A 116516-nucleotide genomic window follows, 5' to 3' on the forward strand; every position below is an offset into this window, starting at 1 on the left:
TGGGTTTCTTCAGATAATTACCTAGAAGTGGGATTACTGGATCCTTCATTTGTTATAGCCTTTGTTTTAAGGTCTGCTTTGTCTGGTGGGAGTATTGCTACCACAGCTTTTTTTGTTGTTTTCATTTTCATGAAATATCTTTTTCCCATCCCTTTACTTTCAGTCTGTATGTGTCTTTTGATCTGAAGTGAGTCTCTTGTAGGCAGCATATATAAGGGTCTTATTTTCTTATCGTTTCATCCACCCTATCTTTTGATTGAAGCACTTAATCCATTTAATTTAAAGTAATTGTTGATAGATATATAGCTATTGCCATTTTATTATTTATATTTTTTATCTTTTTTTTTTTTCCCTTTGTTTTAAAGAAGTCCCTCTAACATTCCTTGTAATACTGGTTTGGTGGTGAGGAACTCCTTTAGCTTTTTCTTGTCTGGGAAGCTCTTTATCTGTCCTTCAATTCTAAATGGTAGCTTTGCTGGGTGGAGTAGTTTTGGTTGTAGATCCTTGCCTTTCAATACTTTGAATATTTTGTGCCAGTCCCTCTGGCCTGCAAAGTTTCTGTTGAGAAATCAGCTGACAATCCTATGGGGCCTCCCATATAAGTTAATAGTTACATTTTTCTTGCTGCTTTCAGGATTCTCTTTTGTCTGTAACCTTTAACATTTTAATTATGATGTGTCTTGGTGTTAACCTCTTTGGGTTCATCTTGTTTGGAACTTTCTGTGCTTCCTGGGCTTGAATATCCACTTCCTTTCCAGGTTAGGGAAGGTTTTAGTCATTATTTCTTCAACAAATTTTTCAATTCCTTGCTCTCTCTCTTCTCCTTCTGGTACCCCTATGATGCAAATATTGGTATGCTTAATGTTGTCCTAGAGGCCCCTTAAACACTCCTCTTTTTTGGGGGGGGTGCTTTTTTCTTTTTGCTGTTCTGATTGGGTGTTTTCTGCCACCTTCTCTTCTAACTCACTTATTCGATCCTCTGCTTCATCTAATCTACTGTTGATTCCCTCTAATGTATTCTTCATTTCAGTTACAGTAGTCTTTATTTCTGACTGGTTCTTTTTTATGTTTTCCATCTCTATTTTTATTTTTCCTATCTCTTTGTTGAAGTTCTCTCTGAGATCATTGAGCATCCTCATAACCAGTGTTTGGAACTCTGAGTCTGGCAGATTGCTTGTCTCCATTTCATTTAGTTCTTTTTCTGGAGCTTTGTTCTGTTCTTTCATTGGGGAAATATTTCTCTGCCTCCCCATTTTGGCTGCCTCCCTGTGTTTGTTTCTATGTAGGGTGCTCTGCCACCTGGTCTTAGTAGAGTAGCCTTATGTAGTACTGTGTTTCCCCGAAAATAAGACCTAGCTGGACAATCAGCTCTAATGGGTCTTTTGGAGCAAAAATTAATATAAGACCCGGTCTTATATTGTATTATATTATATAAGACACGGTCTTATAGTAAAATAAAAGCAGTTCTTATATTAATTTTTGCTCCTAGGTCTTATTTTCGGTAGGTAAAACACGGTAGGTATCCTGTGGGACCTAGTGGTGCAGTCTCCCTGGTCACCATAGCTGGGTGCTCCAGGTTTGTCCCTTGTGTTCGTTGTGTGTGCCCTCCTGTTGTAGTTGAGATTTGGTTGCTGCTTACATTTTACTTGGAAGGATTGACCTTAAGGCTGATTGGTTGTGAGGACTGGCTGTGACTACAATGGAGGAGCTGTTGAGCACGGGCTGACCCTGTAGAGCAGGGTTTACTTTAGTGAGGCTCTGTTGCCTGCCCAGTCTGCCCTTTGGGTGTGTCATCCTTGGAGATGGCCAGGTGATGCTCTGGCTCCGTCTGAAGCTGGTCACAGGGCCTGCCAGCCCTGGGGCCTCCTGGGAGGGGACCTGCTGCAGGCCAATTTCAACCACAATCTGTGCCCTGCCTGGGACCACCTGGCATGAGCTACAAAGCAATCCAGAAATGGCTGCCCCCTGCACTGTGTTTGGAGGTGCCTTGAGAGGCCAAGCTGCGAACCAAAGCCGGCTGTCACTAGTGCCAGGCTTAGGGATGCTCAGCTACAGGTACGACTCATGCTGAAGCCACTTGCCTCTTGTTTGGGTTTTGTGAACCTTTGAGAGATTTTAGGAAAGTCCCCAGCATGAGCCCCGGCAGGCCTTTTATACAGAACAGACACTGGAAGCAGCTTTGGTGTGCCAGAAAGTTGGGAGGGGCGTGGTCTGTGGGAGTCAGTAGGGCGGGACAGACGAAAGGTGATAGCCAATTTGGTGGAGACTCAGATATGATGTCTGTGTGTGTGTGTGCGTGCGTGCGTGCGTGCGTGCCTTCGCACGCCGGGAGGAGAGGGGGAAGGCTCAACAGGGAAACAATGACTTCAGCCAGCTCCTCCCTCCAGAGCTAGTGTGCTCCAGCCCTCACCCTCTCTTACCCTGAAGGTAAACAATTCAGTTTCTCCTCCTATGTTACTGGCACCTTTTGAGCTGCTGCCCCAGCACTGGAGCTCAGAGCAAGAAAGAGTCAACAAGTAAGTCCAGGCGTCCATTCGTGATCCCTTTAGTAGGAGCACCTGGGAGTGCAGGCGCCCTCTGTCTCACTGAGCCACAATCTCTGCTGGTTTTCACAACCAGAAATTATGGGGACTTCTCTACCTGGCACTGAAACCTGGGTCTGGGGAGGGGCCGGGATCACTCCCTCCTTAGGGGGACTTCCGCCATTGAGATACACCTACCAATTTTTAATGGTCACATGCTGGATGTGGGACCAGCCCATTCCACCTCTCTGCCCCTCTTACCTGTCTGGAGGTGGCTTCTTTTGTATGTCCACAGTTGTAGGGCTTCAGTTCAGCTAGACTTTAGGCAATTTTCAATAATGGTTCTGTGGTTTAGTTGTAATTGATGTGGTCTTGAAAAGAGGTTAGTGCAGCATTTATCCACTTTTCCATCTTGACCGGAACTCCTATTTGTTGATTTAGATCAGTATCTTCAAACATAGACAGAATTCTTTCATCTGCTGTAGGATACTTAATGTTTGTTTTTACTTTGTTCTTCTCTGGCCAATGTTGGGAAGGTTTCGATCGGCTGATTTCGGTTTCTCCTTCCTTAGGGTCCCTCGTAGGGACATCCATGGGTAGAGGTCAAGTTTGTGGACATGTGTGCACATGTGAGCTGAGATGTAGAGGTGAAGATACATGGCAGTCTGCTGTGTGGCAGGGGGAGGAGTGGAGGAAGATGAAAGGAAACCATTGGGAAAGATTTCCTTAGAGATAGAGCCATGAAACAGCACTAATAGATGTGTGATTGAGTAAGCCAGGCCATTTCTAATGCTCTCCACTCACCTCCCAATCTCAGGAGAAATGAGCTGGGGGATCGGGCCAACCAACTTCATGCCAGGTGTTGGGGAGGGCACACTGTGGACTTTATCTGCTTCCTTATCCCTTTGAGGTTGGTGGTAGTGTCCTTATTTCACAGATGAGAAAGGTCTAACTTTTCAAAAATCACACTGTTATTAAGGGCCAGAAATGAGTTCAAACACAGGTTTCTCAGACTGCTGAGTCGGTATTCCTATATAATGGATTCCTTAGAGCTGAAATAAAGGAGTAAAGATCATGCCCTGGTTGATGCAGGAGACCGTCAAGCGTGAGAATATACATACATGGTGATCCTCTTTCTGGAAGTCTTGGGACTGTCACTCGCACAGCCCAGCAAGATAATTTCATGAGTACTGGGTAGTTGTTAGGGGAGTTTTAAAAAAGATCTCTTAGACAACTTTTCCCAGGAAATGCCTATCAGCTAAAATGATTAGAAATAAGGGAAAACAGATGTCAGAATAGACCACCAAGGAGCCCAGAAGACTGAGGATATCTGGAAGGATTCTGAAGGGGCAGGGGACAGATAGACTCAGGTTTAGAAAGCCACAGGCTGGACCAGCATCTGTCAGAGGTGTAATTGTTCATGCTTCTAACCCATTCATTTAAAGTCAGAAGCTCTCAAGATGTTGCATGGAAAACACTGCTCTGTAAAAAGGAGAGACAACATTCTTCTTTAGTAGGTTGTCATTATTCTTCACTTTTAAATAGTGAAGGGGCAGGCTAACCCTACTCATCGCGCTGTGTGCTGCTTGGTCAAGAAGCACAGGCCTATGTGATGACGTGGGAGAGGGTGTGTAGAAACGTACCCCTGTGTGAGCTGCAGCTTCTAGGGTGAAGGGAGCTTCAAGTTCCCCTCAGTTGTCAACACAGAACAGGAAGTCTTGAACTCCAGATTTTCCAGGCAAATCTCTCACTCTTATATTTAAAAAAAATAAAGCCTATTACATTGGTTTTAGCAACTAGCTAACTTTAGATCTCTATTTTACACAGCAGCTTTGAATTGTGTATATTTGTCACTGGAGTATTTATAAATAGACCAATGACACTATGTGTCCATCATGACCAAGAAGCTAATAGCTTATAGAAGTGTTGATATTTCTGCCCTCAAACTCACGATTGAGTTACTTAGCTGCTTTATTCAGGTCTCTTAGCAAAATGAAAGGGTGTTAAAAAGAATCCATCAGTGAGTCCAAGGAAAAAGTTTTATCAGCAAACAAAATTTTGAAGTACTAACCATCCACAAACCAGATGACAATTGTAAGATAAACTTTGAAGGCTCTGTTAAAGGATGTGTTAACAGAAACACAATCTATGCTGTAATCAGCTTTAGTCCACTAATGATCAACTGCAACATCCATTCATTCATTTAACATGTATTTATTGAAATAGTTAAAAATATTTTAAAAATGTAAAAGTCCCCAAACTACCTTCTTCTAAATTACATAAGCATTGAGAGCGTGTGTAAATTATTGCTTTTAATCTGAAATAGTTTTCAATTTAATTTATGGGAAAACTGGGATAACTTCACGGGCAATGTTTTATCACCACGATGTTACTGGAAGCTAGCTTGTATTGGGTTTTCAATAAATGTGTTAAATTAAATTGACTCTATTTCAATTTAAGCAGTAGTCATTGTCTGTATAAATTTATGCGCACAGATCTGAAAATACAGCCAGGAATTAATCACTTCTAACTTTTGTGTAAGTGTCTTAAAAGCCACATTTAATTTCCAATCAGTGGTATGGGACAGTGGAAGCGATCTGACTAATGAGACTCAGAGAATCACAGCATGTCTTTGATTGACCAATGGATTGTGACTTTGACCAAATTGTCTCTGCTGTATTGGCCTGGAAAAGCCTATTATTTTGTGACGTGCACAGACTAGAGTTTTATTGGGTTGGACGAGTGGATGGTGTGGAAAGAACTAATAGGGAGAACATAAAATATTTGACCTTAAACACATTTTAAAAATGTGATGGTGTTGATAGTCCTTTTTGTTAAGTTTTGGCCCTACACCCCGTTATACTTTTTGGTTTTTCTTTTTGAGGACAGGAATGGCCAAGTGATGATGACTCTTCATCAAAAACTCAGATTTTGTTGGCATTACACACATAAATTGCATTGTGAGTACTTTCATCTGATTCCAAATAACATACATTAAGAGGTTTGCTGTCAAGTTTCCAAAGGGAGGTTGGAGATGGCAGGAAGCTCCTCTGTTTTAATTTGATTGATTAGTGACCTATATTCTAAGTGGTATTTTTCTAAAAATGCAGAAAATCGCCCTTTCTCAAGTTACAGATTACCACGAGAACAGCTATGCTAGAAAGACGTGAACACTTATTAATTAATTAACCACATAACTGAGCTATTTCTATGTCCAGCCCATCACTAAACATTTGACACATACGTCTCATTAGATCCTCTCAACCATCTTCTGAGGTAGGCATTGTCCTGGTAATCGATTGCTGTGTAACAAGTTACTCAAACTCAGTGGCTTAAAAGAACCCTCCCCCCTTTCTATTTATTTTTGCTGAGGCCATTTCTAATGAGTTTTCATTGACCCACAACTGAAAAAAATCTCAGGTGCAGATATGAACATGCAGTGGAAGAGGAGATAAAACACACAAATCATTACAGTCATGGTGTTAAAAGCTAATGGAGAAATGAATGGCTAGGAGGAAGAGGAATGGCGCTGGGAGAAGGTCCGGGAAGGCTTCGTGTAAAATACAGAACCAAATGCTGAAGAAAGAGCAATGTTTGGCTAACAAGGCGGGAGAGGGCTTCCGACAGAAGAAACAACACGTACACAGGAACTGGGCACTACCCACTGAGTGGTGGTAAAGGCAGAATGGATTTGAGGAAGGAATGGGGCTGGAGGTGGAGCATCTCCTCGGTCTCCACGTCTGTAAAGTGGTAATAATACTTGCTTTTCGGCTTTGTTTTGAAATGAGGATGAGAGATAATGTGGCAGTTTCCAAATTTCAAAAGGGGACAGTTTAGGAAGCACTGCTGTGGGCAATGTGAGAGCTGTCACGCAAGATCTGAATTGTGGGAAGATCACTTTTGGTTCTTTTCTCCTTCATTGAACAGTCAGGGCTGATGTGTCGGTAGAAATATGGTGGAGAAGAGAAGCCAGGGCCGAGAGGGAAATGGGACTCGGCTGGCCTGCCAGATCCACGGAACAAGGGTCAAGGGTGGTGGTGGAATTTGGGGGTTGGTTTAGACCTGGCTCTTCTGAGCTTAGGAATAGACACTGGCAGAAGACATGATGTGCCTTTTTCTTTTCTTTTCTTTTTTAACTGTCTCTACTTCATTAGGTTAAACCTGCGTGCGTTTTTCTTGATTCTGTAGAAACATTCTGAAACAAATCCCAGCTGTCTCTCTGGGTTCCTGGTGTTGAAGAGCCTTTTCTACTCCTTTCTGTTTCTGTGGGTGTTTTCCTGGGAAACCTGGACAGACCGCATCAGACTTTGTTAACCAGACACTATTTCACTCCCAGACTCCTTCTAGCTCCCTTTGCTCCTCTTGAATCCCTTCACGGAGAATGACTTCCAGAGTAGATGTGGTGTGGAATAAGCCCGCAGGATGAGCACACAGCTCAGAGCTCAAGCCAGAGGTGGCAGAGTCAGGTCCTGCTTGGAACCTGTCCCTTCCTCCCTCAGGGAGCCTGAAGCTTTGCTCACGGAGGGAACCAGATCTGTAGGCGGCAGCCATTCCCAGGTGATCCTGATTTGTGCGTGGCCTCTCAAGACATGGCCTGGTTCTGTAAGGAGTGATTGTGGACTGGACGGGAGGAGAGGGTGGGTTGTTAAGGGCAGGATTGGTGGCCAAGGGTCACTGGGGTTTTTCGTATCTTTCTTATCCCTGAGACTAGAGGGGTACAGAAACATCCTTCAGGTAGACTCCAAAATACGTATTATTCAATTCCTGTTCTTTTGTCTTCCTTCGTGCATGGAAAAAGAAAATGTCTTCTTCCTCTCTTGCTTGTCTCCCCCTATCCCATCATCCTCATTCTCTCTCTCTCTCATTCTCTCCTGTTTTGTTATCTGATTTCTCTCTTCTTAAGAAAAAACAATGGTGGAAGGCAAAAGAATGTGACCCCCTTCCGGAGTGCGTCCACCCCACACTGCCGCCCCTTGACCTGGCCTCCAGTCATCTGAGCACCGTTTGCTGCTGAGAGAAAACACAGAGTAATCCTCAGGTACTTAACCTTGATCCACCTGTATCAACGGCCCCACTTGTGAAGAGGCCTGAAGAGATTGGCAAGCAGACAGGGCCCCCACTGGATTGCAAGTCCACACAAGCACACCGGGCTCTGCGTGACCTCTCCCTGGGAGTGAAGCAGGTCCGAGAATGGAAGAAAATCCCTGCTATATTCTGCTTTCTCTTTAAAACACTTGTTCCAAATCTCAACAGGCAAGTGAAGCTGAGTACTTTCAGTTCCAAGTTATACACCTTCGGCCGTGGTCTCTGCACGGCCACTTGTTGCTTTATCACAGAACTCATGCTTTTCTCACTCAGGGAAGAGCCCTGGCGTTTTAAGCCTCATGTGGATTTTGTTCTGACATTGACTCCTCTCTCCACATGTATGTGGCTGCTTTGCTACAAAATTAGTGGGGTGTGAGAAGGTAAATAATGCTATTAAACCCTGAGCTCACTTTCTGGGGCCCAGCTCAGAGACAGCCATCCCATCTGCCCCTGCCTGGTTCTCTAATTTGTAAAAGTACTGCCAGCTTTAAATTGAGAGGGAGACCCGAGTGCCCCAACTGCTTCACCAAGTGGCCCTGTCACTTCCTATCACGTGATCATTGCCGATGCACTTTAACCTCTCTGGGCCTCAGCTTTCTCATCTGTAACATGGGTACATTGGACTAAATCAGTGGTCTTCAAATTCTCTTCTGTGACCCTAAGAGAGAGAGGAGAAAGCACATGAGAAGGTGAGGCTGTGGGCCCCTCTGTGGGGACAGAGTCCCGGAGAGCAGTTTCCAGGCTCTCGGCCTCACTTGCTGGCTCGGTTATTAGATGGCCATCAGCTGTAATCGGATGGCCATCCACTGTGGCTGGGTGGCCATCAGCTGTAACCAGTTAACCATTAGCCACTAATATAACTGCCATGGCTACGCTGGCAAGGGGGTTTGTTGGTTGGCTGAGAAGCTGATTGCAATTAGCAAGTACGGATTGCGGCCAGCAAGTGTGCTTAGCAAGCAGATTACATTGCGGATCATGTGGCTCCTGCTTCCTGTGTCTCCAACCCAGCCTCCAGTGAGAATACAGTGGTATGAACCCCCTTTCATGGCTCCATTGGTGTTCCTTTTTGGCCTTACCCTGTCCTGCGTTCTTGTGAGGGGAGCAGTACCAGAGACCCTGTATGACACCCTCCCCTACTTCAGCTGGGGCAGCCTAGGCTTCTGCAAACACTTCCTTTGCAGAAGAGTTCTGCTGCTAAAAAGAATTTGCAAATCACTGGCCTAGCTCAAAGTTTGCCAAGCTTGCCGGGCCATAAAAGTCTTCCTGGGAAGGCTGGTTAAAAATGCAGATTCTCAGGCCTTTCTCGTGGAGACTGAGTCAGTGGGTAGAGGGTGGACTTCTCCTTCTAGGCCCTGATAAGTTGTCACTCAGCCCGAAAGCCCACCACAACCCCAGGCTCCTGCCCCAGAAAGGCTGAGAATGGATGCCGGCCCAGGAGCCAAAGGCCAGAGGACACTGCAGCTCCCCAGTGACTCACAGCCGCGTGATGTGGTTGCCCAGCCGGACCTCCTTCCTCAGCCTAGCAGGCAGCCCTGGCACAGGTCCCCACCTCCCTTGCTTGGACCATGACTCAGCCTGTGGCACAAGGCCCCTGTCTGGGTGACTGGACCAGTCTCTGCAGGGGACGACCCTGTTTGCGTCTGCCTGGGGTCTCAGGCCAGGCTCTCCTTTTTCCTCCTCTTCCTCTCCTCTGTCATTCTGCTGGAGTCTCAGTACTGTGGAACTCAAGCACTCATGGCCAGCTCAGCTCAAGGTAGAGTCAAGGCAGCCAGGTAAGCTTGGCCAGCTGTGTCCTCCGCATGAGGGCACATCGCCAGGGGCCACCTGTGGGCAGGCTGAGATGCATCCACAGTGCACCCTGCCACAAGCTCTTGCCCACCCAGAAGGGGCAACTTTTTCTAAGTAGGGTGCGGACCATAACTATTGAAGGGAAACTGCCAACTTCCAGGTTATATGGAATTCGTCTTATATTTTTCAAGTCCATAGTTAGCTCTTTTTGGTAGAAGGTGAGACCAAATGGCAAAAGAAACCATGGACCTGAGTGAAAGCGGGGTTGGTCTAGAGAACATCAAGCAGAGAGTGTAAGGGAAACAAAGCTGTGGGTCTCAGAGGGGTACGCTGTGAGCAAACTGGCCTATCTTGGGCCCTTTGAAAGGACTTTGAGGGTAATACTGAAGTCCTGGTGACATAAGGATAACATTTCTAAAAACAGATGCTTCCTGTTTCTAAATGATCTTTCCAAATTTTCTCCCATGATGGGGCAGATGTAACGGGGGCCAGGCAAGTGTCACGATCCAGAGAGACCCGGGCAAGTGCCTGGGTCATAGCCTGTTTGCACGGCACAGTCAGTTCTGATAGAGCCCTGGTTTTGAAAACACAGGTTTCTTCCAATGCAATTCAAATACCGGGGCACAATCTGAATGTAGTGTGTGTGATTTTGTCGACGAGAAACATGAGTCAAAGCAGAAAACTGCACCCAGCTCAAACGAACTGTGCAGGTATACACAACCATATACGTGCGCACCCCAAACATCTGCCGATCCCCTGGGCTCAGTGCGTGTGTTATGAAACACACACCCACATCCGAAATGACAGCTTTCCACCCGGTGTCGGGTGATGCCCAGTCCGTTACTTCACACTCTGCACAAGCTGCAACCTCACAAGCTGCAACCCTCCCAGCACCCATTCCCACAGGCAAATCTCCGGTCCCTTTCAAGGTAAAGCGCCATATTTACTGTGGTATTTTTATGTATTTTTAATCAAGTATCATGTGTAAAAGTGTGTTACCATTTTTAGGTCCCTATTTCTTTTCTAATGTGTCAGTTGTGAGTTGTTGAGTGTTGTGCCCCAACCTTGTTTTCCCCCCGTAAGTCCTGTTGTTTTTATTGTGTGATTCTGCAGGATGCGGCGAAGTTTAGAAACAAGTGGCATGGGGCAACCGACTGTAGGTTACATCAAATTGTTAAATCTTATGAGGACAGTTTAGTGTTTGCCAACAGCACTAGGTAAACATACAGAGAGGTGTTCCCAGCCTAAGCTATAGGAAACACGCATAATTCCATCCCAGCACTGCCTCCAACTTGGGGATAGTTTTTCCTTTCTGGGGAAGATTGGACTGCTGGTGTGAAAGTGGAAGGAAGTGTCGGAGTTTGTAATAAGGAAAATCTGTACTATTTTGGTCTCCGCTAGAGGCCAACCTTGCTCGCCCTGCAGGTTGGACCTGTCCAGGCACTTGTCAGGGTGGTAGAGAGGTCTGATGGCACTATTTATTTGCAGGAGGAACCAAGGATCCTCCTGAGAAAGTATTAAAATATAGAGAACATATGAACTTGGACCAAAGTCAAGAAGTCAGCATCAAAGGGGAGGAAAGATGTTAACAGAGAAGGATGGGCATATTTACGTGCTTTAGGAAGATGAGGTGAATAACTGGGTGGGCGGAGTCTCCTGTGGAGGTGGGCGGAGTCTCCTGTGGAGGTGGGAGGAGACTCCTGCGGATTTGGGAGGAGCTGCTTGCGGTAGTGGGAGGCAATTACAACGGACTCCATGAAAAGCGCAGCGCACTGGGTGCTGAATTCTGATGCAAAGACCAATCAGGCAGGATCCTGCAGGGCAAGTTCACAAAGTCGTGGACTTCTCCCCAAGTCTTAGAATCTAAGAACACTGTAACTCCACATTTTAAATACCTCTTATCTGGGAACTCACCCAACAAGATTTTCCTTTGCCTTACGTAAGTTGGTTAGCAACAGATTCTGAATTTGTGACGTTTTATTGAACACCGAGATAGGCATTATGTTAGGCACTCCACATACTTATTTCTGATCTTCACAACAACCCAGAAAGAGAGCTATCATAGGTCAGTAGACTTAGGCTCACAGGGACAAAGGGACAAGCCCAAGACCATATAACAGTTAAACTGTGGAGCTGGGAGTCAGACCTCCTGGGCTGTCTCCAGTGCCCACACGCTTTACCCCTTGGGGTGCGCTGAGAAGAGGTGCTTTGGGCCAGTTGCCTTTTTGTCTCTGTGGATTTGCTACCAGTTTATGAATGGCCCTTCCTTGCAGTAGATCTGTCCCCAGTGTCTCATGCACTTGGGTGGTTGGTTACCTTGGGCTCCTTTTCTCCTTCATACTCACCTCAAAACGTTTCATAAGTACCTCAATCTGTCCAAACCCAGTTTCCTCATCTTTGAAATGGACAACACTGGCTGACGTGGTGAAGAGGTCAGTGTCGTCAAGCTCCAGTGGGAACACAGAATTGCTTTGTACGTTGTGGGCAACGTAATGTATATGGGTTCCAGAAAACAAACAAAAGCATACTTCTGAGTATTGTTCCCTAAGCCAGCACTAACACCAAGGCAAATGGGGAAGGACCGCTCTTCCTCCTTACACACACACGTGTACACACACACGTGTACACACGCTCACCAAGCTGTATGTTTCCCTTTTGAGTTGAACTTTTTTCCTGTCAAAGTCATCCTTGATGTTTATTTAATTAAGACTGATCTTGCCCACACAGAATGTTGGGGAGACAAAGTAAGTAAGTGCATTAAAGAGAAAGAAAGCTGGGTAAGGGGGCAGAGGGTGACGGGGTGGGGACACTAATTCGTCTACGGTGGCCCCAGAAAGGAAGGCCTTCTGAAGATGTGCCATCTGAGCCGAGACCTGCCTGAAATGAAGGAGTCAGCCATGCCGTTTTCTGGGGAAAAGTGTCAGACAGACAGAAGAGCGGTTCTAGGTGAGGATTACCTGAGATTTACAAAACTTGACATGTAGCGAGCTCTTGACAAGAGACTTACTAAACCAAAAGTTTCTCCCAACACAGAGCAATGATGTATTTTTTTAATAAAAATGTACATATTGGGTTCACTAAGGTGGAATAGCACACAGATAAGTTTTTCTCATTGTTATTTCCTCTTCAGGTGGCATATTTCCACATCTAGATAGGTGGTCCAGGGTCACAATTTCATTCCCATCTCTGGGCTGCTGCTAAGTTTGCTTAGTTCTTCCAGAATGTACCTACCATTTTCAAGTATGATCAGAACATCTTTGAAAGACTTGAGGCCACCTTTAGTCCTGGCCTTCAACCCTTGGCTGAGAGAGTAATGTTGTCAACCAAAGTTCCCCTCCTGAAGATAATCCATATATTTAATTTTTAACCCAGCCTATCCACTGGTTCTATGTGGCCATTCCTTTGTGAGTCCCAAATTGAATTTGTATGGATCGCTCATGCAAAAAGCCTTTTAGAGAGAGTAGTGAGCAGACTTGTGGGGGTGGAAGGGAGGTCTAGCCTGGGATGAGTCTGACTTTGAATATACCCTCTCATTCTCTCACTCTCTCTCCCTTCGCTCCATTCCATGAATACTAGAGGTGAACTGAAAGTGGATTCTCTCTGTAGTGGGAATTTCAGGAAGCAGAATGGATAGTCAAAGACTTAAAGTCAGAGAATCAAAAGAACATAGCCCTTTGCTTTTGGTTATCGAAAGCAATAAAAAAATTGAAAAGTACCAGGAATCTTTGCACTTCTTCCTTCTTTCCCCACACACGCAGTTGAGAAAATCATTTCTGTTTGCGCCCTCACTAAACGACCATGGTTCAGGCAAACCATCTCATTGTGAGAGCTAGGAGCTCTGGTAGGAGCTGGTGAAAAGGCAGCTGGGCAGAAGAGTGACGCCCTGAGCTGAGTATCCCATGGGGGAAAGTTTGGGAGAATGGATCCCCAGGGGGAGATGTTAACAGCCAAGACCCGGACCAGGAAGGTGGAAGTTTTATTTCATTCCATGGCTCCCCAAAGGGAAATTCTAGTGCCTGGGCCAAGACAGCATCTGTTATTTTGACACCTTTCGATTATTTGTCAAATCTTAACAGCCCTCCTGGGCCTCTTCACATGTCCCCTTTTTTTGAGGCATCTTTGCCTCTGGTGGAAGTCTCATTGCTGAAGTCACTAGGAAATTCTGTTACAAGCAGGACCAATTTCTGGGAAATGCATATTCTTTCATTATGAAGCATAATGGGAAGAACACAGACAGTGTCATCTGTTTGGGTTTAAATCCCAGCTCCTCAGCACTTCATATGTTTGGGCCTCAGTTTATCGACTCTGTGCTGTAAGATGGAGACAATCACAGCTAGTCCTTAAGCGTTGTCTCAAAGATTGAAGCACAAAACATAGTTCCGCACATGAAAGCAGTCAGTCTTATTGATCCTCCAGTTTCTGTGCATCGGAAAAACAGTTCTGTCTACTTCACCAGATCAAAAGACTCCTTTAAAGGCAGCAAGCCCGAGGTTCTATGCAAGGAAGCGCCTTCCTTCTTAGAGGAGATTGATAGTTGGGCCCCAAAAGGAGTGTGTGGCAAGGGCCCCAGGAACAGTTTGCAACTTCCCAGGAGATCGCAGGAAGCGTTGTCACATTTAGCCCCAAAACACAAAATAAAACCAAAACAGGACAAACTCTGGGACATATCAGAAGTTCACGTTGACTGGGCGTCCTGTGCTTGATTTAGGGGCCCTAATCCCGACGGCTTCTGTTTCCTCACATTTGGCCTTTGTGGTCTGCGTATTACTATTTGTCTTCTGTTCCCTCCCACGACAGCAGTAACAATCCACACTGGAAGAACTTCACAACACGGCGTGACTTGGTATCAAGTCTGGCTTTGCCAGTCCCACCTGCGAGCGCCTGGCGTGGTACTGAAGCTCTCAGAACTCCAGTCTCCTCCTCTGTTACATCCAGGCCGGAGTGGCTAGAGGAGCAGAGGAGATGTAAGTCCTGACCCTTTTCCTCGTGTGGGTTGATGCATTCATTATGCATGGGTGTTCTCTGGGCGTGAGCGCACCTAGTCTTTCTCCAGTTATGGAAGACCATGATAGGTGAGGCACAACTGAAAAACTTGCCAAGTCAAGACCGATTGCAGGCCAGAATTCTAACCCGAATATCGAGTCTGTGTACAAATAGGAAGGTTAATTAGATCGGCCTGAAAGCTTACTTTTATGACACTGCGTTGGTTATCATCATATTTATGACAGTGTGTCTCGCATATAGTAGGGTCCTCAATAAATATTTGTTGAATGAATAAATACATGAGTATGCAATGTTACTCCATTCCCTGATTACTTCTGAGTGCTTATAAAGTAATTCAGCATTATTTTTGTCTTGCCAGGAGTTTTCTGGCATCGGGACTGAGTTGAAAGGAGGTTACCTTACATTACTCCCCAAATTATGCCATGGTTTGCCGTGCTTCCCACCACGCAAGTGCCCCCAGGCTGTTCTCTTGGTGGCCTGGGTTGCAAGTCCTCAGGTTGTGCGAGTCAAACTTCATTCATGAACTGAGGCAAGCGTTGGCATCCAGCTTGCTCATGCCTTTTCTCCCTCTGGGTTACCTACATTCCAGATCTTTCCATTGACTTGTGAGATGGCTCAAATAAGATGACACGAAAGTATACTCATTCTTAGTTCTCATGTTCAGGTGACATCGCAGGCTAAATGAGCCTTCCAGACTCCAGCATTTGGAGAGGGGTGGTGGTCATCTCTTCCTTTCCTCTTCTACCTAAGAAAGGGACGGCATTTCCGTTTAGTCTCTTCTTGTGCCCCTTGAAAGGTTATATCTCAGATACTGCTTCAGGTTTCCTGCCTTCCTTGAACATGTTTCTCTGATTGCTTCGCCGTCCTCCCTGGGAATGAGTCCATTTTATAATTTCTGGGCCACTTCAGTGTGTGTTCCTGTAAAGCCCAGGGTTTGCTCACTGGACTTCCTTTCACCTTCCACAACCATTTTTTGTGTTTTTTTTGTGAATAGTAACAATGCAAGCGTTTTGTGGAATTTTTTTCCTGCAAGAACACCTGGTTGTCTCGGGGCCCCTGTTTGACCCTTGATCTCCTTTCTGTGGAGGCTTTTCAATGACTCCCTTAAGCCTTTTGAAATCCCCTCTCTGAAAATCCATTTACTTGATTTGACCACCTTCCCTTCTTTACTGCTAGGTCTGGTCCCAAGATACCCTTTCATTTTTATATTCTTGTTGCCCAAACCCCTACTCTGTGCATAAAAATCCTCAAATTGGAAGAAACACAAGCCTTTCCTTTCCATGTGCTTGAGAATGGCTTCACTCTTGCTACCTTTTAAGGAATGAGCAGTGGAAAGTCACCTCGTTCCCTGGTCTCATGAAACCTCTCCCATGTGGGGGTTAGACATCTGAGTTCAAGCAATCCACAGCATCTTTCCCCAAATGACTTAATTTTACTCCTAAAAGTCACAAGTAACCCAAGAGGTGACGCCCCTGCATTTTAGCTTTTGGGATTTTAATGAGGAGGACATACAGTCAACAGATTGCCTTCTTCCTTAAAGAAAAGCAGATGTGAGCACCAACCCAAGTGGCTTCGTTTTGGTGCAAGATTGCAATTTCATAATTCATCATCGGCTTCTGTCCTTGACAATAGAATGAGCTGCCTGCCTGTGACCTCTCTCTTTCTCTCATCACCTTCTCACACACACTCGCCACCATATGTTCGCATGAGTTGCCCATAAAATGGCACTGACACTGAGCAGCTGAACCTCACACCCCAATCTGCTGTCATGTGTCCAACACTCGGCTTTCTTGGGATGTGTCACGGTGCTTAAACCTCCTGCCTCTGGGATGTGAAGAGCCAGGAGACTCTCCAGACGAAAGCCTTCTTCTCAAAGCTGTGCACATGTCACACACAGAAATACCTGGGAAGTTTGCAGAGGACTTGTCCTCACTGGAAGTAATCAATGTGTAAAGCACAGAGCAGGCCATACTTTGAGGAGTGACTCCCACCTGCATGTACAGGACATCCCATCAGTTTGAGCCATGGCAGCTGATCGTCAGGTGGGTGTGTGGAGGACAAATGAGTGAGGTTGAGACCCTCGACTGCCTAATGTTCTCCATCAATACCAAAAGCGTCACGGGGCTTTTGTTCGTTGAGTTTTCCCCATTTGGTTCAAACAAACACACTGGAATGTGAGGGGATAGTGGGACTATGTTACATTTTTTGGCAAATTTTTAAAATGAACAGTGTTGTCTGTTTCTTCATTAATTTTCTATGTTTCAGTTAGGGACAATCCTGACAACACTGAATAACTTTTTACTCCGTGTTTGTGCCGGTCTCCCTTCGTGCCCTTTCCTCCAGTAAATTGCTCTGCTTTATGAGTTCGGTATTTGGGGTCACTTTATCACTTTCGGGACACAAGAGTACTGTTAAGTCATTGGTCCATCAGTGTACGGGGTATAGCTTTACAGTATGAGAATACCTCCTGCTCTACATGGACGTGTACAACTCCCCCTTTCCCTACAGGGGTACATCTCATCCCTCCTAACGACACCCCTACATAGAAGGCAGTGGCCAGTTATTTCTCCTGATTCCTCAAGTCAGGAAACAGGATCTAAATGCACCCAGGAAGTCAATGACGCACACTCTTCTGAGGGCTCACGTCCTGCTTGGTGTGACAAAGTAGGGACTTCGGTGACTGCGCCCTTCCCTTTGCCTCAGTGAGTGCACTGCCCGCAGAGGACGCACAGCAAACACACGGGCGCCCAGACCTGGCTTCTAGCCTGACTTTGGCGTTACCAGACTATATGGCTTAGGGTAAAGTCTTTTGAGCTCTCTGGTACAAATGTCCTCCTCTATCAAGTAAGAGGGTACAAGACAATGACCTCTAAGGTTGTTTCCAGCGTGGGCCATTTATTTTCTTATGATTGACATGTGACTGTCATAGGTTAGGTGGGTTCTGAGAAAGGTGACTAAATATCCACTTTGCATGGGACAGTGCGCGTTTACACCTGACATGCTACGGTCGTTATTAATGGTACCTCTCTTCATTCTCAGAGATGTCCCTGTGAGCGTGGTTGATATAAGAAAACCAAAATATAGTAGATGGATCCGAACTTCTAGTTTAATATCAATAGAACTGCCGAAGCTGCCATAGCCTGGTGTGCTTTCCATAGCAGTGTATTTCAGAGGCCAACTCTTCTGAAAAATTAAAAAGGTTATGATTACACTTTCTCCACGTTCTGAAATCTGGTGTGTCAACTCCGGGAGAGAAGTCTATGTCATTTACTCAACAGGGTTTACTGTGTATCTATTAAATACTTACCTATATTGAAATGCATATATTTTAGAAATGCAGGCTTTGCAGTCCCGGCTGCTGGCAAGAGGGCTTCACGAATTGACTCAATGTTTTGCCATTAAACATGAAAATATAACTCCCTCTCTTTACAAATGGAAGTTGGTGCTATGAAGCAGGGAATCTGTTTTGTTGAAAAACCAACTGGACAGGAACGTCTTTAATCTCCAAGAGTGGGTGAGCGGCCACTCAGTCCACTATCTAATTGTTCTGCCCATCTTTGGACAGGCTCTTTCCTCTCCAAAGGTTCTTTTCAGCAGAGCTCTGTTATTTTGACTTTTTCCAAATGACTACGTGGGTAGTGTGTGAATGAGACAGTAATCTCATTGGAGCATCATCTTAGGACTGCAGCCTGTGGAGATTACATCCAGTCCAGTTCTAGAAGGTGGTGTTATGTCTTTCTTTAACTATGAAACGTTGCACAAACCAGTCAAACAACTGCAAGAAAGTGGCCTGCAGCAGCCACGTCACCTTCCTACTCCTCACAGCAGATCCAGAACCTTGGTGGAATTGGGTTGCTCCCCCAACACGGAAATTCCTTCTTTCAGAACTCTGACAGGAACTCCCATTGGCTGTCGCTACTGCACCCTCCCAGTGATGGGAAGCTCATCCCTTCACAAAGCAGCCGAGTCCAGCGCTGAACATCTCTAATTGTTGGGCCAGAAAATGCTGGGGCCTGGGCCCCAAATGCTGGCAAAGTCACCTTGCAAAGACTGAAGCCTGTGCACAATCAGCTTTTTCCAGGATGGCATGAGGGATTCCACAGGGCAAGGATGTGTAGGGGGTTTGTGCTCTGTGCAGACACAGAAATCCATGTTCTAAAAAAAAAAAAAAAAAAGAAAGAAAAGAAAAAGAAAAGAAACAACAACAACAATAACAACAAAGAAACAGTGCTCTGGGCATACATACCTCCAAAACTAGAACAGGAGGGTTTCCAAACAAACTGGGATTTGAGGCTTCAGAGTGAAACGGAGGAGATGTTCAGCCGGACTCCTGAGGGGAAGTCGGCAGCAGTAACTTCTTTGTTTCTTCTCTGTTTTCTTCTGGGTGACGTGCTTTCTCCTGGTGCTCCAAGCGCTGAGTGCTGTCACCTTGCAGGATGGCATCTTGAAATGTTGCCCTGGGATTGGACTCAACTCTCGCCCACAAGGCTCATTTCTGCTTCTGTCCTGGAAGCCTCCTACACCACCCCACATGGTAACCCACATTCCCAGATTGTCTGGAAAGTTTTTCAGTAAACACTTAACTGTGACTAATATGCTGATTTACAAGTTGTAAGCAACCCCATACCAAGGAGAAAGGCTGGCAGGAGTCTCTGTGGGACTGCATAGCAGTATTTGCCACAGGATGCCCGAAAGCCATTTACAAGCCCAAGCAACAGACGCATGGTTAAAAGGTGAAAAGAGAACCTTGGGGAAATCAGCCATTAACATCAGAGAGAAGGAGAGAAAGCAAGTGTGAAGTGTAATAGCTGAGCAGGGTTCAGTGGTTCAGCCCTCTGTTAGACTTCTCTCACGTGGCCCCTGGGTCCATCCAAGATGGGCGACTGCCCACTGAATATTTTAGGGCATTTTTGCCTGGGTATGATGGCTAATGAGACAGAGAGGCCTAGAAATTCTTAATCTGGTCAGAGCTTGCCAAATGGGTTCAGAACTTTAAGGATTTTAAAATGTTAACTTCAGGAAAGCGTTGTTCAACTCAAAAGTTGTCATCCACTGTGGGAAAGCAGGATGGATCTGTCAGGGTCTCCTGAGGCGATTCCGCAAGGCCCTTCCCCACGTTCTGTTGTCTCACTTCACTGGCTCTTGGAACATTCCTTCCTTGCATGAAACCCAAATTACACCAAGGCGATTACCCAAATTACACCAGGCGATTTCCGTCTGACTCATTTTATTAGAGAAGCGGTGTGTGTTTAGGGTAAGGGGTGGCAGACTTGGATAGACTTGAATTCCTAGAATCTCCAGCTGTGCAATTTGGGAGAAAGTAATTCATCTCAGTGGGCCTCGGTTTACTCATGTGTGCAGTGCAGATAACGGGAACCATCACTGAGGACTATTGCGAGAATTCAGCCAAGTCCAAGGGAGTTACTTGTGGAGTGGCTGACACAGAGATGTCACTCCAAACTAGCAGTTAACTTGGAATCTCTTTTCCAGTGTTCAACGTGAATATATATTAGATGAGATATGAGGTATGTTGGATGCGGGTGTGGAGGTGATTTGGGGGGGGTATGAGACTGAGGCAAGGTCAGGGGACAAAGGCACACTGCTCTCAGGGCCTAGGAGATGTGGACCCTCCAGGTCCCTGTCACTTCCCTCAAGTAATGGAGATCCAGAACCACTTGGGTCCACGTCCCCTTCTCTCTGTGGCTGCTCTGTCTTTGCCCTTGGTGTTGTTGTCCAAAGTCAATCAGAAGAGCAGGTTGCCTCCGACTTCCCCAGGTATTTCTCACTTCCATTTTCTTCAGGTGATTCTGAGCTGGGAAAAGACACTTGTGGTCAATATTAGGGTTTTGTCTGAAAGAAGCACATATAATTTGGGCCTGGGACAAATACCATTTATGAACCGTAATAGAATTTATACATTTCATCCCCAGAAGGGTCAAACAATTCCTCCCTCTGACTTTTCTTAGGCCGTGTATACTCTGGTATGCAGAATAGGGCCGCACATTATTTTCTCTGAAACTTTCTTCAGCACTTAAATGAATTAGATGATTTCATAAACCTACAGTGTTTTCATTAAAAATGGATTAAAAAAAGAAAGAGAGAAATTCTGGGAATTCTCCACCTAGGGTCGCTTTAATGGTGTGTAAGAAGTTGAATCTGAAAGTGACCTTCCTAAGAAATATCACTGAGTGAAGGCAAAAGCCTAAAAATAACCATGGGAAACTCAGTTGTGATGAGGTGTCGTTGCCAGCAGAAGAACAAAAGAGGCAAGCAAGTGGTCATGGAGCATCTAACACCATGTTTTGGTGTTCGCTGTAAAGAGGAGAGTTCTCAGAGCCGTACATCCCTTCCACAAAAGTTTCATAAGTTAGGATTTTCTTTTCACAGCCATATCTTTCCTCCTGGAGCAACTGGGGCTCTGACAATGCAATTTATTTTTGCACAGGACATTATATCATGTCCTGTCATGATATCGTGTATCTTCAAGGACATGATGTCACACTTCAGAATCAATTTTTCTTAATGGGCATTTCAACAGCCCTTCCATGGAAGCAGGGGTATAGCTTCTGAAGGATGGTATGTGGTGGAGGGATTAGAAAGAAACCCACCTCGAAGGGGTGACAAATCTGCTTTTCTCTGGGCTCAGTCACATCGAGAACATTCTTTAAAGTCCTGTTCTCACTCAGATTCCCAGCTCATCCATCTGTGAAATGTTATAAAAAATATATATTTGTTAAAAAAAAAAAAAAAGACTTGTAAAAATTCTTCAGCTCAGGGTCAGCAAACATTTTCTGTAAAGGTCCAGATTATAAATATTTTCAGTTAACAGGCTCAATTCTGTCCAAAAGTAGCCACAGACCATACTGAAATGAATGGATGGGGTGGTCTTCCAATAAAACTACTTATGGACACTGAAATTTGAATTTCATATAATTTTCACGTGTCATGAAATACTATTCCTCTTGATTTTTTCAACCATTCAAAAATGTAAATGTAAATTCGTAGCCATGCAAAAATAGGCCGTGGGCCAGATTTGGCCTGCAGTCTGTAGTTTGCGGACTCCTGCTCTAAGTAAAGAAAGCTTTCCGTACCACAAACTGTGTTAACTCCTTTTTTTATTTTTTCATCGTAATTCATGTGCAGTATGAGTCATTTAGATTGTGGTTCCTCTTTCATATTGTCACTAATAACCCAATGAGTGACCATAAAATTGGGGGGTGGCTTTCTCTCTCTTCAGGGACATAGATTCTCTCCCCAAGGAAACAAAAGTAGACAACTGAGCTCTCCATAAGTATAAGGCCATGTGTGGACATGACGGGGAGGAAAGTTGGGTAAGAGAAAGCGTTCTTTCTGAAATTATCTGAAGCAGCTGAGTTATACTCCCTGTGTTTAATAATCACAAAGCTGGACTTACAGCTCTTATCAAACCATTTCGGTGGGGTCTGCATCATTTCACCAATTTCAACAAACTGTCTCAGCATGGAGAAAGATTAGACTGTGAGTGTTTACTCTGTGGAGTTATGGCTGTGTTCTCTTCGAGAGAATGAGATATGGAAATAGAAGTTCACTTCGTCTGGTCTCTGATGGGTTCCCGTGACAGGAAAAAGTTGGCAGTCTGTGCTCAGGTGAATGACAGTGAAATTCTGCACGTTCTCCTCCCCTCTGGAGATGCAAATTCTTAAAGGTCTGGGGGGCCGAGGGACCCTGTACTTTCTGCTCTAGTTGTACTTGGGGCAACAGAGGCCTGGGACAGGGCCTGCAAAGCAGGGACAGAGGGGAGGCCAGCGTGGTGAGCACCCCAGAATGTTGGAGCTGAAGGAGGCAGCCATTCTGTCCACCTAGAAGGGGAACCAGAGACCTCGATGGAGGGGTGGATTGCCCAGGGCCTCCCAGGGTGAGGGGACCAGACGCAGACCAAAAGGCCCGATGGAGGTAGACCAGCCCAGCGCCTCTCCCATCACTCTGCACTGCACTGGGGCTTCAGAGACTGGCTCGATGGGGATGACCGCTGACCCCTCCACTTCCCCGCCAGTGACCGGGCTTCACTAGGCTCTGTCATGAGGCAAGCATGGTGGTGTGACTGTTGAGCATGCTCACCAACTGGGGTTTGAGTTTCACTCCCCTCAGGCCCACAGCCAGCCAGGGAGTGGCCACCCCACTGCAAGTCAAAGGGCATGGGGGTTTATTCCAGACCCAGACCAGTTTTCCACAGAGAGCTAGTGTATTAGGTTGGTGCAAAAGTACTCGCGGTTTTTGCAATTACTTTTAACCTTTTAAACCGCAATTACTTTTGCACCAACCTAATAGTAAAAATCGTAGGCTGAGCACTCCAGGGGAGACCCAACTGTGAGACTAGGAAACTGGGGAAACCATGGAGGAATTTTTCTGAAGTGTCAAGAGGCTTGTATGACTGCTCTAGAGACTGGGACATGTGAGAGCCCGAGCTCACCCTGCTGCCTCCCCCTTGTGAGAGACGTGGGCCTGTGCCCACTACTCCCACCACCACCAGGGTGCTGCCAGGGACAAATGACACATGACTACGCTTGAGGTCAAGACCATTGGCATCAACTGTGCCCTCACTGTCCTCCTCAGGCTCCTCATTTGTAAAGGCCCCAGGCTGCGTGAGATGTTTTGAGACCTTGGCCATACTAGCATTTTCTTTTAAATGCTGGTACTGTTTGCATTACTTTTTATTATAATAACTCTGCTAATAGCGTCACAGTTTACTGTGGAATGGGAAGATAACACCAACCTGACAAAACGGAAAAAGTGGTAAATCTAGATACATAGATCCAAGGCGTTGACTTCAAAACTCTTCGTGCACATTGATTAAAAAAAGAATTTTTTTTTTACTTAATCCAAGCCAGGATTTATATAAGTTTTCTCACTGAATCCTAACAAGAACCACATGAGAAAATTCAAGCAGAGAGAGACAAATTTGACCCCAAGTTATAAAGCCAGTAAGTGGCAGAGCCACTGTGTGAACCTGGGACTATTTGGCTCCAAACTCCTCATTACGCTATAAGACAAAGATAAAATAAATCAACCTTCCATTTATTTAAACCTTCACTGCCCCCCCCCACCAAAAACAAAACAACAATAACAACAACAAAAAAAAAAACAACAAAAAACCCCAAATCAAACTTCTGTTGTTCTCCCTCCTACTGATTATATGCTTTTCCTTTCATCTCAGGGGCCCGGGACCAATTTAGTAACGAAGATTATGATCATACTAGTACTTGAGGGACACGCTGTGCTAGCGAAGGAATCTCAGACTCATAAGGTCATTCAGTCGGCCGAGGAAGTGGCAGGAGGTGGGCTTGCAGAGGGCTGCATTTCGGAGGCTTTCCTGTAATTTGGGCTCTGCTTTGTGCTTCTCTCTGTGCCTTGGCCTGAGCTGGCCGTAGGTGGCCAGGGTCCATCCTTCTTGGGTTCACAGGCCATCCCCAAGTGCCGTTAAGGAAATATTATCACCAGGAACCTGTTGCCAGGAAAGACCAGATGGATGCTTTCAATGTCGATGCAATTGTGTTGTGGGGGACACAGAGGAAGGGAGAGGGCGAGATGGTCCCAGCCTCAGGGGTGCATGTGTGCACGTCCACTGACACCAAATGGCTGGTGCGTCCAGTCTGTTTCCCACTGTCATGGGGAGCTGGTGAAGAGCTGCAGCTGCACTGGGGTCAATGCCAGCGAGGCTCGAAGAACAGCGTCATGGCTAGAACTGGAGCACTCCGTGGACCGGGGAGATGGGAGTGGGTGGGGGAATGTGGCTGTAGGGATCCTCGGGGAATGGTTTTGTCCCCAGATTTTAGTTTATCTTGGGTGGAAAAGGAGTTCCCCTCCCACGGCCTGGCCAAGAATGTTGATGTCACAGGGAAAGGGAACAGAGTTTGATTGTGTGTCACACAGAACTGGGAACGGGCTGCTATGCTTCGAGAGACGCCCTTATCAATTAGGTAATGTCTGCTAATGATTGAGGGACTGTAGGATGCAGTGGTCCAGCTGCTGATATATTAGCAAACATCTGCAAAGGGCACCGGTACCTTGTGGGACAGGGTTTTTTTGGACTGGATCCCAATGGTCTGAGCCCTGAAAGACTGGTAGGCCTGACAGAGTCAGAGTGCATCTGAAACAGAGCGACGTGGAAGAAATGTGGCCTGGGCATGGGGGGCGGGGCTGGTGGGATTTAAAGAGATGAAAGTTTGTTTCTGTAGGAATGATGCCTATAACCAAATTTTCTTCCCGTTTCCTCCAGCCTTCCTTCCTTACCCCATTTTTCCCTCCCATTTTCTTCCACACCTTCGCTCCCCCTTCTTTCTTCCCTCCCTTCTTCTCTCTTTCCTTCCTTCTTTTCCTTCCTTTTCCCCTCCCTTCCTCCTTTTTCTTTTCTCCTTTCTCCCTTTTTCCTTTCCTCCCTCATCCCATTCCTCCCTTTCTCTCTTTCTCGGCTTCATTTTCTCCATCCCCTCCTCTCCTTTCCCACTCTCCTTTCTTCCTTCCTTGAAATACTAACATTTAATGATGTCCACAATATGTAACACACTGGACTAAGTGCTGGGAATACAAAGATAATAACGGTATCTTGCCCTCAAGGGAATAATAGCTAGAAGCACAAAATAAATGTGAAAACTGATAGATGTAAAAACATGTGTAAAGACTACAATGATAGTAGCATATAAGGTCTACCATAGTCAACGCTTAAGTAATTTGTATTATTTAATGTTCTCTCTTTTTTCTTTTTTTTTTTTTTAAAAAAAAACCACAACGTATTATGGGATGTAAAATATAAAAGATCAACAAAGTAATCCCCAGTCTCACCAACCAGTAATGGAAATGTCTGAAGAATACACATATATAATATATACATGTCTATACATGTGTATACATACACATATTTTAAAACAAGAATGAGATATTACTGTATATACTGTAACATGCTCTTTTTTGATGAACATATTATTGGCACCTTTCAGGATTAATAAATATAGATGTGCCAGATTATAGTTCATCAAATAGAGGGTCCATAATTAATTCTACCAATTCATTATTGCTAAGCATTAACACTGTTTTCACTTTGGGGATGTGATTTTTCAAAAAAACACAGCAATAATCATTGTAACTAACTAGTTATGCATTGGTCAGTTTACATCCTTAAGGTAACTTCCTAGAAGTGGAATTCCAGTAGAAGTGTGTACACATTTTTCACACTGTTTGATATATAACCCAACTGCAGCGTAAAAAGTTTATATCAAAAGATATTATTTTAACGTTTTCCAATTCAATAGTTGAAAAATATATCTAATTTTTAAATGACATATCTGTTACAACTAAAAAAAGATCCAAATATTTCAAATTTATGCATTTGACTTCTGAGATTTTTATTAATTTTGTTTCTGTTTATTTTTATATTCACATATTTTATGTAGTAGAGTCACTAATATTTTGTCACATATATTAGAAATATTTTCCCAATTTGTCCTTTTCCTTTTAGGATTTCTGTTTTTTTTCCTGTATAGGAGTTTTGGTTTAATTAATGTGATGCAATTGATCAATTTTCTTTATGGTTGCTGCTTTTGATACCACATTTGTAAAATACATCTCTATTGTAAATAAATATAAATACACATATCTTATTTTTGTATTTTAGTCCACCTGGAATTAATTTTGGGTTTGGTATGACTAAGAGTGTAACTTTGTTTTTTCCAAATGGTTAACCAGTTGAATAGTATTATGATTAAGTCTATGCTTAAAATTCCAAAATCTGTAATTTTCTTATGTTTCCTATTTTTAATATTGTATATTTGTCATTTTTCTTAAATGATTGTTGTTAGTTATTTGTCTATGTTTGTTGGTCTTTGGAAACAATCAGCTCATTCCTCAATTTTATTGTTTTTAAATCATTAATTTCTGCTATCTTTGCAAACTAATTCCTCCTTTTCTTATATTTTTAAATGTTTCTCTATAGCTTCATGATTTGAATTTATTATCATTTTATTTTTATTCTTGCTGTTTAACAATAAAAGTTAGGGCTATAAATATGCTTCTAGTTTTGGCTGAATTCTGTACATTTTGTATGGCATATTCTCACAGACATTGCTTTCTAGATGATTTGTGTTGCATTTTATTTGCTCTCTGACAAAAGAATTTTACGAAAAAACTGTTTACAGTTTATAGGTAGCTGGAGATTTAACTTAAATATTGTCTTTAATTTCTGCTTTACTGCATTATGGCCAAGAGTGTGGTCTGTAGATTCTTTTTTTAAAAACTTCTGGAAATTTTTGAGATTCTTTGAGAAAGTCTAGCCTCTAACTAGTGTTTCATTGTAGGGGGGAACAGTTAAGTTTGGAATTCTACTTTTACTTGTTTTTCTCTCAGGTTTTTAAAGGAAACTTGTAATCTCCTTACGGAGCCCCGAACACTCGCTCTCCTACTCTAACAGAACTCTCTGGGCTTCAGTGTCCTGTCCCCTTTATCTCGGTGGCTTGCGCCTCCTTACCTCATACCATGTGCCATAACACGGTCCGGACACATCAGGTTTTGCAGTATCCTCTCCCAGCTGGAGTCTAGTTCTTTGACTTTGATTTTTCTCCCTCAAATCTGTTCTTAAAGAAGCTGTTATCCATCTTTAGAAAATGGTGGAGGGAAGAGACACTAAGTGGAGGGGAAAGCTGTTTTACCTTTCTCCATGGTCATTTTGACTCCTCACGATTAAAACTGTGACCACTCCTTTTAGTTTGCTGGTAATCGTATGCTGTATTTTAGAGTGAAACTTTATCTTAATGTGTTCATGTGTTTGTCTCTAAAGTTTAAATGGATCTTTCCACTCTGTATGAAAATATTGACCTATTACTACACAAGCTCATCCTACTTACCTGTATTAACATTGACTTACCTCGTTTTAAATCTTCTGTTTTTTTGTGATTTTTGGTTTTTATGCTTCCTTGATTTTTTCCTTCATTTTAGTTTTTTAAATAAAGAACATATTCTACTTTCTTTTTCACCCTTAGTATGGAATCCGTTTTAAATTCCAATAGCTGTTACCATTAAGTTGTTCAAAAGCATTATTCATTTTCAAACATTTGAGGGCAGTTTAAGCTCAGTGTTGTCAACAGATAACCTGTGTACATTGTCTTTGGCTCTATGCTTTATTCTCTAGTGATGGTTGATTTTTGTTCTTCCTTCTATGGTTGAAAGGTGGATTGATGTTCATAGCTTTCAATCTAGTTTACAGTATTTTCCAGGCTTTTACCAATGTATCATTGCCTTATTGAAAAGGTATTCTTTTCTATCTGGTTCTATCTACTCTGAAGCACTGGAATATGAAAAAGTCACAACTGTAAGAATGCATTGCTTCCAAGGTTCTTGCCACCATCACCCCAGCTATCCCTATTTCTGGAGACTGTCATCCCCCAGAATGTTGTAGGCCATTACCAGTCCTCTTTTTGCTTTCCGATGTCCTGTTTCCTAGGACTTGATGGAGGAAGGGACATTGGTTCTAACACAACTTTGGCTGCTTCATAGGTCGAAGGTCCAATGGGAAGAGAAAGGTACAGCTAAAGTGAGTGGAAAACTCAGAAGCTGGGATGGCTCTTCACAGTTGTCCAGAGTAGGCGATGGATCCGATGACATTGGATGTGGCTACCCTGGCCTCAGAGGGGGCATGACCCCAGGTGAGGCGGCTCTCTTCAGTTAAGGCAGTTCCTAGAGGGTTCACTGGAGGCTCTGTTCTGGCAGAACTCCCAGCAGCTAGAGAATGCTTTCTCCCGTCCTGAAGGAGGATCCTCCCGGATAGCACATCACGGCATCCACCTCATGATCATATCCTGATTCACACAAGTTTTGTATATTTTCTGTCTCTCCACTAGACTGTGAGCTTCATGAGAGCAGAAGCCGTGTCTGTCTTGTTCAGGGTACCCCTAGTTTCTAGCACAATTTCTAATAGACTGTTAATACACATTAGTTGAATGGGTGATAAATGAATGAATGATGCATCTTTAGGTATGAGGAGAGGACCAAGGATGAGAGGAGAGAAAGAACTGTAAAAAGGAGAGGAATCCCCCATCTCATATAAGAAAGATATTATGAGATGCAAGAAAACGATGAAATGATCTCCAAATCCACAAAAAGAGACAATAGAGACCACAGAGTAATTAATTCCCCACATCCCATTTGAGAAATACAGCTGGAAATTGTGGGAAGAATTTTTATGACCTTGGGATCCAAAAAGGAACATAAAATAGTCATCTGGTGCAGTGAGTTCTATCCTCCTGGGGCTCACAATACACCATTACGATTTCCTGATGTACCCTGCATCCAAATATACCTTCTGCATTGCATGCATGAGCATGTATTACAGAGAAGGAAAATGAATTTGTGAAAGATAGATAGATAGATAGATAGATAGATAGATAGATAGATAGATAGAAGAAAGAAAGAAAGAACACAGGTCTCAGTATATCTCAATATTTGAATCTATCGAGATACTTGGAAATGCCCTGGAGTATCTAGAGAATCAGACTGTGAGAGACTGTCCTAGAATTTTAACCAGACAAGCTCATAAGGGACACTGTTTGGCTTCACTGTCTTAGCCCATAAACAGAGCCGCTCTGCCTGTGAGAGTCCCTGGTTTGTTCAGTTGTGTTGGGAGCTGGATCCAGACATATTTGCTTCTTGCTTTCTCTGCTCCCTGGCCTCTCCTGCTTCTCCCTGAAGACTAACTCAAGGAGCAAAGCAAAAAGAGGTCATAAAACTGATAAAGACAACAGAAGCTCAGGAAGAGTCCCACCTCTCAGAGGGTGCCCTGGGCAGACTGCACCTGCCTCACCAGTCAGGAGACCTGAGGTGTGAAACGCAGATGCCTCTATCTGAGCTTCCTGCAGTGGGACAATTGGACCATGTCCCCCCTGCAGAGGGACAGGCACTGAACGGCTTTTCTTAAATAGAAATGTCCTCATCAGACTATTTCTCAGGTACCATTCTCCATGTTCAAGTGCAAAGTCCACAGATGTCTATTCCAAAGAGACCATTCCTTGCTTGCACTGCCCTGGGACCCCTGCCCTCCCAAGAGGAAACATACCATTAGGTATTGAGTCTAATTTGGTTTAATGTTTACTGTTCACACAGTCCTATGGGTAGGTATGTTTATGTCCACTTTACACATAAGGAAGCTGAAATAAAGAAAGAGTATGTGACTTACCCAAGGCTATCAGCCAGTGCATGGCTAAGCTGGGATTTATTATTATTTGATTATTTATTCAGCTACTCCTCATTGGGCCCCTACTTGGTACCAGGCCAGGGTCTTCTGAATTTGCTGCAGTCCCTCTGAGAACAGGCTGTGACAACTACATCACCACCTGCTCATCTGATAGCTGGGACCCTCTAGCCCAGGACCTTTACCAGTGACCTGTAGAATCCCCCGAAACTTCTGGGGGAAGGCCGAGGGATGGCAAAGGTTGGAATTCTCAGAAGTCTCTGCAGCATCACAGCCCTCTGTGGGCTGTCCTCCTGCAGACCCAAGGAGACCCGACACTGGCACATTCCACAGTGTGTACCGGGCCATCTTGGCATCTAGGCCAGCCCTCGGTTGGATGGCACCTAAGCCAGTGTAGCCTGCCACCATCCTAGAACCTTGACTGAAGATTCTGCCCCATGCTCTGTCTGGAGCGAATCATGTGTGTGCCTGGGTATGTGTGGGGCAGTAGGAAGAATCTCCACGCACATGTGTGTGTACCTGTTTGGTGCTTCTGTGTGTGTGTGTGTGTGTGTGTGTGTGTGTGTGTGTGTGTACAGTATACATACTCTGCCTTCGGAGCTCCCTGACATGGAAACAGCATTTTTAAGCATCAGATTCAGAAAGCCTTTTACCTCCAGCCTTCTCCTAAGGAAGGAAAGCTGTTCAGGGCTCTACCACCGGACTCTCCAAGCCATTCGGAAAGAATAATCACAATAATAGCCAACACACGTTGATCACTTAGTCTTTCAAGTCTTTCTAAGCCTTTATAAGATAAGTAACTCAAAATGTTCAGGACGACTCAGTGAGGCATGAACTTTTATTCCTCTCTCTTTAGAGATGATGAGCCTGAGTCCTCCAGAGTCCATGCTCAGGGTCAGTCTGCATGGAAACTGCGGGGCTGAGTTGGAATTTGGGCCATCTGACCTCGGAGCCTGCTCCCCTAAGCACGGCCGCAGCCTGTCCTCCCCACCATCTTACTCGATAGAGGTGTCTTCCTGTATCGGTTACAACTCAAAGATGCAAGTCCAGTGCTTGGGCCTTTGTGGGTATTTCCCAGGTTTCATCTTCCCAAGGTCAAGATAGGGGGTCTGAGTAGTGGTGGAAGGCTGTTCTTGACCATGAGTCCAGGTAGAATCGCAAGGCTTCCTCTGCCTGCTTTTCTGCCTTCACCTGGGAAAACAGGTGACGTCGGCTGCAGTGGTGAAACTGAAGAATCCACAGGCCCCGGAGTGAAGAAACCACAGAGGTGAAGAGTGGGACGGGTGGAGAGGCCGAAGGCAAAGGCAGACCTGGTCACAGCTGGGGCCACGCAAGTCAGGTGTCACCGGTGTGATGACAGACAGGACATTGGTTTTGCATAGAACCAGGGCTTCTGAAGCCACTTCTCATTGCTTCACCTTCCTTCCCCTTGTAGTAGATGGGTGCTTCTGGAAGCTGCTTCTGGAAGTTGGCAAGGAAAATCAAGTCCTGAGATGAGGCTTAGGCTGCTAAGAGAATAAAAAAGGGAAAATAGAAGAAAAATTTCTATACTTTTATTTTAGAGAAAATTATGCTGAGATTTAAAAGATTTCTGGTTTGTTTGTTGTTTGTATTTAATAAGCAGGAGTACTTTTCCCATCAGTTCTGCTCAGTTCCCTTTGCACCAGTAAACTGTCGCCTCCTAACCCCAGCTAATTGTACAAAGGGCCCTTTTGCTGGGAACTGACCCTGTGACCCCTGAGCTGAGTGGGCGGAGCTTGTTTTGCAGCCCGTCCACGAGGTGCCCTTGTGCAGGGCACAGCGGCCCCTCATGGGGTGCTCACTCTCGGGCAGTCTGCACAGCAAGTAAAAACACCCATCCTAAGTGTATGGATTTATTCATCTTTCCTGTATCAGTAAGGAGATGCAGCTATAGCACATTAAATATTTACAATCATCAGAGACAAGACAGCACACAGCGCTGAACCAAGATAAGAAAACAGTTTTAAAATATTTACAATGAACACATCTTGCTCCTTCTGGTTCTTCTCTTTGGCCTGGCGTTTCAGGTCTCTGATCTCTTTATTGTATTTTCTTTCCAGGCCCTCTGTAGTTTGAAAATGTCTGACAGAGCCTCATAAGTAAATCTTCAGAGGACTAGCCTATAAATGAGAGATAGTGGGGGTGGGGGGAGGTCTTATTCCTGTGCCGCCAAACAGGAGGGCTTTCGGTGCAGTCTTTTAAGCTGATGCTTGTATCTCCTGCATATTTCTGAATCAAGATTGTGAGCGGTTCTGTCTGTGGTCCTACCTAGAACAGGGTAGGCCAGTGGAAGGTAATGACATGCTACTGGCCTTGTACCGACCACGAAGAAGTTTGCACTGGGCTCCTGAATATTTAAAGTTATTTAAGTCACAGCGGAGTTACCAATGTGCCAGGAATGTGCTTATGATTCCTTACATTCGTTCAATCCTAGAACGTTACCCGTTGTGACACTCACAAGCACAACCTCATTGCGTTTGACTCTAGTCTCAATGACAAATGACCAAAAACAGTAGAATTTCGACCTAAATGGGCTACATTAGCAACACTAGGGAGAAAAAAAGTGTTAGAAACACAGAGGCAGGAAGGGTAATTCGGCCCTTTGTTTAGTTGTAAAGAATGAAAAAGAAGCTAGAGCTGAGAAATATTTGGCTATCTGGGGAGATGAAAGCCCTCTAACGTTTGGGGTAAGCGGGGCACCAGAGGATTATCAGCGATCATAAGCGTTTTATTTGATGGGGGCCGTAGTTGACCTTGAAGCAGCCAGGCTGGCACTCCTTTGCATCCTGGGGATCTCCTGATGTCCTTGCTCCCCGTGGAATCTGCCCCCAGGCCTCTGAGGGCGTGGACTCCCAGTTTGAGTCCCTGCACGTTTCTGGTGTGTATTTATATCGAGGTGGCTGCGTTGCCAAGGAGCTCTGAGAGAAAGCAGAGCGGAGATAACTTCTAATCCACCTTTCTGTGATAATGTGGCGCAAAGTGAAGAGACCCAGGGCTCCATCCTCTGGTCTGGCATTGCCCTGGGTGAGGCGGCCCCAGGGGTGTTTTTAGCAAACCCCGCAGGCACTGGAGGTGAGATTTTCACATTAGAAATGCTGATGACCACAGCAGAGCATGACGGAATTCTGTGCAGCAAACAGAGATGACTGGGAAGGAAGAGAACAAAGCCAATGGATGTGTAAGCAGCAGGAAACAGATTTGAGTGACCATTCAAGAGATTTAGACAGTTGGAGAATTAGAATCTGGGAATGTCAGACCTGGCAAGGAGCCAAGAGGACAGGAGGAGTAGAGAGAGGAAGTCCCTTGCGCAAGATCACAGTGGGGGCCTGGCAACAGCACGGCGGTGGAACCCAGCTGAGGATTCTTTGCTCCACGTGCCATGTATCCAGCGGGCTCCTACACGGCTGCTTTCCGTGAGGTGCTTTCCCTGTGAATGCAAAGCTGGCACAATGGTGCTGTCCCTGCGGAGTCTCTCTGGATGGGCCAACAGTTCTACCATCAGAGGATCAGTAGAAGAGCCTGGAGCTGGGCATAGGAGTGAAATGAGAGGAGCTGGCGAGGGGTCCGGCCATCCTATACACATCCTTTCGTCTAGGTCGTGTACCAAGACGAAACGTGTCTGCCATCAGACCTGGCTTTGCATCCTAGGCTCACCCTTGCACGAACTTGGGTGACTCATTTAAGTTTGGGGCGCCTCCTTTTCCTCATCTTTAAAATGGGATCAGGATACCTTCTTCACAGGCTTGTTATAAGGCTCACATAAGAAAATAGCCGTGGAAATCCTTTGTGACGCAAAATGTGTTTACAATGGAAAGTGGGTTCCTGAGGATTTGGCCTTCACTAACTCCTTTTCATTAAGACGCATCATGCATTGATAGCTGGCCATCTTTTATCCTTGCCATGCTTATCTTTCTCCACTTCCCCCCAGTATTTCTCCACCTGTCATAGCCTGAGGCAGGAGACAGGGACAGGGGCTGGAGGTTTATTCAAGTGTTACCTGGGCTGCTACGTGAGCCCATGCAAAGTGGCCCAGACAGCACCTTCCAGACAGTCCTTCCTCACTGGGACCTAAACAGGCTGCTCTCCAAGGTGGAGAGAAGAGCGGGGAAGGTCCCAGGCCTTTGCCTTGAATTTCTGTCTCTGTTCCTTCATGGCATAAAGCGCCCTCCTCCCCGGGCAGAATGGTCTTTTCACAAGAAATTTTAATAAAAGTCAGTGGAATAAGAAAAAAACTGCAGAAACAACTCACAAGCTAAAAGCCATGTTAACAAAGCAGCCATGACGGGCCATAGAACTGAGCTCTTCCGGGCTCAGAACCCCAGCGTCTGGAGTTGTCTCAGCCGCTTTGAACTTGTAAAATACCGGCGTGGATTAATAACCCGGTTGAATCCAGGCCCAACAATCCAACATGATCCTTCACAGGCCCTGAAGAGATTTTGTTTTGTTTTGCAAGGAAGATACTCTCTGAGAGTTCTGGCCACGACATGCCCCTGAGATGTTCTGGGTTGTGGAATTTGTAGCATCCATCTAGGTCATCTGGCTGATGGCCAATGTCAGCCGCTGGTACCAGCAGGATGGCCCCGCTGGTCTGTGGACATCAGCAGCGCCTCCCCGTGAGTAGCTAACCTGAAAAGTCCATCACTGGGGCTCCAAATGGTCAGAGGCCCTGAAGAGCTGGCTGTGGGCCCGGTGGGTCATAGAGGTTAAAACTCAGCCACCCGGAGTGCACTGGAGGAGAAACTGTGGTTCTCTGAACAAACAGCACGATCCTGGCTCTGAGCTTTCCTCTTTACGGAGAATGCCTTCCCACTTCTAGCCACTTGTCTAACTGCTCCCACGCTCAAGCCCGACCAAGTTTCACCTTCCCTATGAGGCAATTTCAGCTGATAAATAGTTAATGAGGGTCTGCTGTGTGCCCACAAGGTGTTTTAACTCATGTCGACCTGTTCTGAAGTTGAGTAAATACTTTGAGCTGGGTTGGTTTCCATATTCAAGGGAAATACAGAAAGGGCAGCAGTCATGGTCCCTGGTTATCAGCCTACAGGACTTCAGGCAGTGGCTAGGGAACAAGAGACAAGGCAGGGGAGCCTCACCTCCCACCATCTGGAGAAGAACTGGTAAGACCAGGCGACTCAAGGTGTCAGGGCCACAGCCAGGCCTAGCGCAGGAGCACACGTTAATGGAGGATTCAGGTGTGGGACAGGAAGCTGCTCGTTAGCTCTGCTGTATGTGCGGTTCATCCCTGAGGAGCACTAAGAAGGTGCAGTGGACAAAGTGGTGCTCAGAGCACTAGACCCAGGCCTGGGGTGGCAGGACGATTGCAGTTCCCACCAGGAGTGACCCTGGGACAGGGCACAGCTGGGCCTGCAAGCAGCATGAGACCTGCAACCGCAAAGGTCTGAGTCTCTTCTCTCAACCTTTCTAGATCCCATCCTCCTTCACGGTACACCTCAAGGCCACCTCCTAAAAACAAAGATTCCCATCTCTCCCAGAAACGGAGACCTCTTTCTCTTCGGATTCCCGAAAGAGCTTTCCCTCCATCTCTCTCACTTTGATGCAGAAGAATGTCCTGCCCTATTTCGCCTGCTCCTGTGTCTGAACTGGAGCTACTCAGAGGCAGGTGCTGACGCAAACACTGATCAGATGAAGTCCTTTCCAGCTCCTCACCACCCGTCACCACCCAACGTGGGCATCTCAGGTCCTCGCTGACACCAGACACCCGCTCAGCAGAAGCTCTCCAGCTGGAAGTTCCTCGGGTCCACTCAGCCAGGAACAGGGCTGGCCTGGGCTGTTCCAGGCAGTAGACCAGTGGGAGGAGCCTTGCTTCTCTATTTGAGAAGATACTTCTGAGTTGACTTATTTGGAGAAATACAGTTTGCTTGATGCTCTTTAGAAAATCAAAAAAAGAAGTCGGAAAGAATTCAGAAGCAGAAAACAAAAAGAGATTTTGCTTAGGAATATTGCTTACGATTGACATTTGCCTTTCCTCAGGTTCATTCTTGACTTTGCATCCTATCCGCAGAGTGACACTTTGCCAACCAGACATTGTCACCTGCTGGGCGACTCACTCGGGGCTCCTTGGCTCTGTCTGGAGAATCTCTCTGGCTCTCTCTCCCCTTCTCGTCTCCCATCCCCCTCCTCCCAGCTCAGAGCCTTTTGTTGACGTTGACAGCTCATCCCTGGGCCATCATTCATCCTGCCCACGGCAAACTTTGGAGAAAATAAAAAACCCTGCTCCCCTAATCTCATTAGAAGGGCTGCAAATTGAATTTAGCCCCTCTCAGTGTCCCCTCAGCTGGCTGTCATTAGGAGCAGAGGCTGGGCCTTGGCTGAGACCCAAAGACCAGCTAACTGAATTTGAGAAGCTGTGGTCTTGACAGGCCAAGGGAGGTAATTGAAGAGCCGTGGGGCTCCTGGTAACATTTCAGGCTGGGATTACACTGGGGATCTGAAGCCCCCATCTGCATTGGTGTCAGGGGCACTAAAGAGTCACCCGCTGGGCTTCCAGGGGTCGGGTTATTGATAAAGAGATCATCCCCAATGGAAGGTGGGGGTGCAATAGGGAGGCTGTATTTGGTTATGATGCAAAGTGGGTGTTATAGGTGGGGGAAAAGGGAGACCCTAGTCAGGGGGGGTCAGCAAATCACCCAAAGTTAGAAATAATTTGCAGAGAGTGTTGTCTAATGCAAAGAAACGGCGGTGTGAGGAGACTAACAGATAAAATGACAGAATAAGAGGAAACGAAACAATACTGAGTTTTACATTGTGGGCATGATGTGTACGTTTGTATAAATCTTAATATTTTACTTCCTGGATCATTTTAGCTTTATTTTTTTCACCTCAACACTCAATCACAAGCGTGAAGGGGAGGGTGTTTCTGTGATTGAAAAATCATATTTTTGTGAACAAGAAATGCACCAAAACCCCTGTATTGGTCTAATTAAGGTTTATGTGAATGACAAACACTGGTTTAGATTTCTGAGGTCTCCTTTGTTCCCAGATCCATTGCAATAATTTCAAGGTGGTAGAAAATTCAGTGAAATCCTGTCTAAAATGGAGACTGACGATGATTAACCACTGTCTGTGTGCCATAACGGCACTCAACCTGGTCTATAGATCATCTAACTCGGTCATCAGGGCAACAGAACAGGACAGGCATTTCTCTGATTAGAGTCCCACCTTCTTGATGAGGAGACTGAGTTTTGAAAAGACTGGTCAGTCTCTTGCCAGATGTCATGGGCATAGTAAGTGCTGGAACTAGGATTTGAACCGAGAATTGCCTGGCTAGTTTTCCCACCCTGTGTCATTTCCCTAAAGAAGCCTTGGGGGTGGGATCTGTCACTCAGAGGCAGTGGGGTTGGGAACGCAGGCTGGGGGCCAAATGGGATCAATTCCGTGGTGCACTAGCTGTGTGGTCTTGGGTGTCTCCAAGTTTCTCTGTGCCCTCCGGGAAAATGGGGACAGTACTGGGACTTGTCTCGCTGTTTTACTGTGAGGACTAAATGAGCTAATGTACAGCCACAGTGCATTGCACAGAGCGGAGCACATGGCACGTGCTCACTACATGGTAGGAAATTACAGGTGTAGTAGCGCCACGAAGACCGTCCATTCACTTGCACATTTAATGGTCTGAATTTGAGAGGTTGTCACCAAATATTAGGCCATGATACCATCAGACCCCCTTTTTTCCTTCCCCAACATTCCCAGATTTAGAGAAAGGATATGTCACATTTACGTTTAAAGAACTTCCATAGATGCAATTTTTGGTGAAGAGTGGACCTAAAGGCTTTCCCCGTGTTGATTATATCCATGTTTTGTTTTGTTTTTTTTCCTCTGTTCTCTTATGTTGGGGGAGGTAAGAGTTCCAGATGAAGGCCCTTTCGTAGCCCTTACTACCAGGTGTTCGCTCTGCACAAGGCATATTATAAACTTTACCCCATTTAATGCTCACTTTTGCTCATCTTATGGGTAGATATCATTGTTATTTTTTAAATGAGAAAAGCGCACTGACGTTATGTTTTCCGTACTCCAGCATGCCTACAGCATTTGCTACAGCCTTGGAAATGGTCTAAAATGGCGCAGACTTACTAAAATATGTGTTTTGCTACATTTGACAAGACTTATTTAGATAACTAAAGGCTTCCAGGTCTGCCACTGTATCCCAATGGTGCTCAGGTTTCAGATTCAGTGAACCTTTATTGAACACTTACCGTGTGCCTGGCTCTGGGTTGACAGGCTTTTCCAAATTGTCTCATTGAAGTCACCATCCATTCTCAGAAAAAAAGCCTGTGACTTATTTGGCAGATAGAAAGTCAGTTTCAAAAAAATTCAAAAGGGATTTTCAAGGACCACACATTTTCTAAGTGACAGATCTGGGATTTGAACCCAGGCCTCTCTGGTTCATGCCATCTCCAGGGAGCGTCTCATTACAAGACACTGTCTTAGCACAGTCTGAGCACCTTCCACATAGGCCCTTCTGGGAAGCCACTTCCGGTCAGTGAAGTTAGCAACAAGGATGAAATCAATTTGTCCTCCTGGGCTTAATCAAATTCCTTTCTTTGTGGATAAAAACTGGGCTACCGCAGGGTCACATGGCTTGTCCAAGGTCACACAGGCAGTTTGTCCTGTGTGAGCCAACTAGACGTTTTTGGTCTAGTCCCATTGCACATCCCCACCCCCCACCCCCACTGCCTCGTTTCTCAGGGGACTGGTCAGCTTGGGGTTTTTAGCAGTCTTAAGCTGTCAGGACAATTTTTCCTCTGCAGAAAGGGGAGTTTGTCCCTTTAGTGATGGTTCCTTCTCTCAATCAGATCCTGGAAAAGTCCAGGGGTGGCATCACGGATTCGGAGTGATTTCAAGGCTGTACATCACAGCCCGATGGAGGTTGGAGAAGACTCCCTTCCTGGGGCTGGACTGTCTGTGGGAGGAATTCGCAAGGCTGATATGACCCCACTCCACTTGCATCTCTTCTAAAGGCCCGGATGCCACATTACCTGTAACTCCAGTACTTACAAACTGGCTTCCTCTGGATTTGACTTTGCTGAGCAACCTCTGGAGACTTAACTCATGTTTAAAAATTCTTGAGAATTTTCAGAGGGGCAGTCCAACCATTGGTGTCCCAAACGAATACAAGCACAAATCCAGGATGAGATTATTTTGCTTGTGATTGAGAATTAGAAACTGCTCGTGCGAGAGGGGGCTTTGGAAAGAATACCGTGCAGCCCCTTCACTTTATGGAAGCAGAAGCCCAAGGAGGGGAGTGAGTTACCCAAGGTCACAGAGTAGGACTGCAGCAATCAAGGGCTCAAGAGCCAGACTGCCTGGGTGCAACCCCTACAACCACCGCTTACCTGTGTGTGATATGGGGCAGGTAGTTAACTCTCTCCCTCGGCCTTGGTTTCCCCATCCGTATTTGGAAACAGTCGGAGTGTCTATTATTGGGTTAGGGATGGCTCCAAATTCTTTGATATCACCTATTTCACCTCTCCTTAAATCTGAGCTCGCTTATGATTGTTTGGCCCAATAAAGTCTAGTGACATGTCATTGGCCGGTTCCAGACCTGGTCTTTACAGGGATTGTCAGCTTCTGCCTTGGCCTGACGGAGCCCAAATCTGCCACAAAAACAGGCCGTCGTATTGTGAGGAAGCCCAAGCTGGCCATTTAAGATGCTGTGTATTTGGGGAGACAGAGGCCTAGGTAACCTTTAGCTCTTGCACCCCAGCCCTTTGAGTCATCCTAACCCAGACATCAGAGAGCAGAGATAAGCCATCACCTCTGTGCCTTGTCCAGATTCCTGACCTGGGGAATCATGAGATATAATAGTAACTTGTGGTTCTCAGCCATTAAGGGTGGTTAGTTACACAGCACTAGATAACTAGAAAAGTGTTTCTAAGCAGTTTGGGAGAATTATGAGTTGATACACCTATAAAAGCTAGGATGGTGGCTGGCGCAGTGAGCCTTCGATAAAAAGCGACTTATTACTTCTTCCACAAACATTTATCAAAGACCAAGTTTTCTTATACCCTGTACTGGCTGGGAGGGATACAGAGGTGAGTGTGACCCTTGTGGGAAGGAGGATTAACTAGAACCTGATCCCACACTTCTGTTCAGTGGGGAATATATTTTCCCCACTCTGGGTCCCCATATCCTTCCTGCCCCCGGGAGAAGTATAAGTCCCCGGCTTCTCACTGCAGTGGGACGGCTGCCCGGTCTCTGGGTGGGCCTGGGGGGGGGGGGTAAGTCCATGAATATCCCATTGCTGGGGATGAAAATTCAGCTGCTATTGATTCCGGTGAGCACTGATGCGCTTCCCAGGTCAGAAGAGAAACCCAAACCATTGTTGAGTAAATACAGTATTCTGTTCACTACATCAATTAGGCTGACCCTAGGGGCCCTGGGAGCCCCCTCCTCTCCCATTTGCAATGACAGCTGCCATGCTAATGAATCCACATTGACATGATAATTAAGCCTTTACACAAAGTGGGGCTTTCCTAGCACAGGGGCTTTAGCAAAGGAGCTGGGGTGGCCGTGGGCTGGGGGAGGCCTGGGGGTTGTTCCAGGGCCATGAGGTGACATGCAGTGCCTGGGTCATCCCCAGACTTGGCCCCAGGGGCAGCAGGGCTGGGACACTGCATCTGCTGCCTCTGGTGCTGGTGGCAGGGATGGGGCAGGCGGGCAGAGGGAAGGACACTGCCCAAAAGCTGCTCCTGCTCTCTTTTTATCCTTAATTGGGTGAAGACTGAAAGGACTCCCCGCCTCTTCATGGAGGGGGTGGGGTACCCTGTCAACTCCTGACTGACCTAGCCCTTCCTCTCTGGAAGGCTTAGAGACATCTAAGTGAGTGATGGGCAAAGGGGGACAGCAAAGGCCAGGGAGACTTGGCTTCCTGGCATCAGAGCGAAGGGTGACCACCCTCTTCACTAGCCCTGGGGCAAGTTACTCTTTCTGTAAGCAGATGATCACAGATGCAGAAAATCCCTGGCTTCTTGGTGGAACCACACAGTTTACCATGACTCATGTAGACGCTAACAGCGACAGCCCCCCTTGCGTGAGTACAGACATGTACGTCAGGCCTACTGGGCTCATACCCCATTCTGCAACTTAACTGTGTGATCTTGTGCAAATCAATGGTCTTTCTGAGCCTCCATTTCTTCCACCATAAAATGGGCTCATAATAGCCTCCTTGTCCAACTGTGCTTCAGGTTAAACAAAATGGCTTATGTAAAAGGTTTAAGAGCATTTTACTCAATAATAAATGACAGAACCTTACTGACAATAGTAAGTTTCTCCATAAAGACAAGCTTCGTGCACAGAAACAATCGGGTGGATTGAATGGAATCTAGAAGGCACAATTAAGACATGTCTAAAAGTGCCTCCAGATAAAGTGAGCGCTGCCCTTGGGGACGTTGAGGCTGTGTGTACAGTGTGCTCAGTATGAACAAGGGAAGAAAGAGCAACAGAAAATTACCTATCTGGGGCATAAAAAGAAGAGGCGTGTCCTGGCTCAGGATTACCAGCCATCACCCCATGATAGTGACTAATTAAACATTTATCTATCCATCCATCCATCCATCTATCCATCCATCCATCCATCCATCCGCCCATCCACCCATCACTCATATATGGATAAACAGATACATTAGGAACTTAAGATACAGAGGTGAACACAGGCCAAACCAGTGCCTGGCCTTAAAAAAATATTTGGTCAATAAATGAGTGAATGAATGAATGAATGAATGAATGAATGAATGAACAGGATGCAATCCTCGTCCTCATGATACTCTGCAAAATGGTGTGTGAGCCTCTCTCACACACGTGTGCTGCCTTTCTTACCTTAAACCCAAGACAGTTCAGGCTGAGCTGTGATTTATGGGAAGCAGAGCGCCATCAGGTATGAACAAGAGAACGATACAAGCAGGCGCTCAGATAGACATGCTCAGAAGCATAAGGGTTACAGTGGGCAGGTGAACAAACCCTCATGTTGGATTCAAACCGTAGGAGTCTGACGTCACATCTACACTTAGCAGGGAAAGTGCTGGGATTGACTAGTAATGTTTGCTAATTACAGGAATGGAGAGATGACTCTCTTTATGCCAGGTATTTGTCATCTCAGATTTATGCAAGGTCCAAGGTATATTCTAGTTATAGAATTAAAAAAAAATTTTTTACAGGACAATCTAATCCTGTTTACCTCATACTGTGGGCAACTAGTATTCCAGTTTGTTCCAGGACCCATAGCTTTAATTCTTCTCTGCTCCCTGCCAGTTACTTTAAGTGAAACTACTTGAGCTCACAAAACCTGTGCTGTCATGCGAAGTACATTTGACTGCCTGAAGGAAATCTCATTTGATGATTCAAAGCAGTACCAAAAAAAGCCAAACTTTTTGTTAATTAATTCAACAAACATTTACCAAGCACCAACTACGTGAAAAGCCTTGGGAATAAAGAAATAAATAACCCAGCTTCCTCAGGTGGTCAATGTCTAGAAGTTGTATGTGTTGGAGGCAAGCCTGAGTGTAAAGAGACAGAAACACCTACCGACCTGCTCTTACGTCTCTTGTTCAGAAGGGACAATAGCCAGCGAAGTTCAATTTGGTGTGGATTAAGCATTCCTTAGAGGAAAGTCAGCGTGATGTTTTTATGGCTACCCTCTCTATGCTATGAGAGCTGGGATGGTTCTGGGGACCAAGGTAGAGGTTTGACATTGAGTCGTTGGGCTGCTTTCTAAACCCCCTCAGCCCTGGCTGCCTGGAGGAGGCTGCCCTGTGCCTGAGAGTGTCCAGGCAGAGGCTGGAAAGTGAGAGGAGGGGAACAGTGACCACACGTTCCCTTTTGACACCAGGATATTCAGAGTCCTTCGGTTTCTGTTCGGGTGGCCTGTTCACAATTTTAAAAAGACGAGACAGAACATGCTTGGAAAGCTTTTCAGTGCCTTTTGTACTATAACCTTGCTACCCATAGTATGATTCCGGGACCAGGAGCAGTGGCATCACCTGGGAGCTTGTTAGACGTGCAGCATCTCAAGCCCAAGCCGGGACCTAGCAAAGCAGACTCTGACTTTTGACAAGATCCTAGATAACTCCTATGCACTTTGCAGTCTGAGAAGCACTGGTTTATATAACAAAAATGTCGTTCATGCCCTCTGCCTGGACGGTCATTGTGGGGTCTCCACATCATACCTCTTCTCTCTCTCTCTCTCTCTCAACTTTCCTAAGTGTTCTCTGTAATTAGTCCCTACCCTTCATTTCTAGGTTTGCACCCCAATGCATGCCCTCTTATCCCACTCTGCCAGCCTGTTTCTTTGGCATCAGGGCGAGCCCTGCATTGCCACAGCCAAGTGGATGCCATCAGCCATGGCTTAGAGATAGGAAGACACTGCATCTACCCTGCTGTGTTATCCTGTCCAGGGGATTCCATCCCCTTTACACTCTCTCTGTAGGTTTTCTACAAGAAAGGAGATAACGCGAAATCCATTCTATCATGGGAAAGTGAGAGGTGAGACAGGGAGAGGAAAGCGTCATGAAGAACATGATGGGAGGGGATGGGCCAGGCAAGAGCCAGGAAAGCTACAGAGAGAAGGTGGGATTGACCTGGATCTTGATGAATAAGCAGCAGTTATAGTTGAACCATGGGATTACGGTTTTCCTCCCTCATTGTTTTTCTGTTTTCTACCATTCATTCTTTGAATCACTCATTCAGCAGATACTCATTGAGCTGCTAGTTCTGTGCCAGGTCCTGTTCCAGGTGCTGAGGATACCGAGGAAAGTGACCCATATCTGAAGCATAAGTGACCGGGAAAGACATTCCCTGATAAGCAGCTGCAAGGGCCCCAGCCATAAATCCCCTGGTGTGGCAGGTGTGCCAGATGCGGTCTGGACTGGGCCTCCTTCCCCCCACTACTGTGGTGTCTGAACTCTAAGGCAACCTAATGCATAAAAGCACTCTATATGAGGCAGATCAAGTGACCAAAGAATCCTCTGCTTTACCAGTTACTTTCCTTAGGGTTAATTTAATGAGGTGCGTGCATTCCTGGATGTTCCACATCCAATGTCCTTTAACCATCAAAACCTAGTGAAATTGGTAGCAGAATGAGGAGAAAACTGGGGCTTAGAGAACTTACGTAACATATCAGCTGCTGAGTCAGTCTCTGACCTCGGATCTTTGCGGGCCAAGCCTGTGTACCTGACCACTTAATGCACAGAGAACTAAAGAGTGGCTGATGGCTAGAGGGATACTGATTAGACATTTCTGCTTTGAGTTATATTTTTGGAACTGGACTGAATTCCTTTGAAGTGAAAATATTGTGCTGGCCTCTAAAGACGAAAACCATGTGGACCCCCTTCCCTCAGTAGGCACTCCACAAACATCGGCTGAAATGCACGCTGAGCTTGGAGACAGCCAGGATGCTGGAGGGCTTGTCCAAGCCTGGGGGCCCCAAGAGCAGCCAACTCCGCACTTGAGACTATCAGGGAACACTCTGCTGGGGGCTTGGCTTTATGTGTCCCTCCCCCTTGGAGAAATCCTGGGGAATGTCAAATAAATGACAAGACTCATTTTACAAGTAGACCAGAAGTCTGCAGTGGCGAGTCCGAGCTGATTGCCTATCTTATCTGGAGGCATCGGTCTCTCATTCAGGCTTCCACAAACAACTCAGTCCTGCGCCCTGGGAGCAAGGGCCTGACAGGGTGGGCATTGCCCAGGGCTCTGTTCTTTCCTGAGCCACTGCTGAGGGGGACGTAGCTAAGCTGAGACCGTGTGGCCAGAGCAGCGAGAAGACGCAGGACTTGAGGTTCTAGGGGTGGCCTCTAGGTTTTGAGAATGAAGGTGGCACGATCACGATGCGAATGATGAGGATAGATAAGACATAATGTGGGCTTACCATGTGCTACATTCTGTGTCGTATGCTGTTCATGCATGACCTCATTTCACCTGGACAGTTCTGTCTTGTAATAAAAAAAACTGTGGTCCAGAGAACTGAATAACTTTTCAGAGTTTATATATCTGCTAAGTGGACAAGACGAGACTTGAATCTCAGTGTGTTGGATTCTAAAGTTTCTTTTCTTAAAAAAAAAAAAAGATTTTTATTAACATAGATCTAACATACAATATTATATTAGTTTAAGGTGTACACAAGTTATTCAACATTTATACACCTAAAGAAGTGATCACCATAAGTCCAGCAACCATCAGACACCGTACCATGCTGTCACAATATTACTGACTGTATTCCCCATGCTGTATGTTACATCCCCATGACTTATTTATTTTATACCTAGAAATTAGAATCTCTTATTCACCTTCACCTTTTTCCTCCTCTTTATAATTTTTCTATTATACTTGACATTCAGTATTATTTGATATTCATTTCAGGTGTTCTGCATAGTGGTTAGACATTTATATAATTTAAGAAGTGATCCCCCCTGACTAGCCTAGTACCCACTTGGCACTATATATAATTATTACCATATTATTGATTATATTCCCTATGCTTTACTTTATGTCACTGTGACTATGTTGTAACTACTAATTTGTACTACTTAATCCCTTCCCCTTTTTCACCCACTTCCAACTCTCCTCCCATCTGGCAAGCATCAAAATGTTCTCTGTATCTATGAGTTTGTTTCTTTTTTTTTTTTTTTGGTTTGTTTACTTTGTTTTTTAGTTTCCACATACAAGCAAAATCACATTGCATCTGTCTTTTGCTGTCTGACATACTTCACTCAGTACAATACCCTTCAGGTCCATCTATGCTGCCACAGAAGGGGAGAACACATTCCTTTCCATGGCCTAGCAATATTCTACTGTATATACGTACCACCTCTTTATCCATTCTTTAATCAAGGGACACCCAGGCCTCCACATCTTGGCCATTGTAAACACAGCTGTAATGAACATATGGATGCACAGGTCCCCTTGAAGTAGCATTTTGCGTTTCTTCAGATAATTACCCAGAATTAGGTCCTTCTTTGTCTCTTGTTATAGCCTTTATTTTAAGGTCCATTTTGTCTGGTATAAGTATTGGTACCATAACTTTTCATTTTTTTCTTTTCTTTTTTCTTCATGAACTATCTTTTCCCCATCCCTTTCAGTCTGTTTGTGTCTTTTGATGTGGTGAGTCTCTTGTATATGGCATATGTAAAGGCCTTCTTTTCTTATCCATTCAGCCACCCTATCTTTTGATTGGAGCATTTAATCTATTTACATTTAAATTGATGATAGATATGTAGTTATTGCCATTTTATTATTCATTATTTTTTTAAATCTTTTTTTTTGTCTTAAAGAAGTCCCTCTAACATTCCTTGTAATACTGGTTCCGTGATGAGGAACTCCTTTAGATTTTTATTATCTGGGAAGCTCTTTATCTGTCCTTCGATTCTAAATGACAGCTTTGCTGGGTAGAGTAGTCTTGGTTGTAGGTCCTTGCTTTCCATCACTTTGAATATTTTGTGCCGTTCCCTTCTGCCCTGCAAAGTGTTTGTTGAGGAATCAGCTGACAATCTTATGGGAGCTCCCCTGTAGGTAACTAACTGCTTTACTCTTAGAGCTGCTAGCCAGAGGTCCAAAACATGCCGAAGCCACATGCTGCTTGTTTGGGTTTTGTGAACCTTTGAGAGATTTTAGGAATGTTTGCAGTGTGAGCCAAGGCAGGTCATGTATATGGAAAAGCCACTGGGAGAGGCCTGGGTGTGCCTACAGTGGGGTGGGGCGTGGCCTGAGGGAGTCAGTAGGGCGGGGCAGACGAAAGGTCATAGCTGGTTTGATGGAGACTCAGATTTGATGCCTGCGCGCGGGAGAGGGCGGACTCAGCAAACAAGTAATGGCTTCCTCCCACTCCTCCGACCGGAGAAAGCTCCCCCTCCAGCCGGCACCCTGAAGCTAGACAATTCAGTTCCTCCTCCTATGTTACTGGCACCTTTCACGCTGCTGCCCCAGCGCTGGAGCTCACAGTGAGACCGAGTGAATCCGTCAACAAGTAAGTCCAGGCGTCCGTTTCCGATCCCTTTAAGAGGAGCACCTGGGAGTGCAGCCGCCCTCCATCTCACTGAGCCACAATCTATACTACTGGTTTTCACAGCCAGAAATTATGGGGACTTCTCGCCCCAGAACTGAAACTCTGGGGCTGAGGAGAGGCTGGGACCCTTCGCTCCTCAGGGGGAGACCTCCACGCCCACGGTATCCCTCCCAATTTGTAATTGTCACACATGGTGGAGGTCAGCCTGGTCTGTGTCTGTGCCCCTCCTACCAGTCTTGAGGTAGCTTGTTTTGTATGTCCATGGTTGTAGAGCTTTGATTCAGCTAGGCTTCAGGTGATTCTCTGTAATGGTTGTTCTGTGGTTTGGTTCTAATTGATGTGATCCTGAGAAGAGGTGAGCACGGCGTTCACCTACTCTGCCGCCATCTTGACTGGAAATCTATGTTCTAGAGTTTCTTACCCCGTGGTCAGGACAGGAAATCACTTTTTTTACAAAACCAAACACAAAGCCTTCCAGGATTAGCTCCAGAAGCGGTCCCTATGGGAGGGTGGGGCCGCAACCCTTTATCTCTGTCTCATGTTTCCCTTGAGATCCTCTCACCTGTTTCTTTCTGCAACCTTATCCTGCTTAGCACCAAAGACACTGACTATAACTTTTTAAAAAGTAGATGATGGCAGAACAGAATGTAAGAAACATAGAATCAGCCAAATTGGTATAGAGCTATACAGCTTTCTGACCTTAGCAGAACTAGTTCTTCTTTCCTAAGGAGCAAGGGAGTGTCAAGAGGCAGGTCTCCAGGATGCCACCCCACTTAAAGGAGGGAAGTTTTACAGTACAACCAAGATCCTAGGTTCTGGGGCCAGACATTCCTGGGCTTCAAACCTGACTCCACGACTTCCTGGTTCTCTGATCCTGAACAAAGAACCTCAACCTTCCAGGGTGTTCTCACATGTAAAACAAGAACTAGGGTAATCCTTGCTTTGCTGGGTTATTGGAAGATTAACTGAGACAATGTGCATGAAGTGCTTTGTGGGGTGTCTGGCATAAATACGTGCTTGATGAATGGCATCTGTTATCTCTTTGTGCAACAAATATTAGCATCTATTTTATATATTGGGCTTCAGCCCGAGATTTTATTTTAACCATCTTCTGTTAAGCTCCTCAGTAGGTGTTCTGGTTTTCTTCATTGACATCTCACACGTTTCTTATAAAGTTTATTACTAGCTTTTGAAGTTTTCTATTTTAACTTATTTAAAATAAGATATTATTTTAAATTGAAGATTTACTCTTATGTTGTGAAATATTTCAAATATACGGAAAAACTTTAAAAGTCAGCAGTTTAGCCCAGACTAAATTGGTTAACTCCAGCCCTTTCTCCATGCAGAGTACATTTACTAGGCAAAAGGACCCCTCTGTCAAACCAAGGGAGTCATTCTCCCTCTGCATTTGATTGAGTGGCACCACCACTTCCTTGTCTGGGTGACACGGGCACCCCTTCACAGTGCTGACCAGGGTTGTTGCGTTTGTCACCCTAAAGTTCCTCATCCTCCAGGGAAGACCTATCCTCCACACACATAAACACAGGCATCTACCATTAGTATCCCAACTGATAATGTATTGATTACTCCCTTGTATGCTTCCTTTTAATAAATAGAAATAAATGTATTGATAGAAATAAATATCAATACTGAATAGCTCTCCATTTTAGGAGGCACCGATATTTATTTAGATAAAAATACATTAACACTTTTAAGTTGTTTCTGATTTGTTTGCATTAAAAACTGCACAGTAATTATGAACATGCATGATTTGCATCTTCAAGTTATTTTCTGATTATTTTAAGAGATAGTCATATTGCAGGACCAAAGGTTTGCACAATTTAAAAGTTTTTTTTTTTTTTTTTTTAAGATTTTATTGGGGAAGGGGAACAGGACTTTTATTGGGGAACAGTGTGTACTTCCAGGACTTTTTTCCAAGTCAAGTTTTTGTCCTTTCAGTCTTAGTTGTGGAGGGCGCAGCTCAGCTCCAGGTCCAGTTGCCATTACTAGTTGCAGGAGGCACAGCCCACCATCCCTTGCAGGACTCAGAGGAGTTGAACTGGCAACCTTGTGGTTGAGAGCCCACTGGCCCATGTGGGAATCGAACCGGCAGCCTTCGGAGTTAGGAGCATGGAGCTCCAACTACCTGAGCCACCGGGCTGGCCTAAAAGTTTTTAATACTAACAAATTGTCCTTGAAATAAATGAAACCAATTTATACTCTCACGCCTCCACCAACATTGATTAATATCTGACCTTTACGAAGTTGAGATTTTAAACCTTTTTGGTTTCTCATGATATGAGTTTGCATTCCTGTTTTCCTAGTGACAATGAATATTTTTTATTTCATATATTTGTTATTTGCTTTTCTTCTTGAAAAGTGCTATTGTGACTTCTCCCTTTTGTATAGAAGTACAGAGGGTGCCAAAAAAAGTGTATACACATTTTAAGAAAGAAAAAAAACTGTATTAAAATTGTAATACTCAATATATACTGATAACAAAAAATGAATACAAGTCATGTGTATACATTTTTTTGGCACCTCAGTATTTACCTTTTTCTTGTTGTTCACATGGGCTCTTCATAAAAAGAAAAAAAAAGAAAAAGAATTAAACCCCCTCTGCTGTCATATTTTCCATGTATTTTTTCTTAGTTTATCAATTTTGTTTTGTTTTAAAATTTTGTTTAAAAGTATTTTTTGGATGTGAATGAGTTTTTAATTTTACTTATTTCAATCCCTATTTATTTGAGATGCTACCAGTTCATCATTTTTCTGTTGTAGAATTTTCCATTGTGTTAATACATTTTAATGTATTTATTCATTTTCTTATCAATGAGTATTGATGAATATTCAGTATTTCATTATTGCAATGTTTCATCCCTTTATAAAATGTCTGGTGTACTTCTGTGAGAGTTTCTATAGAAATAGAATTGCTATCCTATGACAATAAGGTGAATTAGTGTGCTAGGGCTGTCACAACTAAGTACCACAAACTGATGGCTTACACAACAGTAATTTATTGTGACAGTTCTGGAAGCTAGAAGTCCAAAATCAAGGTTCTGGCAGGGTTGGTTCCTTCTGAGGGCTGTGAGGGAAGGATCGGTTCCAGTTCTTTCTCCTTAGCTTATAGATGGCTATCTTCTCACTGCGTCTCTTCACGTTATTTTCCCTGTATTCATTACTTCGCTCATGCTCCCTTTTATTTATTCTCCATGTATTGTCCTTCAAGGCTGTTAAAACCCCCAAGAAACCTTCCTTGACTGTCGCCAACCCTGGTGAGCCGGGATGTTTTTCTTGTGCTTTCCTCTGTAAGAGCATGAATCAGTTTGCATAGAAGGGTCCTGTTTCTCCCATTAAATTGAGTCCTCATCCAGGGCAAGGAAATCATATTCATCATTGTCTCTCCTGAGGCAAGCAAATGCCTTGCACATAACAAGCACTCAACAAATAATTTTTTAAGAAGCTGTAAATAGAGCAGTGTGGCATACATCAGGAAGAGTAAACTGAGACCAGCAGTGCTCCAGAAGGTGTCATTCTCAAACTATCAAAGTACACCAGTTGCTCACCCACTTGGTTAGGCAATATTCCCTCTGCCTGTCTCTTGCCTCTTTGTAAGTACCAGGCTGATGGTAGGGACATAGCAGAATGTCTCATGGCAACAAGTCCTTGGCTGGCACAGCTGCGATGTCCTTCTTTTTACTCCAGTTCCAACACCCACACACTCCCTTCCCCCTTCTTCCTACCTACTACACCCCTGCCAAGAGGCAGAGAATTCATGGAAACAATGGTAAAGCCTGGGCTTTGGAGACAAAGAGTTCTTAGTTTAAGTATTGCTTTTATCCCTTCCCGGCCATGGAATCTGAGGCAATGTGCTTCTCCTCTTTGTACCTTGGGTTTCCTACTTTATAATAATAATACTCAGCTCCCAGATTTATGAGATTCCTATCTTATAGTAAGTGCTCAACAACTTTACTGTGCAACACTTCAAGCCCTTCTGATATTCTAAACTAAAAGTATGTCCTCTTCTGTTCCCCAACCCATCCCAAGAGTTGGACATCTGAGTACCCGAGAAGCTGCATGCACCCATTCCTGAGTCCCCTGTAATCCACAATACTATATTTAGCAGTGGGATACGGGTCTCTGTCATTCAGGCCTAATTATCCTTTCTGCTCTTTGCATTGCTCTCCACAATCTTATCTGCTTTCCTCCCTCTCCCTTCCTTCCTTCCTCCCTCCCTCCCTTTCTTTCTTTTCTTCCTCTCTCTCTCTCTCTCTTGTTAATGAGGTGGAGGAGGCCCCTGGTGAGAAACATCCCAGAAGCAATTTCATGGTACACTTAATCCTTTCCCTGTTTTCTAGTCCTTAGAGGACAGAAAGCCAGGTGCTCCCCTTGCTCTTCACAGGTAACTCAATTATAAGAATTAAAAAGCTTTGGTTACATTATTAATGTGGAAGCTGTGTGGCTCTCACCCAGTAAGAATCCGGGAGTGCCACTGATGCAGATGGTCTGCAGACGCTCTGCCTCCTGGACCATCACACATCAGATAATCCTTAGAACCCATCCCCCATTTGTTTGATATGGTGCAGGACCCTGGGAGGACATGCGTCTTTCACAACAACCCTGGGAAACGGGAGGGGCAGGTTCCTTTTCTGTTTCAGGTGCTCTCTGATGGCACCAGGGTCTCAGAGGTTCAGAGAGGTAAGCAACTTGCCCAGGCCACAGCCAGGTAGTTCAGTGATGCTGCAGAAACCAGAACGCAGCTTGGGCTCTGCAGCTGGGGGATCCCTCTCGACTGGACAAAGATGGTGCACATCTTCAATGAGATCACACAAGTCATACAACTAGCCCCTGATCCCATTTCAGGATGCTTCCCATTGGGTGGCAGGCTCTGAGGTACACAATTTAATGAAATTAGTATCTGCGTTTTTATCCATTTTCCTCCGGAATCAAACATATTTGCTCACATCAGATTGTCACCCATTTTTCTCACAGACTGCTCTTGTTTTCCCTTCTTCGAGTACTTCATTATTATTTTTCATTGTCCAAGATTGGTGCCCTTAAAATGGCAGTGCTATCTATCGCCTGAAGATAATGATAAATAATTGGTTACCAGATCAATCTTTGACTGGTAAATTATGTTTTACAACACACACACACACACACACACACACACACAGTTATGACTTTAGCCAGCCTTATACCATGGCAGCAGGTCTCGAATTGTTTTGTTAAACAGAATCCATGGATATTAATAAATGTTACTTATACAAAGAGTCCCCGAACAATCAAATTTGGAAAACACTGGGTTAAGCAAAGTTAAATAAATGTACTTTAGGACTTTCCCAAGCCTTTAACATGCTAATGAATAAAAAGAATAGGATAGGATTCAGTGTTTCAGAAACTCTTTTGCCTGCAGAACCTTTTTTGCCATGGTAGAGCGCTTGAAAGCACTAGTGTCTTGGAGAACAGAGTTTCTCAAACTTTAATGTGCACACAAATCAGATGGGGGCCTTGTTAAAATGCAGATTCTGATTCAGGTCTGGGGTGGGGCCTGGGATTCTGCATTTGTGACGAGCTCCCAGGGAACTCCTGTTACTGATCTGCAGACCAGACTTGGAGAAGTAAGACTCTGACGGGCTATCACCTGACATATAACTTGGGGGGAAATTCTCTTTATTAGGGAATTCAGCAGAAGAATGTGGCCTCAAATCAAACTGTATGTTGGAGCAGCAGGACACACATTAACTAGCAGTCAGAATATCCAGTTCTAGGGGAAACAAGAGAGCTGGTCCCAGCTGGTTGAATTTGGAGATGACATTTCACATCTCAATTCTCTCATCTGTAAAATTCATCTAGCTTGCACTATCCCCACAGAGTTGATATGAGGATGAAATTAAATTTTGTGCAAGAGCACTTTGTAAAAATCCCATCGCTGTACCAACATTGGTCAGAAGGTTAAAATCCTCCTGGGAATAAGAATGCAGAGGAAGCCAATCTTTAGATACAAGAGGATGAAGAAGATGAGGGAACTAAGGGAAGCAGAGAGACAAAAAGTGCTGGCTCTAATTTCTTCTGAGCCCCAGCTCCCTGCTCTGGGTTCAGTCGGGGACCACTGTACCCTGACGATAAAGCCCCTGTTCGTAAATCAGCACCTGGCTGTTTCTAATATAAGTAAAAGAATTCTACCCAGAGGGTCCTGCCAATTCTTTCCTAGCAACGTGTCAAACCTGAGCGCTGATTTCCATCTGAATGCATCCCATCCAGAATATCTCCTCTCCACACTTAGATAATAGCAACAGTCGCCTAGCTGGTATTCATCCAGTTTGTCACTTTTATAAGATTATTGTTTTTCTAAAGTAAATATAAAGAAAACAAACACAAGACACTAATGTCATTCTCCTACTCAAAGAGAGTCCTCCTTCCCCACAGTGAAACTCTGAACTCCTTTACCACATATTCAGGCTCTTCAAGATTTCCAAAAATGACCAATACTCACTACTCGATGCACATGTTTCAAGTGACGTAAAACCCAATATAAACAGGCTTCAACGTAACAAAGGTCATAGAGCAGAAGCTGCCAATTGGCTCACTTGCTACTCACTCCAACCCCCTCCTTGGATCTTCCAATACTGAAGAGGCTAGGAAGTCCCCAACGGGGTTTCCCAGTGCTCCCAGTGCTGGAAGAAAAGCATGGTCTTTCTGGAGGCACCTTGTGCCTCCGTCCTTCTCTCTACCTCATGATTCCCTCCCTCGGCCCCCCTGCCCCCCTCGTCACACATATCTACCTTGGGCATCATTGCTAAGGCCGCATGGCCAAGGCCATAAATCTGTGCCCTTGTTTAGTGTGGCATGTCCTCTACCTCTAATCCAATCTCCCCTCCGTGTGTTCTCGGGGCTCGCTCATTCAGTTTGACAGCTATTTAATAAACCTATTTGCTTCCCTTTGACATGAGGCAGAAGTGGAGGGTGCTGAAGAGCCATGAGGCGCTCGTGGACAATGAAACCCTTTCCCACTCAACACTCTTCCAGCTCAGGACAGATAAATTGTGGAGAACTTGAAATTAACCCAAGCTATCTTCTTTTCTTAAGGGAAAAAAAAAAAAAAATCACTGGAGACCCGAGAAGCAGAGCAAGTATAGTAAGTGAAAGGGATGGCAGGAGAAATCACATTTCCTGGCTCCAAGGTCAGGGGTGAACCCAGATCAGGGGCCTGTGAGCCTTCCCTCAATCTAGCTTTTATCACTTCAAAGCAGAAGATCTTAAAGGAATGGCCTTTATGACTGATTCTGTCTTCAAAAACATGAAAGAAAAAGCATATTTTCTTAAGCCCACTTGCTGGAAGCCAAGCGATTTCTTCTCTAAGATGCTTAGGGCACAACCCTCTGTAACCGGGATACAATTTGGTGTGACAGAAACAGCTCTGGTCCCGCGGTCATCAGGCCGCGCTGGAATTTTGACTCCACCTCTCACAAGGTTTATGACTTTGGGCCATTTATCGCAGCTCTCTGAGCCTCAGTTTCTTTCTCTATGAAATGGACATGCTGTTCGCCTTGCAGTGTTGTCATTTGGGTTAAATGTGGCAGACGTGGACATACTTCATGCATAGCAGTTACTCAACAAATTGTAGCTAATATTGTTATTTATTGTGAGTAGTACTAACAAGCAATTCTGCTATCCGTTCCATCTTCAAATAACCGTAACCCCCTGTTTTTTATTGATGTATTACATAGGATGTGTTCATTTGGTTTTCACTTGTCTTGGTGAATGCACGTGGGCAGCAATAGCCACTCGACCCTACAATCCTCATGGTTACTACGTCCCTCGTCCACTCAGTATGCCACCCAATACATCCCCTTCCACTGATATCTCTACCGTGCCCACCACCAGGATAAGTTTTAATAATCTCTCCATGCAGCGTGATGAGAATGCTTCGTGCTCTGCTTACCTCTGGTAATAAAGAGGTTCTCTTTGTCAGCTGCTTGCCCATTTATTAGGCTCCCAAATCCCATGTTAGAGTCCATTCCTAGGACTGTGTATGGTTCCATTTGCTGGAATCAGATGCTGACATGGAACATTTGGTGCAGGAAGTTTACTGGTACATAAACTTGTAAAGAAGTGAGGAAGGCAGGGCTGGGCAGAGCGAGAGGCTGCCCCACATTGTTAGAACTGGGGCCATGGCCATCCCATGGGGAGCTCCCAAAGTGAGGCAATGGGGTCAGTCGTTTGAACCCCTGCATGGACAGTCATTAGTCACTGCCACCTCCTGCAAGGGAGATGACTGGACAAGGCAGTACCCTGCAGCCAAGGGCAATGCCCAGCAAGGAATGCAGATGGTGAGTTATCCTGGCTGATGTGCCCAGCAGCTGGGGCTAAAGAAGCACAGATCAGAGTCCCGAAGAAGGCACCTGGGCAGAGCACCACAGTGGGCCCCACGTCATGCCACCAGTATCCCCTTTCAGAGAGAAAATATTTACATCACCCCAGAAAGTTTCTAGCACCTGTTCTAGTCAGTCTCTGCCCCTTCACTTTACCTCCCCCAACCAAGAGAAAAACATTGCTCTTATATGTATCGCCATAGAGTATTTTTACGAGTTCTAAAAAAAAGTTCATATACATGGAATCATGAAGAAAACAGTCTGCAGTGTCTGGCATTCCTAACGGCTTTTAGATTCTTGCACAAGTCTTTGTGTGGACATACACTTCCACTTCTTGCAGATAAATACTTAGAAATGGACCCACCAGGGTCATGCGGTAGGTGTATTCTTAACGGTTAAAGAAGTGCTAAACAGTTGCCCAGAGTGGTTTAACTATTTTGCCCTTCTACCAGCAGTATATGGGAGTTCCGTTTTTCCACATCCAGTCGCTGTACTTTTGGCATTGTCAGCTGCCTGAGTGGTTGCGATTGATGACACCTTGTGGTTTCTAATTGGTGTGTTCTCATGAGTAATGATACCAAGCACTCGGCATGTGTTTATACACCATTTATATATTTTGAAAGTATCTGTTCGAGGCTTTAACTTATTTTTTATTGGGTTATCTTTTCATTACTGATTTGTAGGTGTGCTTTATATATTCTGGATGCAAGTGAGACAAACATATTGTGAATATTTCTTTCAGACTTTTGCTTTCTTTTATTTTCTTGATGGTGTATTTTGATGAGCAGAAATTTTTAATTTTGATGAAGTCTAATTTGTTTATTTTTTATGGTTAGTGCTTTCAGAATCCTAAGACATCTCTTACCTATCCCTAGGTCTGAAGCTATGAGGGTTTTTCTTTATTTTCTTCCAGAAGTTTTATTGCATTACCTTTAAAGTAAAGTCACTTTTGATGCCACATTGTGCTATTGAAACCTAAGAAATCTTTTGTAAAAGCGAATAGTAGAGAACATGGAAAGAAGTGGCCAGGCTGAAGCCAGCAGCCGCAAAGTGGATGCCTCACCCAGACCATCAACGTGTCCCGGGTGCCAGCTAAGCCTCCTCTTCTCTGATTGTCATTTTGAGGCTGCTCTCCTCCATTAGAGCCAGGGAGGCCAGCTCTGCCTTTTAAAAAGGAGACCTGCAAATGGAATTCACACAGAGCCACGACCCCTGATTCGCATCCAAGTGCACACGCAGCACATTCACAGCTGAGAGCTGGCCTCTCCCGCCCTGCGACACCCACCCCTTCCCACAGCCTGCTCTCCCTGATAATGTTGTAATATGTTGAGCTAAGACTCTACAACAGCACCAGCTCACTTTGGGTTCCTGAACACACTTATTTGGTGTTTTCAAGGTCAGTTTCAATTCTCCATGACTTTGGTCTCACCCCTTGTCAACCTTGAAGACTGAAACTAGGAGAAGGCTGGTACTTACGGTACAGCTATGACCCTCCCAGGCCCTTGAATCTACACACTGGCCCTTTTTATCTAAATCGCATTCAGTCAGATGAGGGCAGCATATGCCCTAGAAACTGGGTCAGTGCCAGCCCTGCCCAAACCCTCCTCACAGCGAATCTGCCCAACCTCAGCCCTTTGGTACTTGGAACATATTTTGTGCCCTGCGTGCGATACCTGAGCCACCACGATTGGATCCATGTGAGTCACATGACCCAGGACACATGACCTGGGAGCACCAATCAGAGGCTGGCCAGCATTGTTCCAGTGGCCCTATGAAAAGATAGGATTTTCCTATGATCGGATTCTTTCTCTTGAGAATTTGAACTGCATGCAACACATGGGAAGAATGTGCAAATATGCATTCAGAGGTGAAAAAGATGTAGCAAGAAAAGTTCAGGGGGCTGAATCTGCACCATGTGTAAACTTCAGTGCCAGAGAAGCAGAAACCCTGGGCAGAGAGGAGAACGGAGCAGGTGTGCAGACAGAAGCGGAGGTACCAGGTTAGGACAGCTGTCCTAGACATGCCTCTGTCCACAGACAGATTCCTGCCCAGGAACCGAGCAACATGCCATCAACCCCGACAGCAGTGAGGTAGCTCGTAAGGCTCTGTGTTCAGCACCAAACAAGTTTGACCAAAACAGTGAAAGGAAGAAAGGAGAGCTGTGGGAGCAAGGTAAGGCCAATGAGTCAAAAGAAAGTCAGAACAGTGGTGACTGTTGCACTCTCCAGGATAAATAGTTCCCCTATAAATCGCTTGGGGGCATGTTTACCGTGACCTCACTCCATTTCCAGCGACACCCTCCCATTCCGACTCGCCTATGAAGATCGGGGAGGAGATATCCGCTAGACCTGTGAGGAAGGTAAATGCATTTTCAATGAGCTGGAGAATCCGTGTCACTGAGCGGCAGCTCCCATGTTATCAGTTGTGTGTGTGTGTGTTTAAGTCAAATCTTTTAAGTGCTTACTGCTAGAAGTGTGGTCTGGCAATAAGAACTCAGAGGAACGGAGATGGGACTCTTGAAAAGGGTTATCCTGCTGGGACACTCATATAGCAAAATTCTGCAGTGTCAAACCTGGGAGTAAAGTGCTTTATGTAAAAACCACTTATTAAAGGAGTGACATTCTGATAAAGGCGGCGGTCCTTTCACGTCCACAGAGCAATACCCACAGAGGATAGGTATTTTCCAGATTGTGCTAAGGGGATACACATCACAGTTAGTCAGACTGTGGTTAGTCAGACTTCACACTCAGTTATGTGCACAAGCTGGCCACAGGGATGTGGTCAGTGAGGTTTACTCACACACACACACACACACACACACCACACACACACACCACACACCATACACACACACCACACACATACCACACACACCACACACACACCACACACACCACACAAACACACCACACACACACCACTCACACACACCACACACACACACAACTGAAAATGGAGGCTATATCAGACAGGCTCAGCGGCAGCTGGCTCATGGGAACTAGCTCTTCAGAAGAAAGTTCACAGCTCACTGGAAGTGCCTCAGCTGATGAATGAGGGAAATCACAGCAGCAAGGAGCCAAGGAGTGTTTTATCACTTTCCCTTTTATCGCAGAAAATCAGGACCTGTTGTGCCCTTGGCATAGGGCAAAATGAGGAGAAAGGCCTCAAGCTGGTAGTAGTTATTCAGTGCTGGTGTTTGAAGGCAAAGGTGCACACTGGGACCCCACGGAGTCTTCTTTATGTGCGTGTGGAATGCATCCCACACTCCAGGAGAGTTCGGGCTAGAAGAAACTTGAGCAACCCTTGCCCAAGTCCCTTGTTTTACAGGTGTGGAAGACGAAACCCGGAGACCTCTATGCCAAACTAATTATTGGTTCTACATTTATTGAGCAGAGACATGAATGATGACATTCTGTCTACAGCACTGAACATAGTAGGATAACTACTGTGATAAAAAACACAAATATAGGTAACACCGGAGCACGAGGAAGCCTAGGTAAAGAGTGAATACTGGCCACCGGCTCCCCTCGGAACGCAGTTCCCATGCTTATTTACTGTACTGCTATTTGAAAGTCAATATCCTAAACTAATTTTGGCGGTTTCAAAGTGTTCCGTGCAGACAGAACCATCTGTGTCACAAGAAGTGGCTTGGCAATCTCTAGCTCCAGTCTCACAGCTGTGTCACCGCCTGCCCCATGACAGGGTCTCCAGGTGGTGTGTGTGTGTGCATGTGGTGACAGTGCAAGAAGCACTGCTTTGACATGTCACTGGCATGGTTCTTGCTCAAGAGAAGGAAGTACAAGTTCTACCAGCTACAAAGCAGCAGTGAGGGAGGAGGGAGATTCTGAGGCTGGTTTAGGCTTTGACATTTGTATGGGTTTCCTAGAGCTGCTGTAACAAATTACCACAAATGGAATGGCTTAAAACCATAGGAGCTTATTCTTATAGTTCTGGAGACTGGAAACCAAATCAAGATGCCAGCAGGACTGTACTCCCTCCAAAGGCTCTAGAGCAGGGGTGTCCAAACTTTTTCAACGTTTTTTACCAAGGACCATATGCGGTAAAATACACAAACAGTCGGGCCACTCACTAGAGGTGAAGTACGTATTGCCTCATCTGGTTTATTTAAGTAAACTAAATATATTTTTGGAATTTGCTGCGGACCAATTAACAATGGATTGCGGGCCGCAGTTTGGACACCCCTGCTCTAGAGAAAATTCTTCCTTGCTTCTTCTAGATCCTGGTGGCTCCAGCAGTTCCTTGGTTTGTGGCTCCGTAACTCCATTCTCTGTCTCCCTCTTCTCTGTGTCTCAAATCATCCTCTGCTTTCTCTTATGTGGACACTTGTCATTGGATTTAGGACCTGCCTGGATGATCCAGGATGATCTTATCTCGAGATCCTTAATTATACCTGCAAAGACCTTTTTCCAAATAAGGTAAAATTCACAGTTTTGGGTGAACATATGCTTGGGGGGGGCACTGTTCAACTCACTAGCATTTTATGGGGTGGGAGTGGGGGCGGTCAGTGAGGGAAATAGTCTCCAAGATTTGAGACCCTGTCACAAGGGAAGAGAAAGGGCTAGGTGCCACATTACTGGAAATGACTTTCAGCTCTTAGGGTCCCACAATTTGCCTTAAATCATTCAGCGAAGGTCCTCATGGGCTTTCACTATCAGAGAGAAGCAGAGAGAGAAGTGAGAGAGGCATACTTTTGCAGTCTCCCTGGGTCCTCACTGGAGGAATAGCACAGAGGACACTAAATTAATTCAGGTTATCCCGAAAGCCCTGGGCTCTGACAATGAAATTAAGCCATCACTGGCATTAGAAGTCAGTCTAAGATATATCTCTTTTCTGTCAGCAATACATTCCCCTCTTGCCCTCTCTTTCTAGTCCTCCGCCTCCCTCCCAGCCCCTCCCCTCCTGGCGGTGGGGTGCTCAGCCACTCCTGGCCAGCTCCAGCTCCAGCTCTGGAGCAGGTCCTGCGGATCGTCCCCCTCTGTCTCTCTCCCTATCCTGGCCAAGGACCCGGCCTGTCAGGCTGTCCAGATGCAGGTCTCCTTGCTAATTAGAGGCATTATCACTTTGCCAAGAAAGAACACGGACCCGGGAAAAGGCCTCTGTGAAGTGTCCTGCACATCAGGGATCCTGACAGCAGGCAGCTGAACTCTGGCATCTGCTTGACAGCAGTGAAAGCTACAAGCTGCCCCCATGCTGTGGCAAGAGCTGTGTCCCCATTCTCCACTCAGAATCCTCGAACATGGTCAGGGGGTACCACACACCCACACACAGAGCTTCTAAAAATGGTGGTAACATGTACATAACATAAAACGTACCAGTTTAACCATTTTCTTAAGTAGCATGAAGCACATTCACATTGTTTTGTAACCATCATCATCCTCCATCTCCAGAACTCTTTTCATCTTGTGAAACTGTAACTATGTCCCCATTAAACAAGTCTTCATCTCCCCAGGCCCTGGCAACCACCATTCTGCTTCCTGTCTCTATGAATCTGACTACTCTAGGTACCTCATGTAAGTGGAATCCCATTGTCGTATTTGTCTTTTTCTGTCCAGCGTTTTTCATTTAGCATAGTGTCCTCAAGCTTCATCCATGTTGTAGCATGTGTCAGACTCTCCTTCTTTTAAAAGCCAAACAATATTCCATTGTGTGTAAATACCACATTTTATTTATCCATTCATCCATCAATGACCTTTGGGGTTGCTTAGGGCACAGATTTTTAAAAAGTAAACATTTACTTTAAATTTGAAAGTCATTTCAGCAGGAGGAAAAAAAAAACAGTAAATAGACTGAAACTGAATAGTGAACAAAATTAAAGCCATCTTTGTCACCCACTGAAAGCAACTCAGCACATTTGGAAAAGAAAAAAAAAATTGCCTTCTTTTTTACATATGCAAAAAGCTCCCCACTTTTCCAGAATGAGAGAAAATGGGAGCGCTCTGGGAACCCAACAGCTCGGCCAATAGTTGGCTGAGTTATGCCATTTGCACCAAAGAACTAAGTAATTCTGAAAGAGCCAAAGGGCAATAAAAATTCTATTTCCCATACAGATGACATTGAATGATTTGGAAGGAGCTTTGAGAATTATCAATCAGGCCTCAGGATTTTGGTACAGGTGTGCAGATGTGGGAGGGGCAGGCAGTGGTTTCCCAGAGTTTCTGAGATTCAGAGAAGGGGTGGGGAGGTCTCCCTACAGGGGTGTCTGAAACCTGGTTATCCCAGAGCACATCCTTTGAGAGATACTGATTTGGGGTATTAAATGGAAAGTACACTACCCTATTCTTGTATTCTCTGAAAATTGCTTTTAAACATGTTTTTCTAATGGAGGCATGTTTACTTTATTATTTGTCTTTTATTAAAACAAGAGGTATGTTTTGAAAATCTTGAGTTACTAAATTTCTAGTTGATTAGATGATGGATAAAAGGGACTTAATTATAGAAAGGGAACAAGAGATGCTTTTCATTTAAAGAGGAAAAAAATGGATCCATGGTATTTATTTTTCTAATGGATAATTTCTGTTTCTCAATTTTACCAGTAAAAATATGTGAGAAGGAAGACTCATAAATGCTGGGACATGTAGTAACTCAAGTAATGGGAATTCTCTAGGGTGTGATTTGCTGCGTTCTATCTTGGAAAGAGACCTCTGAGGTAATGTTGCACCATAAGCCAGAGAGGTGTGACGTCCACGTGATCAGCGTTAGTGGTCGTGGGAGAATACTGAGTCATGGACTCTTGGGCCCTGGGAATACTAAAACCAGCTCTTTAGTGTCCCTATAACACATACTGACGAGAATGCGGCCCCTGCTAGCGCTCCATCATGACATGTTAAATACACTATTAGACAAACCCGGTCAGTGTGCTCTCCGGGATCCAGAATCTTCCAGGATTTAGATTCCCAGTGTTCAGTGTAACTTTCTCTCTGTTTCTATTTCTTCACCTATAAAACAGACATACATGTGCTTACCACCCACCCTGTCTTGGGCTTGTTATTATTCCAGATGAATCCAGACTTGCCAAGGTCTTGGTACTTTCCCCAAACACCAAAGTTCCTAATATTTCTCTCTGTACTGTATTAAAGAGAAAAACCACTGATGTAGTGAAATCATTCCTGAGGCACCTTTAATAGCAGAGTCTGTCCCCAGAGTTCAAAGGGTAAGAGTGCATGGAGTCTTTAGGTGACATTATGACCATTTCAGCTGGATCCAAACTATCTGTTAGAAGAGAGCTGCCTGGGACCGAGCAGCGCCCAGTGGCCCCGAGTGCTAACACACTTCCTCTCTCAAAATAAATCCCCCAAACCAAGTTCCCATGTGGAATTTTACTTAGAGGGTGAGTAGTTGGTGTTCTTTGTTGGTGGTTGCCTTAAGGTACCAAGTTCCAGAATAAAGGAAGCTGGGTAGGAAGGTCAGCACTAGGTCTGGGAGTCTCCTCTGCAAACTGCTAATTAGTTCTTTCTTCCCGAGGCTCCAAAAAGGCATTTCCACTTACATCTTTCTCCCCAAAGCTCAGGTTCCTTGGGATAAATAGAAACCAGAAAGAAGAGAGCCCAAGCTTTCGCCATGGAGGAATGGGACTACTACCCTGAAGTTGCAGTCTTACAAAGTAGTGTCCTTTCTCTGTGACTCACTGGGAGCCTTCCACGAAGTCCCATCATTGGCATTTTCCACTCTCTCTGTTTATGCATTTCTCTTTGTAGTAAAGGACCCAGCCCACAGTCACACCATTGCTTCTTGCTGGAGACAGTAATGACAATGATGATGACGACAGTTATGGCCACTACTTCCTGTCCATCACGTGCCCATCACTGTACACGCATCGTCTCACACGAGAACAGGAGGCGAGACCCAAACCGCCAGCTCCACACTACAGTATCTGAGACACGATAGCGAGATTATGATGTGAGTCGACAGTGGGAAAAACGTAACAGTGTGTTTAAAAGCATTGATACTGGTTTGGTTGTTATCACTTGGGAAACTTGAATCAAGCAAGGGGCCGTCCTTTGGATGGCGTGCTGTGCAATAGCTCTACGCCAGAGTGGCCACGCAGACTTACTGCCACCCCTGTGCTAAGCCCCCACCGGCCAACACACTCGGTATTGTATTAATACGGGACCTCAGGGTTCACTCCCAAATTGACCGTTGGAGGCTATCTTCTGTCTGTATCTGCCCTTTAGGGGAATGACCAAAACAAAACTAACAGTTGAAAAAACGAAAGCAGGGTGAAATGGAGCAGAGCGATAACTCACTGGAGTCCGACCCTGTGCCCACTACCTGTGTGACACAGGGCATGTGGCTTACCTCCCTGCCCCTCAGTTCTTCATTGGAAAATCGCAATAAGAACAATTACCTGAGACAAGGCAATGGATAGGCACCAAACGAATGACTTGCAACACTGCATTTAAAAAAATGGACTGTACTGCGGCTCTCTTTGCAAAGCCTAGGCACATATTTACCTGTCCACACAAGAAAACAAGATGGTGCGATTTGTAAACACGATTTGAAGCCCTCATTTAGCATGCAATGTAAATCAGCCATATACCTTCTATATCACTCTTTTCCAGCTCTGGAAACTTCTCAAGGAGAAGACAGATTTTCTGGGTCCCAGCAATACCAACTATCTTTTGCTAACCGGGCGAGCAGTGACCGGTCTCCTTGTGCTTTCCTCTGGCCTTGCCCAAACACTTGGCAAGGAGGTTCTGCCAAGAGGTTGGTCTGCGGTAGATTTTATAAATACATGTCCTATAACCTGACTAGTCTGGCACTGGGCTTCACACTGGGCTTTTCTGTGGCAGCCCCGCTGCCCCTTGTTGTCACAGCCTCCCTGCCTGGCAGCTGCACACAGAACATTCCCCAGCATTAGGGCCCAGCAAGATTCAACTCTTTTACCATGAGGCTCTGGGCCTACCCTGTCTGGTGGCTTTGGAGCCAGCTGCACAACGTTTGCAGCTGGCTAAGGAGCTGGCTAAGGAGGGGATTTTACTATTAAAAAGAAAAAACAAAACAAAAATAAGTTGTCAAAGACCAAGCCTAGGGTCCTGAGGGATTCCCAAGGGTAGCTAATTGGGAAAACCATTTGCCCCCTGTATGCCCCTCCCCCACCGCGGCCCCCAGCCTTATCCGAGAGCAGCCACCCTATCTGTAAATGGCGGCCATGGAAAATGTACCCTGGCGACTTTGTGGGAAAGATAGGCAAGGCTCCTAAAAAATCTTCTCGGAGGCTTATCACCTTCTTCTGGCTCCACAGCGGGCTCGGGCTCTGGGGCTGGAGGAAACTGCCCGTCTGTGAGCCTAGACAGGGTCTCATCAACAACTGATAAGGCCCTCTGCGAACAAGCAGGCGCTGTGGGGCTTACTCGCCTCTCAAACGCCAGAGACATTTGTAGAAAACACACAGGGTCCAATGACCTCCCTGAAGTAGGCCGGGCAAGCCCGCAGTGTCCCTCGTGAAGCAGGGCGGCCCGACCCCCACCTGGGAAAGGAGAAAACTTAGAGGTCACTCCACAGGCCGGGGGACAAATGTCCGATGGTCAGTGGTGACATGCATGTGCTGGCAACATGGTATGCCCGATGAATTAATCACAAAATAAGCTCCAATCTAGTCCGATTCTAAACAACCAAAAAGTTCTTGTAATCATCATTTCTGCAAACTGTACAAAGACAATGGATATTAAAATGATGGCCTCTCATATTGCAATATTTTGAGGTCCCTTCCAAATCGAACTACTTAGTTCAACAAGGCATGGCATTAGGAAGGAAGAAATTAGAGTTTAGATCCCAACTCTTTCGCTGTCCGTGTAACATTAGATAAATCTATTTCCCCAGGAAAATGCAAATATTTGCTCAGACTGGCTCGTGTTATGGGAAAGAGATTTATAAATAAATGATAGACACCATATAAATAAAGCATTATTCCATGAAAACATACAATGTTCAGACTATCTTCCGTGGCAAGTGCTCTTATACACTCGAATCCTTTGAAAATTGCTAATTCCTACTTAGCAGGGTGAATTCAGTTGAGCACATGCATACTGAGTTCCTTGTGTGGTGGAACATAAAGAAAAGACACAGCTCTCATACAAAGAACTGTGATGTCACATGTGCGCTGTAATAAAGACGCAACCATACCATAATGGGAAACCTGGCAGGAAGATTGATGAAAAAAGTCTTACGAAGAAAGCTAATCTGAGGATGCTGTGTTGTCCAGAATCCTCTTCTCTCTGTTGTTCTGAGTGAGAGTTAGCCAAAAGAGGAGTACAGACAATATGTGGACGTGGAAGTGAAGTAACAGCCATTATTCTCTGAAGGTCGTCATAGTGAGGTGCAGTTCCAGGCAGGTACAGGATCACCACGAGCCCCAAAGCCCACAGACACTTAGCAGTGGATGCCAAGAGGTGGTAGCTACTCAAAGACACAGCTCTTCATAGACCTCCCTGTGCTTCACTTTGGTGGCTGGAAGTGCTCAGCCTCTCACATGGACTGGCTGGTGACTCTTTCTTTGATCCTGTAACTTCCCTTCTGAACTCTCACTTCCCCAGTCTTTCCACAGTTGTGTAAGGTCTAATTACTGCAGTTAATCTCTTCCATAACTCAGTGGTTCTGCTTTCCTGATGGAATCCTGACTGATATACCACAAAAATAATCTTGACATGTTAGTACTAATAGGGATTTTATGGTAGGATTGTCAGACAGACTACAGGACACCCACTTATATTTGAATTTCAGAAAAATAGCAAAAAACTTTTTAGCTTAAGTATGTCCCAAATATCAAATGAGATATACTTCTATTAAAAAATTATTTGTGGCTTCTCTGAAATTCAAATTTAACTGGAATATATACATGTTCCCCCCTTAAATTTGTCACTCCTACCTTAGTTTACCTGGTTCAGCCTCCTGGATTTTACAGAGCACAAATTTTCAACCCAAGGCTGGTGAAGGGACTTGACTAAGGTCGCTCATCCTGGTAATGGCAGAACCTTGGGAAGAGCCCAAGAAGCCTGCCCTCTAGGCCAGGGTGTTTGTCTCCCCACTGCATGGCTGAGGAAGCCAGAGTCTGGCTTAGAGATTTGCTGCCCTCACCACAATTGTCCAGGTAATAGTGAATTAATTTAGTGGATTTAATAGCATATCTGGAGGTGATTCTGAGATAGGCATCCTGTGTGGCAATCCAAAGTAAGTTTCTTGGACAAAGATTTTGAAATTTGGGTAGTATATGTGTATCAATGATACTATGTGTAACAATATGTGTATCACTGATACCATGTGTAACAATAATTACGTATTGTGTAACAATGTGTAACAATGATTTGCTAGGGATCAAAATTGCTGGAATCTCTGATTAAGACTGGAAGTTTTGCCCCAAACTCCTTATGTTAGTAAGGGGTCACTGAAGGGAACAGTGAGAGGGCAGACCAGCCTACCTTTTGAAGGCTTCAGTATTTTTTTTTAATCAGTTGCAGGTTTACGAAACAAGGTAATAGTTAGACATACGGCTCACAATATGATAACTCCCCACCTCCAATCTATTACCCCTCTGACATCGTATATAGCTGTTACAATTGCACTGACTCTATTTCTTATGCTGTACTCCACATCCTGTATTTTGAATGGCAACCTGTGGTCTCGCCTTGCATCACTGTTAGCCCTAGTTACCTCCGGGGGAACAAGCCTCCAGAAGGAAGGAAGGAAAGGGGCAGGGGAGGGAAAAGGGGAAAAATGGGTTACTAAATGGGACAATAGATGAAGAGCTGAATTTACTAAGATGCAAATAACACATAGAAGATTCTTTTTCTGAATCTTATAAGAAGTGGGGGTGGGGGTTGAAGGAGTCAGGGAGTAGGGGCAACTAAAGCTAAGGATTCTGGTGTCAAGACCCTCCTTGAGGAGTTTAGGCCGAGCAGGTCACTTTGCATGCTTCCCACCTACACAGACACACACACATCCCTCCTTTATATTGTTGAAACTATTTTAAAATAGTAAGTGTAATCATGAAGGGGAAGTATGCATCTTAAGGTGTATATGGAAAGTAGGGTTTCTATCTCATTCTCCACTTTGTGAAACACCAAGAATAATAACAGCAATAATTACTAATTATTAATGCTGCATCAGGAACTCTGATCTACATCAATCCAGATATGAAACATCACATTTGTTCCTTAATGTCTCCCAAATGACACTTACAACGGCACATTGTGTAAAGTAAGTATTTACTAACATTTTGGGGTTCGCAATGAGGAAAGATTACATGAAAATAAAGTCTATCTTCAGCGTTCATGGATTCCATATTTGTGAGTTCATGTACTCACCCTAGTTTATTTGTAACCCCCAATCCATACCTGCAGTGCTTTCTTTCATGGTTATTTATGGACATGTGCAGAGTAGCAAAATATTCAAGTCACCTGACATACACAGTCCCAGCTAAGGCAAAGCAAAGCTGTCTTCTTGTTTCAGCTCTCATGCTGTAAACAAGAGTTCTTTTTGTAGTCTAGTTAGTGCCATGTTTTTTACATTGCTGTGCTGTTCATTGGTGGCTTCACTGATTAAAATGGCTCCCAAGCATAGTTCTGATGTGCTGTCCAGTTCTCCTAAGTACAAGAAACTGTGACGTGCCTTACAGAGAAAATGTGTGCAGATAAGCTTTTTTGATCATGAGTTATAGAGCTGTTGGCCATAAGTTCAATGTTAATGAATCAACTGTGTATTAAATAAGGTGTCTTTAACAGAAACACACATAAAACAAGGTAATATGTTGATTAGTTGATGAAAATGTTATGACCAAAGGCTCATGGGAACCTGAGGTTGTACTTCTCCTAGGAGCGATGGTTCAGAATTCACTAATTCAGGGATCACAGCTTTATAGAACATAACTGAGACCAATAAGGGGGACCGATGGTATAACACAACAAAGAGCTTAAGTGTAGATGTTAAACAACTCAGTTATTTAGAGGATCTACATCATACCACCTACCATGGGGAACTTTGGAGTAACGGTCTTATCTCTGCAGCTTTCAACCTCCAGCTATTTTCCTGGGCTGTCTTTCTGCGGTCTCTGTCATCCTACCCCCCTTTTCCTTATTCTGGGACCTGCTATCCTTCTGGAGATTGTTCTGGAAACGTAAGCCTGGATTTGTGAGGCACAGCACCTTATTCCCCTCTGTTTCACTTGAACTTCAGGCCATGCTCTACAGGATCTTTTTACAACAAAATGGTCCTTTAAGGCATTGCACAAAACAAAAATTTCCCCTGACAAATTCTGACAATTTAGAAATTAAGCATTTTATGCCCAACACACACGTGTACATACATGTTTTCTGAGGCTTATTCGATGAGCCAATTGATGGTACTATAGGCACAACTGCCCCTTGGGTTTAGCTTGGAAATAAACTTTCAAGAAACACATTCGGCCAAGTTCATACTTCCGCCAGTGAGAAGAGGAAAGGCAGACCTGGTGGCAAGAACTAGAGAGTCCTAATTTTCACATCAACACCTATTTTTAAAGGAGGCAGATGGAGGTGGTTTAGACAAGATGATTTGCCCTGGGCAAGCCAGGAAAAGAGCTGATTGGATATTTTTTTTTGCTTTTGTTTTTCTGAACCAGTCTTGTCACCTAAGAAAAAGTTGACAGTTCCCTATTAGGGCTCCTTTATGTCATCGCCAAATCACTCCTGTCTCCGTAAGGAAACCTTAAGCAGGACTCCAATCTGCTGTACAGACATGACCTCACAGGGTCTCAGATACAGGGCTTCATTTTATGTTAAACGATATATGTTTTTTCTTTCTTGTCTTGCCACATGAGAAATCTGCTTTCAGAATGCATGGGAGAGGACTGTCTGCTACTTCTTATTAGTATAACTTCTAAGGGACCTGAGAAAACATGATTACAGCCATTGTTGAAACAAAGAAAAACATCAGATTTGAAAACAGTAAATGCAATGGTTTAGACCATGTGAACAGCTTTTTAAAAAAGTAAAAAGAGGGTGAAGAGAATTGATCAGTAAGATGGCAGCTAATTATTGTTAATGAAAAAAAATATATATATATATAGCCTATGGCTTCCTCATTTTTTTTTTTTTTCAATTGAGCATTTTTCTGCCTTTGGTTCTATAGCCAGTGGTGTGTCCCCAACTCTGCTTTTTCAATTATGAAGAGAAGCACTTTGGGATTGTTGAGGTCAGTGAGTAAAACAGGATTATAGTAGATGATGGATCAGAAGTCTATGAGTTTTTCTGAAATTTTTCAGTAATCTTTCTTGGGAGGAAAATACACATTTTTGTACAATTGTTTATCAGTTTTTATTTTGAAAATAAATTCTTTGACATTCAAGAATTGGAAAAAATTCCAAGGGGAGGAACCACAGACTAGAAATAGACTGTGCTGGACGCGGAACTCAGCAAGCACTGTGAAAGATTGTGTAACAGGACGCAGAAGGCTTTGCTAGTTGGACTGGGAATTCATGAGGGAGAGGAGCTGATAACTCTGAAATGATTTGGAAGAGAGTAACATGTTAGCATTAGAATAAAATGAAAATATGAGTCAGCATAAAAGCATTTTAGAGATCATCAAATGTGAATATCCTTAGGTGGGATGCTATTTTTGGCATCAGCTGCTATTATTTTACTATAATAAATATTTATAAATTGTTTCAAAAATCATTTACCAACTGTAGTGAGGGCACAGTGTATTTAGTTTGGGCATATCCATGTATAAGAATGTGTAGGATGAAGTATATATGACAAAAAAGCAGCAATGTGTCATTCAAAATAAATGGCATAGATTGTGGCTGGATTTTAAAATAAATTCTATTACTTCAAAAATATACTTGAAATGGAATTCTAGCTCAAAATGGTGTTGGTCGGTAACTCTGTGTTTAACACTGTCTAGCTTTCATCTGCGCATTGAACATGAGGTCGGTAACCACCGTGAGAAACCGTTATAGATATGCACAGACATAGGAAGAAAGTTGATAGCCATGGCAATTATGTTTGTTCATGCATTTCAATAAGTTCAGGGTACTAGACAGGTAGATATTAGACATAAGGAGAAATGTCAGCTTAGTAGAAAAGAGACACATGAATTGAAAGTTTTGGAATTAGATCGGAAACTATGCCCATTAATTACCTTGCACCTGTAGATCTGGAAAGGGAATTAGGCCATCACATAAGCGGGGTAAAAGCAGGGCCAAGGACCCAATGTCTAGAAAGATTTCAAGTTCCTCACGATTCATTCAGTAAACAAATGTCCATTGAACCCCTACAGTGTGCCAGGCCCTCTTCTAGGCAGTGACTGAGTCAAGAGAAGTAAACCAACAGAAGGTTATTTTTTTTAAAGCACTGTAAAACAGGTAAAAGAACAATGTAATAAAGGCTCAGAGGAAAAGCATAAACTCTAGGACATATAAACTATAAGATTCAGGAGAAATTTTCAGAAAACTAATTGGCACATTCAGAAGAATACAAGGGGAGATTACTTCAATAAAGAGAAGCAAATTCTATTTCAAAAATCCTAAAATCAAGAAAATAAGATGAAATTTTAAAAAAGCAACGAAATAAGGTATTACAGACTGCAGAGAAATAAAGAAAAAAACAAAGAAAACCATTGAAAGTCAATAGATATTCAGAATAGTGAATGGCAAGCCCCCAACGCCCCTCCCATCTGGTAACTAGCAGTTTGTTCTCTCTCTGTAGCTATGAGTCTGTTTCTGTTTGTTGTTGTTGTTTATTTTGTTCTTTAGATTTCATATATAAATGAAATCATATGGTATTTGTCTTTCTCTGTTTGATTTATTTCACTTAGCATAATAACCCCTAGGTCCATCACTGTTGTTGCAAGTCCTATAGCTCTTAAAGAAATTGAAAATTTACTTTAAACCCTTCCCAAAAAGAAAGGTCCAGCCCACATGTTTTCATTGGTATATTCTAACAAAGATTGAAAGAAGTAATAGTAGAAATTCTGCACACTATCTTCCACAGGAAAAAGAGGAGAAAACATGTCCCAAGTCATTTCATACAGCCAGCATTACTCTTGATACCAAACAAGATAAAGATAGCCCGGGAAAAGAAAACTAAGGACATATGTCCGTTATGAATACAGACATAAAAATCCTTAAGAAAACATTATCAAATCAATTCCAGCAACATATAAAAGGACTAACAGGCCACAAGAAATGTGTTTTATTACAGAAATAGAAGGCTGGTTCAATAATCAGAAATCAATCATTATAATCCATCATATTAACTGACTAAAGAATAAAAATCACATGCTGTAGAAAAAGCATTTGACAAAATCCAACACAAAAAAAGATCCCAGGACTAATAAGTGAGTTTAGCAAGATTACAGGCTACAAAGTCAGCAAGCAAAAATCAATTGTATGTCTATATTGGTAATCAACAACTGGAAACTGAAAATTTTAAATAGCATTTAAATAGCTTGAGAAAAAGAGAAACACTTAGGTATAAAACTAACAAAACGTGTAGGATCTGTGTCTTATAAACTACAAAGTCCTGATGAAATACCGAGGAAGACATAAGATAAAGAATTTTATCGTACACATTTTATCTGACAGTCAACAAGAAACATTTCTTTCAGAGTTAGATGTAGGACAATAATGCTCATTATTACCAATATTAATGTTATACGCAAAATTATAGCCTCTCAAAGGTTGGGTTCTCTGAAAGCAGATGACAAGATACAGATGCCAAGTCGTGGGGTACAAGATGTTTATTAGGGGTCATTTTCTCTGTGCTGAGCATCTTATCCTTCCCCAAAAGGGGCTCTGGATGGTGCATTTCCAAGTCTATAGCGGCGGTCATCAAACTTTTTCAGTAAAGAGCCAGATAATAAATATTTTAGGTTTTGCCTGCTAAGAGGCAACATAGAGGATATTATGTAGGCGCTTGTATAACAACTATTTTGAAATGTAAAAAAATATGTGGCGGCTGGATTAAGATTGCGAGCCGTAGTTTGCCAATCCCTGTTCAACAACATGGCCAATGCAATAAGGGAAGAAAAATAAATAATCACAAAAGTTGAAAGGAGGAAGAAAAATTATAATTATTTCTGATGATGTCATTGTCTTTCAGAAAAACCCAAGGAGCTAACTATTCAACTTTTAGAATTCAGAAATATGGGTAATTATAATATAAAGTACTCACAAGTTATAAAATACCACTAAAATGGACCTAGATCCATTTTAAAGCCAGTGGATCTCAAATTTTAAAGTATACTTTCTAGGAGCGTTTTAAAATGTAAATTCTGGTGCTCCCCCTCTCAGATTTCCTAATTTAAGAATTCTGGGTTAAGGTCTAAGGATACATATTAACAACCACCCCCACTTCCCCGCACACTTGATCCTAATATAAATGGTCTGTATTCTGTTTTAAATCTTCATAGTAATCTCTTCTAATTTGATGTTTCTCAAACTTTCGGGGGTTTAAAATACCTGTGAGAATTTTATGAAAGTTGTGGACACCCCTACCTCCACCCCAATTCACCCACATACCAAGGGATGAAAGAAAAGTCTCCTCTTGCAATGGAATCTTTGGAGGATAGATTTTAGCATGACTTCACTTGACTAGAGTACTTGGAGTAAACTACTGGGTTACAGTTGCTCAAATTTTGAAAAACTATGAGGAGAAATTTGGGGGCACAGTGAAGTGTAAACATAGAGAACTAGCCCATAGTAGTAGAGTTGAAATCTTTTCGTGTAGACCAATTTGGGTCTTCAGGAGGCAGCTTTCTCTACCTTCTCTCCTCAGCACACAGCCCTCCCCCGCCACCACCCACCAGTCACAACCACAGTATCTGTCCATCTTGTGTCTTGCAGTTATCATCCCAAGCTTTATGTGCCTGAGGGCATGTACAGCCTGTGAGTAGAAGGTCCAGGAGGAGGACGTGGCAAATACAACTAGAAATCTTCACTGGGGACTGAAAATCAGGGAAGAGGTTTTGAACTTTATCATAAAAATAAGGTGGGATACTTAAATGATGGGGAGATTGGAGAAAGTAGAATGACAAAAGGTGGAGTTTTCATGTCAATATAATATTTTTTTAAATTAGTAAAGGGAGATTTGCATACTTTTTATGATTATTACTTGGGACTTCTTCACATAATCTCACAGTTGACTGAACATTCCCCTCTGACCTCTCCCTCCTCAGGGACCAACTCAGGTTTAATTGAAGCTTTTGTCTCTATCTCTGCCTTTGACAGCTGGGAGATTAGCAGGGACTTGGCTAATTAGTATTTAACTGTTCGCTAATGTTCCAGTGGGTTTGTCGATCACAATCTAGTTTAAAATGGATTCAAAAGTTTTCAGAATCTTGAAAAAGGATGCTGTGTCAGAACTGATTCAATTTCTTTATAGGATTAAAGCAAGAATCAGATCTACTTTGTAATCTTTGTAGTCACATTCCCTAACAAAATGATATTTTGAACTGGAAATATGCCATAGTCCTCTTTAGATGTAGGGGATGCAGAATGAGAGTAAAGAGTGAATTGAAAGGTCTCCATGGAGACATGAGATCTATGGTTCCCTGTTTAAAGGAGCTTTCCGATGACACATCCATATGCTTCCCAGGTGGCTTAGGAGACACGTAAAGACATAAGCCTCATTATGTAATATTCAGCCCCTGAAGTTCAGTACAAGGTACCATTCACTGTGATTGCCTGCTTTTATTCATTCAGGCAGTCATTCAATAAAAATTTCCTTTTATTTATTTATTTATTTTGTTTGTTTGTTTGGTTTTTGTGCCAGGCAGTGAATTAGTGCTGCAAATACAGTGGTAGACAGATCTGGCCCATAAAGATGCTGACAGTGAGTGTGTGACAGGCAGGTAGACAATTCCCGTGCTCTGTGTGACACGGTGTCTTAACAAGGTACAGCACGAAGCAGTAGGAGCACAGAAGGAAGACCTGGGACATGAAACAGCTGTTGAGGGAAGATCTCAAAGGAGGTAAGACCCTGGGTCTTAAAGGATGTGTAGTGGTTTCCTAGAGGAAAAGTAGGGGCAGAGAATTCCAGGCAATGCCTTCAAAAAGAAGGCAAAAAAGGGCAATAGTTAGATCATGGTTGTTTTATATGCCATGTTAAGAAATTTAGATTTTTATTCTATTAGCGCAACATGTCTCAAGTCAAGACATCCACTTAACTAGCCGTGTGATCTTAAGTTAATGATGTAAGCTTTCTGAAACTCGGGGTCTTCATCTGAAACAGCGGCAACCAGATGGCCAGGTGGCAGCAGTGTGCACATATCTGAGATGCTTGAATCGCGATGCATGTGAAAGGAGTTCAAATAAAACACGTTGATATCTCTTCCACGTAAGAGTCCAGATGCAGGCATTCCAGAACTGACAGGACGGCACGGCAGTCTTCAGGGACCCAGGCTCCTGTACCCGAGAATATGGATCCTGTCGTCAGGATCTCCTCTTTTCCGAGGTGGTTATCAGGGCTCCATGCATGCTCTGAGCAGCAAGAGGAGCAAAAAGGAGGACCTCCCGGCAGAATCCACTTTAAGCTAGAAGTAGTCTTCCTAGAAGCCCCACACCAACCTTCATCCTACCTGCTGTTACATGCCCTTACCTTGCTGCAGGAAGCCTGCGGTATGGCGTCTGGTGGGGAGACACATATTCCTACCAAATAAAACCAGGGTTTTTCTATCAAGAAAGAAGGGGACAATGGGCATTGGGTGGCCACTAACAGTCACTGCCATAGTGCTCAATCAATGTTGCTTTTATTCTGTCTTTGGCAAGTCCACACAGTTTCAAAGGAAAAAGTCGGTTTTAAGTCAAACACACTTGGGTTCACACTCCAGATTTGCCACTCATGCACTATATAAACGTGGGCACGTCACTTTCAATGCTCTGAGCTTCAGGTTCATCATTTATAAAATGGAGGCAGTCATACTGACCTTTCAGGTGGCAGAATACGTGACACATGGAGGCTACTCAATAGATAAAGAGTCTCTCTTTCTCCATTCCTCTCTTACGAACCTGGCAGAAATGTAGCGCATCAGGCCTAAGTCTGGCTTGTCAGTCAGTGGTGACCTTCTGTCCATGGGCGGGAGACACCAGAGTCAGGATCACATGAGGGAGCCAAACCCAGTCGGATGGAGAGTCCAAGTTGGGCATCTGAAAGGGGACAGGCACAGAAGGAAGGTCAAGGTGTAAGTCAAGAGAACGCAAACCTGAGAAATAAGAACATAGAGAGAGGATGTGGAAGACAGACTCCAGAGACATTCCTGCCATTAGAGAAGCGATGCCCCACTGCATGCGGAAACTGTACTTTGGAAATATTAAGGGGGCACTATTAAGTAAGAGATTGTATTTTACAAAGGCTGGACCCCATATGAAATGGATCGGATTAAACATAATTCTTAGGTGCATGATCTATCTAACATAAGCTCCCTGGGACAGGGCTGAGTGGTGCAAACACAAAAGCATCTAATGTGGTATCTACGGTCTGGTGACCTTGAAGAAGTGTGCAAACAGCATGGATACTAAGCAGTTTTCTTCATGAACATCTTAATTCCTGATATTTGGTTGCAAGGAATAGCAATCCACAAAAAGTAACTCAAATAAAAGGGAAGTTTATGGAAAGAATGCAACCGGTCATTTCATGGCCATCGAAGATCAGAATAAACTGGCTCGTCTCTCTGGGACCTGGACTTTGTCAGTTGGGAAGGAGGCTGCTGTGGTGTCTTGCATTTCTGCTTCTCTCTGCACCCTGCTTCATTTTCTGCCTCCCTTGACACATTGCCCTTTTCTGCTTTCTTGTAATGTGTGAGCTCTTTCTTAACTCTACGCAACATTTCATTGTCATGGTGAGGACTCACGCTCTGACTCCACAAGTCTTTTCACAGTTCAACTGTCCACATCTTACAACTATGATATCCAAGTCTATCAGTTACGTTCTAGAGGTTAAAAATCTTGTTAGCTCAACCCAGCCTAAGGATTATTTCCCCGAGGGAGGTGTCCACTTCTGGTCTAATCAGCTGTGGGTGCAAGGTAGGGCAGAGTCACATAGCTCTGTGGAAAACCAACCCTTCTCCTGTTCTCCTAAATTCACGATATGTATAAACTACAGTAAACTCAAGACTGAAGTTCTAGTTGCAGAGCTAAGTTGTGCCACTCACCACCACACCCTACCACAATCATCAGGACTGTTACCATCACCACCACCACCACCCTCGCTCCCGCCATACTACAACCAACCACACCATGATCACCAATATAACCACTGCTCCCGTCACCACCACTTCCCTCCTAACCACCACTGTTATCACCACCACCACCCTCAGCACCACTGTCCCCACCACAATCATTTTCCAGTATCACCATCACTACTACCACCAGTACTACCACTGCCATGACTTCCTCCATCATTCAAACCACCAGACCTTCACCACGATCAACATACAACCACCATCACTGCCCCCTCCATAATGACCACCACCACCACTTAGTTACTACCATTCCTGCTGCCACTAGCACCACCTCCATCACTGCCACCTCACTGTTTCACCCCACGCCACCACAATCACCACCACTGTCACCATTACTACCACCGCTACCACCACCTTCAACGTACCATCACCACCATCAGTACCAGCACCGTCACCACTATTTCTGTCACTACCACCATCACCACCACTATCTCTACCATCAGTACCACCACCATCACTGCTGACACTACCTGGGAAGACCTAGACTGGGAAACGAGGATTCCACTGTGGGTAACCCACTCTCAGTGGGGAGAGGAGGTGAAAGGAGGGCTGGCGCCTATGAATTGTCCAACTACATCAATGCCCGTGAGTCTCCGTAGTTATCTAGCCCTGAAAACTTACAGTCACCTTGTCCTCCCTACCCACTCGGTCACTAAGCACTACAGATTCTTACTTCTAATTGGCCTACATCCCTTCTTACTTTTCCATTCCTGCTGCCATCACCCCTCATTTGACAAATGGATGATTATGGCTGTTTCCTAACTGGCCTGCTGCCTCCAGTCTGTCTCCCTCCAAAGCATATTTTGTCCTGCCAAATGAATTTTTCTAAAATATTGATTTAATTGCTTTTCTACTTGTCCCAAAACAGCCAATTTTTTCCACCCAGAACTAAAAGCTCTAGATACGGATTATTTTTGTGTCTTGTTTCCTGTGACTGTCTCCCTGGAGCTCTGGGATCCTGCTCAGTTGAGCTCCTCATTATTTTTCATACAACATGGTCGTGCCCATGTCCACACTACTGCTCAAATGAGTTCTTGGGTCTTTCTTCTACAACCCTCTGTTTTTACACAAAGTCTACTTATTTTTCAAAACGGTTTAAATCTAATACTTTCCATGGCATTTAAGGAATTCCTCTTAAGTACATTGAAAGATTCAGCTTCAAGACGACAGACTAAATCCCCATCTTCATCTCCTGAGCCCTCAGAAAAATGATGGCAAAGTAACAAAAAGACATAAACCTGTAACAACCGATGACTAGAAGTATACTAACCAGCAGACCACAGATTTTAACACGTTTCCAGTGATAGAAAGTAAATGTAATGGCTTTTGAAGCAGAGGGAATTCAAAAGCAGGGGAACCACAGAAATTCTGGCCTGAGAGTGGCACTAAGAAGCAGGGCTGAGAACCAGGGGATGAGTTAAAGAACTATAAGCAAAATAGTAAACACCTCCATCCTTGCACACAACTCAGGCAGGCAAGCATTTCTCCCAGGCCAAAAAAACAAGGGTCTTTTTGTTTTTTAAAGGAAGAAAAAGTTACAGTGTGCTAAGACAACTACTGAACACACAATGTAATTTATAGATGATGTGATACAGAATTGCACACCTGAAATCTATGTAATTTTACTAACAATTGTCACCCCAATAAATTAAAAAAAAAAAAAATCCACACCAAAAAAAAAAAAAAAAAAAAAAAAAAAGCAAAGCAGTCCCCATGCTGGATTTTGGCAGGCTCTCAGCGTAATAAGCAGTCAGCTCCCCACCTGCTCACCTTACTGAGATGCCAGCCAATAACAAGCCCACCTCTTGTGTAGAGAATTCTGATTCGCCTTCCTAATCCACACTTAAATATCATCAAAGGCTCGAAGGTATTCAGACATTTTAGGAAAAACTGCAATTTGAAAGAGAATGTCCAAGAGAAACTGAATATGAACATAATGCAAATTCAGTGATTTTTAAATCTAACCAGTAGTTTCAATGAGATTTGAGGAGTTATTTAATCCACAAATCAAGAATAGGAAACGATGCAAAGGAATGATCAGGGTACCAGAAAGTCATTTTGGAAATTTAAAATATGATTGATGAAATAAAATAGAAGCATTGGGAGGAAAATCTAGAAAACATCTCGGAACATAAAAAAGCAAAGGGATGAAAAATATGAGGAAGGTAACAAACAGACATGGAGCATCAAACCAGGAGGTCCACATCCAACCAAGAGAAGTACAAAATGAAGTACAATAAATAAATGCAGAGGACACAGTTATCAAAGAAATAACCAAGGAAATTTTCCACAGCTAAAGAGAAGTAAATTTCAAATCAAAAAAGTCTATAAAATTCAAAATGAAATGAATGAGAAAAACTCACACCTAACATATCTTTGTCAAAACAGTTATTTTCATTTATAAAGCCAGACTACATAATTTTTGAAAAAAATATATACATGTATAATATTTAGTATTTATACTTATAAATAGCTTTAGTAAAAATATAAAATACATATAATGTATACTTTTAATAAAAATAAAAAGGAAGTTGGGAAAAAATGGAGTCTTAATGTAATACTCATGTTACTTATGATTACAAATAACTCAACACTTTTTTTTAATTTATTGGGGTGACAGTTGTTAGTAAAGTTACATAAATTTCAGGTGTACAATTCTGTATTACATCCTCTATAAATCACATTGTGTGTTCACCACCCAGAGTCAGTTCTCCTTCCATCACCATATATTTGATCCCCTTTGCCCTCATCTACCATCCCCCTTCCCCCTTACCCTCTGGTAACCACTAAACTATTGTCTGTGTCTGTGAGTTTTTGTTTCTCATTTGCACTGTTTTGATATTTAGTAGAGTAAGTGCACCAGCTTTGTTATTCTTCAAGATTGTTTTCGCTATCTTTAGTTGTTTGCAGCTTTATGAACTTTAGAACTAGCTTACAATTTCCAAAAAAAAAATTAAAAACCGGGATTTTGCTTGGGAATGCATTAAATCTGTGGAGCAGTTGGGTGGGTACTCAGCTCTTCTAATAATACTTAGTTTTCCAATCCATTAACATAGTACAGTTTCATTTATTTAGGTCTTCTCTGATTTCTTTCAATATTTTATAGTTTTCTGGTTAATAGCCTTGAATACCTTCCATTAGATATAATGTTAGCTATTTGATGTTATATTTTATTCTATTGTAAGTGATATATTTCATTTTCTAACAATCTAGTCAATTGATTTTTGTAATATTTTGTAATTTTGACATTGTATACCCTGCCACCTTTCTAAACTCACTGATTAATCTGAATCTATAGATTCTTTTGCATTTTCTATACACAGTAGTACAGCTTCTGCTAATAATAGCAGTTTTAAATCATTTCACTTTTTATTTCCTTTTCTTGCTTATTACACTGGCTTAAACCCTTAGAACAATGGTGAATAGATGTGAGAATAGTAGTATTTTTTTGTCTGCTTTCCATCGCAAGGGAAAAAATTTTCAACATTTTACTATTTAGGTATGATTTTGCTGTAATTTTTGGTGCATGCCATTTATCATGTTAAGGTAATTTATTTCTATTCTTAGATTGCTAAGAGATTTTGTGTGTGTGTGTGTGTGTGTGTTTTGTTGTTGTTTATCATGAACGGGTAGTGAACTTATGCAATGCTTTTTTCCCTGTACTTGTTGAAATAATCATATGGTTTCCCTCTTTTATTCTAAAATATTAGTTGATTTTGGAGTGCTAAACTAACCTTGCATTCCTGGGGAAAATCCGATTTGGATGGAATGTATTATCCTTTTATTTATTGCTGGATGCAATTTGCTAATATTTAATTAGCATCTATTTCTAATTTTTGCATTCATTTTTTAGAGTGAGATTTACCTATAATTTTTTTTTGTCCAATTTTGGTATTGAGATAATGTTAACCTCATAAAATCATTGGAAACTTTGCATCTTTCTCTCCACCAGAAATGTCTGGGTTGATAGGTCTTATTTCTTCCTTAAATGAATTCTTCAGTTTCATTTGTGGACAATTTTAAATTATGGATTCAATTTCTCTAATAGTTACCACTCAGCAGCTATGCTAGGACTTATCTTTAAAATTTTTAATCTTTAATTTCCTTGTACATATTAGCTTGTTTATCTTAGATATAAATTCTACATCTGATAATTCTATTATCCAGATAACCTGTAGATTTGTTTCTATTTTAGTTATTTCTCTTAGTTTTCACTAGCATTGTTCATATATGCCGGGTTGTTTCTTATTGCATGCTGGACGTTATATATGAAAAACTGGGGGGAAAATTTAAAGTCTAAAATGATGCCATCTTCCTCCAGAAAGGATTTTCTGTTTGCTTCCGGTTCACAGCTGTGCTAGGGAAATTCACACACACACACACCTCCATCACTTTCATCCAAGTACTGAGGTCGTTTGAACCTGAACTTCAGTGCTCTCCTCTCTGTGTATTCCCTTAAGTTTCCATTTTAAAGCCTTTGTGGTGAATCCTAAACTCCAATTTTGTCTCCCAGCCCCATGACTTGGTCAAAAGTTCTACTGAACATGACAGCTCTAAGCTAGCTCTTCTGAAGCTGCAAAATACTCCTAGTGACTGGCCATCTCTCTGAGTTTCCTTCTTCCAGATCTGTAATTCTTCACTGAAGTCTTCAAATGATTTTTTAAAACATTTTGCTCAGTGACCAGACAGTTGCTCTGAATCTTGTCTGCCGTGAATGTAACCAACGCACCTCTATATTATGTCATTTACCAATGCACCTCTATATTATCTCACTATATGCATGCATCTTTTGATTTAAATCAACAACCAACAAAATGAGGAATAGATTTATAGAATCGGAATCCCTGTGGACAAAGGCCTAGAAATTTACCTTTTTAAAACAAACATCCAAAGTGACCTTTGTATACAATAAAATTGAGAAGCACTATCATGAACCATCATTATCGCCAATGGCTAAACCCTGTGTTTGTTTATCAGATAAATGAGCTGGGAGTAGAGTTTGGAAAGTGCTTAGGGCACAACAGTTAGTGGGGGGGAGGGGGGGTGCGGGTGGTGAGGGGCCTGAACTCTTCCTCAGGGAAAATGGAGATGGGGTGGGGGAGGGATCCCAATGAAAAGCCCTAGTCCGGAGGAAAGATCTGAGCGTCTGGCAAGTGTATGGGGGTGTGTGTGTGTGTGTGTGTATGTAGAGAGAGAGATGGGAAGAGCTGCGTTTGTGTGGAGATGCCGCAAAAGACCCAAGTCATGGACTCATATCCTGTTCCTAGTGAAAAGAAACCTGCTCCCTGCAACGCTCAGTACAGAAGGGTGTTAGCTTATATTGCAGCCTACACTGAAAAGACAGATTAGTCCTCTTCAGCTAGCTGTACTTCCATATGTGTATATTTATTTAGTCACTGCAATAAAATGCCCATGATGGGTGAACATAAAATAGGTTCCAGTTAGTGACTGTAACTCATACGTCACAGATGAGACACTACAACAGTGATGTCTGGCAGGGAGTGGAAGTCACCCCCAAAACAAGACAAAAACAAAGAGTCTAAACCCAAAATAAGTGTTGGAGAAAACTTAGGCCTCTGTCTGCAGTATCACAGCATAGAGGATAAAAGCAGGCACTTATAGCCCCAGGGAACTGTGGCTCCACTACATACCAGCTGTATGGTCTGGGGACAGATTAAGTGGCTTTATCCTCATAAAGAGCTTAGAACAGGGACTGGAATATATTTGAGTTTAACAAAATAAATTTTGCAATATCCATTTTTGTATGAACCTCACTTGTTAGCTATATTGTATGTCCTTATCTTTGTTTTATCCTTTTTCTTTGTCATCTAATTTAACCATTTCAATGGTTTATATGGCATTACAAATACACAGTGACTTTTAAAATCATTTCTCTATTTTTGGATCTTTAAGTTGTTAGTAATGCTTTCCTGTTACATATTTCATTGCAGCTGGTATCTTTGTGCATCATACCTTTATATTTCTGGTAATTTCTTTGGAATAGAATGCTCAGAATTGGGATTACTGTATGCATACAAAGGGTATGCGTATGTTGAAGGCTTTTAGTTGGTATTGCCAAAATGATTTTCAAAGAAGTTGGATCTGTTTAATATTCTTCTATCAGCAATAAATAAAAGTGCTGATTTCATCATATTCCCATCAACATCAAGAATTCGTTTTAAAAAAGAATATAAAGTCAGAGGCTATTTTTTAAATGAGACTTTCTTCTAGCGTGGTCAGCGTTGGTCCTCAACTTTGGAGATTCCAAGGATTCAAGGGGTTCAGAACCTCCTTTTGCTCATCTAAGCAGATATGTGTAAAGCAAGAATACCTCCAAAGAGATGGAAACTCAAAGACAATGTTATCAAGTGACTATTTATATAAACTGTTTATATAATTTTTGTGTGCTGCTATTTTCTGATAACATTAGGATATTAGCATTTCCCAGATTATTACAAGCATTTTGAAGAAAAAAAATTGGTACTAATGGCATAATAGTCTACCTGGTGAATATACCATATTTTCCTTAGTCATTCCCATGTTGTTATTCAGTTTATCCAAATGTTTGCTATTATAAATCATGCTGCAATGGACATGTTTGTGCATAAAGCTCTTCCATAATCTAGATACTTTTCTTAGACTAGATTGCCAAAAATAAAATTACTGGGATAAAACATGAATATTTTCAGGCTCTTGATACATTGTCAAATTGCTCAAAAGTCATTTGAAAAGCATTTTTAGAAACATCAACTAATGTGGTTGGGGGAAGAAAAGGATGTGTTTTCATTTTCTGCAGAGGAAAATATTCCTACAGAGGCAAATTTGCACTGAAGCTGATGAAGCACAAACTGCAGGCCCCTCACTTGCACAGTCTCCTTGCTAGGCCTTGGACGATCACCGGTAATGAGCTCAGGGTCATATGCTGTTTGTTTGTTTCCTAAGTTGCTAAAGAAGACATTTTAACCCAGTTGGCAAGACGGCTATCTCTTTCCACTTCATCTTCTACTTCACCACACCTCCCATCAGGTTGGTGGTTTTGAAATGTCATGGACATTTTTGGGATATGGCAAAGAGCAAGTTGAGTACCTAATTTTGTTTTTAAAACACTGTATAATTTTTCTTCAAGACAGCCCATAAAAATTTTACAAAGTTTCAAGTCTCACAAAACCTGCATATGCTCCTGAATCTCTCGTTAAGATAGGCAAGTTGAAAAATGCCAGTATCTATAAGCCAAACTCTGGAGTTCGTATTCCCAGCCAAGCTGAGTTGGTTTTGAGAAAAGTCAAGAGCTGTGCTGAGGGCCAGCTCTGGGATGCAAGAGCAGGATAAATGCTCTTAAAACTCTGTTTGTTGAAAGCTGGCTTTCCTGGACAGATGGAAAAGAAGTCTGCCAGAGGCTGAGCCCTTGAGAGGAAGGAAAAGGCTCCACCGGCATCTTCGCTCTGGCTTCCAGGAACAGGATCCAAATTCCTTTCGTCTGGGTGGCTGTGCTCACAGCCCTCGACACCATTCCAATGGTCAGCCTGAAGACAGGGCTCACCGAGGCACCATGCCAGGGCCAGGCTTCAGCGGCAAAGAGACATCAGAGAACTGTCCTCGAAGTGGCTGGGATGCCCACGACCCAGGATGTGTCTACTGTTACTCACTGACTCCATCCTTTTGGTCTTGATTAGGGAAAGGGAGTGAGGAAAAGACAAATTTTATATTCTCACGCACAAGTCTCTCCCCCATCCAAAGTCTTTAGTTTTCTCCTTGCTCTTATAGAAAAGTAGGTATAGAGATAAAGACAGATGGAGGAAGAGAAACAAATGATGGAAGGGATCCAAGGTCCTTTAGAAATGGAAGACAGGAGAGAGGTGGTTCAACTGGCCAATAGGCGGGCCTATGTCCCTGATTTGGGGGAACAGTCTGAATTCTTAATGTTCCTTTCTATTGTTTGGACTTGGGGTTCTCTCTCCTTCACAAAACCCCATCTATGCTATTGAAAAGAAGGGCCCTAAAAGAGAGAAGATAGGATCTGAGGTTGAGAGGAAAGAATAGTGAGGAGAAGAAGAGGAGGCTGAGAGGTTGGGAAAGAGATTACAGTCTTCACAGAGGGCAGTCAGAAAGCCACAACTTCTAATTCTTCCATTTTTATTCATACATTAAAGCAAAAAAGAGATGTCTAGTCTTTTAAGGTAGAACTTTGCATGTACAATAGTTGTCAACAAATAAACAAGCTAAAGTTCTCTGGGGGATGATTTCTACACCCCATCTGATTTCAGCCCATCTCCTGCAACCTGCTCCGCCATGCCTTCAAGAGCTGGACACAATGCTCCAGCGCCATGTCTAAGGGAGAATCTAACTCCAGGCTTAAAGGATGCCAAACTTCTCCTAGTCCTTGGATGTAATGGCCATTAAGGTTGAAAAACAAGGGCGATGAACAGTAGTGGCAGGTTTTTTCAAGTTTACGTAAACACTGGCTGCGGGGAGACGGCTGGAACATGGGAATCAAAGCATCCTTGTCACATCAGTGCTTTAAATCTCTAAGCAACTCCTTGAAGATCATCTGGCCTCTGTGAACACAGCAGTTGATAAAAGGCCCCTCTCGGCTCACTTCTTATCTGCTCTCACAACACAGACTGCCCTGCCGCAGCATGCTGGGGAGCCCAGCCTCTCACTGGCGCATGGGAAGTGCCTTCAAGCCACAGTGGGGCAGGATTCTGGGACAGTCCTGCAGTTGTACCAGGCTCAGGAAGGACTCCAGACTGTGGAGTTCTCCCAGGGTAAATCACATTGTAATCCCCTCCTGGGCCACATTTGTTATATTGGTCCAATGCGCTCCCAAGGCTACGAAAGGGCAGTAGACTGCCTGTGAAGAGTAAGGAGAAAGGGGGAATGAGTCTGTTTCTTGGTTTTCAAGGTCAGGCATCTGTGACGAAAAGAGCCAAACTGGACCCGAGAGGTCTTCCCCAGGTGTTGCCCACCATGGACTTCTCTGAAGAGCTGTCATTTTTGAACAGTGTATATTGCTGTGCGCCCAGCATCCCCTATGGTTCTTGCTTGTTGGCTTAGCTTTCTGGCACTGTTCTTGAGTACGATGTTAAACCATGAAGACGAACGTGAAAGGGTAGGTGGGGTTCCTTGGCCTCAAATCAGCAAGCAACCCAAGACCTGTAGTCATGGAGATAGTCCAACTGAGGGATTTCAGCCAGCCAAACCAATTTTCCCTCCATTGGAGGCCTTTGCAGACAAAAACCACCAATGTAAATTGCATAGTAGAGTGCCGAGCATATCATTGTCCATCAATAAATGTTGGCTCCTCTTTAACACCTATCCTGCATTTCTTTCGTGTGGATCACCTATGCTCAAAGGGAGATATGACATAAAGAGAAGCTGGGTCAAGCCAAGGTGCAAAGTCTTACTCCAGTTATCGAGATGCGTCTTGTTAGATCAGTAACTAAAATAATCCTTGGAAAAATTTCTAGAAATGAGAAAAAATAAAAATCAAAAGTAATCTGTTTACAATAGTATGATGTCTATTATTCCTAATGGGGAAAAAATGTGAAAATTTACTGATGACACTGGTAAGGAGAATACAGATAACATTAGGTTTTTCCATGAATCTGAGAATATGACTTGATAGATACCATTTTTGCACAGTGATATCCTTCCTTGACTTTGAGATATTAAATCTAAATCACATAAGGAGCCTCACTTGGGCCATCTTCATAACTTCTTTACAAACTACCCCAAAAGGATGCCAGTTGTATGGATTACAAACACCCTTAAGCAAAGCAGCCATTCTAATTTAACCTACTAAACTAATCAAAAAGCAATGATCATAAAAACAATTTTGAACTGATTCATCTAGTCAAAGCATTGATTCATTTGCTCATCTGCTAATTTATTCATTTAATATGGTCTAGGAATTGTTTCAGGTCTTGGACACAGAGATAAGTAAGACCCACTCTCTAACCCACTGTCCCCCACCCACACACACAAACAGAGGATCCTATAGTCAAAAGGGGAGACATCCATATAAAAGAAGAATCACAATACCAATCTGATAAATAGCTTAGCAGAGATCTGCCCAAAGTGCTTCAAAATCACAGGAGAAAGGATTGTTAATCCACTCAATCAAAGAAGGCTTTATAGAAGAGGTGAGCTTTCTGCTGGTCCTTAAAGCAATCTATCTGGTTTGCATGTCTGAACAGCCCCCTAATTGGCCAATCAAGCAAACAAAAGCCTGATGTCCAGAGGGAAGCTCACGTCAAGAGAATATGATGACAAAAGGAGGAAGAAAATGAGAGGAAGGGAAATCAGAGAAAATGTATTGTCATTTTTAAAGTACCTTCTAAAATGCACTAATGACTGCAACTTCCTTGGAGATACAGCAACAAGGAAAAAAAACTTTATTGATGGATAAAGGAATGGCTAGATGTGAGATAAAGCAAACAAAGTTAAATGTAATTGTCAAAACTAAGTATGCAGGTGTTTGCTGTACAATTCTTTCTACTTTTCTATATATTAAAATTTCTCAGAATGCTGGAGAAAAGTCACCTTGCACAAAGTTCTCTTGAACAATATGTGCAGTTTTATGTTTTAATTATTTTTTATTAGTTATCCATTGCCATTTTAAGTAGCCCATGAAAAAAAACTTTTTGAAGGGCTTTATTCTAATTCTTTCTCCTGAAATCCCCTAGAAAGTGGATTAGGACCTATTTATGGTCAGAGGGATGAATTGATCTCTAGGGATCTATGAACTCTAGAATAAGAATGCCTGCTTTAGAGATTTCCTGCAGAGAAATTTCCCATAAAATAGAACAGTAAACAAAGAAATGACAAATATGACACAAAGACTTAGGGGATATACGTAGAAGGTTCAGTATCCACTTAATAGAAAAATAGTCCTACATAATGGCCACATAGGGAAGGTGGGTGGGGAAGAAAGGTGGCTCTTCCAGGAATAAAAACACTACAGTATTCTAGCAGCAAGGTAACGTCTTCCTTATTTTGACAAGCTTGTGGGACCCCACTTGCCTCACGCCTCCACTCTAAAGAGAAATAGCCATCAGCAGGCCCAAGCTATGGTCATCTCTTCCAGTCAGGGGAGAAACCTATTATGGAAACATATATGCACAAAAACGAAAATCTGTGCCAACTCAAACACTCATCATCCTACTCTTCAATTTATAAATATCAATGAGCTATGAAAGATAACCAGACATTTGAGAAAAAACAAAAGTGACAAAGGAAGAACCAAGATGAAGAGGCAGAATGATCAATATTAAAGAAAACCAAAGATACGAAAAATAGAATAGAAATTTAAAATGTTTAATTAGCATCTTCCAAAACATTCAGAAAGATGTTTCATTTACGAAACAAGAACAAGGTGCTATTTTTAAAGTAGAAGTCAAAAAATAAGAAGCAATTGCCCAGAAGAAATGTTAAAAATTGAAGTAATTAAAATGGACCACCCAAAGGCTATATTAGAGATCTGAAATATAAAGCAAATATATTTCCCATAAAGTAGAAAAATAAAGAAATGACAAATATGACATAAAGACTTCAGGGTATATTTAGAAGATTTGGTATCACCTTAATAGAAAATGAAGTAAGAGAAAACAGACTGAAGACAGGGAAAACAATTAAAAATAATAGAGGATAATTTTATTGAAATGAACAAAGACTTGGGACTTCACTGTTGACCACTGAGCAAAAATAATGAATAAAGATTTTTGTCTAGATATAGCCTAGAAAATTTCTTAACTTATCCTGAAATTAAAGGAATGAATTATTTACAAAGGAACCAGCATTTGACCAATATTTAACTTTATTTGAACAACACAGAATGCTAGATTACAATGACATTATCACTTAAAGTGTAAGGCAAAACAAATGTATCTTCAATTTTCAAAAAGTCATGGAAGTAAGTTCTTGGGCAGAACAAAAAATGAAATGAACAAAGAGGAAGACTTGAAATAAAATGCTTGATGATAAGCAAAGATAACAGAAAAACAAATAATTAAGCCTAAAGGATTGTAATATGCTTGTGATCTTAATGCAATTATTAGGAAATATTGAAGCAAATATGAAACAAAAAGTGAACTGTCTTGAACTAAAATTATATATGACTTCAACTAAACAAAAACTTTTTCATTGCAGACAGGGAAATTAAAATAAACTAAATATATTATTCCATATGTACAGTGTAATCAAACTTCTATAGAAAACCATATGTGTACTTATTTATGCATCAATAAATCTGAAAGTGTAATATTTATTAATAATTTTTCCAGGGTATGAATGAGCTTTCACTTTTACTGTTTAGACTTCAACTGTAATGGAATTTTTATAACAAGTTTGTGTTGCTTTTATAATTTAAGAAAATAATAAATACATTCAAAAGATGTTCATAAAAATTAAGAACAGTCACTAGAGGAATAAAACCGTGTTAACCAAAAAAGATATATAGATGACAAATATGCATATGAAAAGATGCTCCACATAATATGTCATCAGGGAAATCCAAATTAAAACAATGAGATACCACTACACACCTATTAGAATGGTCAAAATCTAGAACACTGACTACACCAAATGCTGACAAAGATGTGAAACATCAAGAACACTCATTCATTGCTGATGGGAATACAAAATAGTACAGCCACTTTGGTACACAGTTTGGCAGTTTCCTCAAAAACTGAACATACTTCTACCATATGATACAGCGGTCGTGCTCCTTGGTAGTTCCTCAAATAAACTGAAAATTTATGTCCACACAAAAACCTGCACACAGCTGATTATAGCAGCTTTCTTCATAGTAGCCAAAACTTGGAAGCAATGAAGATGTCCTTCAGTAAATGAATAGATAAATAAACTGCAGTCCATCCAGATAATGGAATGTTATTCAGCCTTAAAAACAAATGAGCGATTGAGCCATGAAAAGACATGAAGGAACCTTAAATGCATATTACTAAGTGAAAGAAGCCAGTCCGAGAGCTACATACTGTATGATTATAGCTGATTATAGCTATATGACATTCTGGAAAAGGAAAAACTATGGAGACAGTAAAAAGATCAGTGGTTTCTGGGGGTTAGGAGCGAAGAAGAAGACAAAATTGAAATTATAAACTATTTAACAAAAAATGATAATAAAAACACTACATTTTGATATCTATGAAATGTGGCCAAAGAGTACTCGGAGAAAAATTAACAGCCTGAAAATAAATAAAATAAGCATTCGATGAATGAAGTTTAAAAATTAAATAGGGGAGAAATTAATTAAAAATAAGAACATAAATTAATAAAATAGGAAACAAATAACCAAAAAGAGTAGTTAATTATAAATATCAAGGGCTGTTAGCTGTTATTTTAAAGGTCAATTAAAAAGTTAAAGTTCTCAAAGAAAGATAAATACTGAGTGACCTCACTTATATGTGGAATCTTAAAAAAAAAACACAACGGAACTTAATAGATACAGAGAACAAACTGGTGATTGCCAGAGGTGGGTGAAGTGGGTAAAGGTAGTCAAAAGATGCAAACTTGCAATTATAAGATAAGTAAATCCTGAGGGTGTAATGTACAGCATGGTGACTACAGTTAATACTATACTGTATATTTGAAAGTTGCTAAGAAAGCAGATCTTAAAATTTCTCATCACAAGAAAAAAAATTGTTTAACTATGCGTGGTGATGGATGTCAACTGAACTTATTGTGGTGATCCTTTCACAATATATACATATTTCAAATCATTATGTTGTACACCTAAAACTAATACAATGTTATGTGTCCACTATATCTTAATTTAAAAAAGGATAAACAAAAAAGTTAAAGTTCTGATATTTCTGGTCAATAAAAAGAGAGAGACAGAAATACAAAGAGTGCATATGTTGCAATATTAGGAATGAAAAAAGAATACAACTACGGATAGAAAAGAGGTTAAATTTATTACTGAATACTATGTAACAGTACTTTGTGAAATTTTATATTTATAAAAATACAAATTGCAAAAATTATTGCAAGGATTGAAGAGGCACTAAATCATGCACAAATGTAAGAACTAAATAGTAAATCAATTTGGGGGGAGAGATCAAAGTCTTTTTTTTTCTCACAGACGTTACAATTGTCTACGCAGAACATCCAAGAAACCAATGAAAAATTTATTAGAATTAAAAAAAATTTTCAAGTAAATACCAGGATATAAGAACAAAGTGGAAAAATTAATAGCTTCCCTATACAGCAACTCAAAAATGTAATATTAAAAAAAAAGTAACCTCAATACAAAAACATTGTGACCAATATCTCCAATGAACATAGATAAAAAAATTTTCAACAAAATATTAACAAATCAAATCGAATCATATATATAAACCAGATAATAAGCATGACCAAGTGGGGTTCTTCTTAGAAATGCAAGGCTGGTTCAACATTTAGAAAACAATCAGTGTGATTCATTACATTAATAGACTAAAGAAGAAAAATCATGTGATCATATCAATAGAAGCCAAAAAAAAAAGCAATAAATAAAATTCAACATCGATTTATAATATAAACTCTCATCAAACTAGAAATAAAGGAGAACTTCTACAACTTGATAAAGAGTGTCTACAAATATCCTATAACTAGCATTATACTTGATGGAAATCTGAATGCTCTCTCTCAAAAATCTGAAACAAAGCAAGGATATTGGCTTTCAGCACTCTTGTTCAACATAATGCTGGAAGGCTTAGCCAGTGCAGTAAGGCAAGGCAAAGAATTAAAAGGCATACAGATTGGAAAGGAGGAAATAAAACTTTCCTTATTTGCAGATAACATAATTTCCTACATAGAAAATCCCAAGTGTTCTCTGAAAAAAAAAAAAAAATACTGGAACTAATTGAGTTCAGCAAGGTTGCAGAATACAAGATCAAAAAAACAAAGATCAACCATATTTCTAGCAGGGAGTCTGTGAAAACTGAAATTAAAAACATAATACTAAATACAATCACTCCCCAAAATAAAAGACTTACATATAAATGTATGTCTGTATGCTGGATCTGTATGCTCAAAATTACCAAAAGTTGATGAAAGAAATCAAAGATCTAAATAAATAGGTAATACCATTTTCATGGATTGAAAGACTCAGTATAGTAAAGATGCCATTTCTCTTCAAATTGATTCATAGGCTCAATGCAATTTCTACCAAAATCCCAGCAAGATGTTTGTAGGTATAGACAAGCTTGTTCTAAAACTTATGTGAAAAGACAAAAGAACAAACACAGCTAAAACAATTTTTAAAAAGAAGAAAAAAATAGGAGAAAGTCCACTTTATAGACTTACTCCACAGCTACAATCATCACTAGTATCTCCCTATTAAAGTTATTTTGAGGATTATAAAGATAATACCTGTTAAGAATTTGAACAAATGTCTTGCACATAGTAAATGCTTAACACATGTGAGCTATTAATGGAATATTTCACAGTTCAGGAAGTGACATTTAAGAGACGTGAAGTAGCATGTCCACAGTGTTACAGATAGTAAGCGTTGGAGCTAGAATTTGAGCAACTTCCAGGAGACCCACCACCATACTATAAACATTGCAAAAAAGAAATCACCTTTGCAAAGTCCATTCTAGCCTTCCCACTCATTGAGTCTGATTTGCTTATAAATGATAAAACTCTTGAAATCTCTTTAGAAATCCCACTTTACAAATAATAGAATCATTTGTGGCCCCAACTGGTTTGGCTGCTCAAGTCATTTTATTTGTACTAGTATTTTTCCTTGCCAGGAGGTCAACCTAATAATGATGGTCCTTGACTCCTTTAGTGGTGGGACTCTGATAGATATTTAAGGATCCAACAGTCCCATCTGTAAAACATCCAATGCCTGTCCCCTTTCTATAAGGGATTCATCGCAAGTATTATTATCCCTACAAGCTCATGATCGATAGGAACATCTTCATTTGCGTGTAAATGACACCCGTCTTCTCGAGCCAGTGCTTTCTCTCACTCCTACACCTGCAGAGACTGAAAGAAATTAAGTGGGTCTTCTCAATACATCCCATGAAATATTGATTAAAGGTCTAGTTGAAATAAGTGTATTAATGTAGACTTGAAGCACTCAAGTGAGTGAGAACACCCCAAGGGGAAACATTTCTACAGAGCAAGTGAGACAAAAATTGGATAGTTTGGAAATGGTGAGAATGTTTCTGGGTACACAAATCCTTTTTGCAATGTCACACACCAAAGTAGGACTTTTATCAAAGGATCCAGTGATAAAAGCCTGGCTCTTGGAGGGAGGGCTAAGGTGCGGGGTGGGGGAGGGGCGGTAAAAAGGAAATAAACAGGAGACAAGCAATGACATAATAAATTATTTCTCATCAAACTCACTTAAAACCATAAAACTTTTTTCTCTCCCTTTTTATTTGATCTCCTTCCCATTCCCACCCAATACAAGTGAAAATGAGCCACCGTTTTCTGAGAAAAAAAGTAAGAAGGGAAAAAGACTCTCACCTGTTCTGGCAGACCCAAAATGCCTACAATTCTCTGCCTATGTTTAGTTTCTTTGAGGAAAATCATCTCAGACTTAGCTTTTTGCTGTGGTTTGGGGCTAAACTCAGTCTCTTTCTTTTAGAATCCAAGAAGGCCAATCATATTACTTTTACTTAGAAATTGTAGATTCAGTGAATGTAAGAGCTGAAAGAGATCTTACAGAACTTCCACTCCTTTTAATTTTCCAGATTAGGAAACAAAGATCTATATAAGTAAAAGACTTGGCCAGGAACTCCCAGTATGGTAGCAGCAAAGCCCAGTCTAGATCCAGGATTTCTGGACACCTACCAGTGGTCCTCAGTGGGGGACAGTATTTTCCCACCAGGGAGCACTTAGAAGTATGTAGGGGCATATTTGATTGTTACACAATGACGGTTGCGGGAGGGAGGTCCTGAGAACTAGACATACTAAATGACCTGTATTATTCAGGACACTCCCCTCTGGAAGAGCTGTCCTCCTAAAGATGAGAGCAGGGTTCCCATGGAAAAACACTGCCATTACTAACCTCCCTTCACTACACCACACTTATGCCTTGTGACCCTTTCCTCTGGGTGCATCCATGGGCACTGCTGTTATCAATATCTTGATCAACCTGCTGCTTCTCTGTGATGCTTTCCTAATATCTCAAGTGCCCAAGAGCAATTCCCGTTCCTCCTCCATCTCAGGAGTGAATCCCCTCCCTTAATGACCAGAGGAAGACTAACTCCAAAATAGTTCCTGTGGCTCAAATAGCCTCAGATCCATACCAGGTAAACAGGCCTTGGCCACATTCCTGAACTTTGTCGAACATATGGTATTTTCTGTCCTGCCTCCAATGCCTTGCCTTAGAACATATAAGGACAGTCCAGATTTATTGTTTTGCTTCAACCATGAAGATGTGACATTAGTATATATTGTACTGTAACTGAGTCCTTCACCTCTACCAGCCTCCCATTAACCCACACTTAGAATGAGTCATTTTCTGTACCCAAAACCAGAGCTCATCCCAAATGATCTCCCATAATCTCATGATTCCCTCAGAGCCTTTAGTTAGAAAGAACTGCTTGTATCCATCAGTTCCCAGGAGTCCTTTCCTTTTGCCAACTGGTTGTCTTCATTCAGGCAGTAGTTCTCAAGGGTTCTTTGATTGTCTGGGTTGACCGGGTACAAGTCTAACTTTAGAATTTAAATGGTTAGAAGGTATGTTGAGTTTCTTTTGTGTTCAAAGCATTGTCAGCCAACCAATATTTGGACAGCTTTCAGATGATATATTCTTGCTTTAAAGTAGTTTACATTTTAAAAGATATTTAGTTCCTATCTGTCAGGAAGAACCAAGCCCCAAGGACTCCAAGTTCTTGGTAACACATTGTTCTGCTAAAATCTAACATTATGGAAAGGGTTAGATTCTAACAGATACTAACCTGGCAACCGCCATATTGAGTAATTATGACCCCCAACTCCCCTCAGAAGGAACAAACTGGAGAGAATTTTTAATGAAAAATAAGGATTTGCATTATAAACTCAAGACAAAAAAAGACATTACTTTGAACTTGAAGTTATAAATAATAATTAAGCATGTCTTACCTCTTGATAGCAATAAATTTCACAAAAAAAGACTTGTAAATAGGTGCAAAAGAATGGTGCAAAAGAATGTTTTTTTCTCATTTCACTGAGCTTCTGTAACTTTTCCATACTTACCAATAAAATAGCTACTATGCAGATTATTTATTCAATTTTTATGTCCCCATCATTTAACAGAATCTTTACTATATGCCAGGATATAAGGGAGATCAAGGATGAAAAAGAGGGAGGCTTATTTATGGTGCTCAGAACCCACATGCAAGAGGCAGACACATTAGCAGGTACAACTGGATAGAAATAGTATAGTCAGGACTGCACAGGGGGCTCTATCAGCCCTAAGTACCAACAGGCTATAAAGGCTACAAAAGGAAACACTGGAGTCATGCCATCAGATTTTCCAGCTTGGGATAGAGGGGGGCAAATGTTGTCATCCTTAAGAAGGAAATTCTCCTTGGATAAACACCAAAAGTAGAACTACTTCTCTCCCATAGCACAGCCCTATCTCCGTACGAAAGACTGAGTATCTGCACATGGCCACTTTGCTCCCAGTCACTGGGGATCAGAGAAGGAACAAAACACCCCTCAGGGCATCCTGGATGTCAGGGCAATCTGGTCCTGGCATTTGTCGTGTGTAAGGAGCCAGGGTAGGTGGGGCTGAGCTAGCTGACCAGGCGAGTCACCCCTGCCTCCCACGTCATGTGCTCTGTCAAATAACATGACTCCCAGAAAGAAAAAGTCGTGCCTCAAAAGACCCTGTCTGTCTTATGATTTGTTTGGGTATCATCCAGAAACACAAGGAAGGACTTTCCCAGCAAGTAGCTACAAACTAGTCTGCCAACAGCCTCAAAGTCAAAATGCTAAATTATATCTAAATCTTTTCCCCACAAATTTAGTCATATTACTACTCTATTATAATATCTCTTACTGGATAAATGGGTGAACTACTCCAATGAACAGACAAAGATTGTCAGACTGGGTTTTACAGGGGGAAAAAACTATATATGGATTATAAGATGTACACCTGAAACATAAAGAACAAGAAAGGTAGAAAGTAGAAAAATAATTATATATATATATGAAAGCAACAACCAAATGAAAGCTGGTGTGGCTTTAATATTAATATTAAACTAGGTAGATTAGAAAGTTACTAGAAATTCGCTGAGGGTAAGGGGGATCAAATATATGGTGATGGAAGGAGAACTGACTCTGGGTGGTGAACACACAATGGGATTTATAGATGATGTAATACAGAATTGTACACCTGAAATCGATGTAATTTTACTAACAATTATCACCCCAATAAATTAAAAAAAAAGAAAGTTACTAGAAATTCAAAATATACAATGTAATGAAAAGTTTGTTTCACCAATGTGTATACACCTAAAAACAAAAATGGCCTCAAAATATATAAAGAGAAATTCTGTCAGAGCTAAAAGGAAAAATAAGAAAATCTATCATTTTTCTCAGAAACTGAGAGTCATGTTGTTGGAATCTTCTATATCGTAACCAACAGACAAAGATCCAGAAGAACATAGACAACATTAACAACACAACTATAGACTTTAACCAATTGACGTATGTAGAATATTGACAAATAAATACATGCCTTTCAAGTGTAAATGTAATGTTCAAAAAAAGGGACGTATACTAGACCATGAAGAAAGTTTCCTCAGATTTCAAGTGATTGAAATAATATAGAGAATGCACTCTGATCACAATGAAGTAAATCTAAAAATTAGAAAATATCCACATGTTTGAAAATTAAGAAATACACTCTTCAATAATCTTTGGGTGAAAGAAGAAATCATAATGGAATTAAAAATTAAGTCTGAATGTAATGCTAACCAAAAAAAATCTACATTTAAAAACTTGTGGTCTATATAGCTAAAGGAGTTTTTAAGAGGGAAAATCATAGCCTTAAAATGAATATATATGAAAGTAGGAGAGTCCATTCTTGTTTTTCTTGATCAGTTTTGCCAGTTGATTTCTTGATCAATTTTAACAGTCTTTTCAAAGAATAAACTTTTGGTTTTGTTGATCTTCTCTATTGTGTCTGTGTTTTCTATTTTATTAATTTCTGTTCTCAACGTTATCTCTTTCCTTCTACTTTATATGAGTTTATTTTGTTGTTCTTTTTCTAACTTCTTCTAACTTCTTGTAACTTTTTCTGACTTCTAAATAGATGTTGATTTAGGTCAAACTGCTTCCTAATCCTCCCTGAAAATAATGTAGTGATCTCCAGAGGAAGCCAATTACAATTCATCTCTCCGGGAACTGAGAAATATGTCAGTTGGTTCAACTCAAGTTAAAAGTGTTTATCAAGAGTTTTGTTCTTAAAAAAAAAAAAAAAAAAAATCTTTCTCCAAATAGTTCTATTTTTTCTAAGAAAGTAGGGTAAAAATAAATGATAGGAGAAGACTAAAAAAAATGAAATCAGAAATGCATCTCAGAAAAAAATAACAAGGACAAAAAAAATCCGACAGGAAACATCACTGAAAAGCTCAATATTCCCAACTAAGAATCAGAATTCACCCGTTTTGGCATAATGCAGTATACAATAAGTCTACCACAGTGGCTTGAAGGAGCAAACATTCTTTCTACCTCCCCATGAATATGAAAATGAGATGATTTGGGGATTCACTTGTGGGGTGGACCCACTGCTCATCTCAGGGCCGCAGGTTCCCAAGAGCTGCCCAAGAGACACTGCAGTGCAGGTCTTGGGTTACCGCTCACCAGCAATCATTTCCTGGACTGCCACGGGCCGTCTGACAGCTGCAAACAGGCTTCCGCAGCCTGTGTGGAGCCATGTGTCAGGCTCCACACAGGGACAGCAGTGGTTCCCGTCCCTCCAGCTCCTGCCCTGAAGCCACACGACTCAGTCCTTCCCTGCTTGTCCCTGGGCCTCCCAAGCTGCTGCCCCTCCACCAGAGACCAGGTGAGTGTTTTCAAACAAGTGAATCTATATGTGGGCTCTATAGGAGGGCATCTGGGTTTCCATCCTCCACCCCACCAGAATGAGCAAACAGAGTCCTTGCTGATCTTTACTGCCAGATGCCATGGGAACTCCTCTTCCTGGCCTCTGGGCTGGTGAGAGCCCAGGTGGGCCTGGGCCCCCTCCCTTTTACAGGGGGACCTCTGCCACTGAGGTGTCCCTCCTGGCATTTAACCATCATCCGTAGACTTGGGGCAGCCTGCTTTGTGTCTCCCCACCTCTACCAATCTCAATGCAGCCTTTTCTTTATATCCTTAGTTATAGGGGTTTGGTTAAGCTAGTCTTCAGATGATTCTTGAGGTTGATTGGTGTATAATTTATTTGTAATTTTGGTGTGATCCTGGGATGCAGTAGGCTTAGTGTTTACCTAATCCGCCAGCTTGGACCTCTCTTCTTTTATTTCATAATTTGACTTTAAGAAAACAACTCTTTCTATTATATTTGTTGTTCCTATATCTAATGTACTCATATAAATTTAGGTTTGCATGACAGGATTTTCTTTAGAAGACCCTCTCCGGAGCTTGTGTCTGTTTCATCACATTCTATGCATGCATTACTGAATATTACAGTAGATTAACAGTTGGCCGATATTACCTTGAACCAGAGCTAGGCAGTTTGATTATGTAAGGAAACTAAAACACCCTGGCATAGTTTGATGAAATCCTCAATAGCACAAATCTGTTTTGTTTTAAGTGTTTTTGTAATATATGCATCTAATTACAGTCAGCTAAAAGCCAATAATTATATTCAGCTGAAATTCTGAAATAAGTGAACATATCTCACTATATCATAAGCTAGTTACCATTATCCTAAGAATATAAGGTTAATTTTATCAACTAATATAGTTTATTAAATTACTAATTAAAAGCTAAAAGATAATATGATTATCCCCATAGAAGCCAAAAAGGATTTTGTTAAAAGTCAACAGCCTTTCATGTTAGAAACCCTTAAAAAACAAGAAATAAAAAGGTATTTCCTTAACAGAGTAAAGGGCAACTTTCTCAGATCAACAGCCAACATTAAACTATGGTGAAACACTGTCGCATTTCTGTTAAAGTCAAAAGGATTCCCACTGTCACCACTATATTTACCATCATCCAATGGCTTTTTGCTGAAGAAATAGGACAAGTAAAAAAACAGGTTTACATATTAGAAAGAAGGAGAAAAATATCAAACAGGAGAACATACACCTAACAAATGCCATCTCTTCTGTTTGTCCCTGGTTCAGTGGTTTGTTTAAGTCTCAAAACTAACCCTCAGTCTCTGAAGATTTTATACTTGGGATTTTTGTTTGTTTGTTTAAATCACTAAGAATTGGAGTTGAAAAATAAAGAGATAAGACACTTGGGACTAAGTCACCCAAAGTGGGTTTTTTGGGGCACTACTATTGAGTGTATCGTGGAAATGGAGTTTTGTGGCTAAATAAGTTGGGTGAATTCTCCATAAAACAGATATTTTTCTTGCAGGACTTCTCAGAACCTGCAATATGCAGCTGTGTGTTATGAATCCCCAAGGAGTATTATAGTGTACAGTGATCGCAAATGTATCTGACTACAGAAACCACCCCTACTTTCCTTTTTCCTGAGAGGTGTCTCCAGGGAGCAGTGTTCCATGAAACATATTTTGGGAAACATTCTTCTAGGCTTATTCCCTCATTTCACAGATGAGAAAACTGATGTCCAGAGAGAGGCAGTGACTCACTGAAGGCTACTCAGTGACTCGATAGCCAGGCAGGAACTATCTTGTAACAGCTTTCATTCTCCACCCCACCCCCAGTATGGTTGGATTCTGCATTAATCTGCTAGGGTGGCCATAATAAATTGGTTTTCTCACAGTTCTGGAGGCTAGAAGTCTGAGATCAAGGTGTTGGCAGATTTGATGTCTTCTGAGACCGTTCTCCTTGGCTTGCAAATGGCCACTTTCTCGCTGTGTCCTCACTCGGACTTTCATCTGTGTGTGAACGTGTCTGTGGCCAGTCTCCTCTTCTTATAAGAACACAAGTTGTATTGGATTAGGACCCAGTCATATGAACTTATTTACCTTAATTACCTCTTCGAAAGCCCTAACTGCAAATATAGTCTCCTCTGAGGTAGTAGTAGTTAGGACTGTAACATACGACTTTTGGGAGGACACAAGTCAGCCCATGACAGGTGCCATTTCTTAGTGTTTAAGGTGCTTCTGTCAGTCATAGCATGCGTGTCGCTGAGTATACACAAATATGATACGTGTCTTCCTTACTAATTTGTGGGCAATTTGAGAACAAGAACTCTTTGTATTACTGTCCAATAGTACAGCTCCTGGATACTGCAGATGCTCAATGAATGTTTGTTGAGTTGCGTGAGTTATGAAGTCTGAGGACCTGACTCCAAGCCTGTGCTCTCATTTGCCGGCTGTGCGATCCCTGAGACAAATGGGGATAATCAGCATCTCCCTTGGTTTTGGTGCGAATTCAATAAAATATGTCTCTGGCAAAGTGCCAGGGATATGAGGCGCTCCATGAATGTTAATTGAATCTGAGGTTGTACCTCCTTCCAAGATGTCTATAAAGAACGAATTAATAAGAGTGATTATAAATGCTTAGTAATTAAATTGCTTTATGGAAACTAATAATGAGGCAGGCTAATCCAGGCCACATATTACGTAAAGGATTTGCCATCAACAACAATAAGTTTGATCTCACAGGTTGAAGCCAATTTCAAATCTAGGTAATTGAAAACCTGTTAGCCAAGGTCTCTGTTTCCTTGCCAGGGAGGGCAGGGTGACACCTTCTTGGGCAAAATCATGAACAAATACATGTCCTCCAAGGGGTGGAATGTTGGGACTGTTGCATTCTAAGTCTAGCTGCTGTAGTTGGCAAGGAACATTTGAAAACTTTGATGTTATTCAAGGAAAAGATTCCACTATAGTTTTAATCAAAGAGACATGTTTAGGGTGAAGACATGTCAAGCTCAGGACACAACAGAAATCTCTGGAGGCACAGAAACTTGTTTGCCCATATATATGAGTTATCTGTTGCCCCAATAATGCTGCGTAACAAACCAAACTGTGCCATTCAGATCTCCTGCTTTGGGGAGTGTAACTGATCAATGGCCCCAGCTGCTGCCCTTCTGGATCCAGCCCTGTCAGTGAGGCCACACTTACCATGACTGAGCACAGTGGGGATACTCAGGCAGGCCTACGTCTGTGATATGTGGGGTTCCTTTCTCAGTGACTTTGGCTCAAAGACTCCCCATCAGACTGGCCAGAGCTTCCATAGCCCTGTGCTGCAGCTTGAGACTCTCCCCAGTCAATCCTTCTTCCTTCTTTCTTCCCCAGGGGTGAGACCTACATCTCAGTCTGAAGGCTCTCCCTCTTTTTCTGTCTCCCTCCTCTTTGTTCTTCAACAGCATTTCATCCAGTAAATCTCTTGGACATCTAATTTCATCTTGGTATCTGCTTCTCAGAGGACTTGAACTAACACACCCCAAAGTTGAATCACTTAAAATAATGAGCATTTCTTTTTGCTCATAAGTCCAGAGTGGTACTTCTAGTGAGTCAGGCTAGGCTGACCTTGGCTGGGCCAGCTCATGCATCACAGTCAGGTGGCGGGTCAGCTGGGCACAGAATGATCTAGGATGGCGTCAACTGAGATGCCTCACCCATGCTTCATGTGATCTCTCCTCCTTCCCCTTGTGCACGTGGCATTCTCTCAAGAGACAGAGTATGAGTGCTCGGTCCTCTCGCAATCTGGGCTTGGAACTGACATAAACTCACTTCCACTGTATTGAATCAGTCAACAACAAGTCACAAGACCAGCCCATGTTTAAGGGTGGGGAAACAGACCCTCCACCTCTTGATCGGAGGACCACTGCAAAGGGCATGGCTATAGGGAGGGGTGAAGAATGGCAGCCATTCTTGTACTCAATTTCTTACACCCCATCTCCCAGCATTACCCCCGCTGGGAGTAACATTGCCATGTCTGTGCCAATAACTGCCTTGGCCTTTGGAGAACTATCCAAGCACACTTGGCCAATAAGTAAGCCTTGCGGGTCTCTTCACTTGGGCTTACCGGCCCGTCACAGAGGTTGCGCTGTCCTAGGCAGAACTCCCAGCTGGTGTGAGCCATAGTGATTGATCAGTGCAACCCTTAGAAGCTGCTCCTAGTGGTCCAGTCTCCCTAGTGGGGAACTTGAAAAGGTTTACTCTGTGTGCAACGAGGGGTCTCTTTCCCGTCTGTTCCCTGTCACCCCGCATCAGTTTCAGGTCAGGAATGCTAAAAGAAAACAGGGCACATAAGCATTTGAACTCAACCGTACTTTTTGAAGGAGCAAACTGACAATTAGGACCAGGACCTGCATCAAAAAAGAGCAACCCAGCATGAAGTCCGTCTAATTAGTCATATGAACGGAGAGCTTCCCCTGTGCTTCCTCTAGAACATACGCTTGTCAGATCTTATAAGGGAGGCTTTGCCCCCTGACATGCTATTGAAAGGGGATTGGGTACAGGTAGCTTCACATTAATACCAGCAGTGCCCCGTCCAGACCCCAAAATGTTCCTCTGAAAACCACTTGCAGGTTTCCCTTTGGCTGCTTGAGCTGCAAATGAAGTTGTGAAGTGAGGCTTCTAATTATGCTGCAAAGACAGACCCATAAAGAAAACCAAGCCTGCAGTCTCTCGTTCAAAACCTGACCTTTTTAATACCTTGTCTCATGTTAATGGGAAACTGAACAAGATGAAGGATTCAAGGTGAAGGCTGGACATGGTCTGCTAATCCTGGGAACTGAATTGTTTAAGTTTCTGCACTTTATAATTTTCTTCCCTTATGCCATTGAAGGTCACCAGGACTGTCATTGGAAAAGATTAGAGAAGACATCACACAGCACCTTGGTCCAGGCATTGCAGAAATGACTGTCCGACTTTGGAAGGGTCGTCCAGGACCAGACCTTGAGGAAGACAATCTCTGCTGGGTATGATATCTTGTTACTGCCTGGATTCTCACAGTGGGCTGGCCTGGCTTTCTGCTGTGCATCTGCCCTTATTCATTTCAAGTGTTGGCTTTTGGGGAAAGCCGCATCTCTCTCTGAAGGTAGCTCCTGGCCTGAGCACTTTGTGTGCACATGACTATTAATGTGATTTGAGTCATTTATTTTTCTGTTTGGAATTCATGATCATCTGTATAAAATGACCTCTCGACTGTAGCCACATACACACAAACATGCTTTTATTTTCTCATTAGATGATTAAGCAAAGATGTGTATGGTGTGTCTAATAGCATGGAGAATGAGAGGTGGAACATAAGCACCGCTTCCTCTGGCCACCCTTCACTTTCCCAACTCTCTCTTCCCATCAGAGGAAAAACTCCCGTTTTATCAATTCTAGCCGGCTTCGTGACTTAGCTCGTAAACTTCTACTCACTCTTCAAGACCTGCTTTAGAAATCCTTCCAGGCAATGTTCCCACACCACTCCCTCCATGCCTCTAGTACCTATTAGCTTGCAGTGACCATTTCCTTTCATGCCTAACTCACCTGTGTGCCCCGGAGACGAACTGAGGCCACTGTTGAGCCAGTGGTGCCTCCCGGACAACTAGAGTGCTCACGACACCTTTGCACAAGGCAGGGAGAAAGGGAAACTGCTGCACATGGATGATACTTAATTATTGCTACAAAGGAACAGAAATCACATACCCTGAAGCTTCTAGTAGCACTGCCCAATATTTAGCAAAAAGTGAGCTGCACGGACCTGCCCAAAGAAGGTGAGTTGCCCAAGTCCCAGAGGCTCTCATCATAAAGTAGCCTGGCTGCAGGGACCCCACAGGACAGCACTAAAATGCAGCTCCAGGCCGTCAGCATGGCTTTCTACCTTCAGACCCTGAAGCCTCACCTGCCCTGGAGAAGGATCCACGCTGAGGACGGAACTTCTCAAAGAGGCATTTTACACCCACTGCTCCCATTTGCTCGCCGTCACTCAGGCTGTTCTCACAAACTCTACTCCCAAAGGTCACCAATTACCTCCCTAATCGCCAAATCCAATGACCCTTTTCTCTGACGTGTTCGCTGCTGTCAGGGGCCCCCTTTCTGTCTTAAAATGCTCTCATCCCTCTAGTGCTCCAGCCCTCTCAGAGGGGGCTGCTCGTGTGGCTTCAGCTTTAGTCTCTTTGGGAGTGCCTCTGTGCCGTTGTTTACTTTAAAATACTTCTGTATGTAATGTGTATGATGTATGTAAAAGTTAACTTTACACTCCAAGCCCTAGTTAGCTAGTAGTAGAAAAGCCCTGGTCAGGAATCCATACCCCTGGGGCGTGTGTGAAGCATTTCTAACATTGTTATTCAAATTGACATTTGAGTGTTATTTTGCACAAGGGCTGTTAAAAATCACTTTAAATCTGTGTAAGAGGGGCTTACAAGATATGTGGTTGGCTAGAGGGATGGATCTTCTGGGCTCCACTGCCCTTGCAGGAAGAGGTGCAGGGAGCTCTCTGACTGGCCCTCAGTTCACCACTCTGCCCACCCTGTACCCACCCGCACAAGAAAATTTATCATCCGCAGACCAGAACTACAAAAGATGCCAAAGCAAGTTCTTCAGACTAAAGGAAAGTAATGTCAGAAGAAAGCATAGAGCTTCGGGGGAGAAGGAAATGCACTGGGCAAGATAAATGTGTAGGTAAATTTTTAAAATAATAATTGTTTAAAACAGTAATAATAATCAGGTCTTGTGGAGTCTATAAAATATGTAAAGTGCAAACTATCTGACAACAGTGGCATAAAAGGTTAGAAGGGGGTACGTGGAGTTAAATAGTTAGGAAATGTTTGCATTGTTCAGGAAGACCTCCCTCCTGGTAGGAAATGCAGCACTGATAACACGTGGCATGAAGTGGCATGAAGATTGCTCCATATATTATGTGAGCTGCCCAGGATGAACTGCTGGTTGAAAGCGGGGCTTTGAGAAATCAAATGCCCGCTGCCTCTGACCCTTATGGGATTGATAAATATCGCAAAGACTGGAATAGGGAGGATATTCTCTATAGCACTGGAGAACTAACAGAAATAAAATGATAAGCTCAGTGATTTAGCCCTCAGCTCTTCTCCTCAAGCTGAACAGTTGACTCAACTGTGTGCTACGATTTGTCAAGGGCAGCACCAACATCAAAACACACTTTATTAGATGAAGTTACTAGCTAATGACATTTTACCTCTCAAATCCTTATCTAAACTAAACTGATGAGTATGGAAATGTGTGTCCAACAGGCTTCCTTGGCCAAGTTCTCTCTAGTTAAAAGGATGACACCTGCCATTTTCTCTGTTAACGTCTATGTAAGTTATCTATTACTGCAGAACAAATGACCTCAAACTTAGCATCTTAAAATAACAAACATTTATTATTTCACTCTGTGTCTGAGGATGGGGAATTGGGAAGCAGTTTCCCTGTATAGTTCTAGCTCAGGATTTCTCATGGGGTTACAGTCAACAGTTGGTCAAGATTGGAATCATCCAGAAGCTTGCCTTGGATTAGACAATCTGATTCTAAGCTTCGTTCTTGGCAGGAGACTTCAATCCCTAGCCAAATGGGCTTCTGTAGAAGGCTGCTCAGAACATGGCAACTTGCTTCTCCCAGAGAGAGACAGAGATCAGAGAGAGAGAGACAGAGACATGAAAGCTTCAGTATTTTATAACCTAATCTTGAAAGTGATGCACCATGCCTTCTGTTACATTCTGTTGGTTGCACAGGCAGTGGCTGGTACAGTGTAGGAGGGGACTACACAGGGTGTGACAGCAGGAGGTGGGTTCACTGAGGGACCATCTTGGAGGCTGGCTGCCACAGGATCTATGATCAGCCATCAAGAAAGATCAGCTTCCTTCCGTTTTTGATATTTTATATATTGTTTGAAACTCAAGAAACCTGAGTCTGGTAGGGGAAAGAGGAAAATGGAACGTGATTTGATGTTAAAATAGTCATGAAAATCTTACCGTTTCAATAAGCCTATTTAAACTTTCCAAAATACCTTTTTTCTTAGATTTTGTAATTTTCAAAGGGGAATTTTATATCCTCTGTTTCATTTGTGCCTTTCAAAAGTACCACAATTAACTAAAAGAAAAACAAAAATATCTTGAGGAATGTGGGGCAGACTTTGTTTTTTTACCTTTCACAGATGAGAAAGTCCGAGGCTCACAGGCCTGTAGAGGTTACTCAGAAGGAGTCGGGAGAATTCAGTTTTCTGATGCCCAGCCTGGAAGGGTCTTTACTATACTTTGCTGCTTTATCTTTGAAATGTAAACAGATTCCAAATTCATTTGGTTTTTGTTTTAAAATAACACCCTGTGAAGGACCCAAGGTGGTTATTTTTGCCAGTGTAAAATCACTAATGTAAAATAGGACTCATAATTGGCCTCCTGGATTCTCTTTCCAAGGCAATAGTTAAAGTGGTTATCTCCCTTTTAAGAGGGTCAGTCTGTGTACTTAGCAAATCCACATAATTTATTCTAAGAGGTCTAAGGGGATTTTCATTTTCGGGTTTCTTTTACTCTGGGGCCTTTTAAGCTAGAAGGCTAATCATTCTGCATTATGGTAAGCCTCGGGTCAAGAATGGAAGACGCTCTGTACCCACTGCCCCCAACCCTGACAAGTTAGTTTATTGGGGTGGTTCTTGTGGGTTTTTTATTTTTAAGGAGAATATTGCTTTTCTCTGTTCCAGGTAGCTCTTCTGAAAATCATCATTATTAACTTGCATCTGCGTGTTTCTCTTTTCCTAAGAAACCTTGCTAATTCAAATGAAAATAAAAATATCCATCAGGGTCCAATGTGCAGCAACTAAAACTTAAATTAATAATAGATTAGTTCTTCAAGATGCCCTGGACTTCTCTGCAGCCTTTAAATGCAATGCTTGCTCCCACACACCTCTTCGTGCCCCAGCGCCCCTTCTTCTCCCAGAAGAAGCAGACAGTACCCGCAGGTCTGGCTTATGTGACCAAGTGCACAGATTGAATTATAAAGCTGGCTTTGAGTCATTAGCAAGCATAAAAAAGAAGAAAACAAGTAGTGCTTTCCCACTCACGTGACCCACAGTGTCTCGAATGCTGAGTCTGACGCATCGCACCTCAAAACACAGACTCCCCACTCAAGGAGAGGCAAGAGTGTTCTGTTTCTACAGCTGCTGGAGCTCCGCCTTTCCTGGTTCTCAGGTTGGCTGCTCCTTGCTGTCCAGCACCTGGGTTTTGATTCTCATTCCAAAAACACCAAATCCCATGTCTGTGTAAGGTTCTTTAGTCCTCTTTTCTTTCTTGGCTCTAATCTTAAAGCGGCATGGTTTGGGACGGCTCATTCTTCAGAAGTTTAAAGTTGGGAAAAAAGATACAAAATTCAAGATGGAGGGCCATCAAGGAAAGGAAAGAATGGAGGAAGGAGGAAGTCAACAAAGAAAGGGTTTAATGGGGTTTTACAGGAAGTTTGCCTGGCTACTACATAGATACAAACCCAATCCTTGCTCTTTAAACCTGTCTGTACTTTAATAGAACTAGCAGGCCATAAATGCATAACTGAAATGGGGGAAAGGGAACGTGGGTGCCAGTTCACTAGCTATCAATCAGTATACCTACATCATTGCCTTCGGGTGAAACAAAGATGCTAGGAAACAGGATTCACTCCCTGGAGGTGAACCAACAAATAAACCATCTTTACACTATAGCAATTAGGTAACTAATAGCATTTTTAAAATATAGTATTCATACTTTGTTGAACAAAAATCCACCAAATCCCACCAGCTCTGAAGTCAATTGTTTGGCCAATACCCAGCCCTCAATGAATTTGTCACTGACTCTCTGGTAAAGTGTCTACATCAAGGGTTCTCAAAAAGAAGTACAGAGTACGAATCTGCTTATATGGTATGCACATCCCCCTCCCCCTGCAAAAATGGTTCCACAAGTGAGGGTGGGCAAGAGAGGAGTTCCTGAGGTTTTTGATAAAGAATGTCCAAAGAACAATGACTGAAAAATCCCCCGTATGTGGTCTACCTCAGAAGTTGCTGAAATGCAGATTCTCTGGACTGACTCAAGGTTACAGAATCAGAATCTGCATTTTAAAAAGACTCCCAAGTGCTTTGTATGCAAATTAAAGCTCGAGAAGTACCATTCTAAAGTAAGGGCCAGCACACTTTTTCTGGAAAGGATCAACTAGTAAGTATTTTTTAGGCTTTGCAGGCCACATGGTCTCTGTCACAGCCACTCAGCTCTGCCTCTGCCCCACAAAAGCAGCCAGTAAAACTGGGGTTTGCAAAGTATGGCCCGTGGGCCAAATCTAGCCACTTACCTGTTTTTATATGGCTAGCCCTCTAGCCAAGAATGATCTTTACATTTTTAAATGGTTGAAAACAAATCAAAGAGTAATATATTGTGACATGTGAAAATTATCTGAAATTCAAATTTCAGTGTCGATAAATAAAATTTGTTTACATGTTGTCCATGGCTGTTTTTATGTTACAATGGTAGACCTGAATAATTTTGACAGAGATCATATGCTGTCTGGCCCTTTACAGAAAAAGTTTGCCAACCCCTACTATAAAACTTTATTTGTGGACACTAAAATTTGAATTTCATATAATTTTCACATGCCACAGAATACTATTTTTTTGATTTCTTTTTCCAACCCTTTGAAAATGTAAAAACTATTCTTAGCTCTCAGAATGTACAAAAATATCAGAACGTACAACATTTGAGCAACCTGTGTTCTGCAAAGCTTCATTTGGGAAACACAATCCAGGTTTCCTGTAAAGGAAAAAAAAAATTTTCTACGCAAAATTTCCCAAGCTTGAGTGTGGCCAATAGTAATCTCATTTCTCCTTAATGAAGTCACCCCTTTCCTGGTCTCAGTCATATGGTTTGGGAGGACTTCTACTACCCCCAAAGTTCAGAGGGGGAGCCCTGGGTTGGTTAAGCCAATCCCTGTACCTCAATCCTTTGATCATGGTTTTGGTCCAAGGCACGTGATCCTAAACCAGAGCCTATGAGATATAAAGACGTTTCCTGGACTCCGTTCTCTGCAGGTGCTGCTGAAGGAGAGAGACTATTTCCTAATGGGCACAAACAAGGAAGGATGAGGCGAGACCTGCTGACAGTCATCTTGTGACCCAGGGGCAAGCCTGCCTAAAAATCAGACCAACAAGAAGCCAGAAGTGAGAAATGGAGATTTCCTTTCCATCTTGGATCACACTTCATCTGAAACTATACCTACGCTATTTAAGTAAATGGGCCAACAAATTCCTTTTATTGTTTAAACTAGATTGAAAAGAATTTTCCATTATTCACAGCATAAAATATTAATGGATGCACACATTATCTCAATCCTTCTTCCTTAAAATTTTGTTTCAAATACTTGCATTTTATCGGGTCATATGAAAATCCCCCTCCTTACCCCCGAAAAGAGCAAATTAATCCTGCAGGTCTGTCAACCTTCAGATCCAGAGATGACTGTTGTACAATCCAGATGACAAAGAACTCCTCTGGAAGTCAAATCCTTGATGCCAAGGTCAGGACTCCAAGTTTTCTTCCCTGCTCATGGCTAAATGAGGCCATGCTGAAGAATACAGGTTCAGTCCTTACAGCAGTTGTGTAGCCTCTGTGATCATCACCAAAAAGGCCAATACATGTGGGTCACAACTCAGAGAGTGCAGTGGCATAAATCAAGACATCAGTGATAGCTAAGAAGAAGGCTTTCCTACTCGTAAGGGGAGCGCTTGTCAAAGGGGTCAGTATTAATTCAGTCAGACAAACTGGGTTCAAAAATATGACCAATGGCATGAATTTGGTTATGTCACTTCCGGACCCAGTCTTCAGTGTTCAATTTCCTCATCTACAGAGGGGGCCAAAAAATGTATACACATTTTAAGAAAGGAAAACTGTATTAAAATTGTAATATTCAATATATACCAGTGGGGCGTCCAGATGGCTCAGTTTGTTAGAATGCGAGCTCTGAACAACAGGGCTGCCAGTTCAATTCTCACATGGGCCAGTGAGCTGCGCCCTCTGCAACTAGATTGAAGGACAACAACTTGGAACTGATGCGCCCTGGAGAAACACACTGTTCCCCAATATTTCCCAATAAATCAGTGCAATATATATATATGTGTATGTGTGTGTGTGTGTGTGTATGTGTGTGTGTATATATATGTATATATGTATACATATATACATATATATACACACACATATATTTGTATACATATATGTATATATGTATACATATGTGTGTGTGTGTGTGTGTGTATATATATATATATATATATATCGATAACAAAAGATGAATACAAGTCACTTTTGACTTCTGCAATTACAAGAGGTGCTCAAAGTGGTTACCATCAGCGTCCAGACACTTCTGATATAACGGACTACTGCAAATTAATCCTGCAACGTTGACCAAAGTGTCCACTTGTATACATTTTTTTGGCACCCTCAGTATAAGATGTGGAGGGAGGTGAATTTTAGTGACCCTGCTGGTCTTTTCAAACATTTTGAAATGTCTTGGTCCCTGTTGGAGTAATCCAAGCTAAGAACCTCACCTCCAAAAGTGCCCTCAATGTGATGTGTTTGTGTGAGGTGGGGGTGAGGGAGGTGGACTTGCTGGTGGCTTTTCTTTTCTCAGGTTGCACAAAGTCAGTCATGCTCTCCCAGTATCCACCCTTGAAAGAAACAACAGGCATATCAGGACCAGAAGCCACCCTTCTGGTTAAGGGTGTGGTGGGAAATTTTGGAAGTTATAGGTTTCTTTAGGGGACCTTTTGATTAATCACAGATGGCTTCTCAGAAGAAGTGGGAAGTTCTTGTTTGTCTCCAGCTCTGGTCAAATCCAAAGCTTAATGTAGCCAATAGGAAGATTGTGGTACCATAAAAACTAAGAGTTCAGGACTTGCTTGGTTCAAATACATGTGCTTCCCCACCAGCACCACTCAGTTAGGCACCAGGAGCTCTGAGTCCAGTCACTCTGAGTGGAGCCAAGAAACACACAAAATTCTTAGGTGCTGTGGATTCAGGCAGACTTTGAACCACACACTGAAAAAATCACTGTCCAAAGAAATATATATATATTTCACAATGTTTAAATTACACAATAGTCATTTCTAATAAAGTCTTATTTTTTTAATATTTCCAAATAATTTGGCTCATTGGATCATCACAAAAGCCCTGTGACGTAGGCAATATTTATTATAAAATACAATTTATGAAATGTATGTTACAGTGAAATGATGTATATAAAAGCACCTACCACACCGGCTTTGACATATATTAGGCCTCACTAAATGTTAGTTATACAATATAAGAAGCATGAAACCATTTTACAAAGAGTAAATTATGGCACAAAGGAGCAGTGACTGACAAAAAGTCATCCTGAGTTCTAAATACCCTCAGACCCCTGCCCGGTACTATAGCCTCTATCCCTCGATGCCTCCTTAGAAGCAGAGAACTTTCTGAAGTTTTCTGTTTGTTTGTTTTCCTCTGGACTCATTGAGTCTATACTATCTGTTTCAAAGTGTTTTTGAGTTGCAGAAAAGTAGGGGCTAAAAAATGCTAGGAGATAGGGGCATAGGAGCCTTGGAGAAAGACAGATATGAACTGAAATCTATCCTCCACCACCTGTATGATTTAGCTGTTCCACCACCTGTGTGATTTAGCTGTGTGATTTAAAGTAAGTTGCATAACTTCTCTGTGCCTTATTTCCTCATCTGTAAAATGGTAAGGATCAAATAAGATAATACAGGTAAGGTACTTAGGCTGTTAGCATGTAGATACAACCCTGGAAATAAGTTAACCATTATTATGAGCCATTTGCTTGACATGTCAGAGCAAGAAAGTCAGTCTAAAAGCAGGACCAGGCTTTGGGGGCAGCTGGAGAGCTGGGGCCAGTGCTGGCTGAACGCAGTCCTAAGGACTGGGCTGTGTGCCCAGCACATCCCACTTAAGGACCATTCACAAACATTCACTATTTAGAAGGTCACTTTAATAATTAGTCTTGCTTTGCTAATTACACTTTACTGATTAGAAACTACTGCTGACAATACTGGGGTTGCTTCAAGTGCTAATCTTTTAGCAGCCATCTGGAAATAATGGTGACTGATTTTGCTGTTGAGCTGTATCTGTAAATGGACGGTGTCAATAGGGCATTGTGATGGACATGCAAAGAGGAAACTCTGGAAGCCAAAAGACACTGTGGAGTGATTCACACTCCCTTTTCCCAGCATTCCAGGCCTGACACACAGCTCTAAACCTGCGGCCCTGCCCTATAAATATCCCTTCAGAGACAGTTGCCTGCTTGTAGGGAGATTTTTTAAAAAAAAAAATCTAAAGTCTGTGGTTTGTAAAAACGTTTTGCTAATAATGAATACAATTAACCTGTGCTTAAGGAGAGTCTACTCTGTACTTAGCATTCTGTATGCATCATCTCATTTAATGTGCATAGCCAGATGAAGTGACATGCCTGAAGTCACACAGGTAGCAAGTGGCAGAGGTGAAGCTTGAACCCAGCAGGTCTGTAAGCAATCTTTGGACTTCTTTGAAACATTCAACCTTTGTCCCTCTCTTCACCCCTTTTTTAATTAAAAAGAAAAGCCTTTAAAAAGCAGATATAATGCTAATGTAATAATAATAGTAACACCATTTGTGTGTGTCAGGTCATCCGAATAACACTTAATGCACATTATTTTAGTAAATCTTCAAGACAACCTTGAGTTAAGTGTCTATCCAGACTCATTTCACAGATGAGAAACTGAGGCTCAGAGAAATTCAGAGAGCTAGTCAAGGCCCCAACGCCAGAGAGCTAGTAAAGGTCGAATTGGGAGCCAGGAAATAAAAGTCTAATACACTGTCAGCCTGAGAAAGGCTGGGTTGAAATGGCCCAAGCCGCCACCAAATCCCAGGCCTCTGCCTCTCTCAAAGTGCCCCAGAAGCGCCGCAGCTGCGGCCGGGACAGGCGGCGGTCTGGGGACCCAGCCCCCACCCTGCCCAGCGCTAATGGAGGTAAAGCTCGGACGGCGCCATCCTGCAAGCCGAGTCTGATAATAGCCCTGATTAAATGGCAGGGCAGCCGAGAGAAGGGCCCCGTCGCCGCCAGCGCCACGGTCACCGCGCAGACTAAGCAGAGACCGGCAGTGGCGGGGGCTCTAACTTGGACATCTGCGTCCCAACCCCAGGGAAGGTAGCCATGGGAGCCAAGGGCAGTCTCTGGCCTCAGGTCCTGGGTGGGAGCCGCGTGTGTCCGAGGGGGGCCCGAGCGCTGGAGCGGAGAAGCGGGTCGGGGTCTGCCTTTCCAACAGTGCAGTCGTTTGCAGGGACCCCGACAGCGTCGTCTTGGGAGGAGTCTTTAGGAGTCAGGGTCTCCCGCTCGAGTCACCACGCAGGGGACTAAGTGCAGCCCAGAGTATGGCGCCGTTGTCCCCTTTGCTCTGGGCTGCCGTGGCCTCTCCAAAGCGAAGGTCTGGGACCAGGACGGCCGCGAAGAATGGGGTGGGGTGATGGGGGAGAACCAGCGGATCCCAGACGGAAGGGGCGTGAGAGCGCCTTGCAATCCCCTGAGCTCGGTGCTTCTGTGCTTCTCGGTCTTGGAAAGAAGCCGCTTCCTGCCGTGGCATTGCCCTAACTGAGGCCGGCGTCAGGCGCTGGTCGAGCCTCCTTCTTCACAGCCGGGGAAACTAAGGCTCAGAGCAGTCCCAACAGCTCAGGGTCACACGGCCAGCAAAGGACAAATCTGGCTTCGAACCTCGAATACTTGGTAGTCTACCTCTAAAATGTGGGGGTACGCGAGCGGTGAGCCATCCAGACTCCCGCCAAGTGATGCATGACCCCCATCCCCGCCAGCCGGGTCTGCAACCTCCCCGCCTCCTCCGCTGCCTCCGCGGAACCGGCAGATTACTCCGTAATTACACCCGGAAAAGAAAAAAAAAAAATTGCAGAGGCCGCCAGAGGCCGTCCACGTGCGACACCGAAAAACTTTCACTTGGCCGTCCTTTCTGCTTTGTGCGCGGGGAGTGTGGGCTGTGGGCATGCGAGTCACATCTGTCCACGTTTGAAGCAATAATGTTACCGATCCCCGTGGGCAGACAACAAACATGCGCACGTGTTTCTGGGCTCGGAGGCTATTTACAAACGGACCAAGAAAAGTCAGCCCTTTCCTCCGAACTGCTGCTGCTTCCAAAACAGGAAATCAACCAAGTCAGTGATAGAATTCGATATGGGGGGGGGATTAAGATTGAGGAGCGAAAGGACTTGGGTTACACAGCGCGGCCGCCTCCTGCATCACCATGGAACTGCCCATGTGCCTGAGAGCAAGTGAGTTTACTTAGCCTTCTGAGCCTCATTTTCTGCAACTTCCACACGCACATGATAACACTACCCAACTGATACTATTATCAACATTATATATTTCTTGGAAAGCTTGCGTGCAGAGCCTGGCACATATTAAGAGTGCAAGAGATGCTCTTTGTAATACATTGAAAAACTAGCATCCAGAGCTTGAAATGTACGAAAAACGCCTTCAAACTACAGGAGTTAACAGAAGACAATGCAGCAGAGGCCGACGGTGGGCCTCCAGCCTTTCCAGCGAGGTGTTCACAGCAGAGACGTCGTGTCTTCGCATCTGCAGGGGCTTGGCCCCTGCCTCACAGCATGTGGGTTTCTCTTCCACCACAGGTCGTCTCACAGACCCCAGAGAGAAAGATGTTCCTTACATTCCTTGAGTGCAGGGTGGAAATCGGGGCTCTTGAGCACACTTCTTGATCAGATCTCATTTGTATCATCCTTAAATCAAAGAGGAGGCTTTTCTTCCAAGTTCCGGAGTTGGCCATGAAGACCTTGCCCTCTCGTGGACATTACTCCATTCAATCTTGGCAACAAACTCTTGATGAGGTATTATCATCGGTATCCATATTTTACAGGTGTGGAAATGAAGACAGCACAGCTTGCTCCAAACCCGTGTTTATGCCAGACCCCAACCCTTTTTCTCTCTGCAAGGGTTTTATTAAAGTTGTTTGTTCTGCCTTACTTTTATTTATGTTTAACCTTAAGCCATTATACCCCTACATCCTAAGAGTTCCTGTAGCTCAGTATCGCGGAGAATGACATGTATACTTTTCACATCAGTGCTCTTTTATACATCTCCAGCTAGGCTTTTAATCTTTGATGGGCAGGGATTATATGCAAATTATCCAACCACATCCCACCCCAACAAGCCAGTTCCAGAATGAATGAATACCCACAAATGCATAGGTTGAGTTTGCTATCTCTGCTTCTTGTTTTCTCAAATCTGTCACAATTTCTACTTCTTGTGGTTTTTACATGCTTATCAGTGTCTCACCACACTGTGAGTCGCATGAGGCAGGAATTTTAGGTGTCTGATGGCTGGTCTATTCCTGGAACCTAGCACAGTACCCAGCCCAGAGTAAGTACTAGTGACTACTGGATGAATGAACACATACTCTGCATTCTTTACCTTTTAATGGATGCATATATCTTTTGTTTCCTTACACAATACATGCTTCAAGTCGTCTGTCTGTCTGTCTCAGGCTGATATTTGGGAATAGGCACCCAAAAAATATACCTTACTGGGTATATTTTGCCCTTTGTAGGGAATAAGATGAGCTTCCATTGATGGCTTCTTGGGTGACTCACCATGGGAACTGGTGGCAGAGACCTTGGAGGACTACTTCCTGCCTCAGTCTTCCCCAACTTGACCTCCCCAAGCCCCCATACAGACTTGAATAGCTTGTAACCAAACAGCTCACTCTGGCCAAGGTGGACGTGCCCCAGCCATCACAGAGAGCACAGGGCGCAGCTGGTTGGTGGAAGACTGGATCATCTTCTGAAATGAAGCAATCGCGTTGAATTAGGTGACATCTCCACAACCGACGCTACTTTGTGAGAGGAAGAGCACCGCCAACAAGACAGCTGTGGTTGCTCCTCTACGGAAGTTGTCTCATTTAATTTTGAGTTTTTTAAACATGTAAGAAAATGCAGCTCCGGAAGTGTGCTCAGGCCGCCTGTCTGGCTGCGGCATGCCCTATCCACTCAGGCCCCACTGGTACGCACCTGCAGGCCAGGGCACCTGCCAACAGGACATTCATCCCGAAGCAGGGGACCGTCTTCTGTCCTCTTTCTTCCTTCTAGTAGGAGTTCCTGCTTAATCAATCCGGCGCGCGCGGTAATGGCAGGAGCGACACTTTCAAAGCCAGAGATTTACGTTGGAGTCCCCCTCCCCCCCCCCACTGCTTATTATCAGCTTAATTTCGATCCAATTCTTAACCTTCTTGACTGGGCCTGGATGAGGGCCGAAATTTATGGGGGCGCCAAAAAACCTCAGTAATCAATAAATATTTTAATGCACTAATTAAAAAAATCAAAATCCATGCAAGACATTCACAATGGACAAAATATCTAAGTTTTAAATAAAGACAGGATCCATCAGCAGCCAGGCAGTTGGGAGGGGGAGCCAGACAATGAAGGAGGAAGGAGGGCGGAGGGTGGGAGAGAGTGGTCTGGATTCCTCGATCACAGGGGTCAGAAGATATCTTTCTTTACTGTTCTTGGGATCACGCTGCGAGCTTTGCACAGCTCTAGCGCAGGGGTTCTTCCCGAGACAGGAGGAGGCCCTGCAGGGGCGAGCACCTGGGGGAAGACGAGGGAATCAAGTGGTCGCGAGGTGGAGCGGGAGGGTCGCAGCCCAGGGAGAGCATCTAGGGAGGAGGCTGTAAGGCCCGGCTCCTGACCTCTGCCCCAGACCGAGGATGTCGCGCGGTGAGAATCAGAGGAGACCCCCCGCTGGGGAAGTCCTAGTACCCCGGGCTCCGGCCTCAAATGACGTTTCCCTTCACCAACTAAGGACACCAGCCCTGGAAATGGGCTCACCCTGTCGTCGGCCCACACGACATCCCTTTCCTGGGTCCCACAGCTGGGCGCCAGTGTGAGGTCCTGGACCGAAAGCGCGCACACGCACTACCCGGATCGTCGGATGACAACTTCGGGCCGCGTCCCTAGTGGAGCTGATCTTTGCCTTGCTCTTGCAGCCCGCACTGGGCAAAGGCGCCGGGAGCGGCCGGCCCGGGGGCCTCCAGGGTGGGCCCGAGGCCTGGATGTTCTGGGCCAATGCTTGCGGCCTGGGCTGCAGGGGGCGCATCTCAAGGACCACTTGGGTCAAGAAAACAACCCCGGCCGGGTATGCGTCTGAGCCCCGGCCTGGGCTCCCCACATGAAAG

The 116516-nt window shown here is 43.1% G+C and overlaps 1 long non-coding RNA gene across 1 annotated transcript; it reads left to right on the plus strand.

Moving 5' to 3' along the window:
• The first annotated feature begins 14244 nt into the window (after positions 1-14244).
• On the plus strand, positions 14245-109098 carry LOC117012471 (uncharacterized). Its single transcript, XR_004421173.1, has 3 exons — positions 14245-14359; positions 102129-102261; positions 108327-109098. It is a non-coding gene; the product is annotated as an uncharacterized LOC117012471 (long non-coding RNA).
• Positions 109099-116516: the final 7418 nt, after the last annotated feature.

The sequence above is a fragment of the Rhinolophus ferrumequinum genome, chromosome 20 (genome assembly GCF_004115265.2).
Source record: "Rhinolophus ferrumequinum isolate MPI-CBG mRhiFer1 chromosome 20, mRhiFer1_v1.p, whole genome shotgun sequence".
NCBI lineage: Eukaryota > Metazoa > Chordata > Mammalia > Chiroptera > Rhinolophidae > Rhinolophus > Rhinolophus ferrumequinum.